General features: G+C 47.8%; 45 protein-coding genes across 45 annotated transcripts in view; 21 read left to right on the top strand and 24 right to left on the bottom strand.

Moving 5' to 3' along the window:
• Nucleotides 1–1,779, bottom strand: part of CTAM01_12235 (phytochrome-1) — a gene marked incomplete at both ends in the record, with an annotated part of 1,857 nt that extends 78 nt beyond the window's left edge. Inside the window, one exon of the mRNA XM_060528242.1 lies at nucleotides 1–1,779. This exon is cut by the window's left edge and continues 78 nt beyond it. Coding sequence (XP_060377143.1) covers nucleotides 1–1,779 — 1,779 coding nt within the window.
• Nucleotides 1,780–2,823: 1,044 nt separating this feature from the next.
• Nucleotides 2,824–3,657, bottom strand: CTAM01_12234 (GATA zinc finger; the record flags this gene model as incomplete). The annotated part of the gene is made up of 3 exons (XM_060528241.1): nucleotides 2,824–3,012; nucleotides 3,089–3,340; nucleotides 3,463–3,657. The coding sequence occupies 3 exons, from the start codon at nucleotides 3,655–3,657 to the stop codon at nucleotides 2,824–2,826; spliced, it is 636 nt and encodes a 211-aa protein (XP_060377142.1).
• A 3,350-nt stretch (nucleotides 3,658–7,007) lies between these two features.
• CTAM01_12233 (uncharacterized protein) lies at nucleotides 7,008–7,917 on the bottom strand (the record flags this gene model as incomplete). The annotated part of the gene is made up of 3 exons (XM_060528240.1): nucleotides 7,008–7,202; nucleotides 7,361–7,663; nucleotides 7,771–7,917. The coding sequence occupies 3 exons, from the start codon at nucleotides 7,915–7,917 to the stop codon at nucleotides 7,008–7,010; spliced, it is 645 nt and encodes a 214-aa protein (XP_060377141.1).
• Nucleotides 7,918–9,461: 1,544 nt separating this feature from the next.
• Nucleotides 9,462–9,902, top strand: CTAM01_12232 (uncharacterized protein; the record flags this gene model as incomplete). Its single annotated transcript, XM_060528239.1, has 1 exon — nucleotides 9,462–9,902. A coding segment is annotated over one exon (441 nt), but the record flags the coding sequence as incomplete, so codon positions are not given.
• A 39-nt stretch (nucleotides 9,903–9,941) lies between these two features.
• CTAM01_12231 (uncharacterized protein) lies at nucleotides 9,942–11,205 on the top strand (the record flags this gene model as incomplete). The annotated part of the gene is made up of 2 exons (XM_060528238.1): nucleotides 9,942–10,187; nucleotides 10,939–11,205. 2 exons carry the CDS (start codon nucleotides 9,942–9,944, stop codon nucleotides 11,203–11,205), a joined length of 513 nt encoding a protein of 170 aa, XP_060377139.1.
• Nucleotides 11,206–11,229: 24 nt separating this feature from the next.
• On the top strand, nucleotides 11,230–11,532 carry CTAM01_12230 (uncharacterized protein; the record flags this gene model as incomplete). Its single annotated transcript, XM_060528237.1, has 2 exons — nucleotides 11,230–11,442; nucleotides 11,506–11,532. 2 exons carry the CDS (start codon nucleotides 11,230–11,232, stop codon nucleotides 11,530–11,532), a joined length of 240 nt encoding a protein of 79 aa, XP_060377138.1.
• Nucleotides 11,533–12,075: 543 nt separating this feature from the next.
• CTAM01_12229 (uncharacterized protein) lies at nucleotides 12,076–12,804 on the top strand (the record flags this gene model as incomplete). The annotated part of the gene is made up of 1 exon (XM_060528236.1): nucleotides 12,076–12,804. One exon carries the CDS (start codon nucleotides 12,076–12,078, stop codon nucleotides 12,802–12,804), a length of 729 nt encoding a protein of 242 aa, XP_060377137.1.
• A 1,063-nt stretch (nucleotides 12,805–13,867) lies between these two features.
• Nucleotides 13,868–14,605, bottom strand: CTAM01_12228 (uncharacterized protein; the record flags this gene model as incomplete). The annotated part of the gene is made up of 1 exon (XM_060528235.1): nucleotides 13,868–14,605. One exon carries the CDS (start codon nucleotides 14,603–14,605, stop codon nucleotides 13,868–13,870), a length of 738 nt encoding a protein of 245 aa, XP_060377136.1.
• A 750-nt stretch (nucleotides 14,606–15,355) lies between these two features.
• CTAM01_12227 (uncharacterized protein) lies at nucleotides 15,356–16,012 on the bottom strand (the record flags this gene model as incomplete). The annotated part of the gene is made up of 1 exon (XM_060528234.1): nucleotides 15,356–16,012. One exon carries the CDS (start codon nucleotides 16,010–16,012, stop codon nucleotides 15,356–15,358), a length of 657 nt encoding a protein of 218 aa, XP_060377135.1.
• Nucleotides 16,013–16,641: 629 nt separating this feature from the next.
• On the bottom strand, nucleotides 16,642–20,785 carry CTAM01_12226 (hsp90-like protein; the record flags this gene model as incomplete). The annotated part of the gene is made up of 3 exons (XM_060528233.1): nucleotides 16,642–17,443; nucleotides 17,500–20,625; nucleotides 20,724–20,785. 3 exons carry the CDS (start codon nucleotides 20,783–20,785, stop codon nucleotides 16,642–16,644), a joined length of 3,990 nt encoding a protein of 1,329 aa, XP_060377134.1.
• A 4,617-nt stretch (nucleotides 20,786–25,402) lies between these two features.
• On the top strand, nucleotides 25,403–26,151 carry CTAM01_12225 (uncharacterized protein; the record flags this gene model as incomplete). The annotated part of the gene is made up of 2 exons (XM_060528232.1): nucleotides 25,403–25,686; nucleotides 26,001–26,151. The coding sequence occupies 2 exons, from the start codon at nucleotides 25,403–25,405 to the stop codon at nucleotides 26,149–26,151; spliced, it is 435 nt and encodes a 144-aa protein (XP_060377133.1).
• Nucleotides 26,152–29,281: 3,130 nt separating this feature from the next.
• Nucleotides 29,282–30,394, top strand: CTAM01_12224 (NAD dependent epimerase/dehydratase; the record flags this gene model as incomplete). Its single annotated transcript, XM_060528231.1, has 1 exon — nucleotides 29,282–30,394. One exon carries the CDS (start codon nucleotides 29,282–29,284, stop codon nucleotides 30,392–30,394), a length of 1,113 nt encoding a protein of 370 aa, XP_060377132.1.
• Nucleotides 30,395–33,006: 2,612 nt separating this feature from the next.
• On the top strand, nucleotides 33,007–34,206 carry CTAM01_12223 (uncharacterized protein; the record flags this gene model as incomplete). The annotated part of the gene is made up of 1 exon (XM_060528230.1): nucleotides 33,007–34,206. One exon carries the CDS (start codon nucleotides 33,007–33,009, stop codon nucleotides 34,204–34,206), a length of 1,200 nt encoding a protein of 399 aa, XP_060377131.1.
• A 480-nt stretch (nucleotides 34,207–34,686) lies between these two features.
• Nucleotides 34,687–36,559, bottom strand: CTAM01_12222 (uncharacterized protein; the record flags this gene model as incomplete). The annotated part of the gene is made up of 6 exons (XM_060528229.1): nucleotides 34,687–35,150; nucleotides 35,220–35,287; nucleotides 35,361–35,749; nucleotides 35,803–35,907; nucleotides 35,965–36,195; nucleotides 36,287–36,559. Coding segments are annotated over 6 exons (1,530 nt in total), but the record flags the coding sequence as incomplete, so codon positions are not given.
• A 942-nt stretch (nucleotides 36,560–37,501) lies between these two features.
• CTAM01_12221 (uncharacterized protein) lies at nucleotides 37,502–39,008 on the bottom strand (the record flags this gene model as incomplete). The annotated part of the gene is made up of 4 exons (XM_060528228.1): nucleotides 37,502–37,943; nucleotides 38,002–38,418; nucleotides 38,490–38,656; nucleotides 38,742–39,008. 4 exons carry the CDS (start codon nucleotides 39,006–39,008, stop codon nucleotides 37,502–37,504), a joined length of 1,293 nt encoding a protein of 430 aa, XP_060377129.1.
• A 549-nt stretch (nucleotides 39,009–39,557) lies between these two features.
• On the bottom strand, nucleotides 39,558–40,636 carry CTAM01_12220 (gentisate 1,2-dioxygenase; the record flags this gene model as incomplete). Its single annotated transcript, XM_060528227.1, has 3 exons — nucleotides 39,558–39,960; nucleotides 40,012–40,306; nucleotides 40,387–40,636. The coding sequence occupies 3 exons, from the start codon at nucleotides 40,634–40,636 to the stop codon at nucleotides 39,558–39,560; spliced, it is 948 nt and encodes a 315-aa protein (XP_060377128.1).
• A 505-nt stretch (nucleotides 40,637–41,141) lies between these two features.
• Nucleotides 41,142–42,120, top strand: CTAM01_12219 (5-carboxymethyl-2-hydroxymuconate isomerase; the record flags this gene model as incomplete). The annotated part of the gene is made up of 3 exons (XM_060528226.1): nucleotides 41,142–41,397; nucleotides 41,453–41,589; nucleotides 41,644–42,120. 3 exons carry the CDS (start codon nucleotides 41,142–41,144, stop codon nucleotides 42,118–42,120), a joined length of 870 nt encoding a protein of 289 aa, XP_060377127.1.
• Nucleotides 42,121–42,233: 113 nt separating this feature from the next.
• Nucleotides 42,234–44,683, bottom strand: CTAM01_12218 (fungal specific transcription factor; the record flags this gene model as incomplete). Its single annotated transcript, XM_060528225.1, has 4 exons — nucleotides 42,234–42,837; nucleotides 42,910–43,341; nucleotides 43,400–44,408; nucleotides 44,596–44,683. 4 exons carry the CDS (start codon nucleotides 44,681–44,683, stop codon nucleotides 42,234–42,236), a joined length of 2,133 nt encoding a protein of 710 aa, XP_060377126.1.
• A 468-nt stretch (nucleotides 44,684–45,151) lies between these two features.
• On the bottom strand, nucleotides 45,152–45,698 carry CTAM01_12217 (uncharacterized protein; the record flags this gene model as incomplete). The annotated part of the gene is made up of 3 exons (XM_060528224.1): nucleotides 45,152–45,251; nucleotides 45,315–45,511; nucleotides 45,570–45,698. 3 exons carry the CDS (start codon nucleotides 45,696–45,698, stop codon nucleotides 45,152–45,154), a joined length of 426 nt encoding a protein of 141 aa, XP_060377125.1.
• A 501-nt stretch (nucleotides 45,699–46,199) lies between these two features.
• Nucleotides 46,200–47,993, bottom strand: CTAM01_12216 (lactose permease; the record flags this gene model as incomplete). Its single annotated transcript, XM_060528223.1, has 4 exons — nucleotides 46,200–47,243; nucleotides 47,314–47,675; nucleotides 47,732–47,843; nucleotides 47,925–47,993. The coding sequence occupies 4 exons, from the start codon at nucleotides 47,991–47,993 to the stop codon at nucleotides 46,200–46,202; spliced, it is 1,587 nt and encodes a 528-aa protein (XP_060377124.1).
• Nucleotides 47,994–48,187: 194 nt separating this feature from the next.
• CTAM01_12215 (uncharacterized protein) lies at nucleotides 48,188–51,199 on the top strand (the record flags this gene model as incomplete). Its single annotated transcript, XM_060528222.1, has 7 exons — nucleotides 48,188–48,328; nucleotides 48,650–48,665; nucleotides 48,767–49,175; nucleotides 49,334–50,035; nucleotides 50,114–50,206; nucleotides 50,260–50,352; nucleotides 50,416–51,199. The coding sequence occupies 7 exons, from the start codon at nucleotides 48,188–48,190 to the stop codon at nucleotides 51,197–51,199; spliced, it is 2,238 nt and encodes a 745-aa protein (XP_060377123.1).
• A 1,185-nt stretch (nucleotides 51,200–52,384) lies between these two features.
• On the bottom strand, nucleotides 52,385–54,043 carry CTAM01_12214 (uncharacterized protein; the record flags this gene model as incomplete). Its single annotated transcript, XM_060528221.1, has 4 exons — nucleotides 52,385–52,876; nucleotides 52,934–53,408; nucleotides 53,461–53,537; nucleotides 53,615–54,043. The coding sequence occupies 4 exons, from the start codon at nucleotides 54,041–54,043 to the stop codon at nucleotides 52,385–52,387; spliced, it is 1,473 nt and encodes a 490-aa protein (XP_060377122.1).
• Nucleotides 54,044–56,820: 2,777 nt separating this feature from the next.
• On the top strand, nucleotides 56,821–57,258 carry CTAM01_12213 (uncharacterized protein; the record flags this gene model as incomplete). The annotated part of the gene is made up of 1 exon (XM_060528220.1): nucleotides 56,821–57,258. One exon carries the CDS (start codon nucleotides 56,821–56,823, stop codon nucleotides 57,256–57,258), a length of 438 nt encoding a protein of 145 aa, XP_060377121.1.
• A 13,064-nt stretch (nucleotides 57,259–70,322) lies between these two features.
• CTAM01_12212 (uncharacterized protein) lies at nucleotides 70,323–71,975 on the bottom strand (the record flags this gene model as incomplete). Its single annotated transcript, XM_060528219.1, has 1 exon — nucleotides 70,323–71,975. One exon carries the CDS (start codon nucleotides 71,973–71,975, stop codon nucleotides 70,323–70,325), a length of 1,653 nt encoding a protein of 550 aa, XP_060377120.1.
• A 165-nt stretch (nucleotides 71,976–72,140) lies between these two features.
• Nucleotides 72,141–72,989, bottom strand: CTAM01_12211 (uncharacterized protein; the record flags this gene model as incomplete). The annotated part of the gene is made up of 1 exon (XM_060528218.1): nucleotides 72,141–72,989. One exon carries the CDS (start codon nucleotides 72,987–72,989, stop codon nucleotides 72,141–72,143), a length of 849 nt encoding a protein of 282 aa, XP_060377119.1.
• Nucleotides 72,990–74,229: 1,240 nt separating this feature from the next.
• CTAM01_12210 (uncharacterized protein) lies at nucleotides 74,230–75,826 on the bottom strand (the record flags this gene model as incomplete). The annotated part of the gene is made up of 2 exons (XM_060528217.1): nucleotides 74,230–75,120; nucleotides 75,521–75,826. 2 exons carry the CDS (start codon nucleotides 75,824–75,826, stop codon nucleotides 74,230–74,232), a joined length of 1,197 nt encoding a protein of 398 aa, XP_060377118.1.
• Nucleotides 75,827–77,249: 1,423 nt separating this feature from the next.
• Nucleotides 77,250–80,772, bottom strand: CTAM01_12209 (pfs domain-containing protein; the record flags this gene model as incomplete). The annotated part of the gene is made up of 3 exons (XM_060528216.1): nucleotides 77,250–79,416; nucleotides 79,485–80,309; nucleotides 80,360–80,772. The coding sequence occupies 3 exons, from the start codon at nucleotides 80,770–80,772 to the stop codon at nucleotides 77,250–77,252; spliced, it is 3,405 nt and encodes a 1,134-aa protein (XP_060377117.1).
• A 1,204-nt stretch (nucleotides 80,773–81,976) lies between these two features.
• Nucleotides 81,977–83,957, top strand: CTAM01_12208 (uncharacterized protein; the record flags this gene model as incomplete). The annotated part of the gene is made up of 3 exons (XM_060528215.1): nucleotides 81,977–82,181; nucleotides 82,327–83,085; nucleotides 83,149–83,957. 3 exons carry the CDS (start codon nucleotides 81,977–81,979, stop codon nucleotides 83,955–83,957), a joined length of 1,773 nt encoding a protein of 590 aa, XP_060377116.1.
• A 1,298-nt stretch (nucleotides 83,958–85,255) lies between these two features.
• CTAM01_12207 (uncharacterized protein) lies at nucleotides 85,256–86,518 on the bottom strand (the record flags this gene model as incomplete). Its single annotated transcript, XM_060528214.1, has 1 exon — nucleotides 85,256–86,518. The coding sequence occupies one exon, from the start codon at nucleotides 86,516–86,518 to the stop codon at nucleotides 85,256–85,258; it is 1,263 nt and encodes a 420-aa protein (XP_060377115.1).
• A 2,138-nt stretch (nucleotides 86,519–88,656) lies between these two features.
• CTAM01_12206 (uncharacterized protein) lies at nucleotides 88,657–89,354 on the top strand (the record flags this gene model as incomplete). Its single annotated transcript, XM_060528213.1, has 2 exons — nucleotides 88,657–88,777; nucleotides 89,032–89,354. The coding sequence occupies 2 exons, from the start codon at nucleotides 88,657–88,659 to the stop codon at nucleotides 89,352–89,354; spliced, it is 444 nt and encodes a 147-aa protein (XP_060377114.1).
• Nucleotides 89,355–90,596: 1,242 nt separating this feature from the next.
• Nucleotides 90,597–92,360, top strand: CTAM01_12205 (major facilitator superfamily transporter; the record flags this gene model as incomplete). The annotated part of the gene is made up of 4 exons (XM_060528212.1): nucleotides 90,597–90,727; nucleotides 90,789–90,916; nucleotides 90,988–92,018; nucleotides 92,100–92,360. 4 exons carry the CDS (start codon nucleotides 90,597–90,599, stop codon nucleotides 92,358–92,360), a joined length of 1,551 nt encoding a protein of 516 aa, XP_060377113.1.
• A 2,301-nt stretch (nucleotides 92,361–94,661) lies between these two features.
• Nucleotides 94,662–95,214, top strand: CTAM01_12204 (uncharacterized protein; the record flags this gene model as incomplete). The annotated part of the gene is made up of 2 exons (XM_060528211.1): nucleotides 94,662–94,717; nucleotides 94,881–95,214. 2 exons carry the CDS (start codon nucleotides 94,662–94,664, stop codon nucleotides 95,212–95,214), a joined length of 390 nt encoding a protein of 129 aa, XP_060377112.1.
• A 2,097-nt stretch (nucleotides 95,215–97,311) lies between these two features.
• On the top strand, nucleotides 97,312–97,930 carry CTAM01_12203 (uncharacterized protein; the record flags this gene model as incomplete). The annotated part of the gene is made up of 3 exons (XM_060528210.1): nucleotides 97,312–97,659; nucleotides 97,716–97,853; nucleotides 97,910–97,930. The coding sequence occupies 3 exons, from the start codon at nucleotides 97,312–97,314 to the stop codon at nucleotides 97,928–97,930; spliced, it is 507 nt and encodes a 168-aa protein (XP_060377111.1).
• A 638-nt stretch (nucleotides 97,931–98,568) lies between these two features.
• Nucleotides 98,569–100,095, bottom strand: CTAM01_12202 (uncharacterized protein; the record flags this gene model as incomplete). The annotated part of the gene is made up of 6 exons (XM_060528209.1): nucleotides 98,569–99,010; nucleotides 99,090–99,120; nucleotides 99,192–99,256; nucleotides 99,319–99,436; nucleotides 99,487–99,859; nucleotides 99,916–100,095. The coding sequence occupies 6 exons, from the start codon at nucleotides 100,093–100,095 to the stop codon at nucleotides 98,569–98,571; spliced, it is 1,209 nt and encodes a 402-aa protein (XP_060377110.1).
• Nucleotides 100,096–102,731: 2,636 nt separating this feature from the next.
• CTAM01_12201 (uncharacterized protein) lies at nucleotides 102,732–104,182 on the top strand (the record flags this gene model as incomplete). The annotated part of the gene is made up of 2 exons (XM_060528208.1): nucleotides 102,732–102,772; nucleotides 102,826–104,182. 2 exons carry the CDS (start codon nucleotides 102,732–102,734, stop codon nucleotides 104,180–104,182), a joined length of 1,398 nt encoding a protein of 465 aa, XP_060377109.1.
• Nucleotides 104,183–104,246: 64 nt separating this feature from the next.
• On the bottom strand, nucleotides 104,247–106,403 carry CTAM01_12200 (alkaline phosphatase; the record flags this gene model as incomplete). Its single annotated transcript, XM_060528207.1, has 4 exons — nucleotides 104,247–105,413; nucleotides 105,467–105,545; nucleotides 105,602–105,690; nucleotides 105,756–106,403. 4 exons carry the CDS (start codon nucleotides 106,401–106,403, stop codon nucleotides 104,247–104,249), a joined length of 1,983 nt encoding a protein of 660 aa, XP_060377108.1.
• Nucleotides 106,404–107,594: 1,191 nt separating this feature from the next.
• On the bottom strand, nucleotides 107,595–109,959 carry CTAM01_12199 (TPR domain-containing protein; the record flags this gene model as incomplete). Its single annotated transcript, XM_060528206.1, has 3 exons — nucleotides 107,595–109,083; nucleotides 109,139–109,548; nucleotides 109,612–109,959. The coding sequence occupies 3 exons, from the start codon at nucleotides 109,957–109,959 to the stop codon at nucleotides 107,595–107,597; spliced, it is 2,247 nt and encodes a 748-aa protein (XP_060377107.1).
• An 895-nt stretch (nucleotides 109,960–110,854) lies between these two features.
• Nucleotides 110,855–111,663, bottom strand: CTAM01_12198 (uncharacterized protein; the record flags this gene model as incomplete). Its single annotated transcript, XM_060528205.1, has 2 exons — nucleotides 110,855–111,355; nucleotides 111,409–111,663. 2 exons carry the CDS (start codon nucleotides 111,661–111,663, stop codon nucleotides 110,855–110,857), a joined length of 756 nt encoding a protein of 251 aa, XP_060377106.1.
• Nucleotides 111,664–112,631: 968 nt separating this feature from the next.
• CTAM01_12197 (uncharacterized protein) lies at nucleotides 112,632–113,365 on the bottom strand (the record flags this gene model as incomplete). Its single annotated transcript, XM_060528204.1, has 3 exons — nucleotides 112,632–112,859; nucleotides 112,916–113,242; nucleotides 113,333–113,365. 3 exons carry the CDS (start codon nucleotides 113,363–113,365, stop codon nucleotides 112,632–112,634), a joined length of 588 nt encoding a protein of 195 aa, XP_060377105.1.
• Nucleotides 113,366–114,662: 1,297 nt separating this feature from the next.
• On the bottom strand, nucleotides 114,663–115,120 carry CTAM01_12196 (uncharacterized protein; the record flags this gene model as incomplete). Its single annotated transcript, XM_060528203.1, has 2 exons — nucleotides 114,663–114,782; nucleotides 114,851–115,120. 2 exons carry the CDS (start codon nucleotides 115,118–115,120, stop codon nucleotides 114,663–114,665), a joined length of 390 nt encoding a protein of 129 aa, XP_060377104.1.
• Nucleotides 115,121–117,485: 2,365 nt separating this feature from the next.
• Nucleotides 117,486–118,914, top strand: CTAM01_12195 (uncharacterized protein; the record flags this gene model as incomplete). The annotated part of the gene is made up of 6 exons (XM_060528202.1): nucleotides 117,486–117,612; nucleotides 117,671–117,852; nucleotides 117,906–117,942; nucleotides 118,004–118,071; nucleotides 118,127–118,509; nucleotides 118,569–118,914. The coding sequence occupies 6 exons, from the start codon at nucleotides 117,486–117,488 to the stop codon at nucleotides 118,912–118,914; spliced, it is 1,143 nt and encodes a 380-aa protein (XP_060377103.1).
• Nucleotides 118,915–120,538: 1,624 nt separating this feature from the next.
• On the top strand, nucleotides 120,539–121,507 carry CTAM01_12194 (uncharacterized protein; the record flags this gene model as incomplete). Its single annotated transcript, XM_060528201.1, has 1 exon — nucleotides 120,539–121,507. One exon carries the CDS (start codon nucleotides 120,539–120,541, stop codon nucleotides 121,505–121,507), a length of 969 nt encoding a protein of 322 aa, XP_060377102.1.
• A 1,641-nt stretch (nucleotides 121,508–123,148) lies between these two features.
• On the top strand, nucleotides 123,149–123,894 carry CTAM01_12193 (uncharacterized protein; the record flags this gene model as incomplete). Its single annotated transcript, XM_060528200.1, has 2 exons — nucleotides 123,149–123,331; nucleotides 123,421–123,894. 2 exons carry the CDS (start codon nucleotides 123,149–123,151, stop codon nucleotides 123,892–123,894), a joined length of 657 nt encoding a protein of 218 aa, XP_060377101.1.
• Nucleotides 123,895–129,665: 5,771 nt separating this feature from the next.
• On the top strand, nucleotides 129,666–129,827 carry CTAM01_12192 (uncharacterized protein; the record flags this gene model as incomplete). The annotated part of the gene is made up of 1 exon (XM_060528199.1): nucleotides 129,666–129,827. A coding segment is annotated over one exon (162 nt), but the record flags the coding sequence as incomplete, so codon positions are not given.
• A 3,239-nt stretch (nucleotides 129,828–133,066) lies between these two features.
• Nucleotides 133,067–133,249, top strand: CTAM01_12191 (uncharacterized protein; the record flags this gene model as incomplete). The annotated part of the gene is made up of 1 exon (XM_060528198.1): nucleotides 133,067–133,249. A coding segment is annotated over one exon (183 nt), but the record flags the coding sequence as incomplete, so codon positions are not given.
• Between the last annotated feature and the right edge of the window lie 856 nt (nucleotides 133,250–134,105).

Here is a 134,105-nt window from a genome sequence, read left to right as displayed (position 1 = left end):
ATGTTGTTCTCCGAGATTCTGCAACGTATCATCGAGACTCTCAACTATGGAGCCCACGGCACTGTACACATGAGGCTCGATTCTAGCGAGCGAGAGCACTGACTGAATAGTCACGGAGGTACTCTCCTTGGGCAGTTGTGAGAGTGGTAGCTGGCGGCCAAGTGAGCCGAGAGCAGTGGCCATGCGTACTTGCCTGTCAGACCATTGAAGGGCTGACTGGGTAGCAGATTGAGGATCACTCTCAAGAAGTGATGATGCGCCATCGCGCGCAACGGGTGACGTAGCTTGCTTGAATCGGAAAAAGACAACAAAGTCACCACTAGATGTGGACAGCGGCGCCCAGAGCAACCCGGATATGGTACGAGCACTTGCAGCGATCTCCACATCAGGCAGTTCAGCCGCCACGTCTGTCGAAATGATGACAGATTCACTTCGGTATGGTTGGATACACCGCACAATCGCCGTTGCCTCTTGGTACAACTCTTCGCTAGGCTCTCCAAGTCTGCCAATCTCTCCTCTGGTAGACGTCAACGCAAAATCGGCGCCAAAGAGGCGCAAGAGGTCCTGTGACGCTGCGGTGCTCTCGGTGGGATATCGGATCGAATCGCGTTGAGCTTGTGACGATTCAACATGGCCCAGCATAGAAGCGTATGACAGTCTTTCGATCGCGACCCCAGATGTACTGCCAATGAACTCGCACATTTGGCGTTTGGAAATGGGTAGTGGTGTTCCTTCAGGACTATACCCGTAGCAGACTACCAGCCCCCATCGCTTACCAAAGGCGTTGATTGGAATGGTCAAGAAGGAGCGAGCTTTGCAGTCCTCGGCCGCGAGCTCTTCAAAGAAAGTTGGCGAAGCTCTGTTGAGGTAGGATCGGTCCAGGTGGATAGATCCGTGCTGATGGGATCCCGCACTTTTCCAGACGAGTCTCGCAGGACTAGCATCGCTATCGTGTAGAATCCTGAGGTGACTCGGGAAAGGCGACTGATGGTTAACGTTGCCGGCGCGGGAGGGCCTCGTGAAATGTATGCATCGCTGCGAGCCCCGCCATTCCCTGTCGGAGGTGTCGAGTATCGTTATAGCCATGAACTCGTCGATGCGATACAAAACGACTCTATCGAACCCCGTGACCTCTTCCACTGCAGCCACGATGGTTTCGGGGACCGCCGCGAGACCTGCTATGGCGGCGAAGGATGCCTGTATCTCTGACATGATCCCAATTGCCTGCATAGTGCTCAACTCCACACTATCTTTTCCGACTCTCCTAAACATTCGAGGGGTTTTCGTCACAACGTCTCTCGTGTAACTTCGTTGACCCACTGGGGTGGCAGAGCCATCCTCGTGTGGCTCGAATTCGCAAACGATCGTTTCGGGGCCTGGAGAGCCCCTAGTGAGGTGCATGGAGCACCAAAATCTTGTAGCTTCGCCATGTTTGGGGATAATCGACAGGTTGAAAACAGCACGGCCACCTGTAGCTCCTACATCGGATTTCTCTTCTCTGAGCAAACCAAGCCGAGCCATCAAGGTTCTCACATCGTCTCGCTCCAAGATGCTGCCAAAGTCTTCGAGTCCGAACAGGTCATCCGGGGAATAACCTGTAAATGTGGCCGAATTGTCGCTCGCGCAGTTGACCACGAGACGGCTGGCATTGTCCTCGTTCACGATGAGTGCAACCAAGAAGCCAAAGTGCTGTATAGTGTTGGACGCGGGCTCGAGGATGTTATCGAGATGTTGGTGTATTTGGACATCGTCGTCGATTGGGCGTGCAGGCTGAGCCATAGCCGCCCCGAACGACTAGACTGTGCCGTGTCTCTAGCTTATCCGCCACATATGATGCCGATGGACCACGTGTAGATGAATGCCGGATTGAAAGATGGCGTCAGGAAGTACGAGCGATAATTGCAAAGAACACAAGGTTTGCGAGTGATATTTTCGTCTGGTTTCGCTTGCATCGGTGTAGCCAGGCCTGCAATAATACCTAATAGTACATGTAAGCACTGACAGATGTTGATGCTTCGTGAAGAATATCACTCAACATCAGCGACCGTTCTGGAAAACGACCGTGGCAAAATCTTCTTTCCTTCTGCCCACGGGAATAGATCGAGTCATGAGCGCTGGCCCGTTGCTAGCAAATGCGCTTGGCGCCGTTCAAAGCGTTATTCGTGAGGATTGAAGAGGTCGAAGGAACTGACAGGACGCGAGTGGCGGATCTCAACACACATTGAAGCCGATGTACAAACATTTGCCTGCGACATGTCAATCGAACTTCAATCGAGTCGAATCGAAAGAAGTTCACCCACACGTGGCCGTAGCCATTTCGGGAAATGTACGTAGCCTGACAATCTTATTTCTGCGTCTTGCGCCTTCCCCCCGTTGTTATTCGCGACTGCCCGTCCAGAATGACCGGATGATTGGCGGCTTCTGACGTCACTGCTCAGTTTTCTGGATTTTAGACCCCGAGAGCCTGTTGATTCCTAAATTACCTAATGGCCGTATTTGGGACGAAAGAAATTGTGAGTGGTTTCGTCGAAATCCCGTTTAATGTGTTGGAACAGCACAAGCCGGGCTGCACGCTTGAGTGGGTTCACGCATTCCGGGACAAGGCGTATCGCCACTATCAGACCGTTCAAGAAGAATCATCATTATGAAGTTCAAGTCTCTTCGGGTATGGAGGAAATAAATAAAAATAAAAAGAGATGCTTCAACGATGGATTCTCTCGCTGACGCTCAGCGCATACTCCTAGAACGCCTCGCTTAAATGTCATGAATGCACTGCTCCCTTACGCCGCCCACTGCCATGTTTGCCTCCCAACAATCTCACCGCTAAATGTGTCTCGCCATCGTCTCTTGGGTTTGTGGACGTGCAATGGAAGCGTTCTTGCGTAAATGATGCGCATATAATAGTCCACAAACATTACAGAGTGTCCACCGACCGTCGGGTCCGTCCCTCCATTGCGGCGTGCTCGTTGCCTGGCAGGAGTGGCAGCAAAGGGAGTCGTCCATCACACGCTTCTATTATCGCGATAATTTAGTTCATGACATCTTGTTGACGGATTGGAAGGGATTACTGAGGGAAAAGGGAGCCTACCACTTTTGAAGTGCGATCAAACGCCGCCACGGTGGAAGAGCGCCTTTTCCTGGTCGCTCTGGGGCTCACAGACTGTTGCCGATCTGCATCTGTGGTGCTTCTGTAGGACAGCAGCGCGAGATCATCTAGGTTGCTGGCGATGACCTCTGATAAACTCTGCGCAGCTAGTATTCTCGAGTTATTGCTCGTCGTCTCTCTAGAGCAATCGCCGCACTCGCAGCCGCCTTTTGAACAGGTGCCATCGACCAAACCCTGAATGTTTTGGAGCAACTGTCTCGCATCGTTGTGAATCTAGGACCTTCCGTGTAAGTCGCCACTTGCACCGATCGAGAACGACAAGGGATGAACCGACATCGTCAACAAATTCGACTCACTCTTTGTATCATCTCCGTCGCCTTGATCTGGTCAAAGGATATTGGCGGTAGCGGCGAGTGGGCATCGGCATCGTCCGGCGCTGCATCGGACGCGAATGCATTCGCCGCCGCCTCCCCCTCCGCCTCCGCCGACATCTGCAACCCGAGCTTGGGCCGTTTGTGGTTCAGCTGCGCATCGGGTTTGACGGAAACCATGGAAAAGTCGATGGGATATGGATGGGAATGTCGATGGGAATGTCGATGTGTTGGGGATCGAGGTTTCGAGGATCGAGATTCCGGGTTTGCGATCACAGGAATCGAAGAAATCGAAGAAACCGATCGGGAAACTGCATGGGGACAGGATGGCAAATTGAACAAGGCCCAGGCGAATTCTGATTAATCGTGTGATGCAAAAGTTGGATGGAAAAGAGCGACAGGATCGGGTATTTGGCTGAGGGATCGGATGTGCTGAGGTACGACAGTTTTATCGAGATTCGATTCCCTCGGGGGCGACTTCGAGAACAGCGCAGTTCCTCCCATCTACCACCGTAATAACGAAGGCCACAGTTATGACGGACCGTTCTTAGGACCCTGCTTAATTGAGAAACTGACAAATTAGCGTGCATGCTATCCGTATGTATCCGTAATTCCGTATGGGCAGGCACCGCGTCTTTTCCCCTCTCTCCAACAAACTAACAACCTGGAAAGGGTAAGAAGGGGTCCAAGGGTCCAAAAACTGGGCTGTCTCAAGCAATCAGGGTCTTTAGGCAGTAAGGTACGTACTCGATGTACTTTACTCAAGTTTACTGTGCAGTGTACAGCGGCTAGCACCCGTCCTTCACTCTGGGTCGTCCGACAATGCACAATCTACTACAGTGGTTACTGTTTATGCACAATCTGACAATGTTATACAGAGGATTCGGCGACGCCGCTCCAAGAAATTCCCAGCAACATTTCAAGATAAAAGATCAGGGAATTTCCACACAGTCTTGAGGTTTGTATTGGGAGCATCAGACTACTTTCCAATACTTCAACCCCATATTCATCTCTATGGCGCGGAGTTTGGCTTAGTTTTACAAACTCACGATACACAGCTGAGTCGGTACAATTCTCGAGTGCCACATTTGTGTCCGGCAAAGGTGTCATGGACACCGCCTGTTGCTGTATGTACACGGCAGGTAGACTCTCACAAAGCTCCTGGGAGTTCACACTGTTATTCCTGCAGATGGACTCACCCGTCGGTTTTCCAGAGTTGGGCGCAAAGACTTGCAAGGGACTGCCTCTCTGGAGACTGGGAAGCTTGTGCCCTAGGCCCAGGCCCAGGCCGTCTTCCGTTTTCCCTCCTTCCGCAACTGAGACGGGCTTTGAAAGACCAATAGGAAGTGTCTCCAGGGCCAAATTACAGAGTCCTATTGGCGGGATTCTCTCCGGCTCGGTGTTTAATCTCTTCCATTCGCCCTTTGTCCCTCAATTTTCCTGACACCAGAGCTGGTCCCTTGACCCTCTGCTGCGCTGTTGCGTCACTGGGGGTCTAGGCCCTCTTGCCGGTAGCGAAAACGGACCTCTTAGTGCGGTAAAAGAGTCCCTGACTGGGATTGGCAATGTCAGGTTGCTCCTCACTTCGTGACACAGTGGGCAACGTGTCAGCCAGAGGAGGAAGTTTGCGACATGGTGCCCCGTAACACCTTGTGTTAGCATACGAAGTTTATCACACTGGACGGAATACGCTTTCCTGGGCCAGGATTTAGGTGGGTGATACGGTGAGCACAGAGAAAGAATGAGGGAGAAGGGGATGAAAGCTTTCCGCTGTCCACTTTCCTTTGCCCACCCTCTACTCCATCCAATCTGTCGCGGTTTGCCACTTCACTTGGACTATAATGGTCAGTAAAGTGGTGTTGCAGGAGAGAACATCTGTATTTGGTAAGGCGGTATCAGTGGGACAAGTGGGATGAGAAGAACGAGGGAGAAGGGTGGTTTGATTTGGTTTGGTTTGCCTTCCCCATCCCCCCCTTTTCACAACCCCTCCTGTGTAGCATAGTGGCCCCGGCTTCGTTCTCGTCGCATTTCCCAGCGAAAGAGGATCACGTAGACCAAGCCCGAAGAGGAGAACCTTGAGCAATCTCTTCCTTTACTTGCTGACATGTAACATCATGCAGTAAACATCGATTAAATCTATATCGGGTACTACTAACATGGCGATTTTCTATAAGTATATCTCGTGCTTGATGATTCAGAGGAACCCAGTCTATCCTGAGGTGAGGGCGTCTTTTGGTACAGTGGGCCAGAGTATCCAAGCTTTTGGGAGATGATTGACATCGTGACACATCTTGTCCTATGGCCACACTAGACAAAAGTTACAGCAGCTTGGATCCTATGCCAGTTGACAAGTTTTCGTCCTGAAGAGAAACAATACCAATGATGTGATGCCTCACAGGCTTAGGTGCCTTAGTTCAAGAAGTGCCAAGGACTACACCTTGCTATTCTCTCCGCTTTGCTGAGATCGTAACACAGTGCATCATAGGGACTCAGGCTGTGAACAGAAAGGCCAAAAGAAAAGAGGCACAAGATGAGCACCATTCTTTTCTGATTGATGTAGAAGAAGATGTTGCTGCCAGCAGTTTTAATTACCTTCCAGTTGAAAAGATGCCACGATACAGGACTTCCTATTGTCAAGGTCCTTGGAAAAAGAAACATTTCAAAAAACTTCATGGTCCCTCTTCTGGTCAATTGCATAATCAAGGAAGCAGTAATGTTTGTTGTCGTGTTTGTTGGAGGCAGACGGATGAAAGTGCAATCTGCGTTGAAACTTCAGTGATGTATCTGTAGCATATCCTGAAATTTACAAAACTTCTTTACAAACATGACCTCAAGATTGATAGAGGAACCAATGCAATTCCAGAAGCAGCTGATGGAATACAGTAGTGTGTCAGAGGCCTTTAACATCATGTAGAAGTGGTAGACAGCATGAGCGGAGTTTTCATCAGGGGTTGGTAGGCACGCTGAGGTCAGTGAGATACGGCTCTACCTACCGTTCGGGAGGCACGGAAGGAACGTCTTGAAGCTATTGGAGTTACGAACACGGATGACAACAATAACAAAAACAACAACTGATCATTGACGGAGGCCAGTGTTCCTATCACTCTACTCCATCAACTAAATCACGCACACTGGGCAAGCCTCTTTTAGCGTCGAAGTCTCATCACATGAGCAACCTGTCTAGGAACAACCGTGAGAGTAACGTTTTCGCGCCGACGGACCCCCAATCGTTGAGTCAATCTTATGACTAGGAAGGATACAAAAGGACACACAACCGAACTCCAATCCCAGACTCCCCAGCCAAAGCCCAGACACCCAAGATCCCTGACCCACGGCTACCCAAAACCCATTGATCCAAACTTCCAGTTTTGCAGTCCCATAACTCTAGCAAGCATCGATGAACGCCAATCCGATTCGAACAAAAGTGGTATCATAAGGTAATCGTGAGCGCAACTGAGGGTATCCGTACTCTAATTGTAACAATCATGGCAAACAAGTGATGAAAGCGGTAAATCAGACTCAGCACAGGCTCAAGAAGAAAACGACATTGAGGAAGACGCCGAGACACGGTTGCTGTGCCTGAGCCCTTGCTTCCGCTGCCTCATGGCATAAATCAGGCCGCAGACATTGCAGAGGGTACGCGGCCCCGCGGGTCCGCTACGCCACTGTGGTGTACAGGTGGTGTGGCAGTTGTGGCAGACGGAGGGATCGGACATGTTCTGTAACTGTGCCTCAGTGTAAGTGAACGTTCAGTGTAGCTAAACCCCACCGAGCTTCCATTGTGAACCAGGCTTGTAAGACGAATGTTGGAATGAGAATAAGACACGGACGTTGTCTGCCCGGAGAGATATGAGGAACATTCGATGAAGTTGCGGTAACTTACTGCATTTGAGTGATGGTTCCCGGCAGCAGCAGCATGCTCGGCTTGCCCATATTGTTTGCGGCGGACCTTGCGCAAGTGGCTGGGGCGTCTCATTCGCAAGGTCGTCTCCTTTGACTTCTGAGAGATGGCCACCAACTCCGCCATGTCTCCGGTAATGTGCTGGGAAATCTTCTGCGCGTGTAGCAGCTTTGGGTTGCCGAGCAAGGCTCCAGTCACCAGGCGGCCGCCATCAAGCGCGGGTGCCCTGCTATATCGGAGCAAGCCCTGGATATTGCGAAGCAGGTTGTTTGCATCGCCATGGACCTGTGTACATCAAGAGAGGGTTTGTCAGCACATGATGGACATGTTTTTTCGAAAATCCCATTATGAGGATCGAATTTTGGCAATCGCATCGGGTGGGCAGAACGCACTCTCTGAATGATTTCGCTGGCCTTGAGATGGTTCAGGGACATGGGCGCTAGTGGTTCGTTGGCGTTGCTGCACTCATTCTCGCTGGGACGGCGTCGCCAAGTCAGGGCCGGCATGGGCGCGACAAGATCTGCCGGGGTCCGGGCCATTGACTCTCTGGAAGATGGAATTTGGAACGGACTCGGCCGGTTTGGGAAACGGACTGGAATCCGTCAAAAGTCGGACGGACCAATTGTCGTGAACGTAAGAGCGGGGCTGCTGCCAGTTTTGGGAATGGAAAGGAAGTCTGTGGGTGACGTCGATGGGTGGAGGAGGCAGAATGTTGTAGAGATCGAGAATTGTGAGAGGGATCGAAAATGAGGGGATGGGGCCTTCTTCGTTTATAAAGGAAAATCGAGCGTTGAAAAGAGGGGAAAGCACGGGACCGCCCAACACTCCGTTTTACACTTTGCTTTGCGTTTACAGTTCCACGCCCTCTCCAACGGTGCAGTCAAATCCCCAGTTTTGTAAAGTAAAACGGTGAAAAAGCCACCAACTTTGATAACACGGCAAGCAGGCACGGCCCAGATGCTGGACGGAAGGTTTTGTGGAACTGAATTGAGGTAAAGCAGAGAGATTGATTGGACGACGTTCGAACCCATGCAGAACGTGGCTGCTGCAAGGGCGCAATGTTGATCCAAAACGGACCTTTCTGCATCCGTAACTTGCATGTTGCTATGTTGGAGACATGGGAAACGTAGAGTTTTCGATCCGTCGCCAGAGACCTCGATGTGCATCTATCGCCACCGACTGAGCATCACAGAGAATGGGAATTTGCATCGCTTTTCACTTCTCGATCTACGGTCAAATCCGATGGCGAATAAACTTTTGGGCGACGCGTACAGTCAACCTCGTTCCCAAAGATCAGGGCGAGGCGGTGATGTCCGTTTCGGTGCCGTGTCTCTGCAGCCCCCGGGTGGCGGTTGCGTGGAGGGATTCCGTAATTGGACTTTACAGAATAGTGGCCAAATTTGAAGCATTTCCTGGGGCTCTGATGTTGAGGGAATGCCTAGCCACTTTCCAGACGATTGTCCAAAGTGTTGAATGTGTCTTTTCTCCCGTCGGCCTGTCTGTGGCCTCTAACGCCCGAGTAAGGCGGTGCCGTTCGAGGTGAGGCATACAGTCATGTGGTGCTGCGTCTGGATCAACTGAGCGACAGAACCAGCCCACTTCCAAGGCCATCGGGGAGTGTGAGAAGATAATGCTCCGCATGAATGAGGACCTGAAGTCTAGTTCACACCGTTGCCCGCGAGGGAGCTGATGGCACGGCGCGCAGTTCGTAGCGAGTTCCCAGTAATTGACGAGAAAAACGCAATGTATTGGATCACGTGAGGAGGCTCACGATTCCAGGAGGCAGAAACGACAGGCATAGAATCAGGGAAAGACTAGAGATGTCCAGTCCTTCCTCGTGGCCGGGTCGAAGGTTCTCGCCGAATAGAATCATGGCAGTAGCAGTTCGGTCGACCTCCTTCCTTCCTTCCATTCTTTCTTGCATTCGTTGCTGACGCGTTCCTTCCTCCTTCTACAGGTCTTCCATCTACCCCTATTTCGAGTCATCGACCCGAACAAACCTCTCCTCCGATAGACCTTGCTTGCGAACGACATCGAATCAATATCAAACCATACGACACATTAGATTCAACATTTAATAACGATATCACTCTTTGCCCTATCCCATCTTGCCAGTCTCGAGTCCGAACGAATAACACGAACGGCAGTGGAATCAACACAAAGTCCTGTCCATACTGGCAACCGGCGGTGCATATACTGCAAAGAACCCACACTCGCGCACCACTGCAACGAGTGTCAATCCAACTGGTTTTGCAGCTCCAAGTGTCAGAGGGCAAAAGCCCACAATATTGATGCTGCCAACTACATGGCCCTTTGCCCCGCGCAGAACAAACGACTGAATACCCACCGTTACCTCGCCGAGTCCCTCAGAGCCGGTACCTGCGAGCCTCCCACTGATCCGCAAACACGACAAGACTTCGGGTTCGATCTTTGCCAATATGGCAATAAACAAGAGGAACGCCTCCTTTGGGCGACATACAAGTGCCTTGGCTGTTTCTTCGACCTCGACAGCGTTGTTATCTAGGGATGGATGATTGCCAGGGGCAAGTCACTACTCGCCGAGATGATCAAGCAGTACTTTGCCGAGGTTCGCCTTTTGACCAAAGATGTATACATCTGGTGGTTTCGCCATAATCTCTGGGTCATCATACCTGAGGACAGCAGAATGGGATATGCCATGACAGTCCATACCGATCTCGTCCGGGAGTGCGCCAAAATGTCACGGGTTTCCTGTCAGATCCTGAATGGCTGGGACCGAGATCGAGAAAGCTGGTGGACCGGGCACACCATTGACTACATGGCAGCTCGCGTACGAGAAGCCATACGTTCGGTGGAACAAGAAGATCAAGCAATGGACGGGGTCTCGAGCTATACCTTGAGTGTCGGCAATACAGGCGGCGACTCCCCAAGTAATGATCCCTCGAGTAGTGACGCTACGTCAGGATAACGCAAACGATATCAGTCTCAAGAATGAAATACCCGTGCAAGATATCTATCAGAAATACTCAAGCGTACAGTGGCAAGAGATATCGGCGTGCTTACTTTGAGGGACAGACCTCAAGTAATTATGAGTAGTAAACAAGTGTTAGAGACTTCCCACAGCGATACAGTTCCCCATGCTCAGGTTTCGTGCGTGTCTTACAAAGTCAATATCAGGCAGCTCTCCAAAGGGAAGACACCAATAAAGGTATGTAAAAAGAGGCTGGATCATCTATAACTATCGTTTCTGATTGTATCTGCAGGCTTTCCGCGCTCAGCTCTCTGGTTTGCTACCTACGGGGCCATGGTGCTGGATGCTGGCGACAAACGGCTCGCTGCATATACTGCCAGACCTTCAATCTATCCGTTTGCTGGACAAAGGATCGAGACGACAAGGGTCATGGGATTCATGCTGTCCATTTGACCTCAAAGAACTTCTTCGTCTCTCAACAAGCTTCACTTGGGTGAATTCGAGAACCATTACCTCCAATTCTCCCCCTCTCGCATCAGCTACTCTTTTGCCTTCTTTCCACCAACTCATCCCTAACATTAACTTCTCTTAGCATCTGCCATTATTACAGAAGTTTCGCACCAGAAAAGGTTTGCTCTCCTCTTCGCCCAATGGACAGCAAACAACCCCAAACACCAACAACACCATGGCCGAAGTCAACCCCAACCAGCCCACCACCGAGATCCTGTTCAAGGACATTGTCGTGAGAAGACTTGCGACCGACCCACAGACCCTCCAGGACTTCTTCTTCGACCGCTGTATCACCACCAAGGGCCAGGAGAAGCTCCACGCCGAAGAGATCATGGGTGCTGTCGCCGGTCCCGTTGACGACGATTGATACTTGGCTCGCATCCCTGTCTTCATGGAGGGTCAGACCCGTCTCCGCCACAAGAAGGAGGCGCTCGAGGCGAAGGGCGAGTATGTCCGCACCGTTCGCGGCACGCGCTTCAGCTCGGTGCCCAACGTGGACCCAGATGGACCTCCCGCGGCTGGCCACGCCATCTTCTGCCCTGATGGCTTCAATGGCGTGCCCCTTAGCGAGATCGCCCGCGCTATGCAGAGTATGCCTGGTGTGGTAAGCTTTTTACTTCCCTACCAGTTCTTGCAGATTTGTTACTGATGTGTACGTGCTGCACAGAAGTTCCATGTCTTTCCCCGCAAGTAAGCCGACATGGCAGAGAGATACACTTAATAGGTCGCCAATTGAGATGGAAACATGGGCGTACACTGATTTGCGGTCGATTGAGATACAGAGAATTGTGCCTCGGCCTTAGCAAGGAGGCTTGTGACAGTTTAGATAGTCTTTGAGAGTTGCCCGTCGAAAACGAATCAACAATACCATTCAGTCACCACAGTCCTTGTTCCTCTGGTGGCTCTTTGCTAGATAGTCACTGTGTACCTCGGACCATCAAAGCCAGTGGCGTCTGTACCAATGAAGGACGAAGTAGCTATTTTGATTGACAATGAATTGTTTGAGATCTTGCATGGGACAAGGCTTGAAGGCATCTGTTGCTCTGTAAAAGCTTCGACCTCAAGAATCTATGTAAGCGCTCCATCCCATCCTCAAGTAGTTAAGATCACCATCCAGTACAAGCACACACACCTACGCGTTGGTACCAACAACAAAACAAACACAGCGCTACGTCACACCCAATACCCGATAGAAGCCAACTAACACCGAAAGAAACTTCCAAAAAAGAGCTACACTATGGAGAACGAGAAGAGCCAGACTTATTCCAACGAGGAGCAAGCCAAGCCCACAACCAGCTTTCTTCGAAGAGCAATGACACTGACTGAACTCCCGCAGACTCCCCAAGACCTGCCCGCCATGCAGATCTGGTTCTTCACTCGTTGCCAGTCCCACGACCAAGCCTTCAATCTCCTCCACATATACCAGACCCTCCTCATCGACCTCGACTTCACCCCGCGCGAGATCGAGGGCTGGCTGGCGCAGGGCCACCTCGGCCGCAACATCGTGATGCACTTTGAGAATAACCTAGGCAAAATCCCAGAGTCCCTGATGATGTGGTTGATGGCGCACATCTGGATCTTCGGTCTCGAGCCCGGTGCCGCGCTGCAGGAGGATGTGCCCGTCTTCAAGTTCTCGGATGAAGATAAGGAATTTTTGGGGCAGTTTGATGCTCCGCCAGAGTGGGCTGGCATGCGTGCCATGGAGATCGAGTTTGCGATGGAGTGGGAGCTTGAGATTGTTAGGTCGTTGGCGCGTGTGAGGACCGTGACGGAGCCGAAGGGATTTCTGAAAAAGTGGCTATTGGGTCCGGAGGAGGAGGAGGAGCAGGAGGAGGAGAATCCTTTGACGTGTGAGCGACGCCTTGAGCCCGATAATTGGAGGAAGTTGTACTCGAGCTGGGAATGGCGGCAGAAGATCGTGGACATGTGGTATCGCTCGCCGCGGAAGGATTGGATGAAGAAATGAGGTGGCGAAGCCAGGTAAGATTATTTTTCATTGAATTCTATGGATCTGCTTGATGAATTGATACCACGTTGATTCCACCAATGTGCCATGACCTACAGCTACATTGCGCTTGTTGCCATTTATCGCGGGGAGGTGATTATCTGTGGCGCGGAGCAGGCGGAGGTGAGCGTACCAAAACTAGCTGCGGGTTGAGGCTTGCGCACTTGTAATGATAGTGTAACGAATGGTTGTTTGGCGTCGAGGTCGGCCGCTTTCGAGAGGGCGTTCGATGGAGGGGCAAGGAGGGGCGTCGAGCACAGTGCGTAGGACGTGGTGGGGGTCGATGCCATTGAGGCCGACGCTGAATCTTGTATGCGCTACCAAGTGATTACATATGATTTTTGGTATTGAATATGATGGCCTTCTCAATTGGCAGTTGTCGCTCGCGAAATCGTGGTGGTCTGGATGACTTGGCGATGAAGTTGATGGGGGGAGGCAAAGGAAGGACGCGGATGGTGGGGGCTTATGTAAGTGAAGCTGCCAACGTCAACCGTGGGAAGGAGCCGGTCCCAAATTCCTTCCTCAAGACGGACATATGGGGGAGAAGATAAGGAAGGAACAAAGCAGAAATTATAAGGCGCCTTCCATTGAAAAAGCAGTATTCTGTGTAAAGAGCATCGTGATCACTTCAAAGTTTGCAAAAGGGAAGAATTCTTATGTCAGGGCCATCTCTATTAACAGCATGTCAATGTCAGCGGGTGCAGTACTATCAAGGCGACCGGTTCTCTATCTCCAAGCACAACTGTATGGCAAGACCTGCCGCATCCAAACCCAGCCATTGCACTTCCGTTTCCAAGCTCGATACGCCATATCGAAGCAAGCATCCGAGGGTATCGCAGAGAACAAGGTGGTGATGGTGTATGGTTTGTCCCATCAGGTAGCAAAAGGCACTGCGATGGTCAGCTCGAGCTCTCGTTGATGGGGAAGGGTAAGCTAATCACATCTGTGTAAATCTCATAATGCTAATGTCGAGCAATTGCCCTCATCATATCGAGGGGATTATCTTGCCAGTCTCGTCGAGCATTCAAGAGTACCAGTCAAAGTCGTCACCAGGTCGCTTACGAGCATCGTAGTACTCCTTCAACTCCTTCGCAGCGCGCGCAGCCTTAGCCTCGCTGACAAGATCCTCGGGGTCCCAGATGTACTGGTTCTCAAGGAACCACTTGTAATCACCCTGGTAATCATCCGGACCAAGCAAGACCTCAAACTTGGCCTTGATCTCCGCGGCCACATTCTTCAGACCATCCTCGTGGTGAAGCCACTCGTGGAGCTCCTCAGGCTTGACCTCAAAGTCCTCGAGGACGGTGCGGTAGACGTTGTAGAGCTTGCTCTGGTCGAGGGTGATGTAGCAGCGCGAGAAACCGTAGTCGGCCTTGACCTGCGCGTTGGTGGGGATCTCGTCGTTCTGGATGGCGGCGAGGAGGTCGTGGGCCGTGGTGCGCTTGGCGTTTTTGTTGCGCTTCGCGGGGGGCTTATTCTTCTTGACCGCCTTGTTCTTGCTTCCCTTGGGGCGGCCGGGTCCCATGATGGGTTTCTTGCAGGCCGGCTTGGGCTTGCGGGAGGCAGCGGCTGTAGTGGTCTTCTTGGAGGCGGGCTTGCGGGCGGCTGGCTTCTTCTTCTCGGGGGAGGGTTCCTCGGGCGAGGGCTTCGAGGGCTTCGAGGGCTTCGAGTCTGGGAGTTTCTTTCGGGTGGTGCGCTTGGGGGCAGGGTCCTCGGGGATTGTCTCGAGGACGGTGGCGGTGTTGTCCTCCTTGGAGGCCATCTTTGTCAGTCTTTGTTGATACAGGAAAGGTGTGGATAAGTGGTGATTGTTGGAGGTTTGGAAGGAAAATTGCCAGGAGGAGGATGTGAAGAAAAGTAAGAGGATGGGAAGACCCTGGATTGATGGGAGTGAATTGCTTGGGTAGGGTCTTAAAAGATCTCTTTGCGGGAGCGGACGGGAATGAGATACTCACCTCAGACGATCAGATCGGTTTAGAGTATCCGGAAGCTTCACCTCAGCTTTAATCAACCGGGCGACTTTTATACTAAGGCAGGTATGTAAGGATCAGCCCGTGGTAGGCCCTCACCCCGTGACTTCATAAATACTCCTCGTCCTTATTAACTACCCTTAATGCGAATATGGTCTTGGAATACGATGGAGGCGAAGAGGAGTGTGAAGGGGCGGTGGTTTATATGGGGTAAGGTATGATAAAGGGGATCCTTTACACCTATGTTAGAACATTTGACGAAGTGCTGCCCATGACGTTCAGACTCTGTTAATTGAACCCTCGAACGCGGCCTAAAAACCCCTCCATTCTGAACATTCAATACCAGAGGAGAACAAGCGTTCAACGCGGTTTAAGGAAGTAGATACATCATGCCTTCATCACTCTATCTCTCTCATTACGAGAGCTATGCAAGACGATGGGATTCTCTTCATGAAAGGCAGTTTCCAAACTCCTACTCCAACAAGCAATACCAAACAAAACACAGACAACCTCACAAGTAACCTCCCTCAAAAGCCAACACCTCACTCCTTCCACCGAACCTCACCATCCGCCCCCTCAGCATCAAACGCCAAAAACGCAATCTTCCTAACCCACCTCTCCTCCCCAAACAACCACCTCCAATTCTCCTTCCTCACACTCCGCTCATGCTTCTGAGGCAAAAACCGCCTCGCCTGCTCCAGCTCAACCTCCATCGCCCACTCGATCTGCGCGACACTATACCGCACCCACGCCCTCGGCCACCTCCCCTGCAGAAACGCCCGATCGTCCTCGGTGAACTCGAACACAGGCACATCGTAGTTCTGAATCTCGCCGCACCAGACGTGCTTATGCTGCTTCACCCACTTCCTTCGCTCCTTTGAGATCTTGTCCCCGGCAAAGGCGGTCTCGAGCATGAGGTGCGCGATGCGGTAGCCGAGGGATTTGTTGGATTTCCACTTGTAGAGCTCGTGGGAGGTGACGCCGAGGTCTAGGATGAGGGTGTTGTAGACGCCCAGCAGGGCTTTTGCGTCGTTGAGGGTGCGGCAGCGGGTAAAGTACCAGTCCTTGAGGACGTAGATATCTCTGGGGAGCTCGGTGGACGGGAGCGTGTCGTGGAAGAAGCCTGGCTCGGCGAGGGTGGTGGTTGTCGTTGTCGTTGCGGTCGTGGGTGGCGTGAGTGTGCTGCCCGTAGTATCCATCTCGTCAGTTTATTCTCCTGTTGGTCAAGCTCTTGGGGGTTATTTGAATCTGTAGAGGGAGTGTTTGGTTGCCGGTTTGTTGAAGTTTCTTTCTGGTGTGGCTTATCGAAGGTGATAGTCCTTGGTATTGTGGAAAGTTCTGGCTTATGTATTCCATCTCAGACTAAACCAACCCACAGCCAAGGAAACATTGCCATTGTAGCCGTAGACAAACAATGCCGAACACAAGGGATCAAGCAAGAAAGGTCAGATTGACAAAGAAGCTGTCAAAGCTGTTAGCGATAACCCAGATTGGACCAAGTCAAGGTGGTGCTTGTGTCCTCAAAGGCCCGAGGAAGAAAGAGGGCGGCGGCTTATTGCCCCGAGGGCCATCTATCATCATATTCGTCTACTGCTATGCTGCTGATGCGCATCAAATCGTGTAGACAACAATCCCGCCCAACAAAGTCTAGTAACTCCAGCCGGGTCGTTGCAGTGATGCATTCCAGCCATTGGGGTATTCCATGTAATACGATTGCTCAACATTTCCATAAAAGCTTTTTCCTACCGCCATTGCGTCTCCATCCCAATTCCTGCCAAGCGAGTATGACCCGCGAGCCCCCTCATTTTCCTGCGTCGCGCATTGCTCATCATGCTATACCCTTGCTCTCCAGTATCTTGCTTAGCTCCTTCAGCCGCACAGGTTTAGTCAGGAATAGATCGATGCCACTCGCAAACGCTTCTTGCTGTGCATTGGCTGATGCCAATCCCGTAAGCGCGATGATCAGACAGCGTGACAGGCTGTCATTCGTCTCTATAGCACGAATCCGTCGTGTCGCCTCGAAGCCGTCCATCACAGGCATCGAGATGTCCATCAGAATACAGTGATACTCGCCCGGTGCTTGGCGGAACTCGTCTAACGCTTCTTGCCCGTCTCTTGCGTTCCGATAGTCGTGTCCAAGCCTCGTCATGTACGTTGCCAGCATCTTGAGGTTGAGTGGGTTGTCGTCCACCAGGAGAAACTTGGGACGAAATCCTCCCGTCTTCTTTGGTCTGTGAGACAATCGGGGGGTGTCTTGGCCATCGAGCGTTAGCCTCTTGGGATGTTCTTCCGGCGTGTCCGGTAGAGCGACATCCTCAGGCCTTGGATCCGTTTCTCTCGCCTGCACAGCTTGGTCATCCACACTCTGCTTTGCTTCGACTTCGGTACTTGGCAACTCCTTCAATCTCTCGGGGAGATCCTCTCTGGTCGGAACATCCGGAAGGGCTTCGGTGCTTCCCACGTCCGTGAGTCTGTCTTGTGCACACCCAGTCGGCGTGTCGCCACCCGCGTTGGACGCTTCTGGGCTGGCCAAGGATAACATTGTAGGAGTTGGTATCGCCCGTTCTTGCATTTTCGTCCATCGCTTGAAGCTCAGCAAAAGCACCTTGGCAAGTTTTCTCGGGCCAATCCTTGTAGACAAATTCTTAGTTGAAGCCGATCACTGATTCGGAAGGTACAAACTTACGGCTGTGAGATGAACTCAAATACGATGCGATTACCGGTGAATCGTGCCGAGGTAGCTAGTTGGCGCGCGATAAGCGCGTTCCGGCATATCACCACGACCGGTGTGTTAATGATGCCTAAGCGTCGCTCCGTCAAGAGCTGCTCTAGTTGCTTTTCTGTAGACAGAACCAAGTCGGGAAGGAGTTGTTGCGAGGGCGGGATGGACTGGTCAATGATTTGCATATGAAGCCATTCCCTGCAGAGATTTGTGACCAGTGCTCCTTCGCTGGGGGTGTTGCTGGCCAACTCGTCGGGCATTTTGACTCCGTAGTCTTCAGGGAAACCCAACAGTTTGACTCTTAGACCCATGAGTTCGCCGACAGATGCCCGAAAGGCATCAATGTTGCCATCTTCCACGTTGGCTGCCGTTGGTGATGCTGGGTTGGCGCATAGCAAGGGAAGTTGAACCCTCACTTTCGTCCCTCGTCCGACCTTACTCCATACCTGGATAGACCCACGCAGCTTGCTAACTATCCGCTTGACCAAGCTCAGACCGAGACCGGCTCCGGCAGAAAAAGAGTCCTCTTGAGCGAAGGGCGCGAATAGATGATGTTGTAGGTATTCATGACTAATGCCACGTCCAGAATCTACCACATCGATTTGAATGATAGCCTTAGTGGATGGTACATCAGTCAACGGGGCCAGCTGATTAACATTGACGTTGACGAATCCCTTTTCTGTGTACTTGAGCGAGTTCCCTAGGAGATTCATGATGACTCGCCTCAAAGCTCCAGGCTGTGTATGGAAACCCCAGGAGACCGCGGGTGAAATGTCGAAAGTGACGGATACGTCTCCGAGGATGAGTTGTAAATCCCCGATTTTGTTGGTTCTCGTCGCCATTTCTTCCATTGCTTGCATGCTGTCAAGTTTGCGTAATGCAGTAGTATCGGCGTGGTCTGTCGGTCTGTTGCCCGCAAGTTGGGCCACAGAGATGCGTTGGTAGCTGAAGCCAGCACAAACACTCTCAACAACCTCTTCCGACAGAACGTCGACTTCGACATTTGATGTGATGCTCATCATACCAGCTTCGATGCTAATCTTTCGATCCCGAGCTCTCAAGCCTCGCTCACCAAATGTGGTTGAGTTTCTCCGGTGGTTTGACGGGCCGATGAAGTTGTTGATCTTGCTCCAGTCCAGGAGGTGGTCTATTGTTTCCAGCAGTGTGCGACCACAATTTTCGATCGAAACCAACGTCTCTCCCTGGAAAGCGTCCATAGTGGTATCGTGCAACAACTCTGCGCCAAGAATAATGCCGTGGAGCGGGGAGCGTAGCTCATGAGAAAGTGAGCTCAACAAATCCGTCTTCGCCTTGTCAACAAGCATCGAGCTGACGTGATCGACCTCTGACATGATGACTGATGCAAAGGCGCGTAAGTAGCTGAGCTCGCCTTCGATGGTAAGCACTCGAGTTGGAGTCTTGGTACAGGCGAATCCGCCTGCGTACCAACGTTGCTTTTGTACGTCCCACAAAGGTATGATGGCCATGCTTCTGGTTCCTGAAAATAGGCCGCTGAGAGTTTTCCCTTCGTTCCGTCTCGAGTAGGCATGCTTTCGTTTCTTGTTTCGTTGCCGTTCGTCCTCGGTTGGGCCCTGTATAATATCTACGATCTCCTGAAGTGGTGTTTCTGGCTGTGCGATATGGTCGTCGCCGGAATGGTCGCTGGATTGGATAGAGCCGTTCTCGTCGAAGCTGAAAATTTTACCTTGCGGATATCTTCGTAACAATTTCGTAAGGAACTTTTCGGATATGGAGGTGTGATTCAGAGACGGTAGGTCTCCGTCGACGCTTGAGGTAGATGAACTCGAGAAGCCGAGGATCGCACATAGGCTGTCGTCTTGGTCGCTATCGCTGCCCAAAACACTCCCGGTACTTAGACTAGGGCTTGTTTGCTCGTCACTAGATGATGAGGATGAGACTCGGCCCCTGGCAGACCTCATGTTGGTCGCTCTAGGGACAGCAAGCCCTCCGAACGAGCCGATACTGGCGTCCACAAAAAGCACGCTCTCAACCTCTATAGCTTCTCGAACAATGTTGGCGGCCTTTGAGAAAATGTGCCGGATATGTGACATGTGCGAGTCACCGTCTCCCTGCGAAACACTTTCTGTCCCTGAATGGATACTTTCCAAGGAGGTCCCGGACACAGATGGGAGTGCTTCCGGGTCTTGGTTTGGCTGAGGATAAGGTCGAGAATCCGCTGTAGGCGAGACTGGCTTATCATCTGGTGCTTGGACTTTTGGCTGTGGCGCATTCTGCATCGCAACAGCAGACGACTGATGTTGTTGTGTTTGAGAGGCCTCGAATGCCACCTTTTCTCTGTTGCGTTCGATCCTTTGCTGGTTCTTGTTCAGAGCCCCCTCAAATGACGGGTGGTCATCGAACGAGTCAATATTATTCCTGTCCCTCCATCCCGACATGGTGCTCTTGCCCTCGACGAAGCTACCAACGCCGCGAACCATCCTGTCTGCGCGTCGGTGATCGTCCCTGTTCCGTTTTGCGTCGAGATAGTTCAAGATCACTTTCGAAATATCCTGCATAAGTTGATTTTCCACATTGTCAAAGCTTTTGCGCGGGGTATCTCCGTAGATGCTAAAGACACCAATGTGTATACCGCTTTGTGAACGGATTGGGACTCCGGCATAGAAGCGACATTGCGGCGTGTTCAGACAGAAGGCTCGCTGGGAGGTCCTAGGATCTTCAGAAAGGTCTGGAATAACGGTAACAGGTAGCTGATGGGGACCCGAAGGATGTTGTTCGTCGAGGTGATCGGAGATTGAGAGGATGAGCTCGCATATGCCGGAAGATCGTGGGATAGCAGTGCCGCACAGTAGTAGCTGGTCGATATCCCCGCGCTGGGTTTCTGGAGGATTGGTGTCGGGAGTCAGAGCGAGTGACTGCGTAGCTTCAGCAATGACGTACTGATACTTGCTGTCGAAGAGGGATATCATGGCTCGGGTCGCATTCAGGCGTAGAGCGCCGAGTTCAGCGAAGGAAGTGAGTGCCGCATCAGGACATGACCGAAGTTCCGAGGATGGCTTGAGATTGTTTGGGTCGTTGTAGACTGTATGTGCGATCAAGGAACTGTCATATCTGCGGAGGCGGTCAGGAAATTCAATACTAAAGATGAGCGAAGCTTGCATTGACGAAAAGCCGTCGAGGCCGATAAAGAAGCACTTTGGGGCGCGGACCTGAATGTCTCCCTCTCGCGGCGACCCTCAGAGACGGCCTTGGCCGGCGGAGTGTTGACCATGGCCGGGCAGCGTGAATTGTATATCACGAGAGACCGGCCGCTCCTCTGTCGGTTCTACTTGGTTGCGCAATATGGGTCGAAGCACGCCTTGATATCCGCGGGCGAGATATTATTGACCTACACTTTTCATGTCAACTTGAGCTACTATTTGTGCGACCAAGAACAATTCCGAGAAATGAATCATGCCGGATCATTTTGCGACCGAAATGCACTTGTCTGTGGCTATCAAGGAAGGCAGGGGGGGAACGAAGAACTTCTAAACCAACCGGACGCAAGTGGGGGGGGGATGAGGTTGAAAATACACACAGTGCCCCTCCGTCTTCCCACGATGGACTGGCTCAAGAAGGCCTTCGTGGGCATGCATCCCAGCGTCACCGGGCATATGGTGAGTTGCTCAAGACAAGCGGCTGGAGATCGGCAAGAGTACAAGAGGTGTATAGAGCACAACTCTATGGAAGGTAAGGCTGATAGAGGGGCATAGAGGATTGCCAAGGCCAACGCAAGAGAACAGTGGGAAAAGGCGAAGGAATGGGAACAAGCAGGTGTACCAAGATTGGTAGAACGGGCAGAAGATAGGGATACACTCACAGGCAGGCTGCCGTCACCGCAGATGATTGCTTGTTGGGAGAGGAACGTCGCAAATGTCGCAGCCTGTCTAGAACATGGCGGGCGGAGGTGGGAGGAGTAGTGGAAGGGAATATGGCAAATGAGAAGATGGCAAACGTGAAGATTGCGATGGAAATGACGATGCGCTGGACGTTGAAAATGATGTATCGTTCAGGTCGCGCTCTCTCTCTCTCTCTCGGTTGGGCTGGGCTAGGGCGGGAGGGGGGGGGGGGGTTAGGTCGGATGCCGAAGAGGGCTGGCTCGAGTGATACGGGAGGTTCGCTTGAGGTGAGGAAGGGAGGCGAAACCAGGCGAATTACCCAAGGGCTAGGCGCAAGAAGAACTCGCCGCAGATCGATCTCCCCCGGTTCAAGATTGCGGGAAGAGGTTGGCAGAGGAAATCAAGCATGGAATAGAACCGATGCAAAAGCACAAAGACTGGAATCGGCAAATTGCTGGGGCCAAGTTTCTGGTGGCGATTGACGCGGGATGGGTGAGGTAAGTGGTTGACCTCAGAGACTGGACGACGGGGTGGAGGGAGCTGAGTACAGATAGAGTAGGTAGAGATCAGGTAGAGAGCAGGCACGCAAGACACGAGCAGAATACTCCTGCCAGAGCAGCAAGCAAGCACGACACGGGCCACCAGGCGAGCAGAGAAGGAAGGTTGAGGTGAGCGATTGACAAGGCCACTGGCCAGGTCCAGACCCACGGTGGAGCCTGCTCCGTATCGGGGCGCTCTCCTGGCTCTCTCATTGGCTTTCCATTACAGTGCGAATACTTTGGGAAGTACTTGTGCGAAACCTTGGCCTTTGGCATCTGGTCCCAATGGAAATTTCAGATGGCCACACTGGATTCCGCAAAAAGTCGGACCGAAATTGGCATAGTGCCATCCAACATCCCCCCCCCCAATGCCCTGCATCAACAGTGCTGCAGCACAGTGTTTTCCACAAAATTGATGAGTACTGGGAATAGCCATCCGTGCCATCCTGCTGCTGGTTTCCTTACCTAAGCTAGTCGATATCGAGATTTCAGAATTTCGATGCGCACCTCACCGAATTGCCACTTTGGCCCGATTTAATGGCGTCACATACGTCACTCCGGAAGACACTCCACAGTTGTCCATCGGCAAAAGCCATCATTCTCTCGATCCTGCTTTTTCTCTTGTTCTCTTTGTTTTGACGGATTACCGTCCTTTCGTCACTTCACGATTGGTCTTATCTTTCCCCCATGGTAGTTGGTGGCAGAATGCACCATCTACGTTTTCCAATACCCTCCCTACCTTACCCGTCTCTACACTTGGACCAGCACCCCCCCCTTGTGATACGCTCTGTAGACCTAGGCCTGGGCCCTTCGTTCTGTCGTACCTCACAGGCTAAGTCAATACACCCTGGCCACATCCGGTCTAAGGGCGGGGTTTGATTTAAAATACCTCTGGAATTGGATCATCTCTGAGCTAAATACACTCAATTTTGGAATTTTCCTCGGCGTTGGAAGCTACCTACTTTTTCTGCAAACCTGTGGTTACGAGCTGCAAAAAGGAACGAGGTACTGGGACTGCTTTGATGCATGTTTAGAACTATTGTTGTATGCGGTACATGCCATGCGTATGAGGGTGTGGTGTGCTCGTGGTGACTCTTATGCATAGAAAGAAACGTACCGTAACAAACGGAGATAAAGACAGGAAACCGCCATGTATGCAGCCAGCCGCCAGCAGGAATACCAGACTCTACTACTGGGCACATGCTGGGCGGCGGGCTTTGTTCAGTACCACTGTAACAGTACTCCAAAAAAGGGCCCCGCGATGCCTACGCTGGCAATTTGGGCGACTGCTCGACGGCGCTGTTTTTGATGGCATCTGATTGGATCCTGGGCGGAAAAGACTCCGGACCAGCCAAACTGCAAAAGCACAAACATCTGCTCGTGGGGCCGTCGCGTCGCCGAGTCCACTGCAAGCCTCACAAAATGATAGAGCAGGTACGGATAGAACTTCGCCGTGACTCGTCCCTTACAGCCCAAAGGCTACCCATGCAGCAACGACAATGAGAGAAATGCCTAATGGAAATGCAACATTGAACATATTCGTGGATGCTCTTCGGAATAGACTCCTGCCACAAGACTTTCCCGTAACCTACCTTAAGCACCCAATGAGTGTACTTCCAAATATGCAGGGAAAAGGCCAGGGCCGATGGCTGTGGACCATGGTCTGGACCAAGCCTCCCGTCACGTGCATATACCGCTGGCGTTGCATCGACCCGCCTCTTCGATATAGCCAATCAAAAAAGAGGCCGGCTGGACCGGGGCCAAGCAGCAGGATCAGATCCCCTCCAGATCTGGGTGCACAGACCACATGCCATTTCTCGAATGTCTTAAGTAATCACACAAAAAATTGAGCTTATCGCTATCATTGCTCTTATCTGTTATCTAATCGCCCAGGCTTCCAATTTCCATTTATTTCGGCAAGTGTCGATTCCCAACATCAACAACAACAACTCGACAAAATAATAAACGGACGACACTCAGGACCACCTACCAGCTTGTCCTCTGCTATGATCATTCCATCAGTCACGGGTCGGAAGTATCGCAATTGCCTCGAGCGAACAGCGGTGGAAGTAACAGCGCAAAGCTGCGCTGAAGCCCTGAAGATGTTCTCGTGCCACAGCGGTTCTGTCGAATGTCGGCTGTTTATTCGTCTTTGCTTCTTCGCTACGACTTCGTCTCCGATCCACAAGTTGCTCAGCCTTGCTCAATCACATCTGAGCGACAGTTGTTTCCAGTGAAATCGATGCTCTTCTCTTGTTGTCTTCAGTGTCTAACCATACCGAGGCAGTGCTGTTTGATAACCGGTGGCGACCGATCGCTCGAATGATAAAGGCTCAGCCTTCAACTCGAGTTCCGGCCGTGGAGGACCCTTTGTCTGCTGACAACCCCCGGGTGGCGTCTAGAGGACCTGGCTGTTTTCACCTCAATTCTGTGCCGCAGCGGGAGAGGCTGCGGGTGGAGCATGTCGGCGTCCCGGTGCCGCGTGATCGACAGTATCGAAAGCATAGACAGTCGTTGCGATGAAGATCTTGCCGTTGGCAAGCCCGCCCGGGCCACGCACTCCGGGACCGAAGGATGCTGCTGCTGTCCGAACAAGATGATGGACGCCAAGGTGGGCCTGTCAGACTACCGCCATGACCTTTGCCCATGGTCAAACTCACCATCGAAAAACCTGCATATCCCGTGGGCGATGCAAGTCTTGGAAGTACTGCAAGTGCAGCGACTGCACGCGATTCGGCGGGGAATATACGCATTAGGTCCATGGAGAGCCTTGGTTGTTGTCTTCGTGACGGTGCACGCTTGATCGGCGGTGCGGCACTACCTGAAAGTGTGAGATCATTACTGAAGACTTTCTGTTCTCAAATTTTGACTCAACGCCAATGCAGTGTGTTGGCGATGCACGACAATAGTCTCGGTGAAGGAAAGCAATAGTCTTGAACGGGACTTGCCGGTTATCGTATTCGCTGACTACTTCGGTATAGCATGGGAGCAACGTCAGCGACGCTGATGGACCAACCATCCGAGCAACGCGTGGCATACAGCGGCCGCCTTCGTCAACATCCACGACTGCTTCGAAGCGCTTCTGCCTACAAACGAAGACGAGAGAGGGACCAGTCATTCCCGCATCATTCGCCTCAAGAAGTTGCGTGACGCCTACGATTCGATAATTGGGATTTCGCATCACGAGATGCACGCCACGCGTTGGGCCAGAAATAATCCGAAACAGTTTTGGACCCCAAAGTGGCCTTTTTCGATACTGAAGGCGAACAAGGGCCCTCAGCCACAACGGTGATGTCAATCACTCCATTCACCCTCCTCTCCCAGAGACAGAGACAGAGGCAGAAGGATGGAAGAAGAGAGTAAGAGAGTTCGGATTCGGGCCCGTCGGGTACAAAGCAAGGACTTTTCTACCCTTTCGATCCACCGCGGGGACTGCATACGCATAGTTCAGACTGCTTGTCATGCATTCGGATGAAGTCATTCGGCATCTTCCGCGGTGGGGGGCAATTGAGCTCGTCTTCCCAAGGGTCTCCGGGGCAGAGCGGAAGGGTCCCCGACGGAGGAAGACAGGGACGGAGAGTGATCCCCACCCGGCCGTTCTCCAGCGGGGCCAGGCCCGGTGATGCCCATGAGCAAGTCGTCCCGTTGCTCAGGATGGGAAGTCCGCTTGGCGGAGGAGCGCCGGTCTCGACGTGCGACACGCCGATCACAACGCCAATTGCTGTCGAGGTTTTAGACTTGGCTCTTAGCCCCGCGTAAGCCATGCACCACTTACACCACTGTCAATCCATATCGCCACGTCTCACCTCCCGCGACGGCTTCGCAATGGCGCGATTGCCGAACCTTCTAACGCGCGTAGGGCGCTGATCAATCATGCCGATCGGCAACTTCTCAAACGGTAGTCAACCGCTCAACTTTCTGGCATTCACACTCAGCGCCCTGCTTGAACGAGAAGAATAAGCAAAACACGAAGCACACAATCTCAGTATCCGAAGTCAAGCGGCGAATCTTATCTCGGAGATGGAATGGTCTCCCACTATCTCCAATGACCCCTATTGACATGGAGTAGGAGAACCCCTACAGGTCTCACAAGCCCTTATGCGATCGACGAATTGTTTGACCTCGGCGAGAACAAGCAACACGAGCTCGACGAGGCTACTCAATTGGCTCTGAAAGGCTTCACTCCATCTCAACGTACCTTTGCTGTTGACATCTCGTAGGATTGTCCCTCTGGGCTCAACATCCTCCCGCAGTCCTTCATCCCTTTTCACTGCATTAGACCCCGCTCAGATCGCGGTTGCATGCGTCACAATAGTCGCCAGGGTTGGTGGAAGAGCATGCAATGAGCAATAAGCAGAATCCAATTACTCCCCTCCGGCAGCAAAACGGCTCACACCAGCAATCAAGCATCACCCTGCGGTCTGATGTACGGAATTTCACGCACTCGTTCATTTCCGTGATAACAATCAACACCGTCCGACCATCCCCCAGATATCTCATCTGGATTTAGCGGACCAAAGACGTGCATGAAAATGGATACTCTTCCGCGACTGGTCCTGTGCTCGGGATCCTTTTGCGCACCGAACTCATCCCATTTCAAACGACCTAATGAGCGATTGGACATGACCGACGGATGCGTGCGTGAGAGCTCGACAAGTTGTTCTCCTCTTTCTCAGCTACCTGCACCTTTATCATTCCTCCTCCTCTGTGTCACTCTCAGACTCGGCCAAGTTGTTGTTATTGACGGTTGCTAGTGGAAGGATTGAGGGGTAATCTTTCCTTCTTCACTTTCCCCTCACTATCTGACTCCGAGCCTTAATAGAACTCAAACAAGTTGAGACGAAGGCTTATGTACGAGCACAGATGGACCAGTGAATGAGCGCGAGACCAGTGTGGCCATGAGGCAGGGGCCCGTGCCAGCGTCTCTATGGGCTTTCTTTGTTGGGGTGATCTACCCTATCTGGCCTTTCTCGCGCTTTTTCCTCTGTGCCATTCCCTCCCGGAATCTCACCCACACCCCGCGTGCCGGCGGCGCTTTCAGCTGACAAGCATGACACCTCTAGGCATCGTTTCCGCGGGGATTTCGTGATATTTTTCCTCAGCGTCGGATACCCACTGCTTTTATTTTGGACCTAGAGGCTTTCATGATGAGACGATGTGGCGCGCTGCTGTCTCACCCAACGTTCCTGGATCGTCTCTGTCTCTATGGCCGCACCAGCAGCGGCCCATAACGGTCCAGGCCAGCTATCTAGTCAGCTCTATCTCTCACACAATTCGTCTGTCATTCCTCCTGTCGGCTGCCCCTTGCTTCCACTGCAGTGCAAGGCGAAAAAAGAAGCAGGGCTATAGAAAGCGATGGGAAAGGGGTGGGAGGGGCCAGTCAATTGGGCTGGGGAGAGAGTGAGGCGCTTTCTGGCGCCCCAGCCAGTCGGTACCGAGCCTGTGCTGCTGAGCAAACCGCCGATCTCCCGATGTCGACCATGGCACGGCAAAGCAAGGTTGCGGGGAGGGGTTGGCCATGACGAACATTGAATGGCAAACGAGCAAAGTGGCCGGTCGATGGTTCCCTTCTCGAATAGCGCCAACGCGTAGTGAGCCTACCAGTCGACAAGTCATCGACACAAGCGTCCCCGGCTACCAGGAACTATCGACCGGGCCCGAAAGTGAATGGGCGTCGAGGGCAAAATAGCATCTTGTCGGGAACCTGCAAACTCTCTTGACTCACCATAGCAGGGACCTCGTTGCCACAGTCACCGTCTCAACTTATTTGCATCTGGAGCATCTCAGCTGCGAGCGAATCGCAGGGTCAAGGACGATGAAAAAAGTTCAGCTTACCGCCCGATGAACCAATACTCATCGCCAATCAAACGGCTGCGCCGCCATCCCTTCCCCTTACTGGGCTATCTTCCGTGGACGCCTGTTTACCTACGGCAAATCGCGTCGCGATCGATGAGCTTGGTGGGTTAGCTTGGACACCTGCTGCCCAGCTGGCCGGCCCAGAACAGCGCCACCAGTCGACTTAGTCATTCAGCTTGGCTTAATGGCTGGCGCCCTGCTTGGTCTTTGCGCCGTTGGTCACTGGTGCTTTAGCTTGAGCTACTCTGATACCAGTCTAGACTGAGCCGCCCAGACCACGCGGCACTTCTCGTCGGGTACAGAGCCCCCCCCCTCCTCTGAGTCTTCCCCCTATTGTTGCAGGCAGTCTTAGGCAGAGTCTCTGTATTGGGTTTGGGGGTTGGATGGCTACATATGCATACGAGCGAACCATTGAGTTCACCATTGATGCGCATGAATTCGTTAACTCGCCGTGTCTGCGAGTGAAGACTTTGTGAGGGCGTTCACCCACCCTCAGCCTCCTTAAGTTAGGTGGTGACGATGCAGAGATGCTTGGCACAAGGCTATGCTTGCTCATTTGCCCCTTATTTTCACTTCTTCAAGACCGTTAGGTTCGTTAATCACCCCCAATCAGGATTTCTTGGCCGTCCTCACCCCGCAGAGATTGTATGCTGATTGTAGAGGGATCATGCCGGGCGGTTCCGTCAGTGCGGCACGATGGGCGCCACAAGACACACACCCTACCTTCGACCAGTCGGGTATCGAGGTTCAGCTAGCTGACCGACCATTAACATGCTACGTGAAGCTGCGTGACCTTTAGTTCAATTAGTGGGGGAGCCATTCCAGCCCTACTTGTGCAGGCGACAGCAGGTTACCTAGCAGCCTGCCAGCGGATGCTGTGCCACCTCATCGACTCTCACAAGCACAGAGAGGACAACTGGGGAGGAGGCGCTGATGCATGGACTCACACATGTCTGCTGACGCTAGCACCGCGCAAGCACGGAGAAGCCACCACCGCCATTCGGTCGCGGAATTGTTGTTATGGATGATACCCGTACCCGTCTTGGAAGAAAAGGGTTTGCTCGAGGCTTGCTTGGAAGAGGGGGGGGGGGGGGGGGGTCGAGGTGTGTATTCAGATACCAACACCAGGGACCCTCAATGTCTCACACCCTGTGCACGTGGCGTTCGTCTATCTGAGCCTCCGAGGTGGCCACAAGGGACCCAAGAAGGTTCAAGCAACGCAGGGAGAGGGGAGGCAAGTAGTGGGAACACCCATCTCGCCAAACTTCCCAGAGTAGATATATGACCCTCGCCCGCTTCGCACCACTTTCCATAGTGAGAGAGGTTCCCCATCATCGATCAAACGAATTCTACGGACAACCGACTACTTCTTACACAGTCCTGCCCGTTCTGGACTACAATTCCACTTCCACTCTCAGGACGTCCGGTTTCATCGACACTTACACCATCCTACCTCAACACTTATATACGACTACCACCAAAATCTCAGCAACCATGCTGTGTATCCTCCCAGACGAGCTGCTGCTCATCACAGGCGTCACTGGCCACGTCGGATTCGCGGTTCTCACTCACGCCCTGAAGGCAGGCCACACCGTCCGCTGCGCCGTCCGCTCAGAGGCAAAGGCTGCCTTCATCCGCTCGCGACCTCAGATCCGCGCACTTGACCTACCCCGCGCGAGACTCAACTTCACCATCGTACCAGATATCACCACCGATGGTGCATACGACGATGCCATCCGCGGCGTCTCTGCAGTCATTCACGTTGCTTCACCACTTGCGACTGCCGACTCAGTACCTCGCGATCTGCACCAGGAGTACTTCATCCAGCCCGCCGTCCGCGGCACCCTCGGTATGCTCGAGGCCGCCAAGCGTGCGGGCACTGTTCGCAGGGTCGTCATCACGAGCTCAGTCGTTGCCCTTACTTCAGTAGACCACCTCGAGGGTCGCGAGCGCAAGGAGGCTGTCCAGCCCACGGAGAGGACCGGCTTCAAGCCTGAGCCGTATGAGAGCGAGTTTGCCGCCTACGCCGCCTCCAAGGTGGCCGCTCTCAAGGGCGCCGAGGCGTGGATCGCGAGAGAGCAGCCCGGCTTCGAGGTCATTCACCTCCACCCTTCCTTCGTCATCGGCCGCAACGATATCGCGACCACGGCGAGCGAGGCGATGAAGGGTACCAACGCCGTCATCCTCGCCACCCTCCGCGGCAAGAAGATGGGCTGCAGCTACCCCGGCGCAACAGTCCACGTCGACGACGTCGCGCGCGCACATGTCCAGGCTCTTCTGCCCACCGTCCCGGGCAACAAGGGCTACATCCTCAGCACCAAGTCCCGCTGGAACGACGCGAAGCTCATTGCCAAGAGGAGCTTCCCCGAGGCCGTCGAGAGGAAGCTGATTGTCAGCAGCGGCTCCGTGGGCACGGTCAACATTGACTTTGACGCCTCTGCTTCTGAGGAGGTGTTTGGCTTTAAGCTGCAGGGTTTTGAGGAGCAGGTGCGCAGTGTTGTTGGGCACTTTGTCGAGCTGAGACTGAGACGCCCTGCGCTACCGACGGTTTCTTCGTCTTCGATGGCGGTGAACCAGCATTTGAGGCCCGAGGTTGTGGCCGCATAGAGAGTTTTACGGCCTGCTTGACGACTTTTACGAGCATTTTCTCTTCTCTTTCTACTTTCTGTGTTGGACATTGGACAGGTCAACAGACTGCATCGGGGTACAAGACATTTCACTTCAATGGGGGAGACGGCCGACTGTATCAGCCAGTCAAGGCGCATGGGATTGGAGAACACTTTTTCATCAGCATTCATGGGAGACTGGGAGAGACTGGGCAAAAAGGCAGCATTCGATTCACAACGGGATACCCAGCGGATTAGCTTCCGCACCAATTTACTTTAGTGTATATACTTTTGGGGTTTTCTAAAATCCACAACAAGAAATTTTTTAGAAGTCATCCATCGTCCCATCCGTCTTACATGTTCGTGTTCCTCTTCCGCTTGTGTCTGCTTCAACCCACGCCCACGCCCACGCGTTCACGCTTACTCACCCTCCCGCGTCCCACGCCCGCTCCCACGGGAAGGGATGAGGTAGGGAGCCGTGGGAGCGCAGTGAGGGGGGAATTGGGGGGCTGAATCACGGCCGAAAAGGTCTGAGGGATTTCCCTCACCATTGGGCCCATAGGAGTAAGGACCATGGTCCAGAGACCATGGACCACCAGCTGAACTGCTGAAGGGTGAAGGAAAAAGGGCGGCGGGCCCGGCCCCAGAGGGCACCGGGCGCGCCGTTCAGCCTCAATCTCCGACAGTATGATAGGCTCATTTCTCTTAGGCGGTTCTCAGTTCTTTTCTATGCGCTATGCAGCCTTGGGATTGGGGGGGTCTTTCGGCAAGGGGTGTGTTGTCTCACTTTTTTTGGTCAAGCAAGGCAAGCTACCCCAGACTACCTGGCCTTGCATTACATACGTGCACTCTGAGGAAGAGACCAGACCGGATTATGGATTCTAGAGCGGTGGAGAGACACACGGGTACAGAGGGAGAAGAAATAATCGCTAATTTTATCATGTTTTGGTTCTTGTCTTTGCGTGGGTGGGAGTGAGGCTTGGATTCCCCTCCTCGTGTCTTTTCGAAGAAGAGGTTATGAGTTCGGTACATTATCTTGTTGATTGTTGGTAAGGCGTGCTACTAGGTCAAGTAAGGAATCCCACTCGGTCAGGCGGTATTATGTGATTCCACCCGATTACTCTAACCTACCTTAGCTCAAAGTGCAGAACTGTATTTCCCTAGGCTCATGTCCTCAGACGTTGGAGCATTCCCCCTGCTCAGAAACAGCCAGAGTATCCCACTCGAACCGCGCATCTCCAACCAGTCCAACGCCAAGACCCACCCCCTTCTATGTGAAGCTCGAGATCCTGCGACACGGGTACCTGTATCGAAGACCAAGTGATCAGGATCTAGGATCTCTGCTTTTGAAGTGCATTCGCTGTGGAGTTCGCTTCGCCACGCTCTCTCCCGTCTGAGGAAACAGAGGATGGAACAGCAACGGTTATGCCGAACTATGTGGGGTTGCGAAGGGCGTTTGGATGGGATGGGAGGAGGAGGATGGATTGTGGGGGGAGCTCGAGGAGTCGAGGGCGTGTGAAACGGACACATTGTATGCTCGCGGCTCGTCCTTCGTCCTTTCGCGGCTGACTTTAGAAAGCGCGGTTGGGTTCGGCGCCGCGACTACTGTGTTTTCCCGGGCTCGGTGAACAGATGCCGCCGGTGTTTGATTCTAGGTAACAAGCTTTCTTCATTTTCTGTTGTGTATTTTCCCCGAATGCCAAGACCGCGGCTCTCTGTGAACTCGCTTGAGAGTTTTTTCAGCTCGTGAAGGCCCAAGGGGAAAGTTCCAGACCTCGAGAAGAATCTTGCGCCCCGGCAGTCTGGACCCCTTCGAACCCAAGAGATTGGTTAACAGGCGCAGTGACTCCCGTCCTGCATGCAGCCTTAACCGAGGCCCTTCTAGCGACTCTCACCTGAATGCACTGTCGCTCACGCACTCTAGAAAAGAAGAAAAAGATAAGAGAAGCGTGGGAAAAGCCCTCGATTGGTCTGAGCTACACAGTGTCTTGGATTAAGCGAGGAGGTCGAGTTCTAGTGGGAAGACAAGCAATAACGCCAACATTTGCCGAAGACGCTTCGTTGGTGTTTTTCGCTGTTTGGACGCCTCGAGCGTGGGCAGATGAGACTTGGTATGGCTTGTGGCTGATGAGTGGCTTTTTTCTGAATCCGCACCCCATTGCCAACGGCGTCAGGGCGTCAACGAGATTCCCATTCTGAAAGAGTGAAAGATCGTGACATTTTTCGTTCGTCTAGAGCACCGTAACTCATCATGGGATCTCCGTACTTGGTAGAGAGGGGAACCTTTGCTCGTAGGGGATGGGCATCCACGTCAAGGTTCGATAGCATGATCCTTCTGACCCACAGAATCCTTCCAACATGAGTCGAACATCACGAATCTCCTGCCTGGTGTAGCAGGCAGCAAAACCCTTCATCGTCATGAATCCATGATTTGCAGTCGGATTACTGGAAAAGAAAACAGCCGTTGAACTAAGTAAAACGAAGGAACAAAGTATCGTGAAGCCACGTCCGAAAGTTGTCTCGCTCGTCAGCGCCAAAACATCGCAAGGACGAATATAGCTTCTTTGTAAGCAAGCCACCGCCAGGACGACTGACTCGAGTTTCTTCTTTGCGATGGCGCACTTCATCCCGCCGGCATCTAGCGGTTCTCGAGAAGGCCTGGGTTCGGGAAGTGGGGACGATGGTGAGGAAGAGTTGTTGTTCACCGATGAAGAAGACGAACCTAAGATCAAGGACGAGCTCACGATTGTTGTCGACGCGTCTAACCGGGAGAGGTGGTCGGATGTGGTTTTGGAGGCGCGGAAGCACATGCGGTGCCACCCTAGACACCCAGGACGCGTTCGCGACGGCCGGAGAGTGTGCATCTTGGTTGATTCCTCCTCATCAGACGAAGAAGACGAGAACAATAAGCTTCCAGTCCGTCGTCGAGAGCCAAGCCCAGCGAACCCCACAACGTTCACCCTGTTCACCCGACTGCCGAAAGAACTTCGGGATAGCATCCTCCTCACGGCCGTCGACCCCATCACCATTGAGGGCTGGGTCAAAACCGACCTCGAGTGGCGGAACGGGCCCCAAGCGCATTTCTTCCTCCGCCGAATCAGGTCCTGGGCCGCCATACCCCTCTACGCCGTCAGCCGGGAAACCAGGGCGCTGGCGGCCACGGCCTTCGGCGCGCCGGACCCGCGGACCTTTCCGTTCAGCCCCGCTCGGGACGCTGTGGAGCTTGTGTGGGATGGGTCCATGCTTCCCACCACGTGGAGAAGGGCGGAGGACTACAGGCTGGCCGGGCCGGTTATCGCGGGTAGGTGTAGGTGTGGTGAGCTAGGAAGGAGACATGTCAATAGTGATCATGAATGGGCTATGCCGAGGGAGACGCGTGAACGGGTACAGAGTGTGTTTGTCGACGGGCGCTACGCGAGGTTTGATTTGGGGCTGAGGGATGGGACCAAGGGGCCGTGGGGCCTTGTGTTTGGGTTGGTGAATGGGTTCTTTGGCGAAGTGAGGATGTTGGGGGTGAGATTGTGGGACTTGGATGATGAAGGGTTTGAGGGGGGCTTTGATGTATCGAAGGGGGAGGCGCTATACAGGGTCGACCAGATGGACTTTTTCGATGGGATGGAGGAAGTTTGGTCTGAGCCTAGAGCTGAGGATCAAGGGGTGAGAGTGGAAGCTCCGTTCCCGAGGCTGAGGTTGCTGAGGGTCTTGCCTGAGTTACCATGGCCCAAGAGACCACATAAGTTCAGATTCAGAAAGGTCAGAGGGAGCCACTTCCTGGTTGTTGGTCGAGGAGGCATACCGACAGCTGGGCCTTGACTTACATGTCACTCAACTTGTTATCGTGAAGAGTAATGCGTGACTTGAACATGGCCGAGGACTCCTATGAGTCTTGAGGGTACTAGCCAGACACCCACAACACATCATCAAACAGCGCAAAGCCTTGAATGACAGTATTTTGTAGCCTTCTGGCGTGAAATGTGTAATGCGGTGCTGCCGTCGAAACAACGAGAGAAGAGGCTTGACGGGTAACAAGGGTGTGCATCTACTCATGACACGCCACAAGACTGGGGCTGCACTAGAGCTTTAGTTACCATAACGGTATTTACCACTCAATATTGTACGTGTTGTCCTGCTTTAATGGTCAAGCTCCGATGGCGGCATTCGTTCGTAAAAGCGACTTTCCTGGGTACTTTTTTCTTATGCTATCCTTATGCTATGCTGATGCTATTTCAAACCGTACACTTATAGAACCGTGCAGTCAGATTCTTGAAACACATCACGGACAACTGGCGCTTGTCAATCCTTGACCCTCGATAACCACTCCTCAGAAGGTCTATCCATCGTCCGCCGAAGATCATCGCTGAGTCTCAATCGTGACGTTGGAACATCCACATCGAACAAGCTCATTCCCAGTCGTGGACATCCAATCCCAGACGAGCTCGTCTTGACTGTCGACTCTGTCTGTTTGCTGACGTGATGAGAGGGCGGGTTGACTTCAAGGATCCCGTGGGGTGAGGTGATATCCGAATCGGCCAGCCCATCCTCCGGATCGAGGTTGTGTGCCTGTCGCACCACCCGGTTCGTCTCATTCCTGCGAGCCTGTTGTCTTTCCAACCTGTCTCGTTGTTGACGGTAAACCGATGAGCGACCCATCTTGGCAAGCATCATTTGATACAGAGGTCGTAACGTTGCTATCGAGGCTGCTACGATGCCGATCCCCGGCTCTACTGTACTCCATATCGCAAAGTTGGAGGTTCCGTCTGCAAGGTGAGCAGTTTTATTAGTGTACTTGAAGGATCTGAAGCGCGAAGGCTAGAAAATGGGCTTACAAAGAAAATCCTCGCCGTCCAGTAACGTCGGGATATAGAACGCTCTAACAATAGTCGCAGTACTTCCTCTATAACCAGGACTGTCAGCTTTGCCCCGCTGTCGAGCCAGTATGTCTGCGGCCTGCCTGCTCTCACACTTACACAGCAGCTAGCCCCAAGATGCACACTACCACGATTTTGGTCCCGATCGGAAGATTCATGGATCTGACGATGAACCACGGCAAAGCACCGAAAACGAAGTCGGCGCTCGTATTGATGACCGTCGCCGCAATCGTCATGATGTAGATTACCCGCGAGGGCCAGCATTTTTCCGGTGTTCTTGGGCCGTCCTCCCAGTACGTTGGTACTGGTCTGCACTGGAAAGCTACCATGAAGAGGTATGTCGTTCCGAAGACAACTGTACCTACCATGAGAGCTCGAATTATCCAGATGTGCGGCCGATCGAGTGCGACTCGGAGGAGGAAGTAGCCAACAGAGATCTTGAGGAGACATGTTGAGACGACGTTGAGTAGCTCGAGGATCCACCATAGCTGGAAGTCATATCAGCAGGGGAATAGATTGGGGATGATGTGACATAATCTACCAGCAGCATGGCTCTCTTCTCCCCAGCAGTGATCTCAGAATCACGGCGGCCGATCCCATGAGTTCCTCCGTAAATCTGCAACGCTAGATATCCGGTGAAAATAATCTCCCTTCGTTAGTAAATTACCGCTCTCAAGCTCCCACAAGCGTAGACGTCACTCACCAAGAGGAAGACCATGATCTTGTCGTCGATACCGACTGATCGCACCAATGCCGTGCGGCAATACACGCGGAGGCTGACGGCAACCCATGTCAGGAGGAGGAATACCGAGGCCGTGACGACGATTTGGGCGCTCTTGTCCGCCATGACGACGGTGATGACGCCGCGGATTCCATCGAGAACCAACTTGACTTGAGGAACTGAGGTGGAAGTTGAGAATGGAAAGATCCTGTACTACCGACGGAGACGGGATGAGCAGCCAAGCGACGCTTCATCAAGCACACCATAATTCAAATAGAAAGATCGCCCTACAGAATCGCCCTACAGGATCGCTCTGGTCTCTGAGATCGATCACAGTCCGATCAATAGGCCACGGGTCGTCACAGATGTTGAGCAGAGTTTGGAGAGCGATGCACGCGTGGCGAATAGGATCGTGAGCTTGGACATGGCCACCACCTGAGCGGCACCGCAAAGAGGCTATTGCAGGGTGATCTGTCTGATCATAACCAAGAAGACCATTCGTATGCAGGCAAGTTGCTGGATGGGAGGGGCCGTTGAAGATGTTTAGCTCGTCGCTGACTCGATTTTCCCACTTAAGACTGCGAATTATGCGGGGAAGACGGGAAACAAAATGGGCTTGGCTGCCTAGATTTGAGGTTGAAGATTTAAAGATGCGAGATTGGTTAAACTGTAAGTTCTTCCGGAGGGTGCATGGTAATATGCCTCGTGACAAGATGGGTTGAAGCGGGTGGGTTGGTAAGGCACACTGTGAGATGTCAATCACGTCAACACTCGCTTCTCGTCGAAGGTCCTTTCAATCTCGGACATTTCTATAACATGATGAACTCCATATAACGTACTTGACGCTTGTAAACATAAGACTCCAGCTTATACTGCGGCATTTGAACTTGAGGCCAGCTTTGCCGGATGCCGTCTTGAAGCCGCTGACAGTCCATCTAGAAGGGAAAAATGCCGCTATATCCCTGCTGGCTACTCTATATCGGCAGATTTTCTGCTTTTGAGTTCAGACATGATGCAGCGTGGACCTCTAATCTTGACTTGCTAACTATTCGCTATTGCCGCACGTGGCTGCAAGTTATTTCGAGTCATTTAATCAACACGATTCTGCGGCCTCATTTCTAGCTTGGTCTTAAGCTCTTCCTGCATCTCTTTCAATGGGTAAATTACGACCAGTGGTTGGTCCTACCTCTCCCCCCGGCTAGATCTAGCGGATAGACGGCGGAAAGGTCGATATATGTAAACACATACAAGAAGGAAGGGTAGGTCTTAGGTAGGATAGCGTGAATTCGGAAGAATCCTCGATGTTGGCTGGCTTCCTAACCCGTCTTGGCAACTAGAACGGAACATGTAGTCTATTCATTCTCCCCGCGAAGAGAGCCTCCTGCCATATAGATTCACGTTCATGTGCCAGGCGGTTGTGAGTGGAATGAAGCCATGTCCATAAAACCCGTTGCTAGTCACTTGCAGGTCGCTTTCGAACAAGTCTACGCGTAAGTTTGGAATGTGGCTAAGGGTTCGTTCATAGGTGTTGAGGAGTGGCAAACGTATTCGCTTTCGCTTGCGAAAACGGACAGGTCACTGCTCCCCTTGCCTTGATCACCTCCATATCCGATATCATCTCACACCTCCCCTTCTCCCGCTGAGGCTCAGGCCCAATGGTCATCAAGTCATATCCCTGGGGAAAATATCTGCTTCCCCGTTCGCCCGGAACCTTCCCACCGACCGCTTTGACCAGCCATGCACCCGGACCCCAAGTCGACCACGTTGTTGGCCGCATGTACCAGGGTTGAAGGCTTTTCCGTCCAAAGTTGTAGAGCTTAGTCTCGGGGTTCGGGGTGTCGTTGACGAGTTTGACTGCAGATGAGTCGGGGCGCGGCAGGGCAAGGTGACGGAGCCCGAGTTTCCTCGAGTTGCGAACTAGTGCTAGAAAGGTGGAGAGGAGGATTCCGGGAGATTCCAGACTTTGAAAGATCAGTTACAAGGGTTACAGTGGTCGCAAGATTACTTGACTTGACTTACTTGAGGCTCAATCGAGCCACGTCGTCCAAGTCGGCTCCCAGCGACTTCCTCAGTGCTGTCCTGAAGGAACTAGGTAAAGAAGAAAGGGCCGAGTCGACATAGACTCTGACGTATTGGTCATTTGTCGGCACCGGCTGACAGACTTCTTGTTCGTATTGGACGGTCCAGTTCTTGAGCTCCATTGCAAAGTGCAACCCGTCCATCCAGCCTTCTTTACACGAGGGTAAAAGATCGAAGGGAATGCCCATATCTTCACCTAGGTTCTTGTGGAAGATGCCGAGAGCACATACTTCGACACCGGTCAATTTGCGCCATTCGTCTCTGTTGACTACATTGATTATCTCAGCAAGGCCGTCGCCGAGGGTGTGAAGTAGGTCGGGGTCGGTGATCTTGTTCGCACGGCGGTATCGTGCATGTCTGTAGGAACACCGCCTGTCAGCAACGAATAGACCCCAGTTGTTGATCAAGCTTGATACTTGGTGACTTACAGAAAGTTCATTCTTGCCACAGACATCGCATATCGATCCGAGTCTCTTGCCTTAGACTGCACTTCTCTGAGAAGGATCTCCGTATCGACTGATCGTTTCCCCGCGTTGCGTTTATTGTTCTGGCCTGTAACGGCAAATAGTCTGGACATTGATGGAACACTCCCAGCCTAGTACTTAGAGATCTCTCATCAGTCTGACTTGGTCCTCCTTTGGCCTGGATGAGTTTCGTAAGAGAGATTGACTGCAACCCACTTTGAGGAGAGCTAGTTTGCGAGCTTTGGAGAAGGAGTATGGAAACTCGAGCTCTTGTAGCTGGGTGATGATCTCGTGGGACTCTTTGACGGTCATACTCGACAACTCCCTGCCACACTTAGCAAACGGCGCTTCAATTTGCATCATCCGGCGGTAACGTAATTGTTTGACAATGAATATGTGGCTGACGATAATCATCGTCAATGCTGTCGCAATTATCCATGATGAAATTTTGCCGATTTCAGGACTGTTGATTGGGAAGAACATGCTGCAGATAATACCACCACTCTGAGTTGCAGAGTGAATTAGTGTTCATAATTACACGAGCACGAAAATTTCGACATCTAAATTCGATCCTGGCTATTGTAAGATATCACAATCGATCGCGAGTAGTCGAATATCTGACGAAAGGAGTAATCCAGCCGAGGTCCGGGAGCTGCCCGTGTTGTTGTGGGTAAACACCTCGTGGGTTTCGGCTCTTTGTGGGTCACTGAATTCAACAGAAAGTGCTCGTGTTGAGTAAAGAATTGTGTCTGCAGCCAATATCTCACGAAGTTTCCCAATGAATAATGCGTCGAGGTATTGATGAATGAGATTCTGACAATATTCTGACACATGACGGGATGGTGATAATGCCAAGCGAACTACATCACCTTTCTCCCCAAGTCTTTTTGCTGACTATGTTACATTCAATCTCTTCATTATTACTATGTAAGTACATACAGCCCCTTAGGCCTGCTAATAGTGAGTGAACATGTACAATCTTGGTAGGTTGTTGCTGAAGGTACTCCCGTGGTCTTGCCTCCCCTCAAACGCTCATGATTGCGGCTTGATAAGCCCAATGCTGCTGAGCAATGGCCTGTCACTAACAGCAACAAGGTACGCCGTAGTAGAACCCTCGTTGATATGCTGAATCTTGGACCACGCAGGGACGGCAAATGTGTCTCGCGCAGTCCACTTGAAGACCACACGGGGCCCCGTGGGCGGCTCCACAATGGTTCGGCCTTGGCCTTCATAGCAGTGGTAGAGGAACGAAGCCTGCTCACGAACCTCCTTTGTCGTATAGTTGCCGTCGATGCGCTCGGCCTGCGCGCCGAGAATGGGTGATAGGGGCTTGCCGTGACTTGTGTAGTGGTGGATGGCGTAAGGGCCTTCCTGGGCCTTGAGCTCGGCTTCAACTTGGTCCCACGGATGTCTCCACTCGCATGTTTCCGTGAACCTATGAATTGTCAGTGACCTCTTCGTGTTTGATCATCTAAGAAAGACGTACACGCTTGGGTAACGGCTCTCATGGTACTGCTCTGCAAAGTGTACAGGGGTGAATCTGAAGAGCGGCAGGTTGAGTGCATCGAGCCAGATAACCGGCGCATCGCTCTCGTTTCCATGGTCATGCCAGTGCCATGTCGGCGTCACGACAACATCGCCACGTCTCAAGGGCATCTTCTTCCCCTCAACAGCCGTGAAGCCCTCACCGTCGATGATGAATCTGAGTGCGAACGCGATGTGCCTGTGCGCAGGAGCAGTCTCGCCAGGGTTGACGATCTGAAGTCCACCATAGATGGTGTCTGTTGTGTAAGGGGATTCTGCAAGACCATGTGAGTACAAATACGATTTAGGTTGTCACGAGTAAAACAATGACACTTACCCATATTGGGGTTGACCAGCATCAGCACTCTCCTCTCCGCTTGCTGTTCGCCAACCATCTCTGCGGCCTTGTGAAGAAGAGGGAGACTGTCGGCGTACTTCCACATGTGAGGTTTGGCGACGGGTGCTGGTGTAGGTGGGACCATCACGTTCATCTTGGACCACAAAGGCTCCATGTGTTGTGATGGCAACTCTTCCAAATAGTCGTTCATGGCCTTGGCCCTGTTGTCGTCCTCGTGAGGGGAGTCCATTGTGAATGATCCCTTCGATGTGCTTGGCGTATGATAGTCTGAGTGCCTTGTGGCTGTGCCTGAGTATTGATAACCGTGTGTGAATAGTGGCCTGGATCGGTTCGTGTATCCTATGGCGAAAGCCGTGATTCCGAAGATGAAGTTGGATGTTGGAGGGACATGCGAAGGAGGTTATCAACGCCCGTTTCCCCATTATCCCCGGACTGTTGACCCCCCTTGCCCGTGGCCATGTAGCGGAAGCGCCACGCGGGACGGGACTCGATCTGGCAGTTGAGGCAATCCCGAGTTCCGATGTATTACCCAGCTCCCCGCGCTCTAACCTCGGAACCCACTCTGATTGGCCAATTGGGGGCTGCTCCAATTGAGGGGCTCGATTGTGCACCTCTCGGAGGCACACTTAAGGAGCTGAGATAATCTGGGAACAGCTTCATGCGGCTTGTTGTGACCAAGAAAAGAACTCACTATTTTGAGCAGATTTATATTCTCAGACACACTACCAAACAAAATGTCTTGGAATCGTCTCATTCGCTTCGTTGACGACAACGACGTCGAGCACTTTGGCGAGCCTGAGGTGCAAGACGAACCAGAGATTACCTCACTTCTTGACAAGAGTGACTTATGGGCTACTATCTACGATGGTGCCAGTCCTGTCTCATCCCTGGCCAAGGGCGAGCGGGTGCATGTCAAAGCCCTGAGACCGCTCCTTACACCAAAGGACGTTCCGATCATTCGATGCATTGGCCTCAATTATGTTAAGCACAGTACTACAACCTTCCCCGGAATGAAGCTACTACAGACATCTGACTTAAAGCACAGTCAAGGAGGGTGGCCGGACCCCACCTCCGTTCCCCTCACTCTTCATTAAGCCCGCAACATCAGTCGCTGCATGGAATGAGGACGTGCCGATCCCCAAGGTTGCACAGGACGGAACCGTTGATTACGAGGGTGAACTTGTGAGTATCGATTCTCTGGAATAAACTTTCGATAGAAGCCGCTTACAAGGGTAGGCCTTCGTGATTGGAAAGTCGGGCAAGAACATCCCCAAGGAAAACGCGTTGGAATATGTCGCTGGCTACCTCACCGCAAACGACGTATCAGCAAGAGCCTGGCAAAGAGACCCTGCAAAGGCTGGCGGCGTGCCCCAGTGGTGCTTCAGCAAGGGTTTCGATAAGTTCGCCCCCTTCAGCCCTGTTCTGGTCTCTCCGGCAGTGGTTGGCAACGCCAGCGACCTGTTGCTGCAGACCTTTGTCAACGGCGAGGAGCGACAGCACGAGAGCACGGGCGACTTGCTCTTCGGCGTGGAGGAGATTGTCAGCTTCCTCAGCCAAGGAACGACGTTGGAAGCCGGCACTGTGTTGTTGACTGGGACGCCGTCGGGTGTTGCTATGGGTATGAAGCCCCCGAAGTACTTGAATGATGGGGATGTGGTGGAGGTAAGGATAAGTAAGCTTGGCAGTGTAAAGAACAAGATGGTGTTTGAGTAGAAACAAGTCACGAATGAATTCTTAAATATCGGGGGTTCGAGAATAAGCATGAAAGGCGCGGAGGCCGGGTATTTTGCAGATGAATGTACATGATGGGGGCTGACAACTACCGGTTATAAACTTCCAGGCATACTATTAAGCCAAGAGAAGTCATTGATGTCGAACGTGATTGCGTCCATGTCGAATGCTGCATCCTGCGCCAAGTAAGGGAAAGGCATATCAAAGGTCTCCTGTTGCTCATTGGTGATGTTGGGCACCGCTGCACTGGCATCCGAGCTTGGGAGAGCAGCTGATTGAGGTTGCTGATCCTGGAACATCTTGGTTGAGAGGATCTGAAGCGCCGCGGCACATCTCCGCGGAGAAGGCCCTAGGTTCTCGTGGTCATGGAGCAGAGCCATCGCTTGATTCCACGAGCGAGAGATGTCGAGAGAAGAAAAGACCGCGGGTCGTAGTCTTGCTGCTATGAGCACAGTTGCGGCTGTATAGATATAGAAGACACGGTACCACCAGGCTGGGAGTAGGCCGAGAGTGCCATCGTGTTGTTGGAATTGCACGATGAAGGAGATGAGACTTTGCGCGGCTTCTACGCAGACCATGGCGCACTGCTGAACGACGCGAGATGAGAGGTCATCATGGACCTGGGAGGTTTCCGGGCACTGAGAAAGGCAGAATCGAGTGAGCATAGGCCTGAGGAGCAGCATGCGTGCATGAAGGAGCCTATAAGCTGTCAGTCGTGGCTCAAGGGATGGTCAGGTTGACCATGAGCCAACTCGAGTCGCAAGTACTTACCTGATACGCAGGATTACCGCCTGCCTGCGGAAGACCTCATCCAGAGTAGTCTCAGGCTCGGCCATAGTCAAGAAGCTGGGCAAGTTCTTCTCCCATTTCGTCAAGCGCTGATCAAGCTGTAGAGCTTTCCCAAGATCTAGCTCTGTCCTATCCAAGGAGCGCTGGGTCTTGCTTCCAGTGCCGTTGGGGTAGGTAGGCGACTTAAGCGGCGATGTTGACGAGTAAAACGCGAGGACTGCGTGATTGATAACCTCGTAGAGCTCGAGCGACTTATGGAAAAAGGCCTGATACCGAAGCTTGTGAAGCTGAACGGCACCTAGCTGTACTTCGTCGACGCTGGTGACGTTGGTATCCGGGATCGAAGGTAGTACCACACTTGACGCTAATTGATCCGAGATCATCGCCGGGCGTCCATGTGTGATGGCAATCATTCTAGTCAACAAGTCAGAGGTGCCATGCGCATAAAGTGTGGTGTCAGAAAGAAACTCACCGATCCATCAGGATACATCCATGCCAAATTCTCTTCACGAGATCTCTTTCGGGCTCATTCGAGAGCTCTGATGCCGTCTCTGGCAAATGTAGGCCAAGGCCCTGAGCGATTCTCACGGCAGACCCGACAATCATCCACGTCTGGTGAGGATTATTTGTACTTTGGAGATACTGGCTCATAATCAACAGACACTGAATCAGCTCGATGGAGCCAGTGTCCCAAAGGCTCAGCTGTAGTAAGTTCTGTGCGCGAGTGAAGTATTCCTGGCTGGAGGAATCCCTCTGATCCGGAGGCAGTGACTCGATCAACTGCGTGGAAAGTGCGAATATGATGTTGAGGATGCTCACAAAGATTCGTTCATCGGCATCGAGGGAGGTACCAGCAAACAGCGCTCGATAAGAATGCTCGAATCTCTGTCGGTCCAGGAAGGGATACAACGGATCAACGTAGTACCAGTAGAGATCGGTCAAGTGATCAGCTTGCTTACGGGCTGGCAGGACATAATCGGCTTGTCCTCCCGCACCAGAGCCATTAAGAGGAAGTGTCGAACGGAAAAGAGAGCTTCTCACACTCCTATTCTCTGTCGAGGAGCCCAGCCTCGCATCAATGGCAGCTTTGATCTGGTTCGTGAAAGACCCAGCACTACTACTGCCAAAGTACTCGCCAGTCACCATGCCATCCTCGCGGACCGTGGTCATGGAATCAACAACTGAAGGGCTAGCATCGGAAGGAGTGATGGGGTGCCGTTCAACTCGACCTCGCCTTGTGAGGTCTGGACCCGAGGAGGTGGTCGACTTGGGCGTCGCACTCGGAGCCGGGCGAGAGATGGGAGGCATCAGGGGTTGCGCAAAGTTGGCCTCGGGCGTGTGGACGATCTTGGGCATTGCCCTTTCGGGATTGCCTGGACTTGCATCTGCAAGTTTACTACTACCTGAGAACGACTTCTCGGTCTCGGAGGTATAGGTGCAGCCGTTTCTCAAATCGGTCCTCTTCCAGCAGTTGCCGCACGCTATGAGTTGCTGTCAGCCGTAGCACGGGCAGAAACGCACGCGTTGCGCGGGCAGCTCATGAATCAAGGCAAAGCAGATGTTCTACAAATTTCCTAGCAAGATTCCAATCGACTTCAGTCTGACCTCGCGGGCCAAGACTCTCCAAGCCGCGTTTCCTTCACGCTGGAGTCTTCACCGATCACTCACCTGGGCGTGCTCCATCACACTTGACTTTCCTCCTCCGACATGCTTCACATGCCACATCAATCTTGATCCGCTTTGGCTTCGGCTCCATTGTTTTCTCCCTTTCCTCCCACCGGGCGCAAAGCGTGGGGGTAGATGGGCTCTTCCGCCGGAGACTGGAGTCTCTTCCCAGACGAGACAAAGCTCGGAATGACGGGCGACTTATCTCGGAAGCCGCAATGGCCTGGGAAATCTAGATTCAGATCATGGATCTCGGATTGACTTCGGTCGAGTAAGATAGACAAAGATTGCGGAGAATGTGCAGAGTTCGGGATGAAATGTTTGGATGGAGAAAGGTTGAAAGTCTGGGGATCACACCGAGTTCCGAGGCCACCTGAAGAACTCCTCCATACCTGAGACCACAACAGAAAGAAGCAAAGCATGGATCGAATGGTGGCACCAGCGAGAAGCGGAAAGCGGATCGAGTTATGATTTGTTCAAACGGACAAGTTCCGAGTCATGAGCCCCCCATCTTACCCCAGCTTCTTTGTCCAGCAACTCAGGAACTCTCCGTTTCTGCTTATTTTCTCATCTGCTCCCATTGCACAGCTCCGTCGACCACTTGCTGCCAAGGCGGCCGAAACTTGACAAAAATCTCCGAATCAGGTCGCAGTTCGGTGCTGCATCCGACATCCGTCAGTTGTGAGCCCCAACCGGGTACGCAGGGGAGAGACATCACCTACCCGCCCTCCAACAGACTCGTCCGGATGAGTATGTATCGCCCCTTTGCGGATGAGGGGGTCGTCCACAGCGGGGTTCCACAAGTGCGACAGAACGACTTTTCTTTTGGAGAACCACTGGATGTGTCGGCCAACGTGAAGTTGGAGATGAGATCGCTCCCTGAGAGGACTCGGACGAATTGAGTCTCAAACTTTGCAATCTGCCGCAAAAACCGAATTAGCAATCACTCTGGTGTTTTCAACAATTGGGAGTCTTACTATTTGGTGCGACCCACCGGCACTCTTGCTACAATGAATGCAAAAACAGGAGAGGACAGCGAGTGGTGTCGACGAAGTCTGGATCTCAATCCCGCCGCATAGGCAAGAACCCCGAAAAGAGGACGACATACTTCTGGCGGCGCTGAGAAGGAATACTGTCAAGGATCACGAAGGCTTAGTAGTCTGCTAAGTTAAGTAGGTTGACTGCGCGTTGCCTCCGGTAGCCACTTACTTGGGCAGTCGGGGCCTGACAAGACTTCAGTCACTCTTCTATGTGCAATGGAAACCCGGCCGGAACGCGCGATTGGCTTTCCGGCCAGCTGGGATACATCCCGAGACAATGGGACGCTAAGCAGAAGCGCCGGTAGGTGAACGTGGCATTGCGCGACTGACGTCGAAGTCTACCACTCTGCAAGTGTATCGCTCAACTCCCATCAGATGTCTTGGCTTAGGGGGTAACTTGCCTCGTCGATCGCATCATACTACTGGTCCTCACTGAGACAAATGTAGACTTGTCAGCTGGGGTCATGAAAGAACTTGAGATGTAGACAAGAAATTTGACAATCGATTGCAGTTCTAGTAAGCTCGCAACTACGTAGGCTTTCATCGACCATGGCTTGGCCTATTATCTTAGGCCTTCCTATCCGCAACATTCTCAACTTCAACAAACTCGTCATCAACCTTGTCGCTCCTAACGCCACTGCTGCCAAAGGCATGGTTCTTGCCGTCAAACACCTCGGCAATCTGCTCAAGCGAACGGCCCTTGGTCTCAGGGAAGAGAAGCCAGATCAAGAGCAACAGAAGAGCCAAAATGACGCAAAAGACGATGTAGTACTTCCAGCCCAAGTTGGCCATTCCAATGGGGTTACAGAACTGTCCGATAATGAGACCTACGAAAGTCGATCCCAGGGACATTGTCAACCCCCTTCCACGCAGAGTGTACTGGAAGATCTCGACCGGGTATGAGAGCAGGAGGGGCGACCAGGCGATATCGTAGAAGAAGTAGTAGATGAAAATAAAAGCCACCACGGCGTAGCCAGCTCGCTCGTCCTTGGTGTTGGTGAAGACGCTGGTGAGGATGGTCCAGATGATGTAGCATCCGAGCATACCAGCAGTCGAAATGAGGAAGAGCTTGCGGCGACCAATCCGGTCAACCATCATGGCGCCAGCAAACACGGCCGCGAACCAGTTGAAAACCTGAAGCAGGCCGTTGATGAGGGCCTGATCCTTGGTCTCGGTGATTCCGACGGTGTTGAGAACCAGCGTGAGGTAGTAAGAGATAACTCCAGAACCAGACCACTGGGCTCCGAGACCGGTGATGACAGCAATGAGCGTACGGCGACGGTTGGGTGCCGTCTTGACGAGATCGAGGTACGAAGACTCGCGCAACGCCTCGGTCTCGAGACGGACGTTTTCCTCGATCTCCTTGACCTCGTAGTCAACGAGAGGCGAAGACGCATCGCCGCCTGCGTGGTAGCGGGTGAGAATCTCTCGGGCTTGTTCGGTTTTACCATGGGCAATGAGCCATCTGGGAGACTCAGGCACGAAGTAGAAGAAAGCGAACTGGATCGCAGGAAGAGCTCCCTGCAAGATAGACGGAATCCTCCAACTCCAAGTTGAGGTCAGTCGGAATGTGCCATAGGTTGACCAAGCCGCTAAGATTGCTCCGAAGAACTATGGCAGGTGTCAGCTAAAGTCTCTTACAAGAGGTTTGACATAGACCTAGGTAGCTAGGGAGACTTACAAAGAAGGTATTATAGAGACTCGAGATCTTGCCTCGCTGGGTCGGGTAGGCAAGCTCGGTCACGAGAATAGGTGCCGGCTGCGCAATGAAGGCAGTAGCAGCACCAAGAAGCCATCGTGAAACGATGAACATGGGCAGACTAGTACTTGCGCCCTGGAGGGCAGCTCCGACGAGGAGAAGGAAGAACCCAATCCACATGGGCACTTTTCTGCCGTACTTATCCGCCAGGTATGTAGTCGGAATAAGGCCCATGATCTTGCCGATGGGATACACAGCGTTCATCGTTCCGAGCACGGATGGGCTAGGGCTACCAAAGTAACCGCGCCATTGCTTGATGGTCTGCAAACCGTTCATCATGGCACCTGGTTCCAAATGTTAGGATGGCACTTCACAAGTCTCACACGAAGCAGTGACATACCATCGAAGCCGACCGAAGCCGACGACAGCATGGGAACCAATAGAGTTAGGTTCAGCAGAAGCAAGTGCTTGGTACGATACCATGGTGCAGGGTTTTCGGGCAGGACCTTGAGCTGATGTTAGAGTTCATGTTCACATAGCTTCTGACTTGCGTCGTCTGTTGTTGATGCCGGCAAATTGAAGGGGAGACTCACTGCGAGCAAGTCAGACCCGACGGCCTGTGCAGCCGTCTTCTTGGCTGGCTTTGACTTGAGGAAGCCCATCTTGATTTTGTTGTGGTCGGGCTGCACTGAGATTGTACTGGAAGGCTGTTGGTTTCTTCAATGACCACAGTTGCAATCGACTTTGAAAGCAGTGAAGTCGCCGAGCCGGGATCAACTCGATGCCATTAGAGTTGAGTCGAAGGACACCTTGGAGATATATGCAAAAGTCAAAAGAGACACTGTCAAGAGCCGGAATGGAGGAGTTCCCAACTTCCCACGCGGCCAGCCCCCCTGTGTACCCCAGTCGACCCCGTAAAATGTCTGCGGTTTCCCCACGGGCGGTGGATTCTTCCCCAAGTTCATCGTTAGCTTGGATGGTTGACCCGTCGTGTCGGGTGAGAGATTCCATCACGGAACTCGGGAGTCGGATGGCAGGTCACGCTGACTAGACTAAACGAACGCTAGGTGACTATGGATAGACCTGGCTTAGAGTGAAGATGGACTAACGCCGCTAGTAGTAGAAGCGTCGGAGCGCTGGAGAACTGTCAAGCTGACAAAGACTTCACCTGGCCTACTTCCTACACCGACGGCAAGCCCCCCGAAGCGAGCTGCCCTAGTCGGTAGAATGGCTCACCTTGGTGCTCACCGAGCAGACTCACCGGGAAGAGTCCCCGAGCGCAAAAGTCTCAAGACTAAGCAGACTCTATGACATGCAGATAAGGCGAGTCATAAGTGAGCTTCCACGCTTCCCGAGGCCATGGCGTCGCGTTCTGAAACGGTTCTGCGGGGGCCGGCGATCAATGCTGCACGATAATTAAACTCGCGATCCCCAGACAGGGCCGACCATCCTGCCTTCCCCCTCACATCTCGCGTCGCTCGTCTCCCCGACACGAGAAATGATCCCGAACGACGAGGTTTACAGGAGTCATCTATCGTCGCAATGGACCCACCGCTGAAGAGGATGAGGATGGACATCGGCCGGGGCTTCCCCGACATGGGCATGGCGGCCGTTACTGGCGGATCGCCTCCTGGCCGCTCCGTCTCCGGCGTCGATCACGCACATGTCGAGCAAGCTGATCCTAGGATGCCGAAGCAGAGAACTTGGTCGCGCGCCTCATCTGCCTGTCAGACGTGCCGTGGCCGCAAGACGAAATGCGATAACGAGAGGCCGATATGCGGCTATTGTCAGAGGGTCGGGGCAACTTGCACATATATCGAGGACTCGGCTCCGGCAACGTCACTGTAAGTTTACTTTACTTCATACGGACTTGAAGTCTTAAGGCCCACGTCTGATCGACGGGTTCGGGTCACATACACTTTGCGGGGGATGGCCGCCGGTTCAACCGGATGGACACGTCATATCGGACTGATACTAATGAAGTGTGGATTGTTCCCGTTAGATGTCAAGGTGTTGGACCACGTTTGCTGGGAGCAATAGAGAACTTGGCCAACCTAATTCAACGCAACGAGGAGAACTTTCGCGCTATACCACAACTTAGCCGCGACCTGTCCGGTAACTCAAGCGACTATCCGGACAGTCCAACCTTCCAAAGTGGACGTCAAGATGGTCTCCTGTCTGGGCAAGATGGAGGTGCCGCGGATGAGGCCAAGAAGTCCATTCACCCCTCGTTATCGGATACCGCCGGACTGGACTCCGTGCTGGAGTGGCCAATCTTTCCTAAACCGGTGCCCTTCGCGATAGACCCCTTCAGCCATGCTTCCCCACGTGGGGAAGCCTTTTCCCCCAGATCGCCCCCCGCCATGGAGTTCTACGAGCTATCCCGGCTGGTAGACTTGTACTTGACCAATGTTCATCCCATGAATCCCATCGTCGATGCTCAAATGCTGCGACAGATGTTAAAGCAGGTCGCGGAAAACGGCCCTGACTGGTCGGCGTCTACCTGTATCGTTGCATTGTCTTGTGCCCTCGGCGCCATATCCCAGAGACCTGGGCAGAGGACGCCAAGCGGAACCCCTCGTGGATACTCCGTGGAGCCCAACCGTCATCTGGCGTCAAGGTATTGGTCAGTCGCCGAGAAACGACTGGGCTTCTCCATGGGTTCACCTGGATGGGAGTCTGTACAATGCTTGTGCCTTGCAGGGTAAGACGGCTCCTCCCGCGTATCTGACTTGTCATGGCTCTTGGTCAGTCGTACATGTAAGGCTGACTAGTATGGCAGAATCTGGCACATGTACAACATGGATCCCTTACAAGCATGGAAATGTTTCAGTATGGCGAGTAACACCTGGTATACTACTTCGCTCACAAACAAGTTTGTCTCTCCTTGGCATTGCTTGGATTTCCCTTGGCTGACATCCGTCTCAGACTCACCATGCCGGCTAAAGCCGAGACGCCTGAATTCACCCAGTCACTCTCAATGGAGCAAATATTGTACTTCACTTGCTTCAAATCTGAATGGTACGTCCTGTCCGGAATATGTTCCCGTAGTGTACTCGATCGTTGGCTAAGACTCAGTTGCAGTGAGCTGGCGTTTGAGCTGTCTCTCCCCGGTTCTATTCTCGCCGGTGTAGACTACCCATACAGTCTGCCCACTCCACCAACACTCGGGGTCATGAACCTAGATAACAAGGCCCTGATGATGGAGCAAAGATCCTGGTACTACTACTTAGCAGAGATCTCAGCAAGGCACCTGATCGATCGTTTCACTCAGGCCCAAAAGAGGTGCCCTCCCCACCCGACTGAGCACGGCATTGACCGCATGCTTGAAGTATTTGAGGTCTTTGATGCTCAACTATCAGATTGGTACGAGTCGTTGCCGCCGCCAATATCATTCCAAATACCCACCGGAGACATCGCTCCTCTGGGTGATGACCTTTGTCAAATGCTTCGTGGACGGTACTTGGCGATGAAGGAGCTTCTGTGCAGACCTTTCGTCCGGTTGGCTTCAACCATCTCCATCGCTTTAACGGTATCAGAACACATGGTCGCAAGGGTAGCGGAGCTTGCTTCGCGAGGTCTACAGTACTGTTTGTTCAGGATCCAGGCTACTTCGTCTACACCTCATCACGGCCTCTGGTTACAACTGAGGGGGTTCGTGACCTGTTCTCTAATTCTGACGGCCGCAGAGCGGGCACAGAGTATCCCGTCGTTGAATATGCCAACAAAGGTCACGTACCCTCAAAATTGGAAGCGGACGATCTTTGCTCAAAAGGAAATTCTGTCTAATTGTTGGGAGTTCGAGGAAGGAGGCATAAGCGACTGCGCTAGAGTGTTAGACTGGGCGCTTGCAAAGTTTACGGTCTGAACTCATGCTTACTCTCGAGGTACATAGTCACATTGTGAAGGGAAAAGGCATCAGATGTGTTCAGCCTTGGATGGACATAATCATTTCACGCGTTTCTTGAGCGCTTAAGCGGGGTGGCAAGGCTCTCGGGCCTTCACCGGTGGCATCGTGTCAAAGTAGCCGCTACGGGAACTGTCAAGGCCAATATTCGAACCTTTGTACAATAATGTACTTCTTCTGTATGTAAAGTCAATTTTATGTTATGATTTCAATCGAGGAAAGAGGTTAAGCTCTTCACTTGGCGTTCAATTAGCCGAGCGGTGCGCGAGACTCGGGTGGCGCCCGGCGCGTAGGCGATTTCATTGGGCGCTTCGCAGTAATCCGAACATCAGACACCGTTAACTGTGTTTTAGTCAAACCTTGACAGCAGGAGCGAAAGGGCGAGTATGCGTTAGGCTGAGTCTATCCTAGTGTACCGGGAACGCACGCTTGTCGCGGCACCTGATACCGAGAGATGTCAGGCTTGTATGTCGCAGCAAGGTTTGCTTAATGTTGGGACAGTTCTTTCGGGGCGGAAAGCCGATAGTCTGTCAGCACCCAATGTTTTGAGTTGACCGACTAGGTCGGACATTCTCCCCGCCTGCTATCAATCGGGATCCGTCCCCGTCTGCAGGCAGGCTCGCTCGGGGAAGTCTAGATGTAGTCACACTCCGGACTTAGCGGCCCTATTGGCCTTGATGAGGTATGTAGCTTTCGGTGTAACCACTCTTTTGGGGTTTGAGGAAGACGCACTTGGCTTGCTTGAATGGCCAGTGAAGATTGAGCTTTGTCTGGGCCTTGTTGGCATGTCTCATATTCCCTGTCTATCAAAGCCGTTCGAGGCGCACGGTCACAGATGTGGCACCTGTCAGGTTCATGCTAGCCATCAATCGAACGGAAGTCCGAACGACTTGCAGATCCTTCTAGTTGATAAGTAAAGGCAATACTTCGTCGGGCTCCTATCTCCAGCACTCGCGGACTCGCAAGGGAGTTACTTGTCAACTTCAGTCATAGTCAGTGCCATCGCATCGGAACGATGGCCAAACGACACTTCTACATCTCGTGTCAGACGGCCAGAGAGCTGGATGAAAGGTCTTTGGTCGCTAATTACTATGAAAATAGCCATCTTACCAAAGTCTCAACCGATCCAGCCTTCACCTGATCATCTCAGGCAACAACACCGTGGACGCATGCGGTCTGCCAGGAACTCCAAGAGAACGGCTGTACAACAGAGCCATTGTACCCAAGGTCAATACCTGTTTGCAGTGTCTCAAGGCCTCCGAGCGGCGTCGCTTCCCAACCTTCAGTAACCGGTCCATCTTCAGGATCGAGTACAAATGACAACCACAAGTCCTGCATCTCCTCGCTGACTTCATACTCAAACGCTGTAGAACTCTGACGAGCAATATCATGTGTTCCAAAGATAAGCGGGAGTTCTGCAGAATGAAATGCGCCCTGGCCTCCGGGCATGATATTGGTGAAGTTGGAGGAATACATGTAGCGGTAGGTCTTGAGACCAGCCACATTTCGCAGACTGGTCTCGTATTGCGCCGGGCAGCCGAACAGATTGTCTGGAACCACGTCGGATCCATTGGTTGGAGGGATGGTAGTGCTGCCGGCGAAGTTCCATTCATCCCTAGTCGAACCAACGATTGAGGGCTTCCCGATGACAAAGTCAGCATGGCTATTGTGTGCCTAGACGGGGTTGACACTTACACCTTTAGCAACTCTCCGGTCCAAAGTTCGGTTCTCGTAGTCAGAGAACTTGGTCTTCTCGTCCACAATAACGTTGAATGTCAAATTGCCAGCTTGATCGAGGTACTCTTGTATCTTCCGGAAGGGAATCTCCCTCAAGCAGCCAAGCTCGTCTTCTTGACATCCGAATGCGGCTGCAAGGGAAGAGAAGTTGCCATGTACTGCATCGTCACTTCCGATTGGGATGAAGGGTGATCCCGAGTTCTTGATAAAGCCAATGGCAATGGGATCGTCGGGGTAGGCGTATTGATAGTACGAGACTGATCCGGCTCCAGCACTCTGGCCCCAGAGAATAATGTGCTCAGGATCACCTCCAAACTGTGCAATGTTGTCTCGCACCCACTCCGTGGCCAACCGCTGATCCAGAAGCCCTAGATTCTGTTGCGTTTGTTCAAGGCCTGCGGCGTTCGGGAAACCCCAAAGCCCGACGCGATAGCTGGATGATCATGTTAGTAAGACGTTTCAGCGGCAACAATCATATCTCTTACTTTATCGCAACGACAATATGCTTCTGGCTTCTCTGAACCCATCGGGTGGGAGTTTGATAGGCAATATCATTACTTCCCTGTTATGCCTTTATTAGAACCTGAGTACGCACTCACAAACAGCGCATGAGGGAAATATGAAAGGAAGGTACGATACCGCACCAAATCCACCGCCGTGAATCCATACAACAACCGGGAGAGCCTTGGATGAATTGACCGGAGTCCATGTATTAAGTGTCAAGCAATCCTCGCTGGTGCTATTCGGCCGAATCAAGAACTCAGCAGCCCACGCGCCTCCGGTGCCAGGCGGATCCGTCTGTGGACAAGACGGACGTCTCACTGACGCATCCAAGGTTCCGAAAGACTCTTTGGGCGAGGCAGGAAGCCATCTTCGCTCTCCGATGGGCGCTTCAGCGTAGGGAATGCCATAAAACTGCGCGACTCCTGGTGCTGCTGCATCTTGAAAGCCGGCGACGATGCCCTGTTTCGTTTCTACGCTCGGGCCGGGTAATGCGTGAATACTGGGCATAAAGATGCTGCCTAGCGCCAAAGAAGCGACCAGAGTGAATGGCGTCCAGATCTGCATCTTAAAATTTGGAAGGAGGGTGGAACTTCAGATCATGTTGAAGGATGGAAAAAATGCACCACCTTCCCCTTTGATGTAGAGGATCTGGATCTCATACTTTTATGTAGGTATCAACTCGTAAGTCCGAAGCTACAGCGAACATGTATGCGAGGCTTCACCCACTTCTCCGCGTATTCTGAGAAGGCGGGGAAGCCCACCGAATGCCGAATGTGGAGTCGAGGGTTGTTAGCTAGTTGGCGGAAGAATTAAATGTTACCTTGAGAAGAAGCCGGCTCGGTAGGTCTCTCGGTATTGACGATTATCGTGGCGACATCCACCCTGCGATCGGCTTCTCCAATTTCAACGAAATTCCGCGATCATACGTCAAGGGGCAAAACTCCACAGGCTACCCTCTGATTTGAGAAGGAAGATTTCGGAGCCACGAGCCAGTAAACTGATCGAGTAATACTCCGTACATATCGTCGGATTTCCTATGGTAGGTTCTTTGCTCGTACGCTTGGCTTCATCCATAGTGATCCGTTTGACCCGAACCGAACTGCTTGACCCCAACCGCTTGAGCCGAGCCGAAGCCTCTACAAGAGACCCATATTCGAAGTCATGAAAATTGTGACTGTAAGCAATTTCATCGTGAAATATCGCCAAATTCTATTCTAGAGCTTATATGTTAGAAGCCGGCCATACACATATCACCTGTACTCTCAAGTTGCCGCTCCGTTTGCTCATTTGCTCGTTTGCTAGTGCAATGCAAAACTCACTCATAAGGTATGATCGGCCGCTCTCACTCAGTCTGAGAAAGTATTCTGTCTCCGCAAAACTTATTTCACCGGCCAAGAAGCACAGTCGTGAAATCCTTTTCAAGTCTCGAGACAATAAGTACTCAATTTATGTGCCAGACGAATGGCGGAAACATACATGACGAGGTCGAGTACTTGATATTATAGTGGCTCAGATTGTCGGCTAGCCTCTGTTGATGGATTGTGTCTGTTTTTGAACTCTAGGCTTGTCTTACAAGCCACTACTTTTATATACAGTCGACACCCGGTTCAAGATTGCTGGCCCTTTATTGTAGTCGAAAATCTGTCACTGCCACGTGTGGCGCTACCCATTATAATACCGCTATCCACGAGACGGCTGCCAGTCTTGTAAGGCACTTAGATACGACCCCGTATAGGTCTCGCACCAAGATAAATCGAGGCCCATCCATCATAGAACAGCGAGTGTCTGGAGTTTGAGAGAGAACGGTCAAAGACAAGCGCAGTATAAGAGAGGTACAACAGCAGAATAATACGGAGTACACGGCCAACGAAGTGGAATGGAAGAGAGAGGCAACTTTCCAAGTCTAAGGAGAAGCACTGCAGAACTGCAGAACAAAAGGAACTGGCCAGTGCTGACAACTCAACGAGTCGTGGCTCGGTAATAACAAATTGTAAGCACGGTTGACTCAAGTCATCCTCGGGCTATACTTTCCCAACAGAGCCTTCAATTATCGAGAAAATCCTCGTTTCAAGCAAACCTTGCCACATCCATGGTGCCAAGCGAATTAATGCTAGGATTCAAGTCCTGCTATTGCAATTCTCTTGTGGATAAACAGGCATCGCAGCCCTGAATGTCCGTCGAACGAGGATTCATCGGCGATGAGTTGACTTCTGCGGGAGTGGATCGGTAGTAGAAGCGGGATACTGTAGTGCAGCTAAGATTAATGGATAAATGTTTTCCAGATGGCGAATTGCCCCTGATTTATTGTTCCCCTAATGTTCGCCATCGTCTGAGTTCATCACATCCCTGACGAAAGGCGTACCGCTGTTCTTCCTAACAGAGCAAAATGAGAAGGTGCATTTATTCACACATAGACCACAGTGCCAGCCCGCCATACTACAGAATTCTTGTTTTCAAGGATAAGCACTTAACTCAAAGAGACTAGACAACGAATATTGCATACTGAGGGAACAAAGAGCTCGCCATCTTGTGTTCCTCTTGACTATGAGAATATATTGTCTATCTTGGCGATGACTGCGTTAGGCAGTTCGACCTTGCTTTCTCGATGGACCGTGTTATGGCACCCACTGTACGAGACTCTTGATGATCTATGGGATAGTCACGTTGACAAGGTACCAGGAGTGGGGTAATCGATAAATCGAAGAAGCAACAAGTCGAAAATTGAGAGATCGGGAGCAGCCTAATCAGTAGACCCACGGTGCATTTGAATCATTCTCCAGCGCCGGTAGTATCTCCCGTCATAAAACCCAGATATAGGAAGACCGACTCGGACTCTGCCATGGCAGCGGATCCAAGCCGGCCAGGGATTGCGCTATCTCCACTGGACACGCTCCTCCTTCCGCAAGGAGATAGTGGACCGAACGGCTAAAGTCATCTTCACGTCGTTGCTTCATGCTCTTTGCGTGCTTTAACTACCGTACGATGTTAACAATGCAATTCCGCACGGAAGTGTTCTACTTCAGGGAGGTCAGACTACAAAATAGAAAGCATTGAACGATGGGGTCGCAATCTGAAGTGGCAATGCTCTATTCGGTCGGTAGACCTTAATCACCTACACATGAGCATCGCTGTTACCATCGCACCACCTTCCCAACTTCGCAAATGATGTGATATGATTCGGATTGATGCCATGGCGATACCGTCAGTGCTTAAAACATATAAGCCAGCGAAGTCATCCGCTTAGCTTGTCATGAAGGCTTTGATATTCCCAAACAACGACCCTTTCTTACCGGATCATTTCCTACTACCTTACTTTCCAAAGAATCCTCTTTGTCATCGTCATGAAGGTCTCTATGATCCTCGGCTTCGCGTCTATCGCTGCCGCTCTGCCCGCCGTGACCGCTCCAGCTGAGACGCGCGACGTCGTCGTGAGCGACAAGTCCTTGGCGAATGAGCGCTCCGCCCAGCCCCTCGAAGATGCAGGCATCGCCCCAGTCTTGATGGCGAGGGAGAATTTTGAGAGAGTCGTCCCTTGGCCTACTACGTCTGTCATTGGCGGTGGCACTAGCTTTCAGTACAAGGCAGAGCCCCTCGGCAACGACCAGTTCAAGATCACCTTCTACCACAGCGCCCCGTTCAGCACTCTCACCTTCAAATACACCGTCTACGCCGGCGACGGCATCATCGCAAGTGAGACTCTGTCGGCCGGAACGAGCTCAAAGTCTGTGCAAGTCAGCCGTATCGGCGAGAGTTTTCGCATCGTTATCCAGTCGGTTTAAATAACCAACGGCTCTATGCACCAGTGGAGGATAGGAACGACCACTATCACGTAATTACGGTACGACAAGATACGGAAACGAATTTGGGTTGTGCTTAGGGGTGTGGGCGAGAAGTACTGGTGAATGTGGATTTGGTTGTTTGCGATCACCAGGCCAATTCGCACGCAAATTCTCTGGACTGAGGTCGGCGTACCCTTCGGGCGCAAGACACGGATAGTCTATTCATCAGATGTATGGTACCATCTCGACAGTTTAGGGTGTACACTGCTCTACCACAAACCTGTTTTCTCTAAATCATCCTGACATCGCCGCTGTGATCAAGCGTTTATGTGCGACACTGTACGTTCTGTCTCTTAAAGGTTGTCAACATTGAGTTCGTATTCTGGTCCTTGTTCACTGGCGATACATCGGCGTTACCGAGGTCAGCGGGACTCTTCAAGATACGGTTAACCGCTTACATACGCAACTCAACTACGCACTGGTGCCACTGCATTGGCAACATGGAGAAGGCAAGGTACAAGGGTCTATCGCCATCTTTTCAGTCCAGTCTGTATCCCAGACATTGATCTTAAGCCTTGATGTCTAGGCCAACCGAAAACTAAGGTAACATACGTGTAGGTAAGGGTTTGTCGGAACTTTTGAAATGCAAAAATCATCACACAGCCTATTTTCGTGGACGAGCTAGCATTGCCACGTCAGCCATTGAGGTCACAGGCTGGTCGCAATGGTACTCATGTTATGTAGTCAATGGGTCACGATACGATTAAGTCAAGGCTCGCGCGGTCTCGAAGTGACGGAATTCTCCTAGTACCTACAGCAGATCTTCTGATTCAAAAACAGCCGATCGCGTTGTCAGTGGAATTTTCCCATCCTAATTTTCAGTACGTAATCGGTACATTGAGTTGATGGATGTCAATGTCGTGGTTAACACAGCTTCGCCTTGGTCACTTTGGGCACCTTGAGCACACACTAGGTGTGCTGAACCATCACCCTCCTTCCCTCTGCACTTCATTGGAAGGTTTAAAGTTCATACTTCACACCTAAACGGTGACATGATTCCACCACAGAATAGTCTCCTCTGTCTCGGGCCTCAAAGTAGAGGCAAGTTTCTGGATGTTACGAGAGGCTGATGATGCAACGGGTTAGAGGATTGGCCTCGTCCACAGCCATAAGCCGTGCTCATTCACGAAACCAAATAGACTGCAGTGGAGATGTCAATTATAGCTCTGAGAGCTTTTCTCAAGGAATAAAAACACTTTCAAGAACAGGCCGTAGTGTCACAACATGTAATGGTAGAGCCTGCGCTGCCGCAAAGAACTTTGTCGGGCTTGCACTTTCCGCCGTTGTATCCTTCTGTACCGGGGGCTTATGATGTACAGGCGGCTTGAATGCTGCTGACAGCGGACGGAAGCCAGCGCTTATACCCATACAAACAAATCAAATATAAGGTTCGTATTTAATTATTTAGCTCATTTCTCGCGCTATATTTAATTATTTAATAATTAATTAATAAATTTAACTAATTTCCTAATTAGGAATTAAATAAAGTTATTATAAAAGTCCTTATAATACTAACTTATAGACTTTATTTTAATTAGCTTTTTTAATCAAAAAATTAACTTCTTATTTTTATAATACCGTTATAAAATTAATTCTTAAAATATTAAACCTCTTTTAATACAGAGGATTTTATTAATAATTATTATAAAGTTAAAATTAATTTCGTAAGGCTAAATATCCTCTCGTAGTTTATTATTATTATAAGGATTATAAAAATATTAAATATAAGCTTATTTAATATTAAATAGGTTAGTTAATAGTTAATTTATTATTAAATTAGGTTAAGAACTAGCTAAGGGATAATTTATAAGTAATATTAACTAAGTTTAAGTACGTAGTTAATTATTACGTTTATTATTTAAAATATTAACTATTATTAATATTACGAGTTTTTTATAATATTTTTTAAAATCGTAAGGATAATAAGAATAGCTTATAATTATCGTAATAAAAAGGAGGATTTAAATAATAAAAAAAAGACTTATTATTTTATTTATATATTATTTTTATTAATAATTATAGAATCCCTTTTTTATATTAAATAATTAATAACTCTACTCGGGCATATCCTACTTTTTCTCTAGCTATTTTATTTTCTACTTAAAATAAAAAATAATTATTATAATATAGAGTAGAGAGTTACTTAACTTAGTATAATACTTATTAAAAACTTATTAAATATTAATAATTAATAATTAAAAATATTTTTATAAATTAAAATTATTATTAAAAAGTAGCTCTACCCGCTCCCTAAGTATATATTTAAACTAAATATAATAAAGAATATTATTTAAAATTAGAAGTTAAAAAAGAAGTTAAGATATAATTTAATAACGAGTTAATTATTAATAAAGTAGTATTATTTATATTAATTATAATTATAATATTACGATTTAAAAAGCTATAAAATCTATCTTTTTTTTAAAAAGTTTATTATATAACTTCTTTTATTTTTAAAAATAGTTAATGAAGTACTTAAGACTTATTATTATTTTTTATAAACGGCTATAACCGTCTCTTTTACCTTGAGTTTTGCTATCCGGGCAGTACTGTTTAGCTATCCGGGCAGTAATCCACTTTATTAGCCAATCAGAGCCTGCCGTCTGAACTCTAAACTTTTTTACCCCGCTGCACCTACCTACGGGCCACTTAGCGCGTATATACGCCGTAATTACATAAGGCAGCCGCGGGTACGTACGGTCGTAATTACCCACGGTCGTAATTACCTATTCAATCACCTACTTAATTACCTACTTAATTATCTATCTTAATAAGTAATTACGACCGTGTGTAATTACGACCGTGTATAATTGCGACCGTGTGTAATTATAACCGTGGGTAATTATAACTATACGTACCCGCGGCTACCTTACGTAATTGCGGCGCGTAGGCGCCGGGTGGCCCGTAGGTAGGTACAGCGGGTACGGGTATGGGGTTATAGCCCGAGCTCTATAGCCGTAAGCCCTTATTAGTCTAAAAAGTGGATTACTACCCGGATAGCCAAATAGTACTACTCGGATAGCAAAACTTTTTACCTTAGTTTTCATATTTTATTATTTAAAAATAAAATAGTTTAAGTACTACTTTTAACTTAGCTAATAATTACTAATCGTTATTATTAAAAACGTCCTTAATAAGGATCTGTTATTTTAAATCTTTATAAGCTTAATTAATTATTAAAAAAGTATAAATCTATTTTTTTTTTTAAAAAGCGCTATATTATAAAGGGAATTAATAAGACGTATAACGAATTAATACGGACGCATAGCTCTTAGGGATGTATAATATTTTCTATATCTAATTAGTCTAAAAAAATAATACCTCTTTATAAAAATAATAAGGGTAATTATACTAATATACTTATTCTTATTATCCTCTCTAACCTAAGCTCTAATTTAAGATTTTTAAAAATAAAAATACTACTATAACCTACGTACTCGTTCAGAACTACTATATTACCTATTTAAGATTTATAAATTTTAAATAAGTTAATAATCTAAGCTTTTATAAATTTTAAATAAATAAAGCTTCTTTTTATTATATATTTAAAATATATAAAGAGTAAATTATAATAACGTTTACTTAACTACCTCTTTTAATATAGTTATAATAATTTATTATTATTATAAACTACTTTTTATTAGCTCCGTTTTTTTTAAATACTAAGTTATATCGGCCGTTTATTTATATAATTCCCTATTATCCTCCCCTTATTAAAAACGCTAAACTAGCTCCTTATTTATTATTAAAATAAGCTTAATATCTAGCTTTAACTTAGTTAACTTATTTTTTTTATAAACTTAGCTAGTATCGACTTATTTTTATTTTTAAATAAGTAACTTCGCTTTTTATTATTTATACTTTAGTTATTATAAGTAATACGGGCTTAACTAGCTAACTAACCTTTTTTAAATAATACTAATTATAATAAAATAAGCTATATTTTATTTTTTAACTTATTATAAAAGGATATAATAATCTTAAGGTTAAGGATTTAGTAATATAAATTTAAAAAAAACGTTTTTTAAAAACGCTACTAAGGGTATACTTTTTACTTATTAAAAATAGCTAAATTTAATATTTTAAAATAGATCTTATAATAATATAAGATACTTAGCTTAATTAAAATAGTATAATTTAAATTATAAATTTAAAAAGGTTTAAAAATAGCCTCTTATTAAATAGTATTACTTTTTTTATAAGCTAGCCTTATATTCTAATTAAAATAAAATATTTTAAAAAAAGTATTATTTAAAGTTTATTTAAGTACTTAAAGCGAGTACTTATATACTCCTAGCTTATAAATACCTTATTTTTTATATAAGCTTAGTAAAAGTATAGCTCCTAATTACTAATTATATCCTATATAACGTCAATAAGCTAATATAAGTAATTAAAACTATTTAAAAAATAACCCTTAATATTATTATTACTTAATTTAATATTAGAGGTAATATAAGTACTAAAGTTCTAGTATTTTTAAATAAAATAACGGGCCTATTATACTTTTAAAAATAAGTATATTACGTAGAAGTACTAAAGGATTAGGCGTTAGTTATTAAACTCTTTATAGAGCTTAGTCTAGGCTTTTTTAAAAGTATACTTAGTCTTAGTAAAAATAATAAGCTTTTATATTATAAAGACTTTATAATATGTATAAGAGGGGGGCTTATTAATAAGCGTATTAATATAAGCCTTATCCTTATTACTTAGTATAACTATTACTTATATTAATAGCTAATATCCCTCGTTATTAAACTTATTACTATTATTATTATAGTTATAGTCCTTAACTTACTTCTATTTAATCCTAAGTATAACGTTAGAGTTAATATAATAAATATAGAGTTATTACTAAACGTCTAAGAACTACTTATTTAGTATAACTTTTATTTATTTATCGTAGTTTATAATAATAATAATAGAATAACGGACTAAGTATTAGTTTATAAGTTAGTAAATACTTATTAAAAAAAACTAAAAACCCTTTAGTTTTTTATTATTAATAAGGCCGAATGCGGTATTATAAATAGATTTAAAGTAGGTTTACTTAATAACTTAGAAAAGAAGGAGCTTAAAATAATTAGTATTATAAGTATTATTAAAACTAATTACTTTAAAGAATTACTTCTATATTTAAAAATAATAAAAAAAAGTCTAGATAAGGCTAATAAAGCGGTTTAGCTCGTTATTTACTTATTTTATTACGTATAAGATATCTTACTTATTAAATAACTTAATTAACGTTATAATTAGTAAGTATTTAGCTAGTTTTTTTTAGTTTATATAAGCCCTAGTATTATAAATATCTCGTTAAGTAAATAAGGACTTTAGGAACTATTCTTAAATAATAATACGTATATTGCGAGCCTAAATCCTAACTCGTTAGCTTATAATTTTAATAATATCCTTAACTACCTTAGTAAACTTACGATATAAAGGGTACGTAGAGGCTTTAAAACTAGGGCTATAATTATATTATTTATATTAGGGGTTTAGATAATAATATAATAACTACTTATCCTCTTCTTAAGCCTCGGTAATAATTTATTATTTATAACCGTATTTATAAAACTTATATTATTAAATATTAGTACTTTATATAAGCCTAGGCTTACTAAACTAATTATATTAAAAAATATATTAAATAATTCGGCCTTAAGCTTTATACTTATTCCGCTTTATAATATTAAATTTATTAGCTTTTATAAAATTATTAACTTAGTTAAAAAGGGTATTATAAGTTTATTTTAAATTATTAAGAATTAATAAGTTCGGGATTTAAGTTATAAAAAAAAAAAAGGATCGGTTATTTAGAATATAATAAGAGGTTATAATTTAAAAAGACGCTTCGCTTTAAATAAAAGATAATTATAGGGGTAAATAGGGTAGTAAGTTAACTTAGGGACCCTATATTTATTATTATTAATAAATATATTCTTATTATTAAAATAGTATTATTATTAACTATTAATTAGTTTTAATAACTTATTTAATAAGCTAAAAAGTACTACTAAATTATTTTATTATAAAATAAAAAGGTTATTAGGACTATTCGTTAGGGAAAAAGGGGTTATACTTTAAAAAAAGTCGTAAGAGGGTAGTTTACTAGGTTTTCGTTATTCCTTTAGAAAAATAATAAGTAAAATATAATATAAGCTCTATATTAAAATAATTATTTATAAAAAGTTATATATTTTATAATATACTAGCTAAGAGCTTAGTAATAAGGTCGTACTACTTTTTAAAATTATTAATTCTATAGAATTAGTTAATACTAAGGTAATTACTTTTTAAAAAGGGAGATAATAATAGTTAGCTAGATAATAATAAGAGGCCGTAATTAATTAATAATCGTTTTTATAAAGGGGGAAGTTTTTTAGTAGGAGTATTATTTTAAAATTAGTTTTAAAAAACGTCTTTAACTCTAATTATAAAAGCTATTATAAATAAATATTATAAATTAAATTTCGAGGCTTAATAATATAACTTAAGTATAAAAAGAGTAAAAGAATAATAAAGGCTTAGGATATTTTATAAGTATTTAGTAAAATCTAATTATATTAATAAATTTTTTTAAACTAATTAAAAAATAGAATAGCGACGCTAGTATAAGAGCGACGCTAATATATTAATTTATAATACCGGTATATTAATTCCTTTTATTATAAGCTAGGTTAGTTATTAAAATTTATTATAAAAAGAAGAAAAACTAAGTTTTAATAATATTCGGGGGAGAGTAGTACGCTAAGTAATCTATATTCTTTTTAAAAAACGGCATATAAAATAAAATATAAGTTATTAAGACTTTTTATTAAAAGGGGGGGGACTACGTACTAATAAAAATTAAAAAATAATAAAAAGTTAAAAAATATTAGTTTTATTAAGGAATTTCTAATTAAAATAAAAGGTTAGTTCTATTCTAATATATTAATATAAATAGTAAAATAATAATCGCGTTTCTTATAATAGCTCGGGTAAAATATCGTTTATTAAATTATTATATATATAAGCATCGCTAATTTTATAAAACTAGCTAATACTAATATAGCTTCTATTTAAAATAAAAAATAATAATATATTATTATTATTAAAGCGTTAGCGTTTTATAAAACGGCTTTAATTATTTAGGCTATTAAATTAAGCTCGGTAACGTAAGCTCGGTACGTAAGCTATTAAAAAAGCTATTTTATAATATATAAACTAATATAGCTTTAAAAAAAAGAGGATATAAAACGCGTTAATTATAACTTCGTAATAAAGCTCCCTTAAAATATAATTATATAAAAGAAATTATAAAAAGGGATAAGTACTTTAAAAAAAAGTAATAAAATCTAAGTATATTAATAATAAATTTTTAAACTAATTAGAGGTAGAGAATATTATACGTCCCTAAGAGCTATATATCTGTATTAATTCGTTATGCATCCCTATTAATTCTTATTATAAAGTATATTAAGTTCTATTTTATATTATTATTAAGTATTAATATAAGCTTTTATAATAACTCTTTAAAAAAAATATATATATCGTTCTTATTAGTTTTATTATTAGTTTTAAAAAAAGCTTTATATCGTTAAAATAATAAGTAAATAAATTTAATAACGTTTTAAAATTTATTAATAAGGCTCCTTATATATTAGAAATTAAAATCTTTTTAAAGTTACTTAATATTAATTAATATATCTAATTCTTATTTAAATACTTCTTTATTATTACTAAATAAAAAGACCTTATTAACGAGGTTAAGAATATAACCGTAGTACTTTATTTTCTAATTAAAAATATCTTTTTAAATATAAGTATAAGATAATATAGGATATAAATAACCTAAATAAGTATCGTTATTTAAAATATTATTATAAATAATTACTCTAACTTAGTTACTTAATTCCTAGTTATCTATTATTAATTTTATAATTTAAATAATATTAGCCTTATTATAAGTATTATATTATTATTATAAAATAATAAGGTATTATATTTATTATTTAATATAATTTAAAAAATAAATAAAAACGGTAATAATAATATTCTATATTAATAAGGTTTATAAATAAAATAATAAGTAGACTTTTATTATTAACCTTTAGATCTCTACCCTAATTATATTTTTCTTTTTAATAAAAATCTTACTTAGCTCCTTTTTTATATTTTTATATAATAATAAGAGTTCGTTAATAATACTATAATTTAATTAATAAAAAAGGGCTTAGAAATAAAAATTATAAAAAACTATAAATAGGCTATTATTATTAATAATATACCTAATTACTAATTTTTTAATTCTCGTTACTTAGCTTTTTATAATAATACTAAAAATAAGTTTCTATTTTTTTAATATAAAGTTATATTTAAAATATTTTAATAAATATAATAACTCGCTAGAACTTAGATTTATTACTTAGTATTTTAATTTTAAATAAGCCGTTACTAAGCTTATAATTACTATTTTAAAATAAGTAATAATACTTATTTCGTTATAATAATAATAAAATTAAAAAACTTTACTTTAACTATTTTTATTATAAATTTCTTAAATAAAAACCCTCTTTAAATAAATCTACGACTTTTTTAACTTTATACTCTTTTATAATATTAAATCGTTATTAATAAAAGTCCTCTTTTTTTAAATTATTTTTAAAAAAGTAAAGAGGTTATTATAATTATTAAAATTAGTTAATAATACAAAGCTAGCGTTAATTAGGGTTTATAATTATAAAATAATCCGAAATAATAGTTACGTATTAAAAATCGTATAACTTATTATTAATTAATTAATTATAATATAATAAATTAATTAATATATAATTTAATTAATTTTAATAATAATTATAATAATTATAAAGGGTTAAAAATAGTAGTATATAATTTCGTTAGTTTTATTAATATTAAAAAAAGAGGGTGCTAAAGGTTTTTTAAATTTTTATATATAATAAGATATTAAATTTAAAGCTCTATAATACTTAAGCTTTTTTCTTTTTATAATAATTATTAATAATTTATTTAATTAAATAATATAATACCGAACTTATAATTATAAATAAGGAGTCATAAGATCGAATCCTGCTTTAAGTATTTATATTTTTAATTATAAACTTTTATAAAATATAGTTAAGAATATTAATTTTTAATTAGCCCGGCCCCGGACTTTCTTTTTTTTAAATAACCTTATATTTAATTAAATATATTAAATATAGGGCCTTATAATATTTAATTATTTAACTTGCTAAAATTCTTATATTTAACTATTTATTTAACTTATTTATTTAATTAATTTAAATAGGTATAAGCGCTGACGGAAGCGCGATTGTAGCGGTGAAAATGTAACTCCGAAATATCATCTTAGCCGAAAATAACTGCAATATGTTCAATGTTAAAAAGACAGCAACCATAGGTCAACAGTCGGAGTGGTGATTTACTTCTATTTATGTTCGATTCAACATCGCGCTATTATCATGGAGTTGAAGGCAATGAGAGTCGTGACGGCCTTGCCATATCGCCCGAGGCCGATGCTACTTTGAAACTAACATGGAAACACTCTTTACTAGTCTTGGCGCTGCTATCCACTGCATTTAGGCTTGAGCTAATACTACATCATATTCCATGAAAAGCCTAGTCTTCTCGCCTGGCAATACTTGCAAGGATCATGAATTCTTCACTAAAGACGCTCTTTCAGATCTAATTGGGCTTATTCACCGGCAATTGGTCCTGAACATCGGACCAACAATGTCGCCGAAAACGCCATCACGTATCATAATACTCCTCTCATAACCCCTTTCCTTAAGTTGAAATGAGTAGCTACTCATGGGCAAGCTTTCCCTTTGACATCGCCAAAGTGTGATTTTCGTCGATGGCCCTCGTTACCCGCTCATCCATCCAATTCTATCAAGAAGAGTATGTCTTTTCCTAGGCTTGTTACTCCTAGTCTTGGAGCTCCTTCTGACTAATTGAGTAAGGTCATTCACAGGCTATCTCCCTCAAATTCCGAGAGCCCGAAGCCGCCTAATTGACGTCTGACGGAAGAGGGACGATGTCATGGAAACTTCTGCGTAGGTAGTCGTAGGACCGGCTCAAAGTATCGTGTACCAGCGCAGGTGTTCCCGCAAAGATGCTGGAGTTGCATGCCCTGTCTCTTGTATCGGGTAGCGACCAGGTAGGTAAGTAAAGTCGTACGCGGTACGAGCCTGCCAGATACAATTTTCAGCAGCACGGCAAATTCGCCGAAGCCGCCTGTCTCGAAGATGACAATAGTCCCCGGTGCGTTTAACTAGCAAGATTAATGTCTGATCCAATATAGCTTCACGCCTCTTGCTTGAGCATCTGGGCCGTAACGGAACTGCCGCAAGAGTCAAAAAGAACCAAAACGCCAAACTCCCCTGATACAGGACAATAGCATGTCCGCGAGCACCTGGACCCTCAATCGCTCGACGAACACTTCCACTACCACCACCATTGTTGTTATTCGCAGCATCGTACGAGCCACGCCCGGAACCGGCCCATCTAGCGCCATGGAACTGCCATACACACTTAGCGTAGGCACTGTTCTGATAGTGTAGGAGGCGGGTGTAGTTTCGGCGAGTGTTGCCACGAGCAGACTTTTGCGGGCGGTCTCGTACGACACGTCCTCGAGACTGAACAAACACAGCTCTGAAGTATCCCTCTCTGCGGATGATACGGGCCAAGAAAAGTGAGACCTCCTCGACAGGGGAGAGACACGCTATCCTCTATGTGCGCAGCCACACCAGGGCTGATACGACAACTTTGCTTTTAGGGCTAAAATGCCGACATTCGACAGCCTGAACGATCTTGTCTTGAAGCTATATCATGTGGAATCTGGGCCACACATGACCGTCTCATCCATTCTTAGCCCGACAGCAATGGATGACTCTATCGGGACAGATGACCAAGGGTAAGAATGGCTTTGGGGTCCATAAACAAGACGGTAGGGTGATGAATATCGCGGGAGCCTTCCTGACGTTACTAGGTTTGAGGGCGCGACGAGTGAGAAGGATATTAACAATAGAAAAGAAACCCTTAAAGTCTGTGAGTTCGTGATCGACTTTATCAATAGAAGTGATTGAATTGTTCGCAATATCGACGAAGATCTCGAACTTCTCCTGATCCTCAACATCGAAATACCAACGGAAATCAAAGCCCTGGAGGGGTAATGCTTGGGTACACAGCAGAGAGGCCCGGGGTCAACCGCACAGGTCGATTAGTTTCTATTACATCTTCTCCGGTACTTCGACGAGCCCCCTTTCTTTGCCTCGGAGACAGCCTATCTTTTTCTGTAGCTTTTCTGAATCGCAAGCTAGGTGCTGCAAGTATTCATGGAAAGGTCCAATAACTCAACATGTGAGAAATATAGCGGAGGAAAAGCACGTCTTCTTAGGGAGAACCACAAAAAACGTCTCGATATCCATCAGGCTGCAATCCGCCTCAAGCTGATTAGTTCTCTACCACTACACGACCAGTACTTGCTGGGGATTCCGGAGCTCAGACTTACTGGCCGATTTGCTGAGCGTGGGCCCGTCGCTTCTGGCAAGTTCGGCAGCTTCCTGTGATCATTTTGAGAAAACACTTGATATCGGGGTCAGTAAAGCGCTCAAATCGTTGCGTAACCTCCAGTCATTGAAGGTGATCGACTTATATGCAATCGTGAGCTGGGAAGTAGAGCTCAACAGGGAGCACGGCCGCCAGAGTTTGTGGGCTGATTCACTTGATGAAAGAACCGAAGAACCTTCATCTGTCGAATTTCGTATCTAGCCAGCGAACAGTAGGTGGTCAAGTTGCCCCACCGCCCGCACCCGGGCGTCGCCGTGGGCCCGGTTTTGGAAAGTAAGAGAGAGGGTAATTACGATGAAAAAGACTATAGCTTGACGGAAGACTACTCTGGCTTTTGATATAAGATAGTCTACTCTGTGGCTCTCCTCTATTCTTTAGTGGGGTTGAACACTATCGGCGGGGAGGCTAGACAACTGTTCAATTGCTTCGTGAGAGTTGGCCGCGGTGACCTCAGTCTCGGGAGCGATCAGGTCGCTGTCTAGATGGCCATCTGCGGTTGGTGCTTGACCTATGAAGTCCTCGTACGACTTGTATGATTGCAGCGATACGACAAAGCCTGCGGAATTGGGATCATGGCGTCCCCAAGCTCGGGTATGATCAAGACTCTTTGTTGGGCATGCGTTGGTTCCTGCCTCACATGACCATGTCCGATTCTCTGCACCTGGTCTACAAAGCCCCGAGATTCAATCTACGGTGATTGCAGTGAACTTATTATGGGTATTCTCAACAAGGAAGCATAGTTTTTGAGAGAACATCCAATGTACTTACGAGATCCGGTTCTCGACATAACTGACTCCTCGAACCCTGTTGGTTACTCGAGAGGCGGCCAAGTTCTCTCAAAAACATTGAGTTATTCCCTTGAGCGTCTCATACACGCCAGAGGGAGAGTTCGAAAAGCTATCCCGGGGGAAGAAGATTCTACCGGCGGTGTAGTTCGGTTTCGGGGATTGATGAACGCCCCTATTCCAAAAGTTCTAGTCGGGTCATGATGGAATGGAATAACACATCTTGAATGCAATGAATACAAGCGTGTAAAATCTAGGTCAAATTGGAGGAAATAAAATCGGAAGAAATGTTGAAAGCAATGGAAAAAGGGGCGATTGTCATATTGAAGAGAAGAGAAGTGTCAATACAGAAAGCAACTGACAAAACAAAGTTCAAAACAAATCAAGAGCCATGAATGCTCAGCAGCTATCAAGGAACCAAGGATACCGGAGAAACAAAATCAAGACCATGTGCAGATGAAGCAAAAGTCTCGATATCGTGTCCCTGCCAGCATCCAAGAACAGAAGCAAACCACTGTGTCTCTGTGCCCCACATACGCCACATCTTCGCAATCTTCAGAAGTCGTCCCCAAATACAGCAAAAGCCAAAGATCTTAGCTACTGCATAATTTGACTCCCGGTGGCACAAATCCCGCCAATGCCAACCAGCAATCAAGCAATCTGGAACGTCTTCGCATTCCATCCAAAAGCCTTCGTCAACCTATGAGCCATCTTACGCGACCGGTACCCCTCGACCCTCGACGACGCGCTGCCGTGCGTGATGTGGAACTGAATCGACTGCTTCCATCTCGAAGTGCCATCTTCCCGCGGCAAGGGTACGAAGGCGATTGCGGAGCCCTTTTTCTTGTCGGCGGTGAAGCCTACTTCAGCCATGGCGGCTATGAACTCGGGCCAGGTGAGGGATCCCTGGTGGAGGGACTTGTCGAACATTGTTGCCATGACGGTTGCTGTCCGGGCGCTGACGTAGATGACTTCTTGGGGAGGAGTCGAGGGTCCGTCTTCGGTGTCGGGTTTGTCGAGGAGGCTGGCGTCTTGGTTGCGGGGGCCTTCCACGATCTCCTGTTCGTCCTCGTTAGGACGCTGGTTCTCATTCTGCTCGTCATCATCTCCATTATGCTCCTCATGCTCTTGATCATCTTCGTGAAGAGATTCGCCGGAGCTAGCCTCGGTTGGCGTAGTTACAGCACCAGAAACCCTGCCTGAGGCCTCGGGGTAGTTGGCCCAGGGATCAGAAGCCTGCGGCTCAGCGTCAGCAAGTACAGACTCAGAGTCGCCCGGGTCCTGCGAAGCGTTGAAGGAGACACCGTCGCCGGGAAGATCGAGCTCAGGCTCATTCAAGGAGAGCGATCCGGTCACGGAAGTCGCGAGCTCATCCCACGAGGAATCCCCATCAGGCTTTGACAGCCACGGGGTATTCAGATCGTTGACCCATGCATCGTGACCCTCCTCAAGCTCCGGCAGGACATCAGACTTCTCTACGACTTTCTCCGGCTTCTTCTTTTTCGGCTTTCTCTTCTTCTTCTTGGCAGGCTCAGCCGACTTCTCCGACTCACATTGACACGACTTGGGGAAGCAGACGTCAAAGTTGACTCTGCTGCTCTCGTAGTGTCCGAGATCCGGAAAGTTGTCGACACAGCTCTGCACCAGGTTCCAGTAGTGGTTTGCAAGAGAGGTGCCCAGCTTCTCCTCAATCGCATTGGCGACCTTGTCCTTTGCCGCGGAAGTGACGAGAGGCTCAGCTAGCCGGTCAATGTCGGGCGCGATCCTGCGGAGGTCCAGGTTCCTCTTGACGGTGGCGAGCTCGACCTCCAGCTGCTTGACGCGTGAGATGTACAGCTGCCCTTTCGTATCGCTCACGGGCGGGAGGCACAGTTGTTTGTCCAGATCAGAGATGAAGCTCACGAGCAGATTGAGGTTAGAGAAGTTGATGCTCGTGTGGAACTCTGAGAACTCAACGCCCTCTGGGACCATGGTTGCAACTCCTGGGACTTTGTTCTTGTAGTATGGTGCCAGCTTCCTGAGCCAGAAGCTGGCGTGTCTGTGAGTCAATCCTGGCTTGCAAAGCTGCATACCGTAGTATATCTTGCGATTCTTGCTGTCAATTACTCGATCCTTGACGACTACAACTTCGCTGCCCAAGTGATCGTAAGTGTTTGGGACACGCTTGAAGTACTTTTCTGCTTTGCCGCACTGGAGCCATCGTTTGACGCACTCCAGCAACTTCAGGAACTTGAGGTGAAGGACGTTTGATAGCTCCTGCAGCAGGAAGTCGCGTCGTTTGGCCGTCTTTCGCGAGTTGTCCATTATGTGGATTGAACACAGAAGGACGCGAATGTAGTAAGATGTGTTGGAATCCTTCTCAGCAGCGTAGTAGGGATCGAAGATGCAGGCCCCGATGTATCTGTCAAGGTCTCCCACGCTGAGTATGTGTCCGCTGGCGTCTGGGACTCTCTCTGGGAGGCTGAGCCACTAGTTCGTAGCCTCCATCAGGAGAATATCAGGCTTTGTCAGAAGTTTCTGCGACCAGAGAATTGTCTCATCCTCCTCAGCTTTGATGAAGTTGATGAAGGGCCGGAGGCCGGAGTCACTAGTGAGTGTGAGCTGAGGAAGAACCTCGTTCCCATGAACCTCTCCTATGTCGTGTTCGTGACATGTGCAGTTTGGGTGTTTGCGATCGGTGGCCAGGACTGTGAGGATGGTGACGAGCGCTCGATGAAGAATCTCTACCCAGAACATCTGTCTCGCGACAATCAGCTCACCAACAGGACCGGGTACCCACAGATGGCGATCCGTTCTGACGCCGGCTATGGCTTCCCAGTAGGCAACGATGTCGGCAGTGCGAGGGTACTCTTCACAGTCCTCAAATACCATGACGTCGCCGTCAAAGTGTTCAAGACACGGGATGAGATGTTCAGCGAATCTTGCGCAGGTGAAGACGCAGTCGCCTTGTGTGCCATTTGGGCCAATGGTGAATTGGCGGGTGAGAGATTGTGTGGCGCGATGTTCAAGAACGTCGAGGAAGACATTGTTGTCTGAATTGGTGATGTCTTCATGATTCCACTCAGGTCCGAGAAAATGAGAAAATCCGGCGCCAGGGGATTGGACGGATCTCAGAACGGGGCACATGGAGCTGTTCCTCAACACGACCTCTCGTCCCGGTCGGTCAAGTCCCTTCCAGTAGGCGACCACGGTCTCACCATGAGCCTCGTACAGTCGGGCTAGCTCACGATGAGTCTGCGTCAGAAGGCTGTTGGGAAACTTCTTGGTCGGGAGGACTGAGCAAATGTGATTTTTTTCCGGTTCCTTAAGTTGATCCATGATTGCTGCCATTTGATCCATGGGAGCGAGTAACGAGAAGGCCATGTCGCGATGAGTTCGAGTAACGAGGGTGAGAGCGACGCGGCGCGGTTCATGATATTTCACTCGCGACTCAAGTGGGAGACCAAAAAAAGGATGTAGCGGTCAGAAAATTCGTAGTGCGGCGAGTGAAAGAAGGAAGGAAGCATTTGCAAACGGAAGGCGGGGCATCTGATTGGATATTCGAGTTGGAGGCGCGGGAGCAGACATGTTGACCTGAATATTCATCCGATGCCCTCTGGCTCGGATAAACTTTCCACCTGAAGGAATCAAGAAAGGTGACGTCCAAGTCAAAACGCCAATGATGTATGCATGGGAATTTCTTATTTGGACGTCTCTATCCGCGCGGGTAGAGATGACTGGGGGATAGAAGCAGCTATGGATGAGAGACGATCTCAGGGGTAGTTTGTAGGTGCCCCTATCTGGGTTCCCAAAAGCTTGATGACCTTGAATGTTAATGACCTGGAAGCTTGAGAGTATGAGAATGTGAGGTTAAGAGCACATGGGAGAAATGTTGTGGCTCAATATATACTTGGCTGTTCTTGTCGAGAGACTGATGACCAGAGTTGTCTAAGAACAGAAGCTACTGTAACAGCAGAATAAGGTGTTTGCAGCAATGGAATATAAGTTACTGGCATGGCAGCGAAATGCCTTGTGATGTCTGCGATATTCTCACCCAAACAAGTTGCATTGGGAGCTTTGAGCTGGGAGTCTGGGATGACTGCGTACGTGGCATGTTTTAACAACAACTCATCTATAGCAGACTTGCATGATTGTCATTTGGTTTGTCTAGGAGATAGCCAGCCCTCCACTCACTATATCTCGATCAATCAATAAACCAAGTTTCTGGTTCTTGCTTTTCCAGTAACCAACCAAAGGCTAAATTGGGGTGAGTTTCGAGTGAAGTGATGCAATGACAACGCCAACAGCATCAGCTTCCAAGAAACAAAAACACAATGAACAATGAAACCATATTTGCCATGAAACCAATCTTTGATATACCATATTGTACGTTGCTCCCGTCATTACATCAATGCCATCACCCAAACATGACAGCCCCTTTGTCCTCCATCCCAGAAAACCCCCCCATCCATAAGAATATTAACACAAAAGAAGTTGCGAGCAAAAAGGGCCTCTCTCTAAAGCCGCTCTATCCACCCAAACAACACACAATCTATCGTCCCCAGCCTCCCAAACACATCTACCTCCCAAACAAACTGAACCTCAGCTTCCCCTTTTTTGGGCCCGAGCTGTGCCCGCTCATCGGCCGATCATCATAGCTCATAATACTCGACGCCGGTCTCGGCACCGTCCTGGGCGGACTATTCTGATACATCTGCTGCTGACTCTGCTGCTGCTGCATCATCTGCTGCTGCTGCTGTACCTGCTGAGGCGGCGCATAATCACCGCGCAGCGCACGCTCGACATCGAGGTGCTGCCTCTCGTACTCATCGTGCTTAGTCTTCGCATCGACGAATCTTTGCTCGGCTAGACGGCGGCGCTCCTGCAGGAGGCGAAGCTCCTCGTCGTACTGCGCCATCTGACCCTGAGCTTCGTCCATGAGGCGGTGGTACTCGAGCATCTTGCGCTGGAGGGGCTCGAGGACGGATTTGGAGATGCTGGGGCTGTTGACGCGGCTGATGTCGCTGAGGGTGCTCTCGTTCACGGCTGGCGGGGAAGGAGGGCGAAGACCGCCTGCCGGGTTGGGGATGTGCTGCTCTCGCTGTTGCTGCTGTAGCTGCTGGGACGGGAGTCTATCTCTGGGAGAGTGCTGGCTTTCGGGCGGGCCGCGCGGGGACGCGCCGCCGCTCATTTGGGGCGGGTCCGGGGCTCCCGGGGCGCGGCTGCCGGTGGAGGATTGCCGGCGGGCGTGGCGCTCTGTGCGGCGGCGGGAGTAGCCGCCTGCTCCTGCGGCGTCCTTGGACGGGCTCCATTCGTCGGGGTTCTCGCCCATGTAGGGCGGCAGCTGGGAGTTGACTGGCGGGGGCTGGGAGCGGCGGTTCTGGGATGCGTTTGCGGCGGCGGGGGGTGCGCGAGGGCCTGCGGCGCGGGGTTGGCCTCCGTTGCGGCCGTTTGTTGGGATTACGCGCTGCTGCATTGCGGTCAGATGGCTTTTTCGGTGACGATGCGGGTTGTGTATGTGCATGTGTGTTTGTGCGTTGTGTTATGTGATTTTGTGTGTAGTGTGTTGGGTGTTGGGGGGAGGGCGGTCTCAAAAGCCGCCCTTGAGTGAGATGAGTTGGAGATTGTGAGTTTGGGTAGTGAGTGAGTGAGTAAGATGAAGTGAGGTGAGCTAAGTTGGGTGAAGTGAGTTCTTGAGTGCTGGGGTGAGAGAGAGATAAGGGGGTGGGTGGTTGAGGTGTATTGGAATTGAGCGTGGCTGGTGCGTGTCTCGCCGAGCCATTGCTTTTTTTTCTTCTACTACTCTCACTCTCCGATCGATCCCTCATCTCAAAAATTCCCCTAATTGAACTTTACGTCTGTAAACTCACCTGTTGATGGGGCGCCTGCGCGAGCACGGCATCATGCAGCGCAGCGTCAGAGCTAGCCCGCGGATCCTCACCGCCGCTGGGCCCGGTAGTGAAGCGAGAATCGTCGTCGAGGGAAGGGGAACGCGGTCTTCGATACCGGCCGTTCCTGCCGCCCTCACCGCGGGATTGACGCTGCTGAGAAGAGGACGGGTCGCTGTGGTGGCCGCTGTTGTTGTCGTACTGCTGGCCGTACTCGACAAAGTCGCCGGGGAAGTGGATGGGCGGCGAGCCCTGTGTGTGTTGCTGCTGCTGGAGTCCCATGGCCATAATGGCAAACGAGACGGGGTCGATGTCTCTTGCGGCGGCGGCGGGGTGGTGGTGGTGTTGGGGCAGAATGGTTGTGAGTTTGGTGGTGGTGATGTTGGTGAGGTGCGGATAGAGTTGACGTTTGGTTTTTAGTGTTTTGACAGGTTTGACGTGAAGTGAGATTGATCCTGAAAAGACAACTCAAGATGGACTAGGTAAGATAGGCCGGGAGTGACCGTTGAGAACCGTTGGATTGAGGGGCTTGTCTTGTCTCTCTCTGTATGTCTGTGTCTGGTGCCTGTGTCTCAACTCAGACGATGTCAACACACAGAAGAAAAAGAAGCGTGGTTGCAAGATCTCGCCAGGCGCGGAAGCTAACGGAAGAAGGGAAAAGGATGATACTATCCGAACTCAAAAGCAAAAAGAGGAACAGACAATGTACCCGAGCGAGAGAAAGAATTTGGGCTCTCGGACATTTCAGGGTTTGACAACTTGACTTTCGTAAAGATTCAAAGTGGCTGGGAAACGAGCACAGAGAGTACTCCGTACTTTCGTATGCACTAACAAATTCCCAACGTCCACTTAAATCGCACCACATTTAATTACGTGCAGCGCTGCTGTGGTGTCGTCCAGCTCGGCGGGGCAGCGCCCATCTTCTCGCGCCTTCAGGTCCCCCCGTGGGCCCCGTCGGGTGTCGACAATTCCAGTGGCTGGGGGGTTCCACTCAACCTTCAACTTTGCGGATACTCGCACATTCACCTGGCTGCGCCCAAACGTCGCCCAACCTCCACGATTGTCAACTTTGTCTGCCCACATCACCGATATCTGCGGCTCTCATACATTCTCGGATCCCGGGAAGCTCCAATCAGGCGGAATGGGTGGGATATACTCCGTATCCTCAACTCCAAGTTTCGCGAATCGCTGGGACTGGGTTCAACTTCCGGGGTGCCACGCCGAGTGGACGATGCTGCCCTGTTCCGTTTTTAGACGCCTGCACTCTTCAATCGACGAATCACCTGGGATGAAGAACATGTCGCCTTCGGTTTTGAAAGTCACCACTTACCCCTTTTACTCTTTCAGGGCCAACCTTGAATGCTTCATGACATGCTTTTGTCGCTCCTGAGTTCTCATGGGTCTCTGCACACCTGCTCCGGGGAAATTACCCCAGCCATTCCATTAAACCATGGCGTCCTGGCAGCAAACGTCCTGCAAGTCACAGGTGAACATGGAGTGGCTGACAAGTGAAAAGTGGACTGGTACGAAGCTAGGATCTTGATCCCACAACACTGTATCCAAGGTCCGGAACAGAGACGGACACTCGGTAGACAAGGGCCGGCTCTCTTTCCGCCGCTTGTTCACGCAAACCCGTGACCGGTGCCGAGGGCCGACTATCTCCGTGCAATACCCACAATTGACCGGCCGACGTTGTGGAGACGCTGCGGTTTCATCGCACCGATGTGAGGTTCAGACACCCCCGACGTCTTCTCCAACCGCTCTGAAGTTCACTCTCCACATAACAGAGGGATCTCGGCTTACGCTTATACTGCTTATCGCCATCGTACTCATAAACATGCCCCTCAAACTCGAACGTCGTGGTTCGATCCTCTTCCAGTGACTTCAGGAAGTTAATCAAATCCATGTTTCCGCTCATAGCAGCACATACAACGGCGATTCGATAACTGCCAGCCCGTCGAAAATCGGCCATTGCACCTATAGCCAACAAACACTTTACCATACCTAAGTGGCCCCCGAGGCAAGCAAGCTCGAGCGGCGTCTGAGTATCTCTAGCCCTCGGACAATGTTTTGCGCCCTCCTTTACCAAGAGCTTCACCGTTTCGATGTGACCCTCGCCCGCCGCCCACATCAGAGGCGTCCGCGAAAAGAGCTTGTATCTGCTTTCCAGTTTAGTCTTGTTACCATTGGCACCACGAAGATGCGCTTTGACTCGCGAAGTTATCCCCGACCGGGCAGCGTCAAAGATGTCCCGGCAGTGGCGATCTCCTGCAATTCTGATGATTATGGAGACCAGCTTGTCTTGTTCATCCGGAAGACAATCCTGCCACTCCTTCCCAGGACCAAGGCACATGGTTGCCAACCCATCAGTAGACAGCCCCCGTCCAAGGCAAATGCGAACGCATTCACGATCGCCGCCGTATCCAGCAGCCCAAAGGACGCTCCCATATTGCCCACTAGCGACGTTCGGGTTCGCACCCCTCTGCAGCAAGAGTTGAAATGCGCTCAAATTCCCCGAAGCACCTGCAGCATGAAGAGGTGTTCCAACTTTACCTTTACCGAAGTTGATGTCGGCACCATATGTTAACAGAAGCTCGATGCATGCCAAGTTACCTGCATATGCTGCACATTGAAGTGGTGTGGCCAGGCCAGCGACTTTGTTACAGCTGCGATCAGCCTCGATATCGGGCGATATGTTACGCGGCGTCTTCCGCAATATTACTTCCAACACATCTGGGTCACCCTCCATAGCTGCGCATTGCAAGAGACTGCCGGATCTTCTGCTGACGGGATAGAGACTTGCGCCGCGGTCAATCAGCCACTCCATCGTCACCGGATCCTTAGCTTTGTAAGCGCAAAACATGGCTGGGGTGTCGCCAAACAAGTCGGAGGCGTCAATATTCCCACCATTGTTTAGGATTAGATCCATCGACTCCAGAGCCCGATGAAGAACTCCGTAGTGAAGAGGAGCGCGGCTCCCTTTACTGTGCCCATTAGGATCATGGCCAGCATCTAGAAGACGCTGGACGACGCGCCACAGGTTCCATTGTATTGCGTGGTGGAGAGGTCGATCGATATAGTGTCCGTTGAGCAGTCGTTCCTTGGTGGCTGGTCGACCGTCGTCGACAAGCTTACTGCCGTCTCTGATGTGAATGTCCCACGCATAGCCCTCCACTGGTGTTGCAGGTCCATGGCAGCCTGCCACACGGTGCCAGTTTATGTAAGCACCATCCTTGTGATGCAACAATGCGAAAATCAAGTCGTCAAGACTGCCACGGTCGGACTCTGTATTCGCATCCCTCGCGTGATGGACCCAGTTTAGAGCAGAGTACAGCAAGAAGGGAACCTCTTCCAAAGTGTGTGGCCCGAAGCGGCTGACGTCGTTCTGATCCAACAGACACGCAACACCTTTGGCGGCCATGAAAAGGTGTCCCTGTCCAGGTGTTGTGTAGAATGCAGATGCCGGTCCATTACGCAGATGTTCAGAGACAAGATAGTCCTTCACCGAGGCATGCGCTAGCCGCATTTCTCGCTTCTTCGTTTCGCCTTCGCCGCTGGTGGAAATCGACACTATGCTCGAGCAAAGAGAAAGGAGCTGATTCAAGTAGACTGTATTTTTACTCTTCTTTGCTCGAGGGTAGTCTTTAATCGATATGCTGATGATATTCATGACTTCGCTGACCTGTAGAGGCCTTCGAGCAAAGGCCAATGCTACTAGGACGCCTCGAACTCGCGCCGCCGACTTGGCATCCATATTCATGAGGATTCTTTCATACGTCGATGGCAAGTCCGACGGCAAAGAGGCTAGGGTCTCGTCGACTTGTTCAGAATCAGTGCACTTTTCCAAAGAGTCTAGTTGGCAATGCACCCAACGAAACCTTGATCATCCCAGGTTAGCTGCTTGTCTTCTGGTAAGCAATAAAGGAAAGAAGGAAGGATAACCTACATTCCACCGGCCATTTCGATTAGCTGGGTTTCCACTTTAGCTCTATCTTCCCCTGTCCACTCCTTCATTTCTTCCGAGTGGTGAATTCTTTGTCGAACATAGGCTGCAATATCCTGATCAACATGGGCGCCGCACAATGATAACTCTGTTGAGGAAGCTGACAGGACCTTTTCAATCTGCTGTTCTCGGCGGCTCAGGAGGACTAGGTGAAGATTGCGCACCGACTGCAGCTCTTTGAAGATGTCCAGCAACTTTTTACGTTCCGAGCACTCGTCTAACGCATCGACTACAAGGAATACTCGATGAAAACACCCCATAGTGGCTACTGTCGCTTCTAAGAACTCTTCAAGCCCTGGCTGTTGATCTTGGGCTTCCGGAAATCGATTGCGGAAACCGAGAAGAATATCAAAGGCCGCAGGTTTCTTTGCAGCAAGTTGAGCGATGCATGTACGTAGAAATGACTGGGCTTCTTGCTGCGACTCGTTGGAGAAATCGAAGTACGAGTAAACAACAGCTGACGTAGATGTTTGGGCTTCGCTTAGCAAAGATGTCACTATGGTCGAGCTTATGATGGTCTTTCCGGCTCCCGGCATGCCGGACAACCATAAAGTACCCGGGTTTTCCTTCCAGTGTTCGAATTCGGGCGTCTTCAATATCCATTCTCCTGTGCCTGGATGTCGCTTTTGTAGAGCATTTCTCAGGTTCTTCCACACGTCGGGTGGATTCAGCCATGCTAAAATGGCCTTATTCGACTCGGACTCGATGTATTGTCTCATGTAGGATTCATGCTCATTGAGCATGCGACGAATGTCCATTACGATAGCCCTAGTCCCGTCAGTCTTGCGGCCAGTGTCTGCTACATACTTAGATCTCACAATGACTGCGTCTCAACAGCAAGGCCTAGATGTGTCCTAGTTGAGACGATATTGGACAGAATTCGGTCAATCTTCCTCTTCCGGATTGGCCATGACGCTGACGGGATCTTTCCTAGGAGATTGGAGACTTCGATAACATCTTTTTGGCAACACGCCACAATGCTGTCTTCTCCTTCCAACATCTCCCGCAGAGCTTCTGCATGTCCAGACTTCGGTTTATCGGGATCGCTGTCTAGGACTACATCCAGTAGCTGCTGAAGGACGCGAACGAGGTCGCGCATCTCCCTCGCCAATCTTTTATGGGTGTCTTTGGCATCTCTGAAATCTGCGTAGATCTTGTATACTTGGATGGTGGTCTTGAGTGCCACATCGATCAGCTGCAAGATGGCAGCGGCCCCGCCGACTGCTTCCATGATGACTCCCTGAACTCGGGAAAATCGTCGACAAATTTGTATGAAGAACCCGGAGATGAGAGGGCAAGGGGCTTGTTTATATCGATTCAACCTGAATACAGCTCACTCTGGCTGCCTCGCTGCGCCCACCCATCCAATTTATGCGCACGCACCCGAACGGTGAGGAGGCAGCCGCAGAAAAGGCGACGTTCGGCTTGACGAAGTAGCCTGTAGGATTGCAACGACTCAGCGGCAAGAGTTACCCACTGTGCTGTTCCGCAGGGGCAACTGAGCCAATTCTATGCCGGCGAACTGAGGATTGTGCGGCAGTTATGTGGCTTATGGCAAGTGATTGCAGATTGGCGGGTCTGAGCCTTCTACCCCCTTGTCGTCGGTCGCCATAAGCCAGCGAAAGGAGAAACGGGCGTTGGCCAAGGATCACACGGCAGCCTGAGCTTCTTCCTTTGCCGCTGCGGGAGGATAGGTAGGCTGAACTCAATGTCGAAGCTGCACCATTAAATGAGGCGGTTCGAAGTATGGTGGTGCGCCGATCGTGGGGAATTGGCCGATTGTCCCCGCCTTTGCTCTTTGGGTATTAATCGGCAGCTCAGTTTGATGCAGAGACTGGAAGAGCCAATACGGCGGGAATGCAAACATGATGTTGAAGAAAAGCGAAACCAAGCCATTATTCTTGAAGCCAAAGAGGATGCTGCCTAGTACTGCAGGTAGTAAGGCGCTGCTGCCCTAGCGGCCGTGAAAGCCGCGTTTGTCGCCTCGAAAGATGGCTGTTCATGAGGAATTGGACGTGTTCGGGGTTGAAGCATAAGCCAAGATTTCACAGAAGATGGGCGTACGCGCAAAGATTCAACAAAGAAGTTAGAAGAAGAACAGCATTATTGAGGCACGAGAAGTCCTAGGGCAGGTTGCCTTCCATCTGACCTGACCATGATCCCACAGCTTCCTTCCCCAGATGCTTTCCCCTCCGGGCATGCCTTCCCGAATTTTAGACCCGACAGGAAGGATGGGTGGATAAATCACGTGCGCTAACCTTCTTCTGGAGTGCGTAAGTACGTAGTGACAGGGAACCTATGGAAGCCAACGGCCGAAGCCCCACCCTGATCCCACTGTCATCGCGTCGCGTAAGGCACCTTCCTTGAGGTTCCCGGTCGTAGTTTCCGCGCCAAACTTAATAGCTTGATCCTCTTACGTCAGCAGCACCGCCCGGATGGGAGCAGGAACGACAGTGGAGAGCACCCGCACCGCACCTGCACTCAACAGAGCAGAAACCAAAGGCCAAAGCTCCTCCCGCGACCGAAGCTGCCCAGCACCGCACGCCTCGTCTTCTTCTCATTTCACCTCAGAAAACGTCGCCGAGTCAATCACTCTGCCTTTAACACCGCGCAATTGGCTGCAACCTGTCCCCGTTCATCGTGCGCTTTTTTTTTGCGAATCAATTGGTTTTCCAATCCAGGAATCGTCATCGATATTGAACGATTTCGACTGGCGCAAGCCAAACGATCCACGCCATCCGAGCGCCCAAACGCCTCGCCCATCACCAGATATCATCTAGATTAGATTCCTCCATCATGGCTCGATTGGCTGAATCTCCTGCGCCGCCTAACGGCACTCAGTCGGTCAAGAAACCTCAGAGCACGAAGAACGGCGCATTTAACACCTTCCTCTCATCACCGGGCAAGCCCTCCGGCTCCCAGTCGCCGCACCCGAACAAGCGCATCAAGAGCCTCGCGCCCACTGGAACTCCCCGTTCGGATGCTTCGCGATCTCGTTCGCCGCCTTCGCAAAACCCATCTCCGCGCTTCCCCGTCAGCCCTTCGCCGCGCAAGGCTTTGAGCGATACCGCCGACGACGTGGATACTGCCGACCGTAGCACGCCTGCCGATACCGTTACTGCCGCTGCTCCCGCCGAGAACGATACCTCAGAGCCGACCTCGTCCACTGCCCCAGTTACTGCCATGGAGGCTACCCCTGACGCTGAAGCCTCCGGGTCTACACCGGAACCCAGTGCACCGCGGGCTGGCGTTGTGTCCTCTGTTCGCAAGACATTTTCCAACGTGGTCAACAATATAACTGGACAGCGCACTGGTACTACAACTGTCACAACAACTTTTGAACAGACCATCGTGAGCCGCAAGCGCAGTAGAGAGCCGAATGTAGAGGAAAGCCCCGCTCCTGCTGATAAGGAGGCCGATCAAGAGATTGAGGCTGCGAATGGCACTGAAGGCAACACCACTATCCAGCTCGGAAACCAGTTTGAAGCCGAAGTAGAGGCTGAGGAGATTCGCGCAAAGAGCCCCGTCAAGGAGGCAGTGCAAGGTATTCTACATGTCCTTTTTGACAGGGATCAGGGCTAACTGGCTGTAGTGGCTTCTCCTGCAGCAGAGGATGCCGAGATCAACGTTGCCACGTCCATTGATAACGCCGACACTGTTGAGGCTGCTCCTACGGAGAACCCGGCTACGAATGCGGCGGGCGACGAGGACGTAGAGATGGACGACCCAAAGAACGGCATGTTCGTATTTGACAAGATCCTTGGCCATCGCCGCGATCCTAACGACAAAACCCTTTTTCAAATGCACATCAACTGGAAGCACGACGATCCCACGTGGGAGACTGAACAGACTATTCACGAGGATGCCGAGGAAGCACTGTTTGCGTACTGGAACAGCCTCAAGGGTGGCAGGCTAGGTGCCATGGCCGACAAGAATCTCTGGCACGCTCTCCGAGTAGAAAAGCACAAGCAGAAGCCTTCTGGCGCAGTCCAGCTCTACGTTTGCTGGATTGGTTCCCCTGAGCGATCATGGGAGCCTGAGTCGCAAGTCGAGGTGTATGCCCGACAGCACGTCGAGAACTATTGGAAGTCCAAGGGTGGACGCGAGAAGTGCATCAAAGCTGTTGCCATGCCTGTCAAGAAGGGACGCGGTCGACCTCGCAAGAACAATGCTGCCGAGTCAGATGTCGAGGTTGAGGTCTTGAAAGAAGCTTCAAGGGAGCCTAAGCCCAGAGGCAGACCCGGACGCAAGCAGAAGCGTGACGACACCGCGGCTGAAGAGTCGCAGCCTGAGAAGTCTGAAGAAGCATCCGCTGCAGAGGATAAGCCCGAGCCTGCAGCCAAGGAGCAGTCTGAAGCAGACGAAGAGCCCCCCAAGAAGCGTGCTCGCGGCCGTCCTCGCAAGGTTAACGCATGAAGTTATGGCGACTTGGGCGAACCGGTGTAGTGACTTTGATGGCCGATCTTAGACATGATAAGCTCAACAGCATGATCGCGGTGAGAGCGACAGAGGCGAGACTTTTTGTCGAAAAAAGATGTCTGGAATAAGAGAGAGGTTTGCTGGGCAATTGCGAGGATTTATTATGTATTATACGCGGTTCCCATTTTGTGCTCGTAGCTATGACGGTTCTCAACAGGTATCAATAAGATGACTTGGCTTCAAAGTACGCGTCGATTCAACGCGATTTTTGCGACACGATATCTAGTGCTTGGCTAGGCGTAGGAGGGACGACAAGATCCTCTTCAGAAACCTAGAATGGTTTTCCCAGCACATCAATGAGCATCAAACCATTACATGATAGTAGACGAGGATTGTTGGTTTGTTGCGCCGGCTGTTTCGACATACATCCAAGACATGGCCTCGTCTGAATCAATTAACCGCGCAATTGTTCTTCCGCAGCAATCGTGATCGGTTGAAGAAAACGGAAGCGTTACCTACTTAGTTGGTTGTAGAGCGGACTGGGATGTATTCTTGTGATTATCATCGTTTAAGCGATTGAAAATCGGTTACTTGATCGTTTCACAACTATTTTGAAATCTGGTTTCCCGAGTGTTTTGTTTACTTAGTAGGTATCTTATATCTGACACACTCTTGACATACCCGTTCACTAAACACATTCTTTGAGAAGAAATTCCCAATTAATTGCATTCCATCATCTCAATACTGGGCGAATCAAATGGGAGAGTGACATGGCCCACGTAACCCGTCGCAACTCATCGACGTTCGTCAACGCGGCGAGAAGTTCTCTGCTAGGGATAACGATGGCATCAACGTCAAGATAGCTGTTAACGATACTGTCTCCAGGTACTTGGCGATAGATGCTCATCTTGAAATTCGTTACAGAGCTTTCGCATTATTCGGCGTCGGCAGAAGTGGCCTTGCTACCTACCAGACGACTCATCCAGCCGTAGTACAAGACGAATAAAATTGGAAGAGAGAAGTGTCCACGGATGGGATAACCTTATGAATTGTGGAATATCATTATGAAATAGATTGAAAGAGATGACTCCTTTTTCCTATTTGTCCATCGTTGGCCAGTTGATATCACCCATAGGTACAACACATGATATCTTATTCCCCCCAAACAAAGCGGTATCATTGAAAGAAGGTGTTTGCCAAACCAAGCCCGAATCCGCACTCATTTCAATCCCCTAAAACTCCTGGTATTATAACACACACACGCCAGCAATCACACTCTGCGAGGCGATCCCTCATCATCTACTCAACGGCGCATAATCTGCAGGATTATAAGCATAAGCCTGCCCATACGCCGGATACGCCTGCGGTCCCTTAACCCTATGCTGCTGTTGCTGCTGCTGCGCCGCCTCCACCGCCTTGCCATGCGCATCCCCGCGGTGCTCCTCCTGCGTCTCCGGATGCGTGGGCAACTCGGACGAGAACCCCTTGTGATCGAGCGCGGGGCTAGCGTACCCGCTACTCGCCTCGGACGACGCCATGCTCGTCGGCCGCGAGCTCTGTTGCGACGGGCTTGGTTGGCCCTGGGACCAGCGCCATGAGTTTGGGTCCGGTGAGAATTGCGATTGTTGCGACATGGAGTCGCGGTCACCGTTCTGTAGGCCAGGGGACGGCTGCGGGGGTTGCAGGTTGTTGGATGATTGCTGCGGGTGGTAGAAGTTTCCTGGGAGTTCGGCGATGAAGGATGTTTGAGGTGCGCTGTGCTGGGAGTAGAGCTCTGAGGGTTGGGTTTGGTGTGCGCCGTAGCTGCCCTGCGAGCCGGGGCGGAACTGTTGCATTGAAACCGGTCGTGGGACTTGGTAGGGTGTTGTGGGCGAATGCGATTCCGGTCTTGGGCTGCCCTCGGAGCGCTGGTTGAATAATGGGGAGTGCGCGCCGGACATGCCTGTGCTGGTGCGGTCGGCCGGGTTGATAGTCTTGAGCTTCCCGTCCGTAATCATGGCCTGCAACACGCCCGCGTCGAGCAGCTCCGCCTTCTTGATAATCCTTGAAACCATTTCCTTGCTTGCGGCCTTGAGCTGCGCCTTGACGAAGTTGACCATGGTGATGTTGCAGCGGATCTCGATATCCTCACGCAGATACAGCCCGTCCGCGGGTACACCGAGGCCGGACATGCCGATCTCGGGCGGCTGGGGCGGTTCGAAGCCGGGCTGGTTGCCGTCGATTTTGTACTTGATCCGGATGTCGATGTTCATCGGGGCGTAGGTGTGCGTCTGAAGGCCCCAAGGCATATCGTGGAAGCAGCCGTTGAAGCTGATCTTGCCAGACCCCATCTTGCCGATACCCGGGATGTACTGGATGCGCTCGGTGATTTCATACCATGTCGAGTAGTACTCGTCGGAGGCGGCATCGCGGGGCGCCTTGATGGGCTTGTGATCGAGAACGAGGGGGTTGAGGGTGATGACCTCGGAATGAGAGTGGAGGATGTCGATGGCGAGCTGGCGGGGGATGAAGCCCGGGATTGGAGTGACGGTCGTGTAGACCTCTTTCTTGCGAAGCATCTGTGCGGTGAGTTTGTCGTCGCTCTCTTGGGTATCTCGAAGTTGTCGCCGGTTCGGAGGCGCGATGCGATGATGATACTATGGATCGTGAGGATCAATGGTAGATGTTTGGTCGAAAAGCTGGCTTGCTTCTGTCAGACGGCCGGGGGGAACATGTGCCAAAAGAAAGCAGACGTAAAAGCTGACGACCCAAGCAACAAAAAGCTTCTTGGTGCTGACGGAGGTGCGCCGCGCGAAGGATGGTGGTCAAGAAGAAAGCCAAGCCATGGCAGCGCAAGACCTCAGCCCCCCGGGCCGGGACCCTTCCACTCGCTAGCTCCGAGTTGAGAATGGATATTCGAAAAACCATGACTTGGGGGTGCTTGGTGCGCGGTGCTTGGTGGGAAACGCAAAACCACATGCATGTTGGCTGGGATGTGCTTGGATGCGTGGGATGGTCTGGTGGGCGTCTCACGTCATCTGGGCGTTGGGGGGAGAGCCGGAGAGGGGCAGATGGGAGACCTCCAAGGGAGATGGGATCCACGGGTGCTGATGATCCGTCTCCGGCGCCACAGGTCATTGTGTTTTTGGGGGGGCATTTTAGGTGCCGTCCACGCCGTCCCATTGCTGAGACAGGGAATGTAGGCGGGCTCAATGAACTTTGGAAGCCTAAAGTTGGCACAGCCAGCGTTCTCAGGGAATCTCATAGAGGGAGAAGTCCGCTAAGCTCGAGCTAAGCGAGGCGAAGGATCACTAGAGCTGCCTTATTCATGCGTACTGACCAATGAGAGACGTCGAATGTGGTCCGGAGCGAATGACTTCCGCTGCCGACTTAGGTAAGCATTCTCCACGATCACTCACCTCTGATTCGCTGCCGTACCTCCTGCGTACCTCTCACCTCTCTCTATGTTTCTGGCGGACGGGACCTCCCCACCAGCTTTCTCCGCCCTCCGCTGTCGCCGTTCATCCGTCCTCTCACCCCTAGTTTCTAGCTGTCAGCATACACAGTACACCGTCAAACAAGAACGACAGGGTCTTCCGAGACATTCCCAAGAGCTGGTAGTGGCACAATGGCACCCAAGCTCCCCCTAGCTATCCACAGCCTTTCAGCTCTTTTTCCCGTTTGGCAGCTGGATACCACAACGTTGTCCCCTTGAAGCCATTCCCAGCTGGCAGCGACAAGAATTCAGCCCCTGATCTTCCACGATCTTCGCGTTTATCAGGAGTCTTTCAAGTCTTGGGGCGTCCCAGCTCAGGGTCTGAGACGGCGGCCATGTCCGCACACGACGGTAACGACCCAGCGAAATCGGGTCGTCTTCCTTCAGCGCCGTCGAAGCCACCTACCAACGCCAGGTTCCACCATCACGGCACCACTGACCGCCATCTTGAGTTTGGGCCGTTGAACTTTGGGACGGGCGGCGGGTGAGGCAGCGGGCGTTATCGCTGCGAACGAACGGCTGACGATTCTTGCTTTGTGCCATTTTCGATCTACAATGAGCTTGTCGATTTCTTCAGGAGCTTGGCTTCCTTGACGCGTCGCCGCCAGTCCAGGTTCTATGAATGTCTCACCTTCTGGACGCCGCTGACTACTGCATCTTGCAACGACGCTCGAGGCATAATCCTCCCGAACTGTCACCCAAATGGCCGTGCCGGAATAACTCACGATGAGCATCAAAATCTGACTTCTGTGTTGTACCCTATAGCAGATGATTCCTGATCGATGGTTCCCCGACCGCTTTCTGGGAGCATATCAGCGACAACGTTCGAGGCACACGGTCACATAAAACCATGCTTGGTCTCTCCTCTTTTCTCCCAAAAACATATTGCGAAGGGACAATAAAGTTCCGGATCGTCTCCTCAGTGGTATTTAGGCTTACCAAGAAGCGGCAAAGGATCGAGTCGACCTTGGTCATCGCCAAGCAGCGCTGCTGTTGAGGTCGCATCACAGCGGAGCAGCATTTGTCACCGAGCCAGCCCCTTTCGGGCAGCTGCATGCGACACCTTGTTCTACTGCACGAAGTATCCGTACGGGTATCCGTGCTGCAGTTGAGATTCGATATTTCTGGTGTCTCAATGCAACGCACCACATCTGCGCGTACGGAGCATCCTCACGGAGCACGGCAGTACTCAGTAGTACGACCTCCCTCTCTCGGCCGAAGATGCAGCCTTTCACCACCAAAGCTGCAGAAGCCGCCCACGGCGCCAAGCTCTTTCAGGTCCCCCAATGCCACATGGCCAGTGTCATGTCTCAGAGGGCTTTTGGGTATCCGTACGGTGTGGGTGGCTGACCTGCAAGTTCCACCGAGGTTATTGTTTCACGCCTCGTCCACCAATCTGCAGCGTCTGCAGTGTCCAACTGCAGAGTAACCTCGGGATATCGACATGTTTTACCGCGGGTGGATTGCAGAGACGATCTACCAGCGCGATTCAACCGACGGCAACATGAGTACCCGCGGTTATCATCTACTGCTCTAGTGCCTCTTGATTGAGTTGCAGGCACCCAGTACTTCAATCCTATGGCGTCGCCCTTACAGATCCTCATGCATTCACTGCAACTTCCTGTGAAGCTGAACCAAAAGAACGTCAGAGTTTCCATGGCTGTGCCGGTAAAATGGTTTTCCGGCCTGCGCCTTTGCCATACAGCCGAACATGGGACGAACAGGATTGGAAGGACATTGTCACATTGACTTTTGATGATCACCAACACTGGACGAACGTTCAGCCTAGGAGCACCATCTCCGTTCAGATGCTGATTCTCGTGGTGGCCTCTTGTCCTCTTCAAATTCGAACGTTTGATCTGCCGAACGTTGAGACCACACCTTGTGATCATCGAAGGGCTGAAAAGGAGCCTCTTTGAGTCTTAGACGCAAATATCTAAAACTAAGTTTGACCGGTGGGATAGTAGCCTATCCCGACCTGACGGATTGCCAGCCCTTTCGCTTCGAAGTTTCCACGTAACCAACACCAATAAGGGCGATTGGCATAACACTAACTTCAACCCTTGACTCGCTCGAGGGCGCAAACGGCTCCCGTTCCGAATCTCTTTCCACAGAGCGACTCTGGTGCGGAAGGCTCGGTTTCTCGGAGAGCAAGGTCTTTCTTGAGGTGTGCTAGAGGCTCCGCATACGTTGCAGCATTGTGATGAATCTACAACTCTACATACGCGTACGCTGGCAGTTCCCGCTAGCATATCAACCTCACTTGCCGATCCCAGTTGCCGAAGACAAATTGCCCTAGCTTTCTTGGCACTGTTGACACCCCTCGAGATTGCAACTCAATAGGCCTCATTGGCTCTTCCGAACCACTCAAGCTGGGGTCTTAACCTGGGCACGTGGAGCCTCCGACAAGCCAAAGTGGATGTTTTCCCCAGGATTGCGGGGGCGGGCAGGGCGGAGAACCTGGGGGAATCGTCTCCAGGCGAAGTCATTTGGAGATCGAGACTCAGCAGGCAAATATTACTCGAGAATGAATGAGTTTTCAGGATATTCGTCTGTTTCCTGTCCGTGGTGTTCTCGTTGAGCTTCCAAGGCTATCACGTTGATGCTATCATAGCAGCGCTGATCTCCCGCGTAGACGCTGCAATGGTCGTGTCCCGGCATCTTTGATACAACCCAGTCCACAATTGGAGGAGAAAGTGACAATCTTCTCAGGAAACGATGCGGCCGATACAACCTCGATGATGGCGTATCCCTACCCCGCAGGCATTCCCACTTTGATGGAGCCCTAAACATGGAGGGTGCGGCAACGCCAAAGATGCAGCTCTGGTCCCCAATAGAGTGGTGCCCGGTAAATGCTTGGGATGCTTGGGGGTTGAGCTAGGGACATGGGTACGGCATTTTAACCAGGGTGTATTTATTGCCAACGATGTATGAGGTACCGCTGGATTTAAATAGACGACCACGATCCTCTCCTCAGTCTGGGTTGAGAATTCATTATTCGAGTATCCAGTCTGACTTTGACGACTGTAAGCCAGTATCTCAGAACGTACTCTGAGTTTCAACCGGAAAGCTTGGAATAATCGCTTTGAGGCTTCGTTACTTCGTCAACTCTCGAGTTGCAGAAGCCATTATCCGAACTATCCAACATCCCAACCTTCGCCATGTCTTCCACGGAGAAGGAGGTCCCCAAGGGCGCTCACGTCGAGGGCACCGAGGACCATGCCATCGGTCCTGCTCCTGTACATGATAGTATCCATAACGCAGCTGGTAGGGGCCAGCTTGCCACCGACAAGTGAGTAGCTTCACATTCACTCTCAGTGCCGCCGTCCACAGGACTGATCACGACTCGACAGATATGGACATTCTCTCGTCGAGTTCGACCCCGTAGCAGTACGAAAGCTGCGATGGAAGCTCGATTTGCACACCATTCCCACTGTCGCATTGTTGTATCTCTTCTGCTTCATCGACCGTGCCAACATTGGTAAGTGATATCATCAAACCCCATCTTACAGTTTCCCAGAGCCTTCGGATTTATTGACACCCCGTCCGCAGGTAACGCAAGAATAGCCGGCCTCGACAAGGACCTCGAACTCAAAGGCTACGACTACAACATGATCCTCTCCGTCTTCTATATCTCCTACATTCTCTTCGAGATCCCCGCTACAATCGCCTGCAAAGCAATGGGCCCCGGCTGGTTCCTCCCCATCACCACCCTTCTGTTCGGCATCGTCTCCATCTGCACTGCCTTCGTCCAGGACCGCGCCGCCATCTGCGGCGTCCGCTTCCTCCTCGGCATCTTCGAAGCCGGCATGCTCCCCGGCATCGCCTACTACCTCTCCAGATGGTACCAGCGCGCCGAGCTGACGTTCCGCCTATCCCTCTACATGGTCATGGCACCCCTCGCGGGAGCCTTCGGCGGCCTTCTCGCCTCCGCGATCCTTACGCTCGACTCGTTTGGCAGTCTGCACCGCTGGCGCATGATCTTCGCCATCGAGGGCATTGTCACCGTCGTGCTGGCCATCATTTCCTTCTGGACCCTGACCGATAGGCCCGAGACGGCAAAGTGGTTGACGCAGGAGGAGAAGGACCTCTGCGTCGCCCGCGTGAAATCGGAACGCGTCGGTGCCACAGAAGTAATTGACAAGATTGACAAGACGAAACTCAAGCGCGGCATGCTCAACCCCGTCACCCTCGAGATCGCCATCATCTTCTTCTTCAACAACATCACCGTGCAGGGCCTGGCGTTCTTCCTCCCTACCATTGTGAGCAACATCTACCCGACCTTTTCGACGGTCCAGAAGCAGCTGTATAGCGTGCCGCCCTACGTTGTTGGCGCGTTCTTCACGGTTGCGTTCCCGGGTTTGAGTTGGTACCTTGATAGAAGACAAGTTCTCATTGCCATGAGCGCGCCGATGGTCATGGCGGGATACATCATGTTCCTCGCGTCCAAAGTGGCTCGCGTACGCTACGGGGCGACGTTCCTCATTGCCAGCTCGGCCATGGTTATGGGTCCCATGTCCAACGCCCACATCAGCGCCAACGTGGTCAGTGATACAGCGCGAAGCAGCGCCATCGGTCTCAACGTAAGTTTACAGCCTTTTCCTTCTTCATCCCATTCTACCAGTCATCATGAAGATACCGGAAGCTAACACTGAGAAATGCAGGTCATGTTCGGCAACGTCGGCGGTCTCGTCTCAACATGGTCCTACCTCTCCTGGGACGCGCCCGACTTCCACATTGGCAACGGTCTTAACCTCGGCGCGGCGAGCATGATTCTGATCGTGGCTACCTCGGCGTGGTTCTGGATGAAGTGGGATAACAAGCGCCGCGACGATCGTAGCATCGAGGAGGAGCTTGCTGGGTACACGGAGCAGGAGGTTCGGGATCTGGATTGGAAGCACCCTGCTTTCCGGTGGAGGACCTAGATTTCTTCGATGCGATGGGATAGGAGTCCCGCTTGTCGAGATGAATAGGGTATGGCTTGATTACTCCGCGGCTGGATATGTATCCGTAGAGGGAAGTCAGCTTTTGAAATGCTACATGAGTCATGATGATGAAAGGATTATTGCGCTTTGCTATGGCAATGTGACCAAGTAGCCTTAGCTTCTCCCTCCCCTTCAGCTTGTTGTCTTGACTTCCGAGCCTATAATCGTAGTTCTGAGAGACAGCTTGGGGTTTAGATTATGATACGGCGAGATTGTTGGCCGATGGATTCTGCTCTTGTCCAGCTCTAGTCTTTGAGTTCTTGACTTCCTTACCCGTATCCTGATCATCGAGAAAATTTGCTTTACCACCTGACCGAATGCTACCCTTCCGACGTGTGTACCAACGAAACCAATTTGAGATGGTTTGGCGTTGAGACTAGGTATACTTGGCATTCCTTTGTACACAAGGACGACTGTAGGTGATTGCGTGAGGAAAAACGACCAAAGCAAAACGCAGAAAATGCAAAAACAACGATGAGACGACCGATCGAGGAATCGAACTTGGATCCCGTAATGAAGAGGAGACTTCACTGCCTAATCATGGCCTCTGCAGCCCGATTAACCCCTCGACCATGCGGCCCAGGTACTTGTTGTTACGATCTGATGATGATTCATCGGTTATGAAGCCTCGCAGGCGGTCGCCAGGGGCCTAATGCCCGAGCGAGTATTGAAGTGCCACACACACACACACACACACACACACACACACACACACACACACACACAGAGGCACTACAAGTAGCTCGAAGTGCAACTTTAGGTCTTCAACAGGTTAAAGCGGTATGAGATAGGTGATGAGTAGCACCTTGGTAGCGAGTTGATCGGAACGAACTCCACGTTATAAGGAATTGGCCACGTGAAACACATGAGTAGGATGAATCACATCGACTCGCCATAGTAGATCAGTTGCCTAAGCTCATGCGTAACATAGTGTAACGCAAGATCGTGAACTAAGGTTTGATATGCCAGATTAAGCACCTTCCGCACAAACATATAGCCATGGTCAACGGCTCAAAGCATCCCATCGGTTGCTGAAGATACATACGCTCCTAGGTCTCTCTTTAGCGGCGTCATAATTGACGCTGCCCATTGGTGCCCGTATTACTATTCTAGTTGCCCTGAGACGACGTCTGGTCTTGCACAAGTACATAAGTACTACATATTTGTGCTCCCTTGAGGGTCCCTGATCTAAAGGAATCAAGTCATTTTCAAAGACATATATGCCTTCCGCTTACTTCAATGCTAAATACTATCTCTCAACTTGCTTTCGACCTCACTGTAATTGCAGAAAATAAGTCAAAGAGGCTGCTAAACGTGTACTTTCACCCAAGCTGATTACTCACATCTACTCACTGCCGGCATTCAGCACATAGTTGGAGACCAGGGCTTGAATTCAACAAACCATACGCAATTCTCTGCCTAATCCGAGAGTCTTCGCTGCTTATAAATAGGCTATTCAAACCCTCTGTCTGTTGAATGCTTCCAAGGAAGACGTTCTTCAATCTTGTGCAGTCCTCACGTGTCGCGTGAATTATCATCTCATCATGCTGCTTTGCTAGATAGCTTTATCCGGCATCACTTTCGTTACGAGGTGTATTGTAAATGTCATGAGTGGGCGATCATGTGAAAAAAAGACATTGGTTGTTCCACACTCAAATGAGCCGCACAGTGATTCGGCCGTTGATCGCAACGATGGAATCCCAAGGTGTCCGGTCCTCATCAACTCATCAATCAGGAGCTTTCCAACCATAGGCTTGGGACTCTCAGGGTTCGCTTGACTTGCCAGGCTGTGGTCGACGCACCTCGCAGTCGAAATTGACTTTGACAGAAACGTCTACTCAACCGGCATTGAAATCAGGACCACCCGTCTATCTTACTTCAGCATCGAATGGGCGACGCGCGGGACAGGCCGGACCTTCGCCAGGCACACGTCCACAGCACGCACCAACGCAGACCAACTGGCTTCGATCAAACGATGAGATCCCTGTCCCTCATGGATTTGCGCCTGAGATACCCGAACTCCGAGCTCCCCGCTCCCCGCACCGCAGATGCACAGTCGCGGACCCGAAGGGGACCTGAGACTGGTAGCGATTGGCTTACATCCGGAACATCTTTCCTCTTCGCTTTATTGTCGGCTGACTTTTTGACGACCTTTTAGCCGTTGTTGATCTTATCTTGCGGCTGATTTGAACGCATTTTCCATCCCAAATATCGGAAAGTCTGTCAACTTACTTGTTCGGAATGTGGGCTGTTCTCATTAGTTGGTTGAATCCCAGGCGTGCGGTCGCACCGTTGCTGTAAGGTATGAAGAGAGAAATAAAGATGGATCTAGGACACGACTAGTTCAATCGATCTCTGACAGACTGAACTCTTCCCTTCGTGATGCTGAGGAATCCTAGCGTCAAGAGGGTATATCTCCCAGATCCCCTACGCTAACGCAGGGGAAATGCTCTACAACAGGGTCTTTAAGTTTGCCCCTAGCTACACGTTCAGGACATCTCATTCAGGCTGCCCTGTCGAGTCGCATTTGACAAAGCCCCCGCTGGCTGGCGAGACCTCAGGCAACTGGATACTTCACACTCGAGACACCACTCTTGAAGACAACCTTTCCCTTTATGCAATCTTCAGACGAAAGGGCTGGGAAAGTGGCCTGTTGCTACCCTCCCTCCTGATTCCTCTGCATAGCCGTCATAGGGTGCGGAATCCCCACAAGCTTGAGCTTATTGTCGGAGCTCGTCGCCTCGTTTTCCTCGCTTGTCACTTTCATTCATCCAGCGGGTGGCCAGTCTCGTAGAGTTTGGCAAACCTGGATATCACTCACAATTCGTTTGGGCTTCCGTCTTAGCATTGTTTACCCGCCCTGACTGTGAACAGTGCTTTCGTCTCACAGGCCTCAATCCGGTCGAGGTGGGCTCACTTAGGTATTCTGCTGTGCCATCGGTTGCAATGGTTCCGCCAGCGCTTTCACGTCAGCACAGCCCGGCCGAGTCAGGCATCACTTATGATGGGCTATAACGTAGCGCGAATGCCACCTCTAGAATCACGCGCGCTTACACTTGTCGCGTCTTTCTGTCATGCTGTTTCGTACCCGTGTCTCTGGTTCGACCGCTTGCAACTAGCTTGGCAATCGGGATCGGCCTGTTGCCAAGATGCGCCGAGAAAACTGTTCGCGCATCATGCTGGGCACGCAAATCCTGGGCACTTGAAGACATCATGGTTTCATTGGCGTGCGAAGGAACATAATATTCACTCTTTTAAGGAATACTTGACATATCTAAGCGATGCCCGTGTCAAGATGGCGTGGTGGAACATGATGCACCAAGCAGAGCGTATATCCTGATCGGACAACCCCCGAATTGAAGATATTCTGCTCAATCATAGCGTGGAATGTATGTTAGTTAGCGTCCCTGGAAACAGGAGCGAACCTCACAAGAGCCCATGATGGCGCGCAGAAGATCCAGAGAACGGGCTTCATCCCGCAAACCCGACGGCGTAGGGGCATCTTGAACGGGGGCCAAATGAATGGGATAAGCCACGCGAAGGTTTGCTGAAATCCGAGGAAACGTTTTCCCATGCGTCCCGTGTGGGAGGCCGAGGAGAAGTTGCGAGGTGGGCGCGAATCGGAGGGGGCAACAACCGAATTCCAAGGCCCGCTAGAGTGCTTCACAAGTCGCTCTGAGCACACATGTTAGGCAACTGAGCGAGGGGACTATACTTGGCACTAACACGGCCTGTGACAATGGCTGGCCTTTTTCAGTTGTCCGTGTGCTGTAGAAGCTGGACCAAGTAAACCAGGATGCGAACCCCATTGTCTTATCTTTTCGAGTGCGAAAGAGACAGGGAGCGCTGCACGAAACGAATTAGACCGCCGACCTGCAGTTCTTGAGGACGGGTGTCTGAACTGCCATCCGTTCCTTTTTGGACAGGATGGTGTCACCATTTGGACATCCATTTGTGTGTAACATTTCTTAATGACGGGAGATGACTAACCCAAAGCTTAGCCTGTTGTAGCTGCGGACAAGTCCTTTAAGCTTCTCGGGAGCATGGCTGTTTTGAGTAAGGAGATTTTTGGGCAGAAGAAACGTCCATCAGACGAGTCATGGATGTAGCCATGTTGCAAGCCGGCACGAGTAACCATGTGGCCAAAGATGCCCCAAGAAGACGGTAGAAAAAGGGATCAAAAGACCAGGCGAGGCGGGAAAGGATGGCCACCATTTCCAAAGAGAGTTCGAGGTCCGAGACGTGAAGTTGTGACGTCTGGTAGGGTGCCGTCGGCGGCTCTGTTCAAGCAAACCATGGCCCCTCAACATGTTCGGACTCCCTTCTCTGCCCTACTGAGTCGCGGCCAGGGGAAGGGGGAAGGAATGAGCTGCCGACAGGGAGAACCCGAAGACGTGATTCGTGGGCTGTGTGGCTACTCTGATACCCTGCACCTCAATGCATCGTCTGTGCAGATGGACAATCAGGGAAATCCTTTCTTCGTCCCAACGTTATCAAGGTTCGAAACAAGCAGCACAGCGACTCGGCGACCGCCCCAAAACACTCTAGAAAGTCTATCATCCGGAAGTTTCAACCTCCATTGCTGGCCCGCCTTCGTACTTCCTGTTGGACAGCCCCCAGGGGGGCGGCCTCATCTCATGATTTTCCTTCGTGAAGTTGAGGCCGGCTTAGATAGTGTGCGTCTCGCCGTTTAGACTTATAAGACCAGATGCCCGCCCGGCCTTTTCTCAAGTTATTTCTTGCCTCTGCACTGGATCTGGATTCGGACAATAGGACAACATCGTCAACTGCAGCAAACGGTCATTACTCGCCCTCGGACAGGCTCCACCAACTTTAATTCAACTATATACAATCTTTATCGAATAATCGTAAATCACCACCAACCGTCACAATGAAGGCCTACGCTGTTGTCCTGTCCCTCGCCACCCTGGCCGTTGCCCAGATGAACGGAGGAGCCGCCCCCGTTCCCCCTCCCGCCCCGGCGGCCGGAGACACCCCCGCTTGCGCCGAGGCGAAGATTCTGGCTGGTGGCATCGCCTTGAACATCGAGGTCCAGCAACAGGAGGTCAACGGTGTCAACGCCGTTATGCAGGCTCTTCAGGCCAACCCTCCCAACCCCCAGCAGTTCCAGACCGCCAAGTCCAACCTCCTGTCTTTCGTCAGCGACGGTATCCAGGTCAGACAGGCCAACCAGCTTATCGCTCCTTCTGGCAATATGGCCACCCAGGGACTCGCTGTTGTAAGTGACTGGAACCCCTTTAAACCTATGAATACCCGTATTAACCTGAAGCCAAGGTCGCCAACGCCCAGCTCTCTGAGTTGCAAAAGGTTGCTGGTCTTACCGGCAACCCCGCACAAGATATGCCCGTCGTCCAGTCACTTATGATGGATTTCTCTGGTGGTATCAAGAAGAACATGGAGAACCAGCAAATGGTATGTACTTTCAATCTCACACAGTTTTGAATAATTACGCTGACCCACTACTTCAGGCCGTACAAGGCGCTTGCTAGAGAACTCCATTCCAATTGGTCGATGTATTGGGAAGCGATGGTGCACGGGAGACGACTTATGGGCAACGGCGTTTAGCGGCTTTGTCCAAATTACTTTTTAATCATTCAAATCATGGGAGCTGGGCGGTTGGGGCTTGGGCGATGTTGATCCTCGCCAGGCCTTCATTCGGAACGAGTTTGCCTCTTACTAGGTGTACTTGAATACCAGTCATCCGACAACTTTCTTAGTTGCACATCTTTCAGCCGGTTCCAGGCCGCTGTTTCTCTTTGAATAAGACCACTTGCTGATGGGCATGGATAACATGTCTCACAATGCTTGATTGTGATTGAGTCGCCGCAACTGCGCGATCATGCGAATCTCCAACGATATCATCTGGTTTGAATACTACCGGTATTGCATCGAAATTTGACCTTTTGGATGTTGGAACAATGATAAATTCAGCGTACATTATGATGGCGGTAGTATCCTTTCCAGTGCAGGGAAGGAAAAACAGAATGCAGAACCCATAAACAACGCAGACTGTCACTTACATAATTACTAAACCAATTATTACTACCCGCACAGGTTGTTTTTCTAATGAGTCAAGGTTCCACGGGCCCCATGACTTGAGGCAATAGAGCCTACAGAAATCTGTCCTTCAGACAGGTCTCCATCGCTTTGAAGCCGACGTCTCTCCTGCTCGTCCATTCTCATCGTAGGATACAGTGACTACGTCGGTACGGACAATCCTTCCATCCTCAGGCTGACTAGAATGACTGCCAATAGACGTAGCTGTTTGAGCTCGCGATCTACCTTCTCCGAAAACGATGTTCTCTTGACTTTCCCCTTCAACAATGGTGAATCCGAGATCATCTCTGGGCTTTGGTTTCGCCTTGCGTTGGCCTAGCTCATATTCGTAGTTTCCGTACACGCGTGATGGCCGATAATTACTCGGTGCTGATCCCGTGTTATTGTCGGAGGATTTTGCCGTTGGCCTGGATGCTCTTGCGGACGAGAAGGGATTGCGTTTGAGGATCAGCTCTAGGAGCGGATGCAAGACAGGGATGGAGCTTGCTATTATGATGGTGCTGCCTTCGATCCTGTAAACTCTAGTTAGAAGGGTTTGATCACCGCCACGGGCTGCGACTCTGCACAGCCGAGACGCCGACTGCGACTTACACTGTCCAAACTACTAGGTCAGGTGTCTCATCTATTGGAAAGGAGGAACTTCAGTTAGCAAAATGGTACCCTGGACATCTGAATGGTGGGTACAGGTCTTACACGAGTAGTCTTCACTCGCGAGCAAAGGGAGGCGTGTCGTCTTATAGATGGCGACAATGCCTGAACTGTGGCAGGATATCGTCAATCAGAAGTTAAGAGTGAACGGTTACCGGTTGACATTGCTTACATTGCGCCAATGCCAAGAGCGCTGGACAGTGCAATCTTTTTCTTAATCGGCATTTGAAGTCGGTATAGAATGATGGACGGGTACACGGCTAGGTAGACATCAACGAAGGCCGAAAATGCTGTACTTCTAGTCAGTTCGAGAGCAATTATGCCATCACTAACGACTTACTGCCTGCATAAATCGAGAAGTTGATCAGAATGTCCGGACTGAAACAGGTCCCCTGGATGGAAAAGTCCCACAATGAGCTTGCTGGTGTGCATCGCCCTATCAGAAGTCCAACTGTCACGAAAAGTGTCAACTGGCACCATATCCCCATCCACCACAGGAACCACTTATGGTATACGCCAGGGTTCATTAGTCGTGTCAAAAGTGATACTACTGCCAGCTTAGGTAGGCCGAAAGACATGATGCCGGGGCATTGGGCGGCAGTCGTCCACAACATGCCATCTTGTTGTTGCTCCAGAGTGAGCAGCTCTAGGTGTTTGCCAATACCAGAGTATACTGCAAGTGTCGAGAGCGAAGTGGAAATGTAGCCGCACACCTGCTATTGTCAGGAAACGTCCCAAACGGCGGTGTGAAGAGAATTATAGAATATACCAGCCCTGCGATGACAAAATAATCATCGCTGTGGAATTTTCTCATGATCTTCCACCTGACTACTACTCTGCCAAGGACAAATAATGTGCTCAGAGCGGTGAAGATCCAGCAAACTGTAATGATTCCCGGGCCTTTGTCCTGGGCCTTCCAAGCCTCGGAACCCTTTTCTGGACTCGACATGGTAGGTTGTATTCCAGCAGTGTGCGGTGAAGATGTCGGCGCATACTAGATAAAGAACATTGAAAACGAGCACGAACCATGGAACACAAGGGTGTCTCAAATATTTGGAAAGAAGATTGCGGGATTGCTTCAGTTTTACACGAGGAACTTCCTACGGTGGCGTATCTAGAGCCTAGCTGCGAGAACAGCTCCTATTCCCCCTTGCAATGGATTGATTTACTCTCCGCGTCACATCGCAAACATGATAGAACTTGAAGGGCCACTAAACACCAGTTCCAGATCTAAGAGGAAGGAACGGATGTTGATTGCCGCATAGTCTTGCAAGGGACGACTTAAGGGTATTTGAATTGCGAATGAAAGGGAATGGTGTTGGATGATGACCGGCGATTGGACAGAATATCCAGCCCCTGCTTTATATGCCTTCAGTTTCCATGCTTCACATTCATCTTCATTGTTGAATGTAGTCTGCTAGTCCATATTCGGCCGGGTCATCAGCCCGAGCAAACCAACGCGATTGGCAAACTGCCTGAAAAGATCAAGTGCATGCCATAAAGGATTTTGGCAGGGGTAGATGGCAAACATTATGGATGTCCAAATCAACCCTTTCAAATCGCCAAACATGCGAACATTTCACTCGGTTTGTCAAAGAATAACCTCAAACCCTGTACATATTTGCTAACCAAGCATCGGGGTGAGTTCTGGTGGCAACCTGTTCCTGGGTAAACAGGGGCCAAGACAGAAGTGTTGGTAAGGGCACATTAGTGGAAGAGCTCATGTCTTTACCGACTACTCGGAGTATGGGAATTCATGATTCCCAGTAGTAGCTTCTAGCTAATAGTTTCATCTCGAAAAGCCCGAAATTACATTCTAAGACCATCCTAACTACGTCCAGGAGGACCCAAGCTACATCAGAGGTGTTCCAGTACGCAGCTGGCTCGGAGAAAATATCCCATGCAGAAGCCGTGAGAATGAAATGAATAGATAAGGAGAAGTAAATCATATTGGATAATGCCGCAAATTGATTTTTTCTTCCCATAGATACATTATGTGTAGGGAAATGAGGAAGTAGAAGAAGGAACAGACGGACGATCCGAATGTGAGTCGAGTCGTATCTTGGACTGCAGGAACAGGCCCGCCCGTCGATGGAATTTGGCAACGATAGGCAGTATCTTGACCTGGATTGGCCTCATGCGCAACATAAACTGCCTGGCCCCTGACTGATCAAAAGCTGCAACCAAGATCGCTCAAAACCAACCGGATGCCCACCCCTGAGCCGATTCCCTTTATCCTCTCTACCACTATGCAGTGATATGAGAGCCGCTAAACTGCAACCAATGCATATTGGTGTCTTTCATTACCAGTATTGGAGGATGCTGCGTTGCTACTGGGCATGTTGGCCTAAACAAATGATGTATGTTTGCTTGCTCAAAGACCACGGGCCGGGTGCCCAGCTTACCCGACCCAACGGGATGTGTTCCCTCTCGGAATATTACGTGGACTATGCAGGCACAGCGAACTTTTCTTCGAGTCAAAAAATCTTGTTCATACCACCTCAGTTGTAGTACAAAAACAAGTCTTTGTGCGGGGTTTCGTTGCTCTTGGATCTTCATTGGGCCCATCCTCGAGCTTGGTCCTTGAAAGCGTACAAGACGACAAGGACACTATTTAGACCATTTTGATTTGTGATATCTTCCATCTTTCTGAACTGATAGGATGAGTGAATTGGATGAGTCTGCAAGTCAATCAGCGGGCGTGTGACCCACCTCTAAAGGTTTATGGCGTGATTGCACTGATCGCTTGGATTCAAAAAGAATTGAAGTATATGCCGTCAGCAATCAGCTTCACAGGTTGCGAAATTATGATGACTTTACCAACGCGCAGAGGTTAAAGGATCAAGGCGCATAGATTCAATGATTGTTTCGTAGCATGTTAGAAAGATGTGAACGGGGTTTCGTCATAAACTTCGCCGCAGGCTTAAATGCCAACGTCGCTAGTCGAGAGATTTGCCCTACGGACTAGATTGCCGAGAAGATCAACTTCCATATACCGAGATTTTTGAGGTCTCATTTTGTTGAAATATCTCGATGTTATCAAGCATTGCTGCCTTACTTTATCCACGTCCTGACTGATGCTGGATGAAAGGCTTCGCACGTCGTGGTGGACATAACAACCATGTGTAGGGGAAGCGTGGGCAGCGCTTCTTAAGAACTTCACCGAGCACCTTGAAGTCAATGGAAACCATTCACATGCTGCGACATCATGAGCGCCCCAGGAGTATTCTCACACCTCAAGATAGCTAGTATCACTCATTCAATCGCATCGAGACCAGTATTCCAGATTCCACTAGGGACCAGGATGTCTTCCCCGTAAACTTGCCATGCGTCTCTCGATGATCGCCAACCCATAACTGATCAGACTCTCTCAAGATGTTGATGATTCACATTCTTCTACTCACCGAACTGGTGGAACTAGACATGCTCATGAGTCGTTGGTGAATGCCAAGATCACCAACTTTCGGACTTAAGAATAGAAACGCCGCTGGCAAAAGGGGACGTCGAACCCCACTTTTGCTGAAGAATCAATCCATCGGCGACCCCTCAAATCATGCTGTGTTTGTGCCGGAATCCACCTCGAAGATGCCGCACAAGAGGAGTAGAACAGGGTGCCTCACATGCCGGTAAGATCCCTTATCCTCCGACGATGGAATCTTGGTACTAAGTTCAATGACAGAGATGAGGGCTACAAATGCGACGAAGCAAAGCCTCATTGCGGCCGCTGTGTCCGCTTGGGCAAGACATGCAAGGGGTACGGGCTAAGAGTGAGATGGAAGTCAGCCGACGACCCCAAAGACGGCGGGAGAGTTACAAAGAAGAAAGGTCCAAAGTCCAAGGGCAGTATTGGACCTCGGAAGGTCACACCGCCTTCAAGCGATGAGCAGCCCGCCACGCCTAGCTCCAGCTCGATGACGGCGACGTCGACATCGAGCCCAGACAGTCTCATCCGGAATCCGTCATATCTATCGCCAGATGTCTCCCCAATGAACCGCTACTTGCTGCATCATTGGAATGGGTCACTAGCGAGTGTCATATCGATGGCATCCGGTGTGCAGAACCCGTTCCTCGTCCACCTCACGCCCATGATGCTCCGCTCCACAGCTCTGCTCTTCTCAATCTCCTCCATGGCGGCGGGCCACCTCGCCATCCTCCGGAATGACAGTAACCTCAAAACGCTATCTTCACGCCATATGCTCGTCGCCTTGTCATCCTTACGAGGTTCAATTCAGGCCGAGAATCCGGAGCTCTCGCTGGCCACCATCCTGATGCTCCAGATTTCGGACCGCCTCTTCAATACCGACAGCCAAATCGATCATCTGGCTGGAGCCAAAGCCGTCATCATGCACTCGGGAGGACCCGCGAACTGGAATACTTCGAGCGCCCGGTTTCTGCTCAGCCTCTGCTTCTACCACGACGTCATGTCATCCATTTCTCGCGCATCGAAGCCGCTGTTGAGCATGACGAATGTCGCGCCTCTGGAAGGCTTGCATAGTCTGGCCAAGCTTACTTCAGTCGTCTCCATCGTCAGTACGATCAGCAAGATGCAAGGGCAATCCGGCGAAGCGCACCAGCAGAGGGGTTACGTCATCAAAAGAAACCTATTGGAATTCAGCTTCTCTGAGGAAGGGGATCCTGATATTGAGCACACGATCCAAGCCTACAAACACGCAGCGATTGTGTACCTTTATCGAGTCTGGGACGACGGAGAATCGTCGACCAAGCCATACTACGCAGAGCAGTGCATCTACCACCTATTGAAAGTGCCTATCACATCATCCTTCGTCTCTGCTCATGCGTGGCCTCTATGGACTGGCGGCTGCGAATCTGTCGAGGCCCACCTACGTCAAATGGTTCTTGTCAGGATCAGGGAGATGTATCAAAATCGGCAACTGCCTTCCCTCCGACGCGTGCAAGAAGACATGGAAGAAGTGTGGCAGGTCAAGGATGCACAGAGGCTGCAATTTGGAACGGAAAATGTTGATTGCTGCAAGATGATTCTGCATACCCGTCATCGAGAGGCAGACTTGGTCTAGAATTGCCTACGACTAATTATGTGTTTCTTACCCCCTGGCTCAGAAACCCATGCGCCCCATACAATCACTTCCTCTTGGGTGTCGGTGAAGACTGTCCAAGCCCAAGACAAGAAGCAATCTTGAAGAAGACATCCGTGTTGTCGTACACACCCGCAAACGTCTCCTGGCAGGGCCCCATAGCGAAGACGGGCACATCAGTCAGGGAATGGACACCTGACGAAGATGACGTCGGGATGGTACCCGGAACGAAGAAACCATCCTCGCCATCTTCGGGGTTCGCAACGTATCCGTCCTCACCGCTCACCGTCACCCGACGGGGGCTCTCGTGCAGCTGGTAATTCTCATTCCGATCCGGGTTGGCACCGAACGCAGGCGCAATAGCGTACCGCGGGCTCCAATTGGACGGGAAGTTAGGACCAGTACCGTACTCGATACCGTCTGGCCGGGAAACGGTATACTGTGACAAGCCAGACCGCTCATAGATGCCAATCGCGTCGCGCTTCTTGCGGTCCGTGTCCTGTGCGGCGAGGTACTTCGTATCAGCGACGCCAAAGACGTCGAAGCCGTGACCGTGGTCGGCCGTCACTACGATGAGCGTGTTCTCGAGCTCCCCTGCCTCGCTGAGCTTCTTCACCGTCGCGCGGATCGTGTCGTCGAATTCGAGGAGGTCGCCCAGGGCTCTGTCGTAGTCTAGCGCGTGCATCTGCTTATCGATCGAGGCGCCCTCGGACATGAGGAAGAAGCCCGTGTCGTTGCTGCGCTCGAGGAGGATATCGACGGCCTTGAGAGTCATGTCTTTCAGGCCTGGGAGATCGAGCGGCGCGGAGCCGTCTCCGGAGGGGTGGGTCTTGAGTGCGGCGATGTTGTCTTTGAAGATCTTCCTGTCGAGCCAGACGGGCAGGTGGGAGGTGGAAAAGACGCCGAGGGCTGGGGAATCGATGGGTGCTTCGCGAAGAGACGTGGCGTTCCAGCTTACGGAGTAGCCTTGCTTGCGGAATTCTTCGTAGTAGTCCTTGCTCTCGTACGAGGTTGCCCCGGGGAGGAAAGTCGAGGCACCGCCGCCGAAGTAGACGTCTGGGCCGGGGTGGCTGCTCCAAGAGTAGTTCGTCATGCCATTGAGGGCTTGATCGATGAGAGAGCCGGCGTTGGATCGAGATCTGCTGTGACCGGTCAATGCTGCTGGAGTGGCATCGTCGAGAGCAGCAGTTGTCACGGCGCCCCAAGCGGATCCCTATGAGGTGTCAGCTACCAAAAGAGAATCCGGATGCGTGAAATACGGCTTACCCATACGCGAACTACCATCTCTACAATCGTCTCGACCTTGGGGTCGTCAAAGTCATCTGCCGATGAGTCGGAGTACACACTACAATACGATTAACACTTGGTTTCTTTCGCAAAGACCTTGGTTCATGAACTCACCCCATGGAGTCCGATGTGCCTTTATGGCCAGAGTATAGCGCGGACGCAGAGTTGGCGCTGTCAGTGATGAAGCTGTCGACGGAATGTGTCTACTCTCAGTTTAGCATTTGATCACGGTTCATCTCGCCTTTTTCCCTCCGCCAACGCAACTCACCATCTGGTGCCCCAAGATAGGGAACTGATCCATCTGCATCCTCGACTGATACTTACCATTCACGCTCTTGTGACCCAACAAGCGTGCAGCCGTAATCATGTTCGTCGTCATACCGTCCCCAATGAACAAAATCACATTCTTGGCCTTCTTCTCCTCAGCAAGAGGACGAACCAGCCACTCCGCCAGGGTCTTCTTCGTGCCGTTGTAATAGTTCAACTCAACCGTGTAGTTCCCCGGCTCGTACAGTGACAAGTGACGGTAAGCCTTGGACGCCACATTCACCACAGACTTATTCCCCGCATCCTGCGCAAACAGATCCTCATACCACGAGAACGTCCATGTCTCCAGCTCAGGCTCCTTCTCGATCCCAAAGAAATCGACGACAGACTTGCCCTCGGGCTCGCTATTGCTCGCAATCGTGAGGGTGAACTCCGGGTCCGGCACGCCGTCGTTGAAGGCCTCGGTCCCGTTAACCGGCGCGTGGATCTCGACGCGGATGTCAAAGTTTTGGCCGGGGAGGAAATGGGCTTGGTCGGGCGGGAAAACGCATCCGAGGTCTGGGCAGGCGCCGAGGCGTTGGAAGGTTTGGGCGAGGGTGGCCAAGGGCGCGGACGCCAAGAGGACCAGGGCGAGGGCGGAGGCGGACATCGTGGAATGCTACGGAGCACAGTCCACGAGGCAAAGGGCCAAGATCGAATGACACTTGGGGTGAAGGTTGGATTGGCAATGGAGGCACATCTTTACGGAGGGGCGGGAGTTGTGGTGATATACACGAGCCAAGACATCGTGGGTGGTCGTTTTAAACCTCCTCTTTCACGATCAAGCGTCTAACTCAACATAGAAGGTCCAAGTACTTGCCGCGTAAAGTTCTTCCCACATTCCCGGGGCCGGCATGGAAGGACTTTGGGGAAGGGAAGAGCGTCAGCGGGGAGCCCGGCTCACTCATCACATTCACAGCAGCAAGAAAACCGAACTTATCACGAGGATTGAGATCGGCGTTGTCCGAAGAAGTGCTGACCGACCTCCCACGAGGTGGGGGAAGCCAAGCATCGATGGCAGAAGTGTTCTTGGCTTGCAGCTTCACTGCTGCGTACCCCGCTTCATTGTCGATTTCCCCTCACAGGCTAACGATAAGCACGCGACCTGTTTCCTGGTCTGTCGGGGCCATTTGTGAGGGATTGGAGGTGATGTTGTAGAGTTGGCTGGTGTTGTTGGTGGTGAGTGGAGGTTGAACGCGCGGGGAATGTGATGCTTCCTTGCGCCGAGCTCGAAGATTCCCGGAATGGACTCTCGCAGGTAACAACGTTGGAGAAACGAATGCGGTGCAACTCATCCGCGCACGATGACATGTTGGGAAATACGTAACAATTGGGTAAATATGCCCGAAAGAATAAGATATAGCGAAGTAAGAAGCGAGAAGCCATGCTTTACTTTCAATTCTGTGCTCAAAGGGCCCATAACACACGTCGAAACTCAATTCCTGGCGTCCCACGTGCTCACAGCTTTGGGGAAAAACAACAGTCTCACAGGCTGATGGCTGGGAGACTTCACACAGCTGAAAACCTTGAAGTGCCAAGAAGGGGTTCTTCGCAGCGATAACGCTATGCCCTGATTCATGCTCAACGTCCGCGATGCCAAGAAGAGCGCCGTTTGCCAAGCCTCTGATATTTCTTATCCTGTGAATTCAACAAATAGCGCAATCAAAATTATTCGTTTTCCTTCCGTACGATGCGCAACCCGTAAGTTACCGAGGGAGCGGAACGTCCGGACTTGAGAGGTAAGCAAAGAATGTGATAGGACGGAAGGCCGCTCGATGCCAGGAGCACAATGACAAACGGCCTACTTGAACGTTGCAAATGTGTCTTCTGTGACAAACCCAACCATGGTCTTCAACCCAGTCCTCGCAGCATCCAAACAATCTCTCGCCAATGCCCCTTCGCCCAGTGCGGTGTAGGCCTCGGCCGACCATTTCAAAGCCCTTATGACCTCAAACGTCGTCACCGCCTGCGTGTCCTTATACATCCACAGCCTCCCCTCTCTCACCGGGTCGACGAAGCCAAAGTTGCGGAAAATCTCACTACTCCACTTGACGACCTTCTTCCATTGCTTCCTGGTGTGCCATACTTCCACGAGCCACATCGTCGGCCAGACGAGCATGAGGCGCGGTAATGCAAGGTCATCGTAGACCTCTTTCTCATGAAGACCAGAGAGCTTGTTTGCTAACTTCTCGACCTGTCGAATCATCGCGTCGGGGTAGAACTTGGTTGGACGCTTTCTCCTGATGAGGGCCTCGATCTCTGCAAGAACAGTATTCCTCTTCTGGTGCTGCTCCGTCGAGGACCCGGATTCACCGGCACAGAGGGCGCAGCTACAGACGAAACCCCAGCTGCGGCGGAATTGCGGCATTCGATGGAGGTACGCCGCCTTAGGAGGCAGGTAAATATGTGTAATCTCAGTGCCGGCAGGAATATCCACAGTAGCCGTGGCGATGAGCATGTCTCCGATGAAGGACCTGTTAGCATTGGGAAGGCACGCGTGGTTGGCATAGGCCGAATACACCCAGAGCCCGCGCGACATGCCCTGCTTCCACATGTTCCATTCTGAATTCGCGGCCTGCGCCGACACCTGGGCGCCACTGAAGCAATTCTTGCGGCGGATAGACTCGAGAAGGAAGACATCGATGACTGGTCTGCCGTCGACAAGTGTGCCTTCTTGGCCGGTGCGCTTGTAGGACCCTCCGTGGAGGTCTAGGACCTTCTTGTGAATTGTTGGGTTATCTGTGCACATCTCCACGAGCTGGGCGTATGCTGCAGCTGCGTTGTGTTCTGGATTGAATTCGTTAGGAACACTTGTTGCTCTCTCTGCGAATACCATCTCCCCGGCCTTGATGTTTTCTGTGGCGAAGAGGCCGCGCCCGTGGTGTGGTGAGTCTCTGACTTGGGTGCGTGACAAAAAGCTTGCTCTGTCGATGTGGATGTTCTTGGAAGTGACACTCGCTGTCATATCTGCGAGATTGTAGTTGCCTTTTTCTTCCTCGAGTCTTGCTTCGCATCTTTCGTATTCCTTCCGGATGTTGGCTGCCTCGGGTTTGAGTGCTAGAGCCGAGTCGAAGTGTAGCTTGCTCATCTGGAATTCCGTGAGTTGGTAAGCCGCCTTGCCCGCAATGAAATGCGACTTCCAGTCTGAGGATGCCCCTCTCGAGGAGAGAGCGTCTGATAGTGCGCCGTCATAACAATTAAGGGTAAGATTGATCCCCGCTCGTTTCAATAGAACATCAATCAGGAAGGAGGTGTCTTTCTCTGAGGCCAATTCTAGAGCCCTGGTGTAACTACAAAACTCGCATAAGCCCGTATTCAATTGGAAGAAAGGGTGGTTCATCTCACTTCGCCACTGCTAAAGGGAGATTCTTGGAGATAAAGGCTCGATCCCCAGCGGCCTTCCAGTCAGCGGCAGTCTCGAACTCTGGCACCGCCCTGAAAAGCTCTGGGATGAGCGCATCGTCTGGGCCTGGTCGAAGAAGCACAATATCTGAGGGGTGGTCAACACAAAGCATGAAGTCGTTGTCGCCGCTGAAACGATAATATGGTTCTTTCACGAGAACCATTGAGCCTTCCGGGATAGACTGCAAAATTGTAGAGTTGCCCTGATTGTAAAGAGCCATCTTATCAACGCTGCCATGTTGATCTTCGACGACGGTAATAGTCCCGGCTCCTGGGTAGGGCTGAACGATTGTCCTGAGGACGAGGTACTTTTCCTCGTGATGATTCTCTACCAAAAGCTCGTCAAGGCGCATCTGGACATGGGTAAGCGGATGCGATTCTGGCCGAATTGCCTCATGTCTGAGAGAACTACGTACCGGTGTGAGATCCGCCACAGACTTGACAGACGGCGGATATGACAGTGCCAACACGACCTTCTTTACCATTCGCGGCCCTGTTTGCTGCCCAGACTTTTGTTGCTGCTCAACATAGTTATTGTGCGTGCTGACGAGCACCTCTCTCGATGTGCGCGTTGGAGGAGGCTTTCCAGAGTGAGCCTCGGCCTTCTGCAAAAACTCCAGAGAGACATCGGGATCAACATCGGTGAGAATTTCTTCAACGCCAATTTGGAGGTTAAAATCGATGGTGTTGAGTGTTGGGTGCGTGGGTTTTGACGTATCGGTGTTGCCATCTACGTCCCCATTGTGCGTTTGTTCTAAGCCCATGGTAGATATAGACGAGTTTCAGAATACTGAGGGTTTGCCTGTTGAGCTAGGTAGACTACAATCCTTTTGAGGACCTTAGTAATTATTTCTTGAAGAGTCATAGGCTCATGACGTTTGAGAGAAGATATGCCGGATAAGAGCATGAGAAGGACAAGTCTGACTGAAACAGACCCTCATCAGTCTCGAATGCAGACAGAATCAGCCTTAAATGTATTGGTAGGAACCTAGATCCCAGGGGATACACTCACAAGCTGCTTTCTGATTTAGGTGTCATCTTGACGGGCTCCGTTGGTCTCTGTTACCAATTGGGCCCGACAATGCGGGAGCAAGCGCGATATGTCTTGGATACCGGACTCGATTCAGGCAAAGGCTTATTATGGCACCAATGACAGACGGCCCCATAGCGTCTGGACTCGGTTTGCAGTTCCGGATACGCATGGTTTTCGGAGGGTGTGAGTCCGCATTTTCCCCAACATCATGGGTACGAATGGATAAGCGAGCCCAGATCTCGTTTGGAACCGCCTGCACCCTATTGGTAGTCAATAAAGCAAGTCAGGCCTTTCATTGGTAAATGCCTCTTTGAGTGAGCCGCAATGCAGAAATCAACTGTGCCTTATTGCCTGACGGATCGTGCCCGGGGAACGAATCAATTACAGAGAAAATCTTTCATTCAATCCCTTGACCTATCGTTGAGGGAATCTAGACACAAACGACACGATCAGCTTGTACAGTTGCAACATATTGGCAGCCACGATTTTTCGGCTCCACGCTTCCATATCGTCTCACACCAGTCTCGCCAAAGTATTTTCATGGCGCGCGGCAGACCCGTACCCACATGTTCGCACATCGTACGCCCACTGTTTCGAGAATACTCTCACAAGTATCGCACCTTCCATTAGAGAGAAAGCATCCGACGCGGATCGAGAATCTGTCCAACGTTCTTCTGCACAGCCTTAAAGCGCATATAGCCGCAGGATTCGCTTTCGAGGTGGTTGATGACCGCGGCGAGGGTGGTATACTCGCGACCGCAACGACGGTTCGGGCAGTGGTAGAGTTTCTGTTGATGAACGGGAGAGTTGAGATGCTGGTTGAGACCACTCAAAGACGAGAAGGCACGGTGACAGAGATAACACTCGTAAGCATCGATGTGTTCATTGTATGTTCGGTCGGTGGCGGTGTAGGTAGGAGATGCGTGCCACTGTAAAAGCTTCTTGCAGATGACTCCGTTGGGGTCGCGGGCGCGCACGGCCTGGTAGAGCTTATCGCGGTCCAGGGGGGCGTTGGGACAGGCACCCCGCTCAAGATGGTGGATAAGACCAGTTGCAGTGTTGCTTGTCTGCTTGCAGAAGGGGCACTGGATATCGCCGGTGCTGCGATGAACCCTAGAGTTCAAGTGCTAATCATGATGAGTTATGCTGTTGAAGACGAGAATGGATGAGATTGACTGACCTGCCGGATGTTGTTTTGGTTGTTAAAATAGCGGTCGCAAAGACCGCAGTAGTTGTGTTTCTCGGCCTCGTGGTCGCGGAGATCCTGCTCGTCGGAATACCAATCGTTACAATCGTTGCATTCATAGCTGGGGCGGCTATGATATTGGGGTGTATGTTCATAACCCCAATGGCCCAGTGCATCCATGTGTTGCTGGACTGCATGCTCGCTGCCAAAGCCGCGATTGCAGGTGTTGCACTCCCAGTAGTTGTACATCGCGATGCTGTCTCTGTTTACGACAACAAGGTACTCGACGTGTCTCTGTCTAGGTACCAGGAGAATTCGCGAAAGTTCGTCGGATCGGTGGAAGAATAGCTGTGAAGCTGGAGGTGAGTGATATCGATGAGCGATGTCGGAGATTATGGAAGGCTTGGGCTCGTCCTATCAGGGAAAGCACTCGCTTGGGACTGGGAAAAGAAGTGAGAGATTAGAGTAGTGCGCGCTGGTGAATTGAAGGAATGAACAAGGTGCTTTCTGCGTGAAGAAGTTGTAAAGTTGTGACGGGTTGACGTGTACTGAGGCGGGGAGGTTGGGTCGGAAGGGGAGATGCGCCCGTATGTCTGAGGTCAGGTAATTAGTGCAGGAAGGAGCCGAAGTGAGGTGGGAAGGTGCGGACCGAGCGACCTTGGACCCTGAGGAAGGTGCGATACACCGGCGACTGCCGTGGCTCCTTCACGTTATTACTTTCTGTTCTTGGGGTTTACCTAAGCAAAAGATACTTTATCTCGTGATGCAGGGGTTATTACGGCCCCCGATGCCACACTACTTTGTGAGGTGCTGTCAATGTGTGTACGACACAGGGAAGAAGCTCACAGAAGCCAACTACCTTCAGGGTTAAAAGGACGAATCACTGATATCTGCCTCCTAGCTAGGGGTATGCTCCCTGCGTGATATATATACAAGCTGCTCCTTTGTTGCTTGTGTCCCTCTTGCTAGCTCTTACTAGCACCCTTCCGGAGGAGTCCTGACCGCTAAGCCCAAGCCATCGCCTTTCTAACACCTCATCTAGTTCTTCAGGCTCAACCTCGAGCAACTCATTATCTGCCCCGTCCAGGACGGATCTGCCGGCTCTATCCTCATAGAGTTGAGCCACGGGAGGATGCCCCTTCAGAGTCACCTCTCTGCAATTTGATCTTGCCTTCTTGCCTGGCTTCTTCCGTGCTGACCGTGGCAGTATCCCACTTCTAGTTCGTCAGTCCCTCCAGTGCTTCGAGGATTGTTCGCTGTGAGATTGTAAAAGCGAAAAGCCTGACATATCGGTTTTTTGTCTCCTCGGGATGCTTGAAGACTGCAGCGATTGGCTTGCCGATCCTTCCAATGCTCATAGCTGTGAAGGACTCGTTGCCTGAGTTGTAAATCGTGACTGAGTGGTTCTTGAGGTCGAAGCCGAAATTGGGAAACAAGGCCATAGACTGAGACTTCCGTTAGGCACTGGAATCTCGTGAAAACAACATCGTACAATGCTCACCCGGTTTAGAAGAGAACCATTCCAGAATGAGGTCCAAGTGAACTTGTCGTCTTCTTTGGCCTTCTCCTCCAGAAGCGCGTGTGCTTGTGCCTTTTTCCTCAGGATAGCGCGGTACTCCGGGACGTCGTTGGGCCCTTTGGGAGTTCCAAAGTCGCTTGGGTTGAACGTCTTGACGCCGACCTTCGCAGTAGCATTGATCACATCAACCTGCCTGTCAGATACAGTATGGCCCAGGACACATAGCACGGCGTCTTGTCCTGTCAACGCTTGGTGTAGCGATTGTGTACTGGAGTCGGTGATGGCTATCTTCACCTGCGGTGGGAACGACTTTCAGTCAATTGAGTACCTAAGTGATAACCGCCATCTCAAAGTCGGCTTCTAGTACTGTTGTAAAAAGGTATTTGGAAGAGGACTTACGCCGAACACCGCAACTGTATTGATTGACGACATTGTTTGATGGCTTATGCTGGCCATTCCTTTGTCCCAAGTTTCGGTAAGTACAATGAGCAGAGATTAGATGTAAGACGAATCTGGGCCATCTTTTACAGTCGTAGGGGCTGAGCTGATTCTTAAACGCACTGCAGGAAACAACTGCCAGAACAGATAAGAGATTTAACGTTACTAGATTCCCTATCCTGAATCGAGAACAGATTGATTTCTCAGCAGATCTTTTAACAGACAGTGTTGCAACACACTTTCGTGGTCCTGGGTGAACTTTATTTCTGGGCAGAAAGGAACTAAACCTGCGGACATATCTTTGCCGCCGGAGTAGCCCGTCCGTACGGATTCTATTTCGGACATGGAACGCCATTGTCCGTCTGCGGATGCCGTGTCCGTGACCAGATCCTCGCGCAAAGCCGATACCTGATTCGTAAGCAATAAATTTGCTGCAATAACGTTTCTTCCTCGTCTTCGCAGGTTACAGCATGCAACTGTTGACTGATCTCATATCTTTCTGTTGTTGACTGCTTTGTCAACAATGCTGGTCAAGAACCATAGCATCGGTGATCTTTCGCGGAAGAAGCGTTTAACCGATTACGAAGGTAGAATGCTGTCATTTCTCTAGGACTTAATACCTTTAGTAACTATCACTAGGAACAAGACTTTATAAGAGGTGAAGCTGATTTTTCATTTGTGAGACTTTAGTTGTGCTGCCTGTAGGAAACCAACTCAGTGCATAAAGTGAAAAAGCCACACTAGCCCACATTGAGGCATGTTCCAAAATATAAGGAAGCTTGAGGTTGGTGGCGGGCTCTGCCAGCGCCACAAACAATTAAAATCTTTGTGGTAATTGTTAGGCAGTTGCTTCGCATGTAGTGCCCACAGGCTCAACAGCGTCACTGCAAGTGAAATCCTGATACGGAAAACGCCTTGCTGAATCTCAGTGATACAGATCGAATTATTCGAGCAAAGAGCGAAATTTGAACACCGACCATTGTAGACTGGGCATTTCTTGCAGTAAGCTTAATCGATACCTGATCTACTTACACATATGCCTGGCGAGACTCAGAGACTTCGCGCTGAATGAAGCATGGTTTGAAGTATTAGACTGTGTATGTATCGGGAGAAGTGTTATACTTGAGTAAATACATTTGTAGAGGTATATTTGATCAACAACAATCACTTCTCAAATTTGGCAAAGCGAGGGAATTTTATCCATGGTTCAAAGTTTATTTTAGAATTCTATTAGATGTAGTGCAATCTCGATAATCGCCAGTACCCAATAACTCCGTAGACGTATGCCGTATCATTGTCTTATTCTGCGGTGTGCGGTGACGATGAAATCTGCCGTAGCACATAGAGATGCGATAGCACTCTCAGTGTCAACACTAGAGTTGTCATCCTTCAACGACGGTAGGTGTCGAGTCTGAAGGGTACACCGTAATAATCCGGCAAGGCACAAGTCGACTTTGGCTCAAGTGCAAAGCAACTGACAGATCGTGGTCTGTCCGGCTCACTGGCAAGACAGAAAAGTCGCTTGTATCCGCCGTTGTTGGTGATGCTTAAGGCAGGAATGGTAAGAGACATGTCGCCAGGCGGCACTGTTGCGGTGTACTTTTTCGAGGCGCTGTCGAAGTTGACCGCTGCGCTATATTCTTTGTCTTTATCGGTGGTAATCGTGTCCGATTGGCATCGCGATTGTGCAACGGCAGCCAAGGGGAGGCTGAGGAGGAGGCCCAGGGTTGAGATAGTAGAGATATGCATTTTGGTTTGTCTGTAGAGTCTCGAGTAATGATGGGTAAGAGTTGACTGTAGCTGATTTGAGTGAGTCTTGTCAACTTCTCGTGAGTTATAAGTCGCCACTTGTCTAAATACTGATTCATCTTCCGCAACGGCTCCACATGCTCATGACATTGTTGTACAACGGCAGTGTAGCCCCTGAGGTGTTTGGACTAATATGACTTGAACTCTATATTGATTAAAGTTCCTCGAAACGACGTTGATCAACACAGCGCACTGACGGCGTTCCCGGAACAAAATTCGACTGCCCACCAGCCGAACCAGAAAATCCATGATCAATGCCATTGGGACGAGTCATGGTGCCCATTGCGTATGTCAACGACTTGAACACTTCACGGCCCGCGGCATTCCGAAGTCATACAGGGGAGTCTTCGATCGCATCCGCCTCATTTAAATCGGGAGTGGGTACACCGGGTCGAGCGGCGGGCAGTTCACACGAGTCCTGGGAACACCGCTCGGTCATTATATTGTCGTACTAGAACGACTCCTTGAATCACATTTCGCAACTCGCAACTCGCAGCACAATTAGTAGTTGGTGAGCACTGGAGCGTTGCATGGTTAGCATCGTTTCAGCGGATGGCTGCATCAAAGACTTGTTATACCTTCAGCCCTGAAGATGTCTAGGTTTCTGGAACCAGGAGTTCGGTAGGTGGGAATATTTGCCGAGGCCCAGCCTCAACCAATTCAATCGTGTGATGAAAAAATTGCTGCTTAGTTGAGCAAATTGCTTTACACGTCGTCGCGTCAATTGGTTCCACCAAAACATCTTTTTGGCTGAGACGTCTATTTTTGCTGGGAAGGGCGATTGGCGGGTGAGAAACCAAACTCTAGAAGCGGGTTAAACTCGCAACTGCATCTGTTAGAATTTCAATCTAGTCACCGGGAATTGTCGGCCGATGAGCTGTGATTCCCATGTTTGATGTCTCTCCCGACGTTTCCGGACATCGGGAGGCTCGAATACCTACACGACTAAAATGTCATTAAACGCTGCAGATCGATCGGATCGGTAGTCCTTCTAGAACCCACGCATGGTCACGACACCAAACATGTCCGGATGAACCCAGCCACCATCGGTCGACATGTTGCTTCTGTCCCGCATCCGGAACCGAAAGTGGAGACAAAGGTTCCGGCTCCCGAGGAAAGCTCGCCCGGGGCGGTATGAACGCAAAGGCCTTTGCAATGTCTTGCATGCGGTCTTTCATGGTTTTCGTTCGAGATTGGTCATATTGTTCTTTTCTTCCAGTCTCCAGGAACGTGAGAGGGAAACGCTGGTGGCGATTGTCTTTCCTGAGGACTGCTCAGAGGCGTCAAATGCTTCGAGACATGAAAGATCAAACGGGCCAACCGATGAAGGAATGTTGTTCTTCCTACCCATGGAGCTCACATGCAGTTGCACCCCCCTGAGTTTTTAATCAACCGCTGTGGCTTGATGGCACTAGGTACCTCGCTTAGCCCATTGGCTTACGCTATATTCAGTCGGCTTTCTCGCAGTCTCTGAGTAGCTATGATGGAATGGCACACACTCGCGTCAACTGTGTCATTCGCACAGGCAGCCAGGCATTGTCTGTGGCGTTGATAAAGATGCGTCCCGGGCGCGGATTGCTGCCTCCGCCTTTTAGCCGTCCCCCATCACCCTATAGGAATCTGTTCCTTCCATCCGTTGTCAGGCGTAGCGATGACGGTCTACGATTGCCATGATTGGGTCTTCCCCAAGCGACGGCACTGGTGTCAAACGCGATCCCTCATCCGGTGGCCGCGAATACAAAAACGCATCCGTGCGTGGGCCCAGATCGACAGGCTAGATCCCCTCTAGCGAGCAGCAAGACGAACAATGAAATATCAAGCCACGACGAGCCTGGCCTTGCAAGAGGGCTGATGCTTCGATGCGGCCCCTGCATCTGCCGTGGTGCCCTCGATGCGAGCTTGGGAACGTAGCCCCTTCAATGGTTGAAGAGCTGGACAAACGGCGAGCTGTGGCGTTGGTCCGTCATCCATGCTTCTCCTCCTGTTGATCGCAGGAAACGTTCTTTAAATCATCCTTCTCTACCTTGTGTCTTGGCCTTGTTCCTGGATCCCTTGCTGTCAACGATTGTTGGTGGGAGGGACCCTGAAAGCTTCCGTCTCGTTCAACTTCCATTCGGACAGAGCCCTCCATTATGCATTCGTTTCGCGTGGTTTCTGTTCTGTTGGTAAGCCTTGGCGGCCTTGGGGTGGCTGCCAAGTCACTCAGCTTGGAAGGCATTCCCAGTTGCGCTGTAAGTCATGATTCCACATTACGAGTCTGCCAAGGACTCATCTGGCTGACTATCATTCACCCTAGATCACTTGCATGGTTAAAGCCCTTCCCTCGACAACCTGCTCCCCCACGGATCAAGCGTGCCTCTGCGTCGATTCCAAGTTCAACGCCGCGGTGCAGCCCTGTATTCAATCAACATGCACGATACAAGAGAGCCTGGGTGAGTCCGGGCGGAAACACATTTGTTCGTCAACGTGGCGAAGCTGACGGCGTAGTAGTCGTTACCAATGCAACATGGTCGAATTGTGGCTTCCCGTACAGTGACCAAACTTCCAACATTCATTTGATCAGTGGAGTCGTTACTGCCATCGGCATCATCTTCATCATGATGAGGATGGCTACCAAGATTGCAAAGCTCTCTGCCTGGGGCGCAGATGACACTGTGATTATCGTTGCTTTTGTGAGCGACTATCGTCCTCTCCTTGATTTTCTAGCTCTCTAATTGCCCCATAGGCGTTGTTCATTGGTTTCTTTGTGGAACTGTTCTATTGTGAGTTCGTCGCCATCAGAGAGAGTCATTGGGTGCTTGGGAATTAACACCACATTTTCAGTCGTGAAGGCAGGACTTGGCAAAGACATTTGGACTTTACATGACTACGAGATTACCTATTTTCTCAAGGTAAGTACGACCAACTTCTCGGACTGCGTTTTACAGCATACTCAGCATGTCACAGCTCCTCTTTGTTCTCGAGTTCTTCTACATCATCGGCCTAGGCGTCGTTAAAGCGTCCATCCTCTTCTTCTTCTTGAAGATCTTCCCCAACCGAGGTTTCCGCCGCATCTTGTGGCTCATGCAGATCCTCAACATGCTCGTGGTGCTATCCTACGTGGTTCTATGCTTCGCGCAATGCCAGCCGTTCTCGCATTTCTGGAATGGATGGGATGGTGCGCACGAAGGCCACTGCGTCGACTTAAACAGGATCGGATTGAGCCACGTCTCACTCAACATCACTCTCGATATCATCATGCTTATTTTGCCGATCACTCAGATCTACAAGCTTCAGCTTAACAGGAAGAAGAAGATTGGTGTCATGGCTATGTTCTTGGTCGGTGTCTTGTAAGTTCGACCCCTGCATGCCACCCCCATTGTGCATCGTCGACTAACACTAGTTGAAGCCTCACTATCGTCAGCATCCTGCGTATCAAGACACTCATCGCATTCGCAACCTCGCTCAACACTACCGCTGACTCTGTGGCTGTCGTTCTCTGGGCCTACGTAGAGCTTGGCGTTGGCATTGTGGTCGCGTGTATGCCCAACGTCTGGCAACTGCTAAAGACTTTGCCGTCTAAGGTGATTCAGTTGTCGACGACGCTTGCTTCCAACATGAGTCACTCAGGCACTCGCACTCGGCCCAGTTCTCAAATCTTCCTCGACAAGCGGAGTCCGACCAAGCAGTCGTTCACAGAGAGCTCATCGATTCAGGTTGCTTCGGCATCGTCACCATCAGTCTCAATTCATTGAGATTGTTCTTTACTGCTGAACAGGGTACTAGATGCTGTCATGTTCTGAAATTCACGTTGAAAATTTTTTGTGTTCAGAAGTAATTTAACGGTGGCACATATTGATGCTTGGACACGATATCCGGCAAGGACGTGGCGTAGCTTGCCTTTGATCAACAGGCCAAGACAAATCTCTTCATGGTACTGTGTTCACAACTTCACCATTGCAAGAAAAGATGAGCGATGGTGTGAAGTGTGCTTGTTGCCAGTACAAGCACATGTGATGTCCGCCCCGCGTCGTCACTTCAAATATCACATGAAGTGACATGGGTCTTGGACGTTCCATCAGATGTTGAAGAAGCTCTGTCTGTGTTGCGTCGTCGACGTTAAAGTGGACCAGGGATGAGTGCTTAAAGTCCCATATGAAGTGCTGGCGACATGTCCGCGCACTTAGTTGCGTGCCTTACCACCCTAAATCATGTGTTGGGCAGAATCGATTGTCCAATCATCAAGTCCAATTGAAAGTTCATCAGCTCGTAATATCTATCCACGTGTATTGATGTTCATCGAGTCAGGGATGTGGGAGTCATCTCATCGCGATGCTGCATTAGCGACCGGGATGAGATCATGCAGTGAACCCAATTGATCGCCGGTAGCCCCGTGCCGTGAGTCAACCAGCTCGTTGGGTTTCTCTAAGACGAATGGAATGAATGGAACAAGAACTTACTTGGTAGTATTCGGGACCACCTTTCAGTTTCACCAGTTCATCTATGTAGTGTGAATCATCTGCCATGCTGTGAACCATTCGCTGGGGTTATCTTATTGTGGTCTCTTCAGAACCCAACTTGTCAAGGCACGCAAACTTTGGAGGCAAACCTCCGCGCTGATGACTGCCCCTGGTCTCGGCTACCCACTGCCCACCGTAGCCACTGATAGCCGCCTTGCCAATTTTCGGACTTCGCTGGGAATGAGTGTCTCGGGAGCTTCTAGAAACAAGGCAAGAAACATGCGGCATGAGATCCATCGCCTCTTCTACTCCATGTGCGAGTCTTAGGAAAGGCAGGCATGTACCAGGGCAATGGGAAGTTGAAGCACTACGCAACATCTCACGTCGTGTCACTTGTCAGCCTGCCAGGTAACACAGCACGCGCTGCGCCCTCATCATCGCCAAGCATGACTCACTTCTCATCAGTCACTTAGTCCCCAATCAGCGGCCGTTGCAACCCACCATCAGGACCCTTGAACATCCCCAAGTTGGACTAATACTAAGCTTTCGGGAGCGTTCTGCAGGCCGGCTACAGGGATGAGCGAAGGCGCCCACGCGTTACAGCCTACGCCAGGCCCAACTCACCCGTCGGAGGCCAACATTATCAGTTTCGCCTCACAACGTCGAGGTAATCTGTCTAGATGTACTTATATCTCTGCTGTTCATCGACATTGCATCTGTCTCATACTACAACCATCATCTTCGACCGGTCTCAAGTCACCGCGCGCACCTTTGCGTCAGACCCCTTGTCGACTTGCTCTACGTCTTTTCTACGCCCTTCCTAGGACACATCTCCCTTCCGGTCCTAACTTACACCACCCGCCACACGCAAACTCCAACCAGAAACAGCCCCCGTATATAAAGCCACCTTCTGCCCAGCATGGGTCTAAGACTTCACAGCAGTTGCAGCGATGCCCTAGATCTAGATCTCAGTCAGCGGTACCTGCCCCCCGGCCCCTCGCAGGTCAGCAGGCCGCGCCCCCGCGCCCACTACAACGGCGCCTACTTCCACCCCGACGGCTCCATCGCCTTGCACCGAGAGCTCGCCGATCAGAAGCTTCCTCTCCTCGACCTCGTCCTCACCGCAAACCACCAGAAACGGACCCGTCAGCACCGACAGACACGTCGGGGCCAGACTCACCGCTCTACACGGCAATGGCGCACTGACGAGGCGGCCGAGGGCCGCAACCTGGCCTCTAGTGGCCACAAACTCCCGGGCGAGCACCGTCGGACGCCGTCCCTGGAGAGACAAGATGCCTTCCGGGATCCTCGCACAACGAAAGCCCGGCTCTACCCGGAAGACGCCCCCGACATCGAAGAGCTGTATCGGCTGGGTCTTCTCTACGACGATGAGCATATCCGTGGTCCTGCTTTCGGTCTCGATATCATTAATCACCATTCAGAGCCTGAGTACACCATGCGTCCTGCCAAGCGGGCGCGCAAGTCCAAACCCCAGCAGATCTCATACGACGATGATGTGCAGCTCGCCCTCGACCTATCTCTAGCCGAACTCGGCCGAGATGAATCTTTCGCGCAATTTCTTTGCTCCCCAGAACTAGACGAGCTCCCTTCGGGCGATGAGTCCGACAGCAGCAGCACGTATAGCGCACGACTCGCGCCCCTGCAGTTCGTTTCCGAGCTCTTGGGGTCGCCAGATTATTTTAGCGATAACACGCCTGAGCTGACAACGGATTCCGCCTCTGATTCTTCTATTTCTTTCAATTATTCTTCTGATGAGGAGCCAACCTCCGCTGAAACCCGTGGAGCTTTGACGACAGGGACCAAATCTGATAAAATTACTGCCCAGAAGCTTGATAGTCCCTGGACGATGTCGGGTGACGGCTCGTAGCAAGTCCTAACAAGGATCCCCGCGCGCCACTCGCAACTCGACTGCGATTTCTTTGGCAAAGCGCTCGTGCCCCCGGAGTGGACTCGCCCTCATTTAGCCTGGCATCACCGGGATCGATGCACGTGGGTTGGTTCCAGGTCTCTGCATTCTGTTGCAATTCAGGAGTTATGGTAGGACAGCTGTGTGCTCGTGTAAAAATGACACTGAGCTCGCTGTCTTTGATCTTTTCATTTTTTGTCTGTATCTTTCCACCGCACAGCATAGCATTCAGCCACTTGTCGATTCTGAATAAAATCAAATTTTCAACCCTTACCTCTTGCAGTGACTCCTTCTATGCCCCCCACTTCAATGAGTAGATTTTGACAGACGTGCCCCTATTCCCGTATACAGCTTTCACACCAAACACTGATGGAAGCCTACTCAACCCACGCCATGGTATTCAGAACTCAGCAGAAAAGGAGAGTAAGGTTCCGGGGCAATAATTACTCAGCACATAGGATGATAATGAAGTTCGGGGTATCTATAGACACCGAGATTCAAAGATGATACTCAACTAAGCTCTGCGGAATTACGGGGGCGGTTCGAGACCAACGTCACCGTGCGCTGGGCGTGACGCTCGCGATGTAGTAGTCGAGGTCGCCGAAAGCACGAAGGTTTACTCAGGGACCGAATTGACCGAATAATGATCCTAACGCTGGAAGAAATTCTACTGGCGTGTACAATGCCTCAAAAGGCCCATGTCGCCTGGGTGTTGCCTATTCGGTGCATGACGAGAGTCATGTAACGTCTTTCCGAGGTTTAGCTGAAAGCTTAGCATAAGTGTAAATATATGAAGCTAGTCCTAATACCCTCTGGTTAACGCTGTCCAGAACTCCGTACTTGACTAATTTTCAGGAGGTAGAAAATTCGTAAAGGCAACCTTGTACAATACAAGTTCAGACACGAGGCGACGGCTTCCTTGCGAAAACAAAGATACTTTGCGTATTCTTGGGTACAGGAAAGACCACCACGGCTCTCTTAGCAAAAGACTTGTAAGGCTCCTGTTCTATCACAATCGCCAAATACTCGGAGAGCCTCATGAGATCCATCATATAGCCAAAAGTTCTTCAGCAGCGTTGAAAGTTTATTCTATGCAGGGGATCCGAGTACAGTCGGTCTAGAGATGGCTAGAACGTAGTCATGCGGTCGCCATTAGCTTCCACCGGGTCTCTGTAAATGAGCAAGACGACATTTGGTTTTCACAGGCTTCACGAGATTGTCCATGGAGCAACATAGTCAAACTCTAAGAAGTTGCTCTGTCTTTAGGCGAAAATACCCTATTCCACCAAGCTGTGCACCTAACCTCCTCGCTTTCGGGCCCCCGGCAAAAAGACCTATCAACTCCACCCAAGTCTCGAGATAGCTTCAAACTGTAAGTCATGGAGCTGTCCACTTGCATGAGTGAATGTCAATCATGAAGAACCGCATTTTGTTGATGATTTCCGGCTTCTCCGCCTCAAGTCGAGTATAAAGCATCTCGGAAAGCCATGAGGAATCAACTCTCCTGCCAGACAACTCACAAGCCTTCTCATCCACTCATTCTCAACCACACTCACTCGTCATCACTCTTTACAACGACTGTCATTCATTCCATTTATCAAGATGCATTTCCAACTCATCCAATCCGCGGCTCTGTTGGCCGCTGTCCTGCCGACGGCCCTCGCAGCCGTTCCCTCTGACTCTTTGGAACGCCGGGCTGAGTGGACCACCACCACTCAGGATATCGAGCTCTCCGAGTTGGGAAACATTGAGTTGTACTCTCAGAATGAGAACCCTGCCAACGTGGTTCAGAGAGAGCTTGAAGCACGAAGCTCCGCGTCTGCCTTTGTCTGCAGAGGTCGTCGCCCTAGAGGATGCACGCTAACAAGCTTCAGGTCTCCTGCATGGCCGAGAACTCCCACGCCGACATCCTCTATTGCCTCCCCGGCGCTTGTGGCAAGAACCAGTGGTGCGTCGAGTTCCACGGCTACAACGAGATTGGCCAGGGCGCTTGGGACGTCACCTGCGTCGACAAGCCCAACATCCACACCTGGGTCGCCAACACCTTCTCCAACCCAGGCCAAGTCACCACTTGCAGCGCCGGATGGAACAACAATGGCAAGCGTAACCTCAAGGCTACATTCGAAGTCGACGTCATGGATGCTGGTGGAATCAACCGCATCAACCCCAGGGAGGTGTACTACCAGCTTGGTGGCAAGCGGATCGGTGTCTCCCGCAGCGGTGACTCTGAGGTCGGTTCGGGATCTATCATCATCCCCCCTGGTGGATCTATTCAGGCTTGTGTCACTGCGTACTCTGGACAGATCATCAACATGCTTGGTGCTCTTACTTCTCTCGTGTCGCTTTAGACCCGGATCAAGGTGGTCCGGCAACGTCTTCAGATGCTTGAAAATCGTCTGACAGCGTTTGATATCTAATCGGGGTTTATTATGATTGGTACATCAGCACAGTCATTACCGAATATTTACTTTGGATACGCTTGATTTAGTCAAACAATTTCTATATCTCTACGACTGGTTCAGTACATATTGTGAGACAAAATCTTTAAACGTCTGTTCCAAGTACCTCGAGGAAAACGTGAAGGATCCGCGTCAAATGCTGTCTATAGAGCACTGCTTCACAGACGCGTGTAATATCTGGCGCATAAGTCAAAGCACCCACTTTTGGGCACCCCCCCCTTTTGGGCACCCCAAAAAATCCCTCCCAGCCACTATATTAAAACCCTACCTATTATTTTATAATTTAATATAATAATTGCAAAAATCGTCCAAATGCATTCCTTTTTAGCACATATACTAATTAATAAGTAATAGTATTATATATTAAAAATAAGCTTTAATAAGTATTTAATACTATTAAAAACGGTTTTTTTATTAAAAGGGCCTCGATTAAGTTCGGGGTTCTTAAGATAATACTTTAGGGTTAAAAAAGAGGCTATTAAATAAGGGCAAGGGTATTTATAAAGTTTTAAAAGCTTTTTTTATAATAAAAAGACTAGCTAATTTAATAAATTTAAATCTAGTATTATTTAAATATTATACTAACTTATAAATAAGTTAGAGAATTTACTAAGCAAGTTTTAAGATTCTAGGGGGATACTAAACTACTTAAAAAGAGATAGATTAACGCTTTTATTAAAAAAAATCTATTAATAAGGGTTTAGAAAAGTCGTTTAATAGATTTATACTATATTAATAGAGCTATTATTAATATAATTAAATTATAGTTTAAATTACTTAATATATTAAAAATTAGTAGTATTAAATAGGTTAATAAGTATAATATAAATAAGATTAGTATAATAAAGGGTAAGGGAGCTAATAGGCTAGTTTTAGGTATAATAAAGGCTATAGTAATATAAAAAAAAGAGCTTAGTTTGCGTACTTAAGTAATAATTATTAAATATATTTTTATTAATAATAAAGCTATTAAATTACTAGTTATTTATAAGGGAAAGTCGGTTTAATAGTAGTAGTTCCCTCTTTAACTTATTACTTATAATAATTAGAAGTTTATAATAATAAATAATAGCTAGACAACTGACGAGATTACTTTTTATTAACTAAAAAAAGTATTTTTATTATAGACTAAGACCCCCCTTATTAAGGGGCTTAGTAAGCTAAATTAGCCTCGACTATTAGTATTAGATAGGTATAAGAGTTATATAATAATAGAATTTATATAAGAGTATTATAAAAATAACGTCTACTTATTATTTTTATTACTATATACTTCTTATATTCTCTAGCTATTAGATATAGCTATTTTTGGGCCTATTAAGTTTTATTATAAAAAAGAGCTTAGTAAGGAGGATATAGTAAATAATTCTATTATTATTAAAAAGTAGTACTTTTTAAGCTATTATTAGCTCGCTTATTTAGCTAATTTAACGTTATTAAATATATAAAGTAAGTAAAAAATAACTAAATTATAGCTACCTAATATAGCTAAGCTACTTCTTAATTTAATAATCCTATTTATATAAATTATACTATTTAAAAGGGGTATAGAAACTAGGTAAATAACTAGTAATATTAGTAAATTACTTAACTAGGTATTAGCGACCTCTATTATTAACTAGTTAATTTTTAAAAAAACTAGCGAGCTTTATAATTATTTAAAGCTATTTATATATTACGATTTAATACATATAATAAGGCCAGGGCCTCGCCCCATAGGACTTATAGTAGCTATTATACTATATATATAAAAGTACGGACTTAGGGTAACTCCTCTCGGGATAAAAGAACTATAAATAAGTTACGTAATTATAATTATATAATAAAATAAAGAACGGACGCTTATAAATAAGTAAAATAGATAATTATAAATAAGTAAAACGGATAACCATTTAGTAAATAATTAAATAATAATAAATAGGAATATTATAAAGGATATATTTAAAAACGAGACTTATATATAGTATAGACTTAAGCCGGGCTTAAAAATAGACTTCTTATAACTTCTTTAGTAATTAACTTAATATTAAATTTTATAATTACTTTTAGCTATTTTTATTAAAAAACCCTTTTTAATAAAATTATAATTAATTACTAAAGCCTTATTTATTTTATAACTTATAAATATAGTTTTAAAAAAGCTATTTACGATTATAATACTATTTACTTAGTATTTATAGCCTTAACTTTTATTAATATACTTATTATAACTAACTAGTTATAATACTTTAATTACTCTTATTTAATAAGTTAATTTTATAAAACTTACTAAGTAATAAAACGAACGATAATATTTTCTAAGACCCTAAGTACCCCTTTATTTAATTTTAAATAACTTATTAACTTAATTAGCGAGCTAGCTAAGGTTAAGGATAATAAAATACTTAATATTACTTATAATTCTAATAATAACATAGTTCTTAAAAAGGTAAATTATAAAAAAATATAACGTATTATTAAAAAAAGTAATAAATAAAATAAAGAACTTACGGAGCTCTTTAATAATAACTCTACTTAAATAGCTATAACTCTAACTAAGAATAATAAAAATATTATTACTTTTTAAAATATAATTAACGAAGCTATAACTAACTTAAAGATTAAAAAAAGAGAAATAAACGACTTAGAATAAAAAGTTAAAACCCTCTAAATTATTATTAATATTATTAAAACTCTTATAAATAAATAAAAAAAACTTAAGCTTAATATACTTATTACTTTTAATAAAACTACTAAACGTTTTAAAGGATTTTTAATTTAAATTAAAACTTATTAAATATTTTATATTATTAACTTCTATAATAAAACTAAGTAAGTTATTTACGTAATAACTTTCTTTAGAGAACGAGCTTTAAAATAATTCGAACTTTTTTAAAAAAAGTTCTTTAGTAATAATAATTATTTATTATATTATAAAAAAGAAACTATAAATATTTTTAATAATATAATAAGATTTTAAAGCGCCTTTAAATCTCTATTTTAAAATCCTAATAAAAAGTAATAAATTAAAAAAGACTTAGCTAATTTTTAATAAACTAAGTCCGCTTTATATTACGTTACTAAGTTTAGAAAACTTATAATATAACTTAATTTTATTAAAGAAACCTATATTTTTTCGTTTTATTAAGGACTAAAAAATAAAGTTAAAAACGAACTTAATAAAATAAAAATATTAATAAAATTCTTATAATACGTCGAGCTCGCTATTAAAATTAATATTTAATTATATAAACGATATAAAAAAAAGGGAGAAATACGACGTCCTTAAACTAACTCTAGTAAAAAATACTAAAACTATAGTAAACTACTAAGTAATTACTAAAATAACTTAAAAAACTAATAATAATAAAGTACGTCCTATAAATAATATAGAGGACTTATAAACTTTAATATTACTAAACGTAAAGAACCATAATAAAAAAAAGACTTTAAATATTATAATTATAATAAGCTAGAATATATAACTAGAGATTATTAATAACCTAAGTATATTTAATATTACCTTATTTTAAAAAAACGGGTTAATATTATAAATAAAGAAGTACTCTATAAGTAATTCTTATAAATAGCTTATTATAATAATAACTATTTTACTTATTAAAATAATAAGGAATAAACGGAATAGTACCCTAAGTAACCTAAAAATATAAAACGATCTAGATATAATACTATACTATTTATTAAAACCCTAGTAGTAATAATAAAAGAAAAAAAGATACTCGCTTACTAACCCTATATTCTTAAAGAAAATAATATTAAATATATTACTACGCTCTTTTAAATTTATAAAAATATAAAAAAAAAAGTTAAAATAGACCTTATTATAAGGGATATACTTTACCTCCTCGAAAGTCGAATTAAATAAAAACTCTTAGCTAATATAAAGGAGTAACTCCTTAAATTTAAAAAAAAAGGACCTAATACTAAAAAAATTATAAATAGCCTTATCTATATAGTATAATAAAACTATATAAATTAGAAATAATTTACTAAGTTTAAAAAAAGACTCGATTTAAATAAAATCCTAACTAAGTCTATTTATATAATACGAAAAGTAAATAGTAATAAAAAATTTATTTATAAAGTTAAGGAATAGCTTAAAAACCTCTTATATAAAAATAAAATTAAAATAATTAAAAAACTAACTCTTAACTTCGGAATTATAAAAAAAAAAATTAATTTTAATTTTAAAAAAAAAGATATTAAACTAGGACCTAGCTCTTTTTATTTTAATAAAATAGAATTACTTTATAATTCGAACGAATTTCGTAATATTACTTAATAACGTACTTAAATAGAGATCGATTATAAAGCACTACTTAGTATTAATAATACTAGCTCTAAAAAGGATAATAAAGAACTACGGTATAAATATATCTACTTTTTTAAAAATAATTAAACTATTTAGTTCTATAGGACTAAAGAATATAAAAAGGTTATAATAACCCCCTATATAAATTAAGACTATTCTCTACTTAACCCTACGGACCCTTTTTATAAAGAATTATTTTAAGTAAAATACTTAGATAATAAATACCTCTAATACTTTATATATAAATAAAATAGCCGTTTTTATTTACAAAAACGTAATAATAAACTTATTAAAGATATTTATATAAAAGACTAATTACCTAGCTAAATATTACTAAGCCTTAATAGTAACGATAAAGTAATATTTAGCCCAGACCTTAGCTTTTTTATAAAGTACCTTAATAATAAATATATAAAATAAGAAAACTATAAATATAATTAATATTAAATTTACTACGTTAAAAAAGCTAAAGTATAAAAAAAAATAATAAAAACTGCGTAAGTAAAGTACTTAATAAAAAAAGCGTATATTAAAAAACTAAAAAAGCTAATTATAAAAGAATAATAAAAAGTAAAAATAAAAAAAAAGTTCTTATATATAACTTAATAATATAACGACGTATATTTATGAATTAACTTTAATATTTACGAATAAGGACTAAATATTATTATTAATAGCGGCGCATAAAAAAACTTATATTTTACTAAAAATAGTAAATAAACTTAACTTATTATAAGTATAAAAAAATAATTTATATTAACTATAAATAGTAAAAAGAGAACGAGTTAACTATAATTACGAATATATTAATTAAAAAACCGTATACCTCTTAATATATATTTAATAATTAACTAAAATAATTATAATATAATATTATAAAAATTAAAAATATTAACGTTATCCTAAGAATTTCGTAATTATAAAAGTATAACCTATAGATAAATTAAATTACTAACTAGGTTTTTTAAAAAAATCTAATTACTAAACAATTTAAAAAAAAAAAGGGTTTAAACGGATTTTTAATAACTCCTAAAAAATAAAAATAAGTACGATATATAGCTTTTATTAAAATAATAAAAAGCTCTAAAAAGTTCGTACGTAATAATAATAATTAAGGATCGTAATAACTTTAAACTATTTTTAAAGAGTACTAAATATATATAAAACTATTTATAAAACTTAAAAAAAAAAAATAGGATTATTAAAACATAGTAATTAAGATATAAAAATCAAATTTAAAAAAAGAATATAACCTAAGTTCTATTTAATATACTTAATAAATTAAAAAGAATAAGAGTATTTTAATAAATATATTAATAAGAAACTTAAGAAGGGATATATTTAACTATCGAACTCTCCTATAAGATTCCCTTTATTTTTTATATTAAAAAAGGGTAAAAAATTAAAACTTATTATTAATTATAAAACACTTAACGAAATTACGAAAAAGAATTACTATCTTTTATTATTTATTACTAAGCTTAGAAATTTATTTTATAAAACTAACTAGTTTACTATTATAAATTTTAAAAAAGTATTTAACTAAATTTAAATTAAAAAAGGAGATAAGTAAAAAATAATATTCCGAACTTATAAAGAACTCTTTAAGTACCTTGTTATACCCTTTAGACTTATTAATATTTTAATAACTTTTTAAATAATAATTAACTACGTACTCTAGGAGTACGTTAATATCTTTATTATTATTTATATTAATAATATTCTTATTTTCTCCCCTAACTTTAAAATATATAAAAAATATATTTATATAATATTTTAAAAGCTCTAAAATACTAAGTTATATACTAAACCCTCTAAGTACGAGTTCTATATATAAAAAGTAGACTTTTTAAAATATATTATTATACTAAGATAAATCTATATATAAGTATTAAAAGTAGAAATAGTTAGGGACTAGCCTATATTATAAAACGTTAAAAATATATAAAGATTTTTAACCCCCCGACGGAGTAATCCGCCGGGGCCGTACTGTGTATTACGTATTAAGGAAAACTAAGTATATTACGCTCTATACTTAATTACTAATTAAAACTCCTAATCTTCCGCCGCCCGCCTATAGGGCGAGCTTTACTTATTCTAACGCGCATAGGACTTCTTAGTACTAGCCCGCGTGGGTAGCTAGGTTTAGTATAATCTATTCTTTTATATAAGTATTATTATTACCCGGGAGGTCCTATAAGAGCTATCTAAGGCGCCGGCTTATTACTCTAACCCTATATACTTCTAGCCTATTTATTATAACTATTATAACTAGGCCAGTATCGATATACCGGATCTTAGTATCCGTATTAGCCCGGCTATTTACGGTACTTATAATATTACCTAGCTAAATTCCGTACCCTTAGAAGGTACTTTACTACTTTTTAAGCGTACTTATATTAGTTACGATAGCTATAGTGTCGAGCTAGCCGAGGGCGCCTAGCCTAAGAGGGGTAGACTTATTAACGGGTATTTTTAGCTTATTAATTACTAACTATATACTAAGAATAGAATAGGTTCTCGTTAAGGTAGTATTTTAACTAGCTAACCTCTTAACTAATTATCTAACTAGCTATCTAAGTAGTAGTTTATATATTAATAAGTTTATTTAGTAGATTTATTTAGTAAATTTGTTTAGTAAATTTATTTAGTAAATTTGTTTAGTAAATTTGTTTAGTTTAAATAGAGAGTAGCTTTAGGTAATATTAGAAGCGATAAGGATAAAAAGAATTTTTATAAGCTCTAGTATAAGTAGTAAATATTAGCTTATTTAGCCCTTTTTCTAAAAACCTCTACGTTATTATTAAAGTTTAGAACCTCTATAGTTAAGGAAGGCCGCCTCTAACTATTATAGCTAACTATTGCGGCCGACTATTATAACTAACTATTATAGCTAACCTTTATTATTAACCTTTTTAGCTAGCGCCGCTGCGTAACGAAGAGGGTAGCTTACCTATCCTAAATTAAATAGCAGTTTTTATATCGAAATTATTATATTACGTTAAGCGCGTACTTAGGATATATTGCGCATATTATATAATTAAAAAGTATACTATATTATATAATTTCCCTTAAAAGCGTAATCCCGTTAAGGTCGATCTTTTGTACCTATAAAGCCAGAAAAAAAACCACTACATAAAGATTTTTAAAATTCGTTAACTTTTATTAACAATTCCTTAAAAACTATATTAATATAATTAAACTTCTTAATAATTTAATATAAAAAAATAACCTATTTATTTAAAATCCTAAGTATAAAGAAGTATTTATTAAAATTAAGAATATAGTCGTTTCTAAACTAATTATTATAATCCTAAACTCTTAAAAACTTTTTAAAATTAAGATTAATACCTCGGACTTTATTATAAAAGTAGTTTTAAAATAACGAAATAAGTAAAAAAAGCTTTATTTATATTACTTCTATTTTAAAGTATTTTACGGAGTAAAATTAAATTAATAAATTTATAATAAAGAACTAATAATAATTATCGAAGTATTTTAAAAATAGAGATTATAGTTATTTAAAACTAAATATAAAATTATAATCTATATAAATTATAAAAACTTTATAAACTTTATAATAAATAAAAACCTAAATAAATAATAAGTTAAATAGAACGAATTCTTATCTAAATATAATTTCTAAATTATTTATTAAAAAAGTTTAAAAAATAATAAAATAAACGCCCTTAGTAAAAGACCTAACTATAAAATTGTGGTCCCTAAAGAAATATAAGTTATTTTTAAATAAATAAAAATAGTAACTTTATATTAATTATAAAGCTTTTTATAATAGTTAGAAAAATTAATATTAGCCTAATTAAAAAAATAACCCTTAAACTTATTATAAAAATTTATAATATATTAATATATAATTACTAAGGAGTTATTAAAACATAAAAATAGATTTGCTAGTATTATAATAAATCCGCTATATATATTAAAATTATAGAAGTAATTAAGGACTATACGACTTATAAAAAAAATAAAAATAGCTTATATAAGCCTTATAATAAGCTATAACTATTATAACTACTAGTAAAAGTATAGTATTTAATTATATAAAACTTTATTATTAAACTACTAAAATCTAAAAAACTATTTATTAAAATATAGTATAATAATATCTTAATTATAATTAATTAACTTACTAAGTTTGTATATTTTATTCCTTATAAAGAATTAAGTACTATAAAAAACTTAGTATATATATTTACTAAGGCTATACTTTCGAACTACGGTTTACTAAAATAAATTATTTCTAATAAAAATAAGCTATTTATTTTAAAGTTTTAAAAATCTCTAATTTCGTAACTTAGTATAAACTATAAACTATTAATATTATTTTATTCGTAAACTAATAAATAAATAAAAAGGATTAACTAGATCCTCGAAATATACCTTTATTATTATATAAACTATAACTAGGATAATTAAGTAGTACTTCTATTAATAGCCTAGTTTATATATAATAATATAATTAGTAAAAGTATAAGAGAATCCCCGTTTTACTTTAATTATAGATTCTAATTAATAATATATAAAAAAATATAATAAGGATTAGAAACTATAAAAGCTATAATAAACGTAAGTAAACTTAAAGAGATCTATAAATAAGCCTTATTAAACTTTAAGTTTATATAATAATATATAAAAAAGAACGTAAATAAATTAAGGATTAAAAAACTATTTTTAAAAAAAGAGAATAATACCTATTTCTTTTATTATAATATTAAAATAAAATAACTAAGCGATAAATTAAACTATAAAAAGCTTAGACCTTTCGAAATTATTAAAAAAATCTTACTAATTAATTACGAATTAAAATTATTAAATATAATACGATACTATCCCGTTTTTTATATTTTATTACTTAAGCTTATACTAAAAAGCTTATATATAAAAAATTATATTATTATTAAACTAAACTAACTAAAATACGAAGTTAAAAAAATTATTAACTATAAAGTTAAGAACGAAATATAAGAATTCCTTATTAAATAAAAAAATTACGAATATAAAAAAAATATATAAGAACTTATTACGAACTTTTAGAATTTTTAATAGCTTTTTAAGAAGTATTAAAATTAAAATTAAACTTAGAACTCTTAATTATTATAACGTCCTAATTAATAACCCTAAAAGTACTATTAGCTTATATTTTACGAGTTATTAAAAAAGTATTTTTAAAATCCTTAGAGAACTCTTTTAATATAATTCAACTTTTTTTAAATATTATTTATTTTTAAAAACGAAGATGCTCTAACTTAAATAACGACTTATTTAACTTAGTTTAAGTTTATTAATAAGCCTTAGCCTTTTTTTATAACTCCGTAACTCTTTTTTAAAACCGTAACTTTTTTATTTCTTTTTTATAATTAAAATAATTAAACTTTATTACTAATTAACTAACTATACCTAATTAGCTAAGACTTAATAAATAGAAATATAATACTTATAAATATAAATAATATTAATAAAAGTATTATATAAAATACTTAAATAATAATATATTCCGTAAATATTAAAATTAAAAAGAACTAAATAACGAATACTTTATAAATAATAATTCGAATAAAGTATTATTTTAATACCCTCGTTAAAAAAACGAATAATATATAATAATTTATAACGAGATATAGCTATTTAAAACTTTAATCTTTTAATTCGACTTAATATTATATTAATATATTTTAAAAAAATACTTAATAATTCCCTAACCTAGGAATAAACGACTTATTTATAGGCCTAGAGGACTAGACTTTTAAAAAGAGAAGCTAATATTACT

The sequence above is a fragment of the Colletotrichum tamarilloi genome (assembly GCF_030869305.1).
Source record: "Colletotrichum tamarilloi strain Tom-12 chromosome Unknown Scaffold_73.1, whole genome shotgun sequence".
Classification (NCBI taxonomy): Eukaryota; Fungi; Ascomycota; class Sordariomycetes; order Glomerellales; family Glomerellaceae; genus Colletotrichum; species Colletotrichum tamarilloi.
The sequence above is the reverse complement of the archived record's forward strand: the minus strand, read 5'-3'. Positions and strand labels throughout refer to the sequence as shown.